General features: G+C 38.3%; 1 protein-coding gene across 1 annotated transcript; it reads left to right on the forward strand.

The window, feature by feature from the left end:
* The first annotated feature begins 25,002 nt into the window (after positions 1-25,002).
* SEC22A (SEC22 homolog A, vesicle trafficking protein) lies at positions 25,003-111,024 on the forward strand. Its single transcript, XM_052643542.1, has 7 exons — positions 25,003-25,031; positions 43,082-43,282; positions 54,397-54,560; positions 55,696-55,890; positions 86,858-86,973; positions 100,414-100,479; positions 110,415-111,024. Exons 2-7 carry the CDS (start codon positions 43,101-43,103, stop codon positions 110,613-110,615), a joined length of 924 nt encoding a protein of 307 aa, XP_052499502.1. The 5' UTR covers positions 25,003-25,031; positions 43,082-43,100; the 3' UTR covers positions 110,616-111,024.
* Positions 111,025-112,799: the final 1,775 nt, after the last annotated feature.

A 112,799-nucleotide genomic window follows, 5' to 3' on the forward strand; every position in this document is an offset into this window, starting at 1 on the left:
TGGGGGTGCTGCTTTTCCCAGCCTTCCTTGCAGTTATGCTGTGGGGTCTACGACTGGCTTCTACCCAGTAAAATGCAGGGGTCGCAATGGAAGCCACCTTCATTTTGGGTCCTAAAATGTCCTCCCAAAATCCTCCAGCTCTCTCTTCCCTTGGATATCATGTGTTCTAGATGAAGAAATTAAGATCTCTGGGTCGCCCTTTGGGAAGAAACTGTTAAGGGACAGCCTGAGACCCTGCACCATGTTATAAGTGATGAATAAAGCTTCACTGTATTGAGCCTGTTCTGTCTTGTTGAAAACAAACCTACATTTTAACACAGAAATCTCCAAAGTATCCCTTAAGACGGTCAGTGTCATATCACATTAACCAAATGATTTGGTTTAAATACTCTGTTTGGTTAATATAACTAGGATCAGGTGTTCATGCAACCTGTATCCTTACATGTCACGTGTAGCATCACTTGGATATTTACCTTTACATTCTTTTCACACCAAAATGAAAGAGGAGTTCCTGCTTACTCATGCCAGGGCTGCAACATCCTTCCTCAAATCTCACTCTTCTCCCCATGGCTTCTCTCTAACCTGTGTGCCTCGGTTCTTCACTTGGAGCCGTGTGTGACATTCATTCAAAAGAGATAAATGCATGAAGAACGGTATAAACTATGATATATCTTCCACTGAATGTGTTATGATAGTCTTTCCCCCTTTTTGGAAAAAAAAATGTTTGGTAACCAAATTACTAAATGCATTAGGGTCAACAAATGCATTAAAGAGAGATTGTTGTTGCTGCTCAGTCACTAAGTCACGTCTGACTCTTTGCAACCCCATGGACCCCATGGACTGCAGCCCACCAGGCTTCCCTGTTCTTCACCATCTCCCGGAGTTTACTCAAACTCATGTCCATTGAGTCAGTGATGCTATCCAATTATCTCATCCTCTGTTGACCCCTTTTCCTCCTGCCCTCAATCTTTTCCCAGCATCAGGGTCTTTTCCAATGAGTCAGCTCTTTGCTACCTGAGGCCAAAGTATTGAAGCATATAGTAATGAGCAATTACTATTTCTTTGACTAAGAATTCAGAAGTGCTTAGCACCTTACAAGCTATCACATTTATATTACGAAATGTTTTTTCTCTTATATTTTAAGTAACTTAAGGTCCAGGTCACTTTGTGTGTGTGTGTGTGTGTGTTTTGGTTGTGTGTTTTAGGTTTTGTTTTTTTTTTAGTTATCTCAAGTGCTGAGAGCTGGATCAATTTTACTCCATTCATAGCAAATTATTACCAGTCCACATGAGGCCTCTTTCTAGTTTTATACTTTTTTATTTTTACCTATTCATCTCTATTCACCCCCAGATAATCATCCACAAATGCATCTGATATGTCTTTAAATATGAATGTATCCTTATGAAATATGTGTTGCAGTGTGTGTGTGTGTGTGTGTGTGTGTGTGTGTGTGTGTGTGTAAAATCTTTGTTTCTTCTCCATGAGTATTAAATGACATTGCACAGTCTGGTGTAAAAGTCTGAGCTAGTTTCTAGAATGTCAAATAGGCCACTTTCTCCACAGACTCTCAGATAATGTGCTGATAATTAGACTGTACAGCTTTATTACATTTATATGGTTTTCAATGCCCTTTGAAATGTGATTAGTTCTTTTAAGTTTCATGGACCCATATGACACTTAGCTTATAAATAATTAAATCCAATTAATACTCCAGACTGAACCAAACCTAATTTATTTCAAGTTCTGGTTCTTAGCAGAGGAGGCCTTGGTTCACTACGTTTGAAATAATTCCATTTTCCCTTCAATTCATATGAGTAATAAAATACAGATGACACGAAAGGGGAAGTGATGCATATAGAGTATATATTTAAAAAGGTATTTTATTAATTTGAAGAAACTCCAAATTCCAGAAAAGTAGAGAGAATAATAAACTATAAACCTTTAAATTTCTTTTTTGAAAAATAATGTATTTCATATATATAAAAAGGCATTAAAAGAATATGAAGAGCCTCACTACACCCATTTCTTGGTTTAATCTTACAAACAGTTGGCACCTTCCTGACCCCATTCCTCTCTGTTTTTCTTCTGCCAAAACACCATCATCCTGAATTTCATGTCTATCATTCTCAGGTAAGTCTTTATGCTTTTACTAGTCATATATACATCCAAAACGGTAGTTTCATTTTGCAGATTTTAAACTTTATATAATCAACATCATACTCTAAGTAGCCTTTTGTAACTTACTTTTTATTTTATTTTTTTGGAGATTTTTTTTTCTTGTTAATATGTGCAGCTGTAATTCATTCAAATACCAGTGCCATCTGTTTTTATTACACGACTAAAGTGTATTTTTTCTCTGACAAACAATAGTGATGTGAACATTCTTTAACATGTCCTCTTGTGTGTACATAAGAACTTCTCTTGAGAGCTGATGCTTGGGAGTGAAGGGGTTACAGCATCCGGTGCCCCCTCCCTTAGGCCTGCTTGGACTTCTTGCTCACCCTGTTTCTGGTACCGCTCTCTCTTCTGTCTCTTGTAGCCACATGGACAAGCATCCTGATGAAGGCAGGCATTGTGTTGGTGGCTGAGCATATGGAAGGTGACACTCTCTCTGGTTCCCCTTGGCTGCCACAGTTCCTCTGACTGCCACCTCTAACTCTGGCACCCAGGCTCTTGATGCAGCCTCTGGAAGAACAGTTGACAGCCCTTTTGCAAAAAACCCCTGAATCACAGCCAATCAGCAGCATCTTGGCACTGCACTGACCTCTTTCTACTCATTGTCTCGCTCCCTCTGGGTGCACCCTAACTCCACTGGGGCAGCTCTGGCCCTTGAAGCCTTCCTGATGGCTGCAGAAGGTGGCATTTACCACTCTGCTCTGGGAAGAAGGAAATCCTGTGATTGCGAGAATGTCTTTCTCCAGAGTCTGCCAGGACCACAATGCCACATCCTGCAGCCATCAAGAAGGCTTCAAGGGCCAGAGCTGCCCCAGCAACAGTGAGTAGTAAGTCACCAGCAATAACACGTATATTGATATCACACACCCCTCAGTGTATGGTAGACTGAAAAAGACAGAACGTGACTTCTGGGATATTCTTGCCCCAAAAGCATTAGCTCAGTCTGATCAAGAAAACACAAGCCAAACTCATTTGAGGGACATATTGCAAAATAGCTTACCAGCACTTTTCAAGAATATCAAAGTCATAAAAATCAAGAAAAGATAGAGAAAATGTCACAGATGGAGGAGACTAAGTAGATATGGTTACTGAATGCAATATATCACAACAAAATGTGGAAAATTCTTAAAGAGATGGGAATACCAGACCACCTGACCTGCCTCTTGAGAAACCTATATGCAGGTCAGGAAGCAACAGTTTGAACTGGGTGACTGCAGCCATGAAATTAAAAGATGCTTACTCCTTGGAAGAAAAGTTATGACCAACCTAGATAGCATATTGAAAAGCAGAGACATTACTTTGCCAACAAAGGTCTGTCTAGTCAAGGCTATGGTTTTTCCAGTGGTCATGTATGGATGTGAGAGTTGGACTGTGAAGAAAGCTGAGCACCGAAGAATTGATGCTTTTGAATTGTGGTGTTGGAGAAGACTCTTGGGAGTCCCTTGCACTGCAAGGAGATGCAACTAGTTCATCCTAAAGGAAATCAATCCTGAATATTCACTGGAAGGACTGATGCTGAAGCTGAAACTCCAATACTTTGGCCATCTGATGTGAAGAACTGACTCATTTGAAAAGACCCTGATGCTGGAAAAGACTGAAGGCAGGAGGAGAAAGGGACAACAGAGGATGAGATGGTTGGATGGCATCACCAACTCAATGGTCATGAGTTTGAGTAAACTCTGGGAGTTGGTGATGGACAGGGAGGCCTGGCATGCTGCAGTCCATGGGGTCGCAAAGAGTCGGACATGACTGAATGACTGAACTGAACTGAACTGAACTGAACTGAAATGTGATATGGGCTACTAGATTGAATCCCAAGACAGAAAGATATTCCTGGGAAAACTAGTAAAGTTCTCCATAAGTCTATACCTTTTTAGGTATTGCACTAATGTTCAATTCTAGATTTGGATAATTATACTGTAGTGATGTAAATTGTTAGCAGTAGGGGAAGCTGAGTGAAGATTATGCAGGAACTCTGTCAATTTTTACAACTTTTCTGCAATCCATGATTATTTCAAAGTGAAAGTTAAAAAGAAATCTAGGCCTCATGGCTTTGGAGGGGTCAATTTTTGATCATTGACACAATTTTAAAAATTTGTTATTAGTCTAATTAGGATTTATAATCTTTCTCTAGACATTTTTTTTGAAAAAAATTTCCCTTTCAAGTGTATTTTCAGGATTATTGGCATGATATTCATTCATATTATTTTTCAATGTGTTTTGAAATCTATGTTGGATTTATAGTTAGGTCACTTTCACTTTTCGCTCTCATGCATTGGAGAAGGAAATGGCAACCCACTCCAGTGTTCTTGCCTGGAGAATCCCACGGACGGGGGAGCCTGGTGGGCTGCCATCTATGGGGTCGCACAGAGTCGAACATGACTGAAGCGACTTAGCAGCAGCAGCAGCAGCACGCTTTTCCAAGTGACTCAGATGGTAAAGAGTACACCTGCAATGCAGGAAACCTGGGTTTGATACCTGGGTCGGGAAGATCCCTTGGAAGAGGAAATGGTAACCCACACCAGTATTCTTGTCTGGAGAATCCCATGGACAGAGAAGCCTGGTGGGCTACAGTCCTTGAGGCCACAAAGCATCAGACACAACTGAGTGACTAAGCACGCATGCACGCATCCTTTCCATTAATTCATTTACGATATAATATTCACTTATTATTTTTCTTGTTCTGTTTACTTCTTTGATTAAGACTGCAAGAGGTTTATCTTTTTATTAGCCTTTCAAAGAATCTCTTTTGGTTTTGTGGTCATTTTATTGTATGTTTTCTATTTTTAGTAATTTCTGATTTTGTTTTAATTTTTTTCCTTCCCTTCTTTTTGTGTTCATTCTATTACCCTTTTTCTACCTTCTTAAACACTTTGCTTATTAATTTACCACCTCTCTTTTTTCCCAATGTAAACCACCATATAGTACAGTATATCTTCTAGTTCTGTTTGACTATATCACTCAAGTTTTTGTAAGGTTGCCTTTTATTTTGAAATATATGAAATAATTATTTTATTATTATTAATACTAATTTTACCTTATTAAAACATGGGCATTCTTGTAGTCTAAATAATATCACTGTCAAAAATAATATCACTGTTATGAGAGTCACAATATAATTTTAATAAATATTGTCCATATACTCTTCAGTCTTCCCTCCAAAACAGTTACTGGTTGACTGAAAATAATGTTTCAAAATAGAATATATATAAGATTTCAGATCAGTTCACCCTCCCCATATCTTTCCAACAGTTTTGTATACTTATGAGAGCTGAAGCACACCTTTAGGTTGATTTGTAATTCAGCTCATCGTCTTCAGACAAATTACGGCCAATAAAAGTTTTCAAATTAGCGTCTCCTCTCTGGCACTTGCAAGTATCAGTGGCATTTGTGTGTGGATAGAGGTTATGGAGATTTGCGATGGTGTTGAAGAATATAGGTCCAGAATCAGTACTTATTATTGCTGGTGTTAAAGTATGACAAGTAATATCCTGGTGAATTTATATATTCCCACTATTTGAAACACTGAGCTAAGCTGGAATCTGAGGACAAGGTCAGGAAAGTCACTCTTTAACATGGGACCTAATGAGATTTAATATACAAGGGAAGGGAGTGTTTGTAACATATCCTGTTTTGTGGTTTGGAGTGCTCTTTTCTATGAGCCCAAAAATGGTAGAAGAAATGGCCGAGCTCATACAGACTAAAAAGTGAATCTAAGCAGTAGTTATTCATCATTGCCGTGTTAGTTCAGGTTGTGCAGACACATGTAACCAAGAGGAGAGACAGATCGATATCTGTATCTATAGTTTAACTATAGCTATGTATATATAGTTACATCTGCAGGGTGGGCTGCCAAGCTGGAGACCCAGGAAAGAGCCAATGCTGCAGCTCAAGTGTGAAGGTTAGCAGAGGGAAGAATTCCTTTTTTGCCCAGAGATCAGTCTTTACTCTATTTAAGCCTTCCACTAACTAGATAAGGCTTACGCACATCATGGAGGGACAACCTGCTTTTCTTAAAGTCCAAAGATTTAAATGTAAATCTCATGCAAAAACACCATCACAAAATAATGTTTGCTCAACCATCAAACACTGGTCCAGCTAAGCTGACACATAACATTAGCCATCACCCTTCCCGAAGAGTCCAGGGCTGTCACGAGTGGCTTATAGTATTTTGGTCCCTGGGAGATAAGGTGCTCAAAAGAAAAAGTGCCCTGATTTTGATTCCCAGCTGAATTTCTTCTTAGCTTTTTGATCTTTGGCAGTTTAGTTAACCTCCTGGAGCTTCAGATTCTTTCTGTAAGTAAATAATAAGGTTGTGAGAATTAAATGATGTAATGCTATGTAACAACTAACAGTCCCTTTGTAGGTGCTCAAAGATTGTTCATTTCTCTCTGCTTCCTGAGGAAGGAGCATTCTCCATCTGCTTTCTTAGCCTGAGCCGATATGAGATGACCAACACCCTGGGCTCTGATACCCTGATCACAAAGCCACATTCTGATTACTAAGTCCATTTTCCAAATATGTGGACAGAAGAAGTCTTGTTGGAAAGGATTGTTCCATTGTTCATGAATACAATGGCATTCTTATTCAAAAATCAGTACCTGGGTCAGAAGTTGCTCGTAAGAAAGAAATCTGCTCTAAGGAGCTCATAAAAAGTGGATTTGATATCAAGACTGAGAGGAATGTCATAGAGACTTAACTGCAAGATATAACCTATCCTCACTGGGAATCATAATATGAGTTACCTGCCCCATCTCTCTCTGAGGAGATAGAGCCATGTTCATTTCTTTGGGGCTTCCTTTGCTGTATTCTAAACATGTGCTCTCCTGTAAATTGGGGCCATTTGTGGCACTTATAGACTCTCTGACCCACCCTCTAAATAACCTTTCAGATAGTTGCATGCATGTGGCATCTGACCAGCCCACTCTTAATGTTTCTTAGGTCAAATTCAGAGAGTCTGATTGATCGTTGGCCAGCTCCTTTTGTCACATGGTCTAGTCAGCTGTGGCTAAGTGTCTAGTACAGTTGCCTGGCTGGTCAGTCAATGCACCTCAAAGAGCTGTGCCTGCCTTTTGCTCCTGCATCCCCAGCTTAGCTTGCCTTTACCTCCCAGCTGTCCTCCAGACTTGCACAGGCTGTTTTCTCCCCAGGTGAGAGATGCCAGTGCTTCTATAGGCCTTTCTATCCCAGGCTGCCATCTGTCTGGCTATTGGAAAAGCTTATCCACTTCATTATGTGGCTCTCAATAGACTGCTAGAATCCCTGGCATTGACTGGACATCTCTTGTCCTGCTTTTATATCCCTGTCTCCAGTCTCAGTGACTTCCCAGGTCTTTGCCCCCTTCAGAGACCTGCAGGTTTTGTCTGTATGCACATTCCCCTCATGTGATCTTAGATTTCCTCCCTGGGTATGCACAGGGCCCAGCAGCTTACTTCATGCCAGGATGAGCTGACACATACATAACACTGGCTTTCCGAGCTTGCAAAGTTGAGAGGCACACCCTGACATGGCTGGATCCCTAAGACATGTGGAGTGTCCTAAGATGACAATCCTAATGCAGTTGATCTGTCTTCCTGGCTACAGAGCTACCCACTGCAAGTGGCAGCAAGGGATCACAGTGACAAGAGCCAGCGTGGGAATTAGCAAGCTTGGATTTGAATCCTGGCTCTTACATCTACTCACTGTGGGACCTTGGCCAAGTTTCTGAGACTTAGTTCTATAAGATAATAATTATTATAATATTTAAGGCGTAGGGTTGCTAGAAAAACTAAATGAGATGGGTGCAAAGTAATTAGCCCAAAATAAAGGAATGGGAATAGTTACTTTTAATCATATTTATCAGTGTTAATAGGATATTTCCTAGTCCCCAGGAAATGGTTAAAGAGGAGGGATTGTTACAGCCCACAGCCAACTCCTCATTCCTGAAATAGGCTTTTCTTTCCACTCCGTCTGTCCTACAAGGTCACTGCCATATGGGGGTGGTGAAGAAATGATGGATGTATTTATAGCAGTTAGGGAAACTGTATTTTGGATTTCAAAAACTTCCTGCACCTAAACCCCTCTCCTATAATAAAGGTTTAAAGTCCTTTCCTTGCAGCTTACCTTACATTTTTTCTTAAACCTCAGCAGCAATGTCACATTGAGGTCTTTCTTTGAACAAGCACCACTGTACTAAACCATATTTCTTACTGAATTTTGGGTGGAGTGAAAATTATTTCTAAGTCATTTATTCCTTAAGCCAAGAAGTATGCAGTAATTAAAGCACTATATATAAATAGGAACAAGAAGTAATTTATAGCTTATGTGTGATTGTTTCATTCTTTCATGAACTTACATATTTATGTATTTGAATAAAATCTATGAATACTAACTGGCTCTTTATTCCAACAAACGAGACTGATGGGGAGTGAATTGAAGAAGGAAAATGTGGAGCACGTAATTGAAGAATGAGATGGAATGACGGACTTGAGATGCACGTCCGAATCATTTTGTAACTCTAAATACAACACTTCATGCTCTGATTCTCCACCTGGAAGATTATGGTAATATAACTGTCTGGAAAGTATGGCATAAGAGTTTATTTTTTAAAAAGAGAGAACATCAAAAATATTTTGGGGCTTTTGGATCCAAACAGGCAAACATTCAAAACAAGGGTCTGGGAAATTAGAACCCTTGTTTAGCCTGAAATATTTTATCCTTGGTGAACAAAGTTTGTAAATTTGAAGATGCTGCTTTAAATATAGGGTATCAACAGAGTAATAGTACTCACACATTGTTTAGCCAAAGAAACAGATGAATGGGCAACTCTCCGAAGACAAAACACATTTGAGCAAGAAACACATAAAACGATTAACATCTTCACTAATAATTGTGTAAGAATTGAACGCTAAACAATAATGTAACTTTTTTTCACTTTTCAAACTGGAAAAAAGTTAAACACTCTGCCGATACAAGTGCAGCTTTGGGGAGGATTGGGGAAATGCACACGATATTGGCGAGAGTATAAGTGAGTACAGGAATTTTGAGAGCAATCTGATAGTAATTTTCAATCCGTGTGCCCTTTGGCCAGGAAATTCTACTTCAAGGAATCTGTCCTACCTAAATATTCATATATGACAGTCTTTACAACATCATTGGTTGTAATGGCCTGAAAAGGGAACATAAACATCCATTAGTAGAAAGTGATTCAATCACTTACAGTAATCCATATTACCATACGCCACTGTGAAAAAAAGTGAAGTAAATCCACAGATACTGACTGGGGTAGGAAGAGGGACTGTACGTGAAATACTGTCATAAAAACAAGTGGTAGAGCACTTGTTTGGTGGCTCAGAGGTAAAGAATCTACCTGCCAATGCAAGAGACACAGGTTTGACCCCTGATCTGGGAAGATCCCACATGCCACAGGGCAGCTCTGCCTGAGCGCCACAACTGCTGAGCCTGTGCTCTAGAGCATCGGAGCCACAGCTACTGAGTCCGTATCAGTGAGTGGCAATCCCACTGTCTAGAAATCAATGGTACACATATTTTTTCTGTATTATCTTGCAGTCTTTTAAAAATAAATCCTTAAAAATTAGAATTATAGATGTGGTATCATACACTGATTTCTATTTATGTACTGATTTAAAAAATTGTTTTTAAATTTATTTAAGTGCTCTGTGCCTTAGGTGCAGCACACATGATCTTCGATGCTTATTGTAGTACGTGGGATCTAGTTCCTTCACCAACGGTCCAGCCTGGGCCCCCTGCATTGAGACACGAAGTCTTAACCACTGGACCACCAAGGAAATCCCTTATGTACTGATTTTTAACTTAATGTTTTTTTATGAGCGCTTCTCTAGATTATTTGGCATAACTTTAATAGTTATAGAATACTTTATGGATATACCAATAGTTATTTCATAATGAACATTTGATAGTTTCTATTTTTTGCTACTGTAAAGAATATGTATACATGTATATAAAATATGTTTCATTATATCTCTTGATTGCTTCTTCAGGATAAAGGAGGAGGAGTGCAATCTTGGCTCGACACATATTGCCAAGTTGGTTCCTGGAAATACTGAATTCATTTGCACTTTTACCAGAAGGAGATCAAAATGAATGACCTTCCCAGGTAGCTCAGTGGTAAAGAATCTGTCTGCCAATGCAGGAGATGCATGGGACGTGGGTTCGATCCCTCAGTTGGGAAGATCCCCTAGAGGAGGGTGGCAACCCACTCCAGTACTCTTGCTGGGAAAATCCCATGGACAGAGGAGCCTGGAGGCCTACAGTCCATGAGGTCACAAAGAGTCAAACTCGACTGAGCACCTGTGATGAAACTTCAACCATCCCACTGTGGCCAGTAGCTTAAATTCTACTTTAAACAGAAAATTAAAAGAAGCCAAAATAATAAGAAGGAATCTATTTAACAGGCAAAAATTTTTTCCTTTTAAAATTTTTTATTTACTTGATTATTATTATAGTTGGAAAAATTAAGATATATTTTTTACTTCAGTTTGTAGTTTAAAAAAGAACATTTCCCTCCATAAAATTATAATTTTTAACATTATATCAATATTTGTTTCATAGTTAAATTGCACCATTTGTCTTAAAAATGTCTTTTCTGGTGTTTCAAAACAAAATCCAATACAAGAGCAGACGTTGAAACTGAATATTATGCCTCTTAAGATTCTTTTAAGCTACAATTCTTTTATTTCTCTTTCTTTTTCCCTCTTGTTTTCTTCCTTTCTCACTCTCTCTTTTCATGGACTGACTTTTAAAAGATTTGGTCAGTTGTCTGTAGAATGTTTTATTTTTCCATATTTGTCTTATTTCCCTGCAGTGCTATTCACTTTGATCCTCTAGTCCCTGTATTTTCTGTAAATGAGGAGCTGGATCTAAAGGTATGAGATTTAAGCTAAACATTTTGGGAAAGAATACATCACAAGTGTCGTATATTTCTTATTGCATCATATTAGCAGTCTGACCAATAACATCTTGTGGTCAGTCATTAGGATTGTTAAGACTGACCCCTGATAACAGTAGTAGCAACCTTCTCCCTCCATTTCCCTTTTGCAACTGCACAGTAATCTGTGTGGTGCCCTTGAGCACCAGAGGGGTATTATTCTATCAAATAGAGCTTTCTCTCATCAACTTGTTTATTCTGAAATGCAACGACTAGGAAGTGAAGCTATTTCATTTTTTCCCCTTTAATTACCCCTTAAATATTTGTTTGCCACTTACAATAGTTCTTTGGTGAATGATCTTTTTAGTGCCTTGCCTGTTTGCGATGAAAATGTTCCTAAATCTCTTGGCATATACTTTCCTCAGTTTATTGTCTGGTTCTTAATTTTACTTGCTTTCAGGTACACATTTTATATTTTTATTTAATTTGGTCTCTTAATCTTTTTCTTTGTGGTTTCTTCATTGTTTTCATGCTATCCCAAAGCCAGATCCACCTTTATCTTCATATAGCTGCTTTAATAGTTGATTTTTTTTAAGCTATAAAATATGCTTATTTTTAAAACACCATTTAAAAAAATTTAGGATGTATTTATTTTACTATTCCTCTGTTTAAAATCGTTCAGTGCCTGCAGGATAAAAGTCAAACCTGGCAACTTGGCATATCAGCTCTTTGGAATCTGGGCTTTCCTTTGGCTTTATTTCCCATCTACATTCTAGCAACAGAAGGCCACTTGCAGTTCCCTGAATTGTTAATACTGTTCCATGTGTCTATGCCTTTACAAATATGGAATCCCTTCTCCATGACCCACCACAGCTTGCCTGATTAATTTTTCTTCTTCCTCTTTATTACCTCTTTCTGTAAAAAGTTTTCTGTGTTTCAACTGCAGCTTAGTTAGTCACCCCTTTGTGATCCTCCAGAGCCTCTTGGTCATATTTTTACTGACAATTATCTTATTGACTTATCATTGTCTTTATACATCTTTCTCTCTCCATCCTGACTGTGAGGGCCTTAAAGGGGAGGACTGGGGAGGACTGTATCGTATTTCGGAGAAGGCAATGGCACCCCACTCCAGTACTCTCTCCTGGAAAATCCCACGGACGGAGGAGCTGCAGTCCATGGGGTCGCTGACGGTGGGACCCGACTGAGCGACTTCACTTTCACTTTTCACTTTCACGCGTTGGAGAAGGAAATGGCAACCCACTCCAGTGTTCTTGCCTGGAGAATCCCAGGGACGGGGGAGCCTGATGGGCTGCCGTCTATGGGGTCGCACAGAGTTGGACACGACTGAAGCGACTTAGCAGCAGCAGCAGCAGTATCCTATTTACCATTGTGACTGCCAGCATACAGAGGGCACACAATTTGTTTGAATGTGTGAAAGGTTAATGAAAATACAGTTTGGGACAATAAACCAGATATGGAAACCACCTTTGCAGAGTCATTTCAGAATTTCCAAGATATAAGAGCTTTCCCCCTCTCAGTTTCTAAGAAATAGGGCTATCAAAGGCTTCGCTAACCTAAAAGAAAAATAACCTGATACAGATATGACACGTATGTGTGTTAAGGATGGCTTTTGATGGTGGTGTTAGTGACAAAGAAATGATGTCATAGTGGCAAAGCTACTGACACAGCTGCAATGCTGGGCAATCCTTGCCGTCTGGCTTCCCTAGCCCCTCTGTCCTGCAGCTCTTTTTCTTGGTTCTGCAGTGCTGCCATGCAAGACTTGGACACACTGCCCTCTAATGCAAATCTGCACTTCCTTCCCCACCAGGTCTACCTGGAGCCTCCCTTACATGGCTGGCTCCATAGAGGGTCAGCACTGTTTATCTGTCCCTCATTAACAGTTTAAAAAAAAACCCAGGCCTTTCATAGAACTGGCTCATACAACAACAGAGTGGTCTCAAACTAGGGCATGTAAATGGTTTAAAAATATGGGATGATGACAGTACTAGAGATAATCTTGATTTCTATACTATGAAAAAGTAATGGAATCCAACAGTGCTATCCCATAGAAATAGAATGCAAGCCATATAATTTTAAATATTTAGTAGCCATCTTTAAGAAAAAGAAATATAAAATTAACTGTGATAACATATTTTAACCCACATATTAGCATACTATGATTTCAGTGCATATAAATTTTAAAGTTCTACATTGCTTCAATTTTAAAATAAAAACTTAAATTTAACTAAAGTTAAGTAAAATAAAAATGGTTAAAATTGGTACATTTAGTATTGATACAATGCTATTGATATTATCTATTTAGTACTGATACAGTACTATTGATACTATCTGATCCATTCTCCATATTCAAATATTATTGGTTGTTCAAATAATGTTCCTCGTGGGTATTTCTTACCACAGTCCAGAATCTAATTTAGAATTATGTATTACATTTAGTTGTCATGTTTCTTTAGTTTCTTTGAAACTGGAAAATAATCTCAGCCTTCCCAGACATTGAGATTTTTGAAGTGCATGGGCCAGTTGCTACAAAGAATGTCCTTTAATTTGGGTTTGATGTTTCCATATGATGATTTTCATGTGTTGCATTTTTGGTAAGCATCCCACAGAAAATCTGTGTGTCTGCTGTAGACACAGGGACTCCCTGCCAGAATCTGCCTCAAGGGAGGACTTGTTGAGTTTTATGGACTTAATGTTTGTCTCCCTTTGTTGACGACCCACCCCACATGTAATGGTATTAGGAGATGATGTATTTAGGTTTAGTTAAAGTCATGAGCGTGGTCCTCCCATGGTGGGATTATTATCCTTAAAAGAAAAGAAATAGACACCAGAGCTCACTCTCTTACTATACGAGGATATTGTAAGACAAGAGGACTTGTCATGTACCTGCAGGGAGAACGGTCAGAAGATAGGCTCTAGTCAGCAGACGCTCTACCGTCAGCCTCAGTTTCAGAGAGAAATCTTGTGTGATGTCATGTCCATCTCGAGAAGTCCACATATGGTGACTTGTGAGGCAAGGATATTAAAGCCTGGCCGTCTGATCTGACACAGGATGCTATAATAGGTGGTACTTGTTCCAGAACTCCTGCTAGACTGAGCACTCCTTTGTTAGATCTGCAGCACAGTTCAACCTATTCCTCTGCCAATACTGTTTCTTTCTCTTCCTTTTGAAGGAGGAAACAGACAGAACAGGCTCCATCTTGAAAGCAGGACTCCATCTTGGGCTGGACTGTGGACTTTGAGCTCTATGCCCAGCATCCATGGAAATGACATACCAACTGGAAAACCAGGCACTCTGGATGGAAGAACCCCAGGGCTCATACCTATACTCTCCATTGCCTAACAGAATACCCTAATTATCTGTGTAACCAAATAGAATCATAAATTCTATTTTGCTTATTGGGGTATGACCACAGGCCTATTGATAATTGTCCACTGTTAACTACCTAGGCTTAAGGCATATGAATCATGGGTTAACTTTGATTGTATCTTTCTCTTCCTTTGTTCAGACTAGTTTTAGGGAATTGGGGGAGGTGGGTTTGGGCATGTACACTTAGGGTATATAAGGTTTTCAGAAAAACTGGTTGGGGTCCTTGGCTAAGAGGAGACTCTGCCTTGGGCCCGCTGGTGTAATAGACTGCACTCCACTATCTGCATTGTCCTTCTGAATGAGTTTGTTTCCCGGAACGCGTAGCTACAACACCTTCACAGGTGTTGGTCCCTAATAAACATTTCATATCCCAAACTCTACTTAGTGCCTACTTTCAAAGAACCCAACTCATGATGTTAACAGAAATGGGATAATGAAAAAAAAGGCAATAATAAAGAGTATTTGAAATGGAATCATTTACCACCTGACTGGGGATATTAATAGATGGAAAATTTGACAGTACCACTTGTTAAAGTCTTTAGCAGTGGTAAGTTGAGAGGTATATAGGTGGAAGGGAATATACACGAGCAGGTACAATGTATGAGACATTCAAGATATATGGAGAAAGAAAATCTATGAAGGTAGTGCATTGGATGGCTCTTGCTGATGGACATTGAGGTTCTACATAGAAATATAATACACAGCTAAAGTTGAATAACAGGCAATTGAAAACCTGGTGTGAAAATTAGAGGACCACTTTGATTACATATATAAAAAGAGACAAATCTCATCTCTAGCAAGACTGCAGAGAAAGCCCAGGAGAAAGCCAAGGGTTTAAGAAGTTAAAAGCCAATAAAAGCAGGACTGCTTTGCCAAGGTCAGATTCCTGGTCAGGAAACACTGATTGGGAAATAGGACACAGGGAAAGGGGTCATATGTGTAGAGGACCCCAAAGTTTTTGCAGCCCTATCCCACTCCTGTCTCTTCTGAACATTCTGAGCCTGCATAAGTGGCTGTGTGACAACCTTCCACATTATGAGTTGGTACCTGACCCTCAAAGGCAATATGTGCTCCTGGGCCTATCCTATCAGTCACCAGGCCTATGATGAGGCTTCAGTGAAGGTATAGCCCAGCTGAGGACATGGTAAGCCTAGGAAGGAAGGAAAGGAGCGATACACCAAGGGAGCTGCAAGATCCAGCCAACAGTTATCAGAAGGAGCAGGGTAGTCCGTGTGTGACTGAGGTCTAAGGCTGTTTAATCTAAGGGGTCAGAGTATAAAATTGGATAGAGAAGAGTTAGACTCGGGAGTACCTTCCTGAGATTCAGGATTTAACACACAGCAAGAACCCAGAATGCCAGGAGGTGAGCATTTAGCCCTTGGATGGCTTCTTATGGTTGACACAGTTCAGCTGAAACACCAGAATGGCAGGGGAGGACGGGATAGAAAGTGGAAGTGAGCACGCTGGAATGGTTACACTATGTGTGACTGCAAGAATTGCCAGATGATATGTTCTTGGAAAGGCCCAGAGGAATGAGCTGTGGGGCACTGTTCAGAGGTTCAGCAGGTCTCTGTCTGTCAGCCAGCAGAAGTCATAGTAGAATTTGGTTCCCTAATATTTTAAGACCCTGAGCAAACAGAGGCCAAGTGTTGATGTTTAACAGACAAATGCCAGGGTGAGACCGTGATGACTATAATGGTCTGCAAAGTTAGAGTGGCAGTCCGCTGGCCTGACTGCAAAGAATTATAAAAAATGGTCAATAGAATGTGGCCTTCATTGGGACAAAATAGATGGGCAGCTGACTAACTACTACTCAGCTTTCACTAATAGAAAACTGGGAGGCTGAGTGTACTCATCCCACAAAAAACTCATGATTCCTGATCATGACTATCATGATTCCTTGTATCCCTAGTAGGGACAATACACAAGTCTAGGTACCAGGGGGTAGAAGCAGACTGGCATCTCTTATTATGATTCTTAATGACTCATCAAGGGACTTCATATTTCTTGTCTCCATAACCCTGGGCTCTGAGAGGTTTGAGTTCTTGGTCTCCACATGTTTGGCAGGTGATACAAGAGTCCTAGGGGATTATGAACTATGACTGCTCCCTGAGCACTTTGAATTCCTGTGGCCAGGGACCAGGCAAGAAGAGAATCACTGTCTTGTCAGGGATCACAGAGCATCAGGAGGAGGTTGGGCTGCTTTTTACACAACTGAGGCAGGGACGAATGTGTTTGGAATGCAGGCTTCCCACTTGGGAGCCTCAGAGTACTCCATTGCCCAACTGTGACTGTAACACCACAGCTGGAGCAGGGCATGATGACCAGGAATGAAAATCTGGGTCATGCCACTGGTAAGCCACTGAGGCCAGCAGAGTTGGAAATGGAAGATGAGGACAATTAGAATGCAAAGCGGAGGGGAATGATGTGATGTATCAGTTGTAGCTTGTCTCCTTCCCTTCCTTCCTCTAAGTTTGCCCTCTGAAAGAGATCCACCATATTCCTGGAGAAGTGGGTTGGTTGACAACAAGGAGTTGACTGTGATAGACACAGAGCTAAGATTCCTAGACCTCCCTTCTCCCCACCCCACCAATGAAGAAAATGCTGCCCATCTTTAGTGAGTGAAGACCCTTCAGCATCTGCACCAGCTACAAGAGTAGCTGTAGGTGGGGTCACACCCTTCCCAGGGCAGCCTGCCTCTGGTCCCTGATTGAGGTGGGACTATAAAAGTGGTCATTTTGGCCCACACAGGACACTCTGATAAGAAACACTCACTCCAGAGCTACCCATTGGATCAGGAGAGGCTTTCTTAGGTCTGAATTGTAGTGTAAACTCAATCCTGTTTCCACTCTGTTTTCCTTCATAGGTGTTAATTGCTAATACACATCTTACACTTCAAACTCTGGCTCCAAAGAACCCACTTTCTGACAGTGTCCTTTTCAGTGCATCAGATTAGGAAGCAAACATATAAAGCCACTTGGTGATTTGGTGGCATCTGCCAGGTTTCTCCATTATAAAATTCCTGGTTTTCCCTTTGTTTAGTAGCCAATTTGGGGAGATGTTTTAAGATATATAAATATCTTGTTCTTCATTATAATTCTGTCTACTTAGATTGGGATAAGTGAAGTGAAGTCGCTCAGTCGTGTCCAACTCTTTATGACCCCATGGACTGTAGCCTACCAGGCTCCTCCCTCCATGGGATTCTCCAGGCAAGAGTACTGGAGTGGGTTGCCATTTCCTTCTCCAGGGGATCTTCCCAACCCAGGGATCGAACGCTGGTCTCCTGCATTCCAGGCAGACACTTTAACCTCTGAGCCACCAGGGAAGACCCCTAGATTGGGATAGGTATCCATTAATAATTTTCTAAGCCTCTCATTCTTTCTGCATGTTACTTGGCATTCTACTGTAAGAAAAAGCTTTCCCTCCTCATTTATCTATATCTATCATCTATGAGTTAAATTTATATCAGTATGGACTCATGGACTTCCCTGGTAGCTCAGCTGGTAAAGAATCCGCCTGCAATGCAGGAGATCCCGGTTTGACTCCTGGGTTGGGAAGATCCCCTGGAGAAGGGATAGGCTACCCACTCCAGTATTCTTGAGCTTCCCTGGTGGCTCAGTTGGTAGAGACCTGGGTTCAATCCCTGGGTTGGGAAGATCCCCTGGAGGAGGGCATGGCAACCCACTACAGTATTCTTGCCTGGAGAATCCCCATGGACAGAGGAGCCTGGCGGGCTACAGTGCATGGGGTCGCAAAGAGTCAGACATCACTAAGCACATAGACTCACAGATTATTTGCTTCAGTGGTATTTATTCTACTCAATAGGAATTATATAAAAAATGACAGCTATTATTTAGTTTGAGACTATGATATTGTCCCAGATCGGGTCAGAGGAAATCCTTCAAGCTGGCTCCTATGTCTTGGATACATCTCTGTCATTCTTTGACACTTCTTTGTTTTCTGGCACAATATGATCCAGGCGCCTATTATTCTTTCTGTGCTGTAGGCCTGCAATCAACCTTTTCCCCAAAGACTTCTGGTCCCTTTTAGTGGAAATGGCGTTTTGTTCTCTTATTTAGGTAACTCCATTATTTTAAAATAACATTAGGTAACATTTTTAACTCCCTTGCTTGACTTGAGTAACCTGCCTTCCATCCTTCTCAATGTATTGATTTCTTTGTTCAAGCCTAGAAAAGACAAAAATAATTTCAGATTGCTAGTTAGACTTCAATATTTATATGCCACTTTTTTCTTTTGAGGTAAATTTACATGCAATGAGATGCAAAAATCTTAAGTGTACTATTTAGTGAGTTCTGAATAATTCATACGCCTGTGAAAACCAAATCCCTATCAAGATAACAGAACCTTATCACCACCCTAAAAATGTCCCTCATATCGCTTTCTAGTCAACCCAACCACTAGAGGCAAGCATTTTTCTGATTTTCTTTTCACTATATACTATTTTTGTGTGTTTGCTGCTGCTGCTGCTGCTAAGTCCCTTCAGTCGTGTCCGACCCTGCACGACCCCATAGACAACAGCCCACCAGGCTCCCCCAATCCGTGGGATTCTCCAGGCAAGAACACTGGAGTGGGTTGCCATTTCCTTCTTCAATGCATGAAAGTGAAAAGTGAAAGTGAAGTTGCTCAGTCGTGTCCGACTCTTAGCGACCGTCATAATTTAAATGGAAAGATACAGAATGTACTTTTTAGTATTTGGTGTCTTTTGTTCCACTAATATTTTAAAATTTATTTTTATGCTCCAGAGTATGGTATAGCTTAGTGAATAATGCATGTGTACTCAGAAAGAATGTATATCCTATTGTTGTTTGCCATTATTTCACCTTCATACTTTGAAAGAATTTTTGCTGGATATAAAGTTCTGGATGGACAGAGGTTTTTCTTTCAGATTTTATTCCATTAAATTCTGGCTTACACTACAGTCATTAAGACAGTGTTGTAGTGGCACAAAAACAGAAATATAGACCAATGTAACAAGTTAGAAAGACCAGAGATTAAACCCAAGTACCTTACCTTTGAAAAAGGAGGCAAGAATATATGAGAAAAAGTAGTCTGTTCAGTAAGTGGTTCTGGGAAAATTGGACAGTTACGTGTAAAAGAATGAAATTAGTACACATCCTAACACCATACACAAATATAAACTCAAAATGGATTAAAGACCTAAATATAAGACCAGAAACTCTAAAACTCTTAAGGGGAAATATAGGCAGAACACTCTTAGACATAAATCACAGCAAGATTCTCTATAACCCACCTCCTGGAATAGTGGAAATAAAAACAAAGGGAATCTAATTAAAGGTTTTTTCACAGCAAAGGAAACCATAAACAAGATGAAAAGACAACCCTGAGAATGGGAGAAAATAATTGCAAATGAAGCAACTGATAAAGGATTAATCTCCAAAATTTACAAGCAGCTCAGGCAACTCAATATCAGAAAAACAAACCAGTCAATCAAAAAATGGGCAGAAGACCTAAATAGACATTTCTCCAAGAAGACATACAGATGGTTAATAAACATTAAAAAGTGCTCCACATCACTTATTATGAATAGAGAAATGCAACTCAAAACTACAATAAGATACCACCTCACACCAGTCAGTATGTCCATCATCAAAAAATCTACAAACAATAAATTCTGGAGAGGATGTAGAAAAAAGGGAACCCTCTTGCACTGTTGGTAGGAGTGTAAATGCAGCCACTATGGAGAACAGTATGGAGATTTCTTTAAAAGCTAAGAATAAAATTACCATATGACCCAGCAATCCTACTATTGGGCATATACCCTGAGAAAACCACAATTCTAAAGGGTGTCCACTTTCACCGCTACTATTCAACATAGTTCTGGAAGTTTTGGCCACAGCAATCAGAGCAGAAAAAGAAATAAAAGGAATCCAAATTGGAAAAGAAGAAGTAAAACTCTCACTGTTTGCAGATGACATGATCCTCTACATGGAAAACCCTAAAGACTCCACCAGAAAATTACTAGAGCTCATCAATGAATATAGTAAAGTTGCAGGATATAAAATCAACACACAGAAATCCCTTGCATTCCTATACACTAATAATGAGAAAGTAGAAAAAGAAATTAAGGAAACAATTCCATTCACCATTGCAACGAAAAGAATAAAATACTTAGGAATATATCTACCTAAAGAAACTAAAGACCTATATATAGAAAACTATAAAACACTGATGAAAGAAATCAAAGAGGACACTAATAGATGGAGAAATATACCATGTTCATGGATCGGAAGAATTAATATAGTGAAAATGAGTATACTACCCAAAGCAATTTACAAATTCAATGCAATCCCCATCAAGCTACCAGCTATATTTTTCACAGAACCAGAACAAATAATTTCAAGATTTGTATGGAAATACAAAAAACCTCGAATTGTCAAAGCAATCTTGAGAAATAAGAATGGAACTGGAGGAATCAACTTGCCTAGGCTCTACTACAAAGCCACAGTCATCAAAACAGTATGGTACTGGCACAAAGACAGACATATAGATCAATGGAACAAAATAGAAAGCCCAGAGATAAATCTACACACATATGGACACATATGGTCTCTTGCAATCCAAGAGACTCTCAAGAGTCTTCTCCAACACCACAGTTCAAAAGCATCAGTTCTTCGGCGCTCAGCTTGTTTTATAGTTCAGCTCTCACATCCATACATGACTATTGGAAAAACCATAACTTTGACTAGACTGACCTTCATTGGCAAAGTAATGCCTCTGCTTTTTAACATGCTGTCTAGGTTGGTCACAGCTTTCCTTCCAAGGAGCAAGCATCTTTTAATTTCATGGCTGCAGTCACCATCTGTAGTGATTTGGGAGCCCCCAAAAATAAAGTCTGACACTGTTTCCCCATCTATTTGCCATGAAGTGATGGGACTGGATGCCATGTTCTTCGTTTTCTGAATGTTGAGCTTTAAGCCAACTTTTTCACTCTCCTCTTTCACTTTCATCAAGAGGCTCTTTAGTTCTTCTTCACTTTCTGCCATAAGGGTGGTGTCATCTGCATATCTGAGGTTATTGATATTTCTCCCGGCAATCTTAATTCCAGCTTGTGCTTCATTCAGGCTGGCATTTCTCATGATGTACTCTGCATATAAGTTAAATAAGCAGTGTGACAATATACAGCCTTGACGTACTCCTTTTCCTATTTGGAACCAGTCTGTTGTTCCATGTCCAGTTCTAACTGTTGCTTCTTGACCTGCATACAGATTTCTCAAGAGGCAGGTTAGGTGGTCTGGTATTCCCATCTCTTTCAGAATTTTCCAGTTTATTGTGATCCACACAGTGAAAGGCTTTGTCATAGTCAATAAAGCAGAAATAGATGTTTTTCTGGAACTCTCTTGCTTTTTCAATGATACAGCAGATGTTGGCGAGTTGATCTCTGGTTCCTCTGCCTTTTCTAAAACCAGCTTGACCATCTGGAAGTTCACAGTTCACGTATTGCTGAAGTCTGGCTTGGAGAATTTTGAGCATTACTTTACTAGCATGTGAGACGAGTGCAATTGTGCGGTAGTTTGAGCATTCTTTGGCATTACCTTTCTTTGGGGTTGGAATGAAAACTGACCTTTGGATACTGGACATTATGGGTAATACATTGTTTAGTGCCTGGATTTTGTTGTCCTTAAAGATTATTAAGTTTCATTCAATGAAGCACTTAATTTACTTGCAGGTAAGTTTTCTGTTTTGTTTGAGTGAGTCTAGAATAGCTTTTACTCTTGGGCTAATTTAGCCTTATCTCTAAACTGTGGCCTTTCTGAGGTTTTTTTTTTTTACCAAATGCCCTATTTGTTTAATAAGGTTTTTCCATTCCATTTGGTCAGAACTTCAATGTTTCCAAACCTTATTTAAGATCTAGTAGTTGTTCAGCTTGTAGTTCCCACAGTAGTTGTTATTTAACCAGCCTCCTGGAGTCTCATTAAAGCTATGCCAAAGATTCGAGGAGACTCACGCATATTTCTGAAACTCTTAATCTGGTTCTCTGCCCTGCAAATTTCAGTTGCCTCCATCTCTCATAATTCAAATTTCACTCTCCTCAGTTAGAGAGAGTACTGTATTCTGCTTAGCTTTCTTCAATCCTGTGCTTTGGAAAATACTACCAGAAAGAAAATCTGGGGACATCTTTGCTGCTGCTGCTGCTGCTAAGTCGCTTCAGTCGTGTCCGACTCTGTGCAACCCCATAGACTGCAGCCCACCAGGCTCCCCCGTCCCTGGGATTCTCCAGGCAAGAGTACTGGAGTGGGGTGCCATTGCCTTCTCCAGGGACACCTTTGGGCTCATCTTATTTGCTTTCCTTCTTTCTAAGATCACAGTTCTACTGTGCCTACTGTCCAATGTCTGAAGAGATACTTGTCTCATAGATTTGGTTCAGTTTTCTATTGTTTGTGGTAGGAAAGTTAGTTTAGTTTGGTACCAGTCACTTATTTATGGCTGAATCACCATAACACTTTAAAAATATAAAATTTCTATTGAATAATAAGATGCATACTAAAAATTGCATATCTTAAGTGTGCAATTTGATGAATTTTCTTTTCTTTTTTTGCCACTTCATGTAGCATGCAGGATCTTAGTTCCTTGATCAGGGTTTGAACCTGTGCCCCCTGCAGTAGAAGCAGGGAGAGTTCCCACTGGATTGCCATGGAATTCCCAACCTTATGAGTTTTCATTAATCAAACACACTAGTGTAATTAACATCCAGATCAAACATTACTAGAACCCCAGAAGCCCCCTAGGGGCCCTTTCCAAACCTTAATGCCACCTAAGGGTAACCAACAGTCTAACTTCTATTACCATATATTATTTTTGTCTCTGTTTGAACGTTATATAAGTAGAATCAAATAGTATACAGTTTCTGTGTCTGGCTTTTATCAGTCAGTTTTACAGTTGTGAGATTCATCCATGCTTTGTATGTAATTGTTGATTGTTCATTCTCTTTCCTGTACACTGTTCTACTATGTGAATATTCTAAAGTTTATTTATCCTATGAGAATTCTTATATATGCGGTATATTCTTATATATGTTTATGGTAAACAAATGAATATGTTTCTGTTCCACATATATCTAGGAGTGGAATTGCTTGGTTAACCCACTCCAACAACCAGCAAATTTATATAATTAGTCCAGACATTGCTTCTGGACTTCAGACTTACATCTCCAAATCTGTTTGACATCTCCATATACAAGCATGCCCAACTTAATATGTCCAAGACCATTTGCTCCTCCTTCTAGGTTCCCTGAGTCAGTAAATGGATTCTTAATTCATCTAGTAAGTCATGGAGGCATTCTTAATGCTCTGCTTTTCTTTATCATCCTAGGCAAACCAATTCTTTATTACATCCTTTGAATTCCACCTCTAATTTATAAATAAGTATTTCAAAATTACCCAAATCTTTCTGTCTCTAGTGTCATTACCCTAGCTCAAGCCACCGTCATCTCTGGCCTTGACTAATGTAACTGCCTCCAAACAGGACTTCCAATAAGCCCTTCTCTCCTCTTTCAAACTATTCCCCACAAATAGCCTAAGTGAGAGTTTATTAATAAATATGTAAATCTGACCCTACTTTAGACTCTATTAGCTGCCCATTGACCTTAAGATACATTCCAAAATACAGTCTAAAATTTATAATGTGGCCAGGAGGAGCCTGCATAGTCTGGCCTGTGATTCATTTCGACTCATTTGCTCCTACACCTCAACCCCACTGACTTCCTTTCAGTGACATGTTCCTAGAACACATCAAATTCTTTCATGCCCCAACAATCTCAAACATAATATTCTCTATGCCTGCAACATTCTTAAAGGCTCTTTCATGTGCCTGGAGCTTCAAAGGCACTTCTTCAAAGAACTCTTTCCCCATAGTCCTTATTAATCTATCGTTGCACTCACTAATTTTTCTTCATAGAATTGATCACAATTTATAATTACGTAATGTTTATGCTTTAACATCTCTTGCTCCTATCACACATTAGATCCACCGAAAGTTATATTCACTCCTATAACCCAATGCCTAACACTGGGCTTGGCACATAGTATGCAGTCAGTAAGCACTTGTTTAATAATGCATGACCGATGCAAAAGCTGGGATGGACTGCAGGAACAGCATTTGGCATTTCTTTGTCAAGGTAGGATGCCTTCCCGGGAGTGGTAATAATGGGACAGGTCCTTTTCTTGTTCACTCAGAGTGGGGCTTTCATGCTCCTTCTATAAGTGTTTCCTGCAGGGCCGCATAAGAAACAAACTACCTGCAGGTACAGGCGGCAGACGGGAGCTCAGCCTTATTTGCGAGGGACAGTATAATCAGTCAATCCAGGACTTGCCACTCTCTTGGCGTAGAAGCGTGAAAAGCTGTCAATCTCCGCCGGAGCGGGCGGGTTAGTGTGTCCTTCCCCCAGAACCTGATTGGCCTGAGCAAGGAACGGGGGCGGGGCTTGATCCCGCTGGGTGCCAGCCACGTTGCACGCGGGGCTGCCCCGCGGAGAGGCCACTCCCCGGCCCCACAGTGCACTGCGAAGCGCGTCACTCGGAGCGGCGGGTCTCGGCTCGACAGGTACGGCCCGGCCCCTCCCAGTCCTTCGTCCCTTCTTGGGGTCGCCCGAACCCTGATCTGCCGCTCGCCTGTCTCTCCCGTTCTCCTGCCACGGTCCTGACTCTCGCTGTTGGGACTGCAGACCTACCTACCCCGGGCGGGAACTAAGTTCGTGGCGTGGGAGCGGGAGTCGTCGGAGTCGTGGAGCTTTGAAGGGGTGGGATTGCTGGGACTTCGTTCCCTTCAACTTGAGGGATCACTGGGGCCGCGCGAACGGCGGTTGCCCTTCGGCTGACCTGCCGGGATATCGGGCAGCTTGAGCAGGGGGCCGAGGAGGGAGGGACAGTCGCTCTGAGCTGCCAGCGGTTAAGCGGCATTCCCTGGCGCCCAGGTGTCAGAAACACGGTGGCCCTCCTAGACTGTTTAGGTGGCCCAGAGAGCTTGACACGGCACTTCCTATTTTCTTTTAGGCAGGGTTACTTAGCTTTTTTGTGAGGTAGTTCAACCTCAATGCTAATTCAAGCATTGAACCCAGAGATTTGCCCGCGTTGGCTCACAGAAACCGAAGGTCCTGTTAATGGCACTTAGGAAACGATGTGGCATAAGGGAGACCTAAGCAATTGGCTCGACAGGTAGCTGGGGGTTCCGGAATAGGCCGAGCCTCAGCTGCCTTTAATCTCTCTGACAGTGAAAACAGCAGCTTTGCCCCGCCCCGTTTAGTTTCCTGGGTCTTCCACCTGGGGCAGTGGGAAAGCTTGAGAATCAGTTCCTTCTATGCTTTGCTTCAGCCAAGGCAAAGCCTAGGGGTAAGGTGTCAGCCACCAGGAGGGAGATGATGGGATCTCAGCTAACAGGTGGAACAGCCACTTCTTAAAACTTTCTGAGTCCCTTTGCAGGTTACTGGCATTTGTTCAAGTGCTAAGATAATGGTTGGCTGGTGGCTCAGATGGTGAAGAACCTGCCTGCAATGTGGGAGACCTGGGTTTGATCCCTGGGTCAGGAAGATCCCCTGGAGAAGGGAATGGCAACCCACTCCAGTATTCTTGCCTGGAGAATTTCATAGGCAGAAGAGCCTGGGAGGCTACAGTCCATGGAGTTGCAAAGAGTCAGATAGGACTGAGGGTTGACCAAGCACACAACACAACCCTAATTTAAGGGGCATCTGGGCATTGCCTATACTGAGAACCATAATTAGTTTAGTGTTTGTGTGTGTGTGTATGTGTATAAAGTGATTATAAAGTGGTAGTCGTGTCTGAGTCTTTGTGATCCCACGGATTGTAGCCCACCAGACTCTTCTGTCCGTAGGATTCTCCAGGCAAGAATACTGGAGTGGGTTGCCATTTCCTCCTTCAGGGGATCTTCCCCACCCAAAGATCAAACTTGGGTCTCCTGCATTGCAGACAGATTATTTACCATCTGAGGCACCAGGAAAGCCTGTGTGTACATAATTGATTCTTAAAATCTTCAGTGTATTTTATACTGGTGTATTAATGGAGCCTGCAGTTCAGTTCAGCCGCTTAGACGTGTCCAACTCTTTGCGACTCCATGGACTGCAGCGCACAGGCTTCCCTGTCCATCACCAACTCCCAGAGCTTGCTCAAACTCATGTCCATTGAGTCAGTGATGCCATCCAACCATCTCATCTTCTGTTGTCCCTTTCTCCTCCCGCCTACAATCTTTCCCAGCATCAGGCTCTTTTCCAATGAGTCTAGGTCTTAACAAACAGGTACTTTCGACCTTCCTGTCCATGTAGTTGAGTTGCTGCTGCTGCTAAGTCGCTTCAGTCATGTCCGACCCTGTGTGACCCCACAGACGGCAGCTCACCAGGCTCCCCCGTCCTTGGGATTCTCCAGGCAAGAACACTGGAGTGGGTTGTCATTTCCTTCTCCAATGTAGTTGAGTAAGAAGCTTAAATATGTTGATAGGCAACATTTCAGAGTGTGGTTAGAATTATGCTTGAGTTTAATTCTGTCACTTGCTCGTTTCAGGATTGAATAGATTACTTTTCTGGGCTTGAATTTCCTCAGAGATAAAATGGAATGGATAATAACTACCTCACAGGGTATTGGAAGGCTTAAATGAGGTAATGTGTATAAAGTGGTAAATAGAGGACAGTCAATAATAACAAACGCTTAATATTGCACTTTCCATCTGCAAGGTGGTGTTTCAGGTTCTTTACATGTTCTTATGTGGTAAATACTATTAGTATCTTTAAACAGTCCTATGAGATGGGTGCTATTGGTAGTCAAAATTGACAGATGAGGGTATTGAGCATAAAAAGACAGTTTGCCCAAGTTTACACAATTACTAAATGGTAGAGCCAGTTTTTGAATCCAGGCAATTTGGTTTCATAGTACACCCTGTTAACTATAATACTTACTGTATAGTATATAAGCTGTTTTTAAAAATTGTTATTTCAGAATGAATAGCTAATTCCTGTATCACTGGCTACTTGCCCCTTGTTGATTGTAGGAGGAGCACAGTGATGTAGAGATATACAAGAGACTTAGATTTAAGCACTGCCGTCTATTAGCAGTGTGACACTGAGGAAAGTTTCCTCATCCGTAAAATGGAGGTTATACCTCCCTCACTCTTCGTTAACTGTGAGGTGTTACGCAAATTACTGATGCAATTGAGTATGTGTTGAAGGCCTTCTTCCTAGATGTGTGAATGATCTACTCTGGAGCCAGAGTTCTTATGCATACTATGCAGTACAAGTACCTATAATAAAAATACCAAAGGCTGTTGATAAGATGCGGGGCACAGGTAAAGTTGCAAAATAAACTCTGGTTGTTTTTAGTACCCTTTTCACCTCTTTTCAGGCTCTATCTCCCAAGTACCTTCCTGCTAACCTATGGCTGCATGAAATCCTTCTCGTTTCACTCCATCTTCCCCCAGTCCAGTGCATCACAATTAGTATAGCCTTCTCCAAAGCTACACCCCAGTTCCCAGATCTCAGCTAGTACTTTTTAAAAAATTAATTTATTTATTTTAATTGGAAGCTAATTACTTTACAATATTTTAGTGGTTTTTGCCAGACATCAACATGAATCAGCCACGGGCGCACATGTGTTCCCCATCCAGAACCCCCCTCCCACCTCCTTCCCCATCCCATCCTCTAGGGTCATCCCAGTGCACCAGCCCTGAGCACCCTCTCTCATGCATTGAACCTGGACCAGTGATCCGCTTCACATATGATAATGTACACATTTCAATGCTACCCTCTCAAATCATCCCACCCTTGCCTTCTCCCACAGAGTCCAAAAGACTGTTCTCTTTTGCTGTGTTCATCTATGTCTCTTTTGCTGTCTCACATATAGGGTGATCGTTACCATCTTTCTAAATTCCGTATATATGCAATAGTATACTATATTGGTGATTTTCTTTCTGACTTACTTCACTCTGTATGATACGCTCCAGTTTCATCCACCTCATTAGAACTGATTCAAACGTATTCTTTTTAATGGCTGAATAATACTCCATTGTGTATGTGTACCACAGCTTGCTTATCTGTTTGTCTGATGATGGACATCTAGGTTGCTTCCACGTCCTGGCTGTTGTAAACAGTGCTGCAGTGAACATTGGGGTACACGTGTCTCTTTCAATTCTGGTTTCCTTGGTGTGTATGCCCAGCAGTGGGATTACTGGGTCGTATGGCAGTTCTGTTTCCAGTTTTTTAAGGAATCTCCACGCTGTTCTCCATAGTGGCTGTACTAGTTTGCATTCCCACCAACAGTGTAAGAGGGTTCCCTTTTCTTCTTCCCTCTCCAGCATTTGTTGCTTGTAGACTTTTGGATAGCAGCCATTCTGACTGCTGTGAGATGGTACCTCATTGTGGTTTTGATTTGCACTTTTCTGATAATGAGTGATATTGAGCATCTTTTCATGTGTTTGTTAGCCATCTGTATGTCTTCTTTGGAGAAATGTCTGTTTAGTTTTTTGGCCCATTTTTTGATTGGGTCATTTATTTTTCTGGAATTGAGCTGCAGGAGCTGCTTGTATATTTTTGAGATTAATTCTTTGTCAGTTGGTTCATTTGCTATTATTTTCTCTCATTCTTAAGGCTGTCTTTTCACCTTGCTTATAGTTTCCTTCTTGTGCAAAAACTTTTAAGTTTAATTAGGTCCCATTTGTTTATTTTTGCTTTTATTTCCATTACTCTGGGAGGTGGGTCATAAAGGATCCTGCTGTGATTTATGTCACAGAGTGTTTTGCCTATGTTTTCCTCTTCAGTTCAGTTCAGTCACTCAGTCATGTCTGACTCTTTGCCACCCCATGTACCGCAGCACGCCACGCCTTGCTTTCCATCACCAACTCCTGGAGTCTACCCAAACCCATGTCAATTGAGCCAGTGATGCCATCCAACCATCTCATCCTCTGTCGTCCCCTCCTCCTCCTGCCCTCAATCTTTCCCAGGATCAGGTTCTTTTCAAATGAGTCAGCTGTTCACATCAGGTGGCCAAAGTATTGGAGTTTCAGCTTTAGCATCAGTCCTTCCAAAGAAATCCCAGGGCTGATCTCCTTCAAATTGGACTGGTTGGATATCCTTGCAGTCCAAGGGACTCTCAAGAGTCTTCTCCAACACCACAGTTCAAAAGCATCAATTCTTTGGTGCTCAGCTTTCCTTATAGTCCAACTCTCACATCCATACATGACTACTGGAGAAACCATTGCTTTGACTGGATGGACCTTTGTTGACAAAGTAATGTCTCTGCTTTTTAATATTCTGTCTAGGTTGCTCATAACTTTCCTTCCAAGGAACAAGCATCTTTTAATTTCATGGCTGCAGTCACCATCTGCAGTGATTTTGGAGCCCCCCCAAATAAAGTCTGACACTGTTTCCACTATTTCCCCATCTATTTGCCATAAAGTGATGGGACCAGATGCCATGATCTTAGTTTTCTGAATGTTGAGCTTTAAGTCAACTTTTTCACTCTCCTCAAAAGGCTCTTTAGTTCTTCACTTTCTGTCATAAGGGTGGTGTCATCTGCATATCTGAGATTATTGATATTTCTCCTGGCAATCTGGATTCCAGCTTGTGCTCAGCACCACTTGTTAAAGAGATTGTCTTTTCTGCATTGTAGATTCTTGAATATTTTCCTCTAGAAGTTTTATAGTTTCTGGTCTTACGTTTAGCTCTTTAATCCATTTTGAGTTTATTTTTGTGTATGGTGTTAGAAAATGTTCTAGTTTCATTCTTTTACAAGTGGTTAACCAGTTTTCCCAGCACCACTTGTTAAAGAGATTGTCTTTTCTCCATTGTATATTCTTGCCTCCTTTGTCAAAGATAAGGTGTCCATAGGTGTGTGGATTTATCTCTGGGCTTTCTATTTTGTTCCATTGATCTATATTTCTGTCTTTGTGCCAGTACCATACTGTCTTGATGACTGTAGTATAGTCTGAAGTCAGGCAGGTTGATTCCTTCAGATCCATTCTTCTTTCTCAAGATTGCTTTGGCTATTCGAGGTTTTTTGTATTTCCATACAAATTGTAAAATTATTTGTTCTAGTTCTCTGAAAAATACTGTTGGTAGCTTGATAGGTATTGTATTGCATCTATAGATTCCTTTGGATAGTATACTCATTTTCACTATATTGATTCTTCTGATCCATGAACATGGTATATTTCTCCATCTATTTGTGTCACCTTTGATTTCTTTCATCAGTGTTTATAGTTTTCTATATATAGGTCTTTTGTTTCTTTAGGTAGATTTATTCCTAAGTATCTTATTCTTTTCATTGCAATGGTGAATGGAACTGTTTCCTTAATTCCTCTTTCTGTTTTCTCATTGTTAGTGTATAGGAATGCAAGGGATTTCTATGTGTTAATTTTATATCTTGAAATTTTACTGTAGTCATTGATTAGCTATAGTAATTTTCTGATGGAGTCTTTAGGGTTTTCTATGTAGAGGATCATGTCATCTGCAAACAGTGAGAGTCTGTCTTCTTCTTTTCCAGTCTGGATTCCTTTTATTTCATTTTCTTTGATTGTTGTGGCTAAAACTTCCAAAACTGTGTTGAATAGTAGTGGTGAGAGTGGGCACCCTTGTCTTGTTCCTGACTTTAGGGGAAATGCTTTCAATTTTTCACCATTGAGGATAATGTTTGCTGTGGGTTTGTCATATATGGCTTTTATTATATTGAGGTATGTTCCTTCTATTTCTGCTTTCTGGAGGGTTTTTATCATAAATGTAGGTTGAATTTTGTCAAAGGCTTTCTCTGCATCTATTGAGATATTCATATGGTTTTTATCTTTCAATTTGTTAATGTGGTTATCACATTGATTGATTTGTGGATATTAAAGAATCCTTGCATCCCTGGGATAAAGCCTACTTGGTCATGATGTATGATCTTTTTAATATGTTGTTAGATTCTGATAGAATTTTGTTAAGGATTTTTGCGTCTATGTTCATTAGTGATATTGGCCTGTAGTTTTCTTTTTTTGTGGCATTCTTTGTCTGGTTTTGGTATTAGGGTGATGGTGGCCTCATAAAATGAGTTTGGAAGTTTACCGTCCTCTGCAGTTTTCTGGAAGAGTTTGAGTAGGATAGATGTTAGCTCTTCTTTAAATTTTTGTTAGAATTCAGCTGTGAAGCTGTCTGGTCCTGGGCTTTTGTTTGCTGGAAGATTTCTGATTATGCTTTTGATTTCCATGCTTGTGATGGGCCTGTTTAGAATTTTCTATTTCTTCCGGGTTCAGTTTGGAAAGTTGTACTTTTCTAAGAATTTGTCCATTTCTTCCAAGTTGTCCATTTTATTGGTATATAGTTGCTGATAGCAGTCTCTTATGATCCTTTGTATTTCTGTGTTATCTGTTGTGATTTCTCTATTTTCATTTCTAATTTTGTTGATTTGATTCTTCTCCCCCCCCCCCCTTTTTTTTTTATGAATCTGGCTAATGGTTTGTCTATTTTATTTATCCTCTCAAAGAACTAGCTTTTAGCTTTGTTGATTTTTGCTATGGTCTCCTTTGTTTCTTTTTCATTTATTTCTGCCCTAATTGTTATGGCTTCTTTCCTTTTACTAACTCAGGGGTTCTTCATTTCTTCCTTTTCTAGTTGCTTTAGGTGTTCAGCTCAGCTCAGTCATGTCCTACTCTTTGCGACCCCATGAATTGCAGCACACCAGGCCTCCCTGTCTGTCACCAGCTCCTGGAGTTTACTCAGACTCATGTCCATTGAGCCAGTGAAGCCATCCAACCATCTCATCATCTGTCGTCCCCTTCTCCTCCCACCTTCAATCTTTCCCAGCATCAGGGCCTTTTCAAATGAGTCAGCTGTTCACATCAGATGGCCAAAGTATTGGAGTTTCAGCTTGAACATCAGTCCTTCCAATGAACACCCAGGACTGATCTCCTTTAGGATGGACTGGTTGGATCTCCTTGCAGTCCAAGGGACTCTCAAGAGTCTTCTCTAACACCACAGTTCAAAAACATAAGTTCTTTGGTGCTCAGCTTTCTTTATAGTCCAACTCTCACATCCATGTATGACTACCGGATAGAGTTAGGTTATTTATTTGACTTTTCTCTTGTTTCTTGAGGCAAGCTTGTATTGCTATGAACCTTCCCCTTAGCACTGCTTTTACTGAGTTCCATAGGTTTTGGGTTGTTGTGTTTTCATTTTCATTTGTTTCTATGCATATTTTCATTTCTTCTGTGATTTGTTGGTTTTTCAGAAGCATGCTGTTTAGCCTCCATTTTGTATTTTTAATAGTTTTTTTTTTCCTGTAGTTGACATCTAATCTTATTGTATTGTGATCAGAAAAGATGCCTGGAATCATTTCAGTTTTTTTGAATTTACTAAGGCTAGATTTATGGCCCAGGATGTGATCTGTCCTGGAGAAGGTTTCATGTGCACTTGAGAAAAAGGTGAAATTCATTGATTTGGGGTGAAGTGTCCTATAGATATCAGTTAGGTCTAACTGGTTCATTGTATCATTTAAAGTTTGTGTTTCCTTGCTAATTTTCTGTTTAGTTGATCTGTCCATAGGTGTGAGTGGGGTATTAAAGTCTCCTACTATTATTGTGTTACTGTTAATTTCCCCTTTCATACTTGTTAGCATTTTCCTTACATACTGTGGTGCTCCTATGTTGGGTGCATATATATTTATACTTGTTATATCTTCTTCTTGGATTGACCCTTTGATCATTATGTAATGTCCTTTGTCTCTTTTCACGGCCTTCATTTCAAAGTCTATTTTATCTGATATGAGTATTGCTACTCCTACTTTCTTTTGGTCTCCATTTGTGTGAAATATCTTTTTCCAGCCCTTCACTTTCAGTCTGTATGTGTCCCTTGTTTTGAGGTGGGTCTCTTGTAGACAGCATATATAGGGGTCTTGTTTTTGTATCCATTCAGCCAGTCTTTGTCTTTTGGTTGGGGCATTCAACCCATTTAGATTTAAGGTAGTTATCGATAAGTATGATCCTGTTGTCATTTACTTTGTTGCTTTGGGTTTGAGTTTATAAACTTTTTCTGTGTTTCCTGTCTAGAGAAGATCCTTTAGCATTTGTTGAAGAGCTTGTTTGGCGGTGCTGAATTCTCTCAGCTTTTGCTTGTCTGTAAAACTTTTGATTTTTCCTTCATATTTGAATGAGATCCTTGCTGGGTACAGTAATCTGGGCTGTAGGTTATTTTCTTTCATCACTTTAAGTATGTTCTGCCATTCCCTTCTGGCCTGAAGAGTTTCTATTGAAAGATCAGCTGTTATCCTTATGGGAATCCCCTTGTGTGATATTTGTTGTTTTTCCCTTGCTGCTTTTAATATTTGTTCTTTGTGTTTGATCTTTGTTAATTTGATTAATATGTGTCTTGGGGTGTTTTGCCTTGGGTTTATCCTGTTTGGGACTCTCTGGGTTTCTTGGACTTGGGTGGCTATTTCCTTCCCCATTTTAGGGAAGTTTTCAACTGTTATTTCCTCGAGTATTTTCTCATGGCCTTTCTTTTTGTCTTCTTCTTCTGGGATGCCTATAGTTCAAATGTTGGGGCATTTGACATTGTCCCAGAGGTCTCTGAGGTTGTCCTCATTTTTAAAAATTCTTTTTTCCTCTCTGCTTCATTTATTTCTACCATTCTATCTTCCACCTCACTGATCCTATCTTCTGCCTCAGTTATTCTACTGTTGTTTCCCTCCAGAGTGTTTTTGATCTCAGTTATTGCATTATGCATTATTGATTGACCCTTTTTTATTTCTTCTAGGTCCTTGTTAAACATTTCTTGCATCGTCTGAATCCTTGTCTCCAGGCTATTTGTCTGTAACTCCATTTTGTTTTCACGATTTTGGATCATTTTTACTATCATTATTCTGAATTCTTTTTCAGGTAGACTCCCTATCTCCTCCTCTTTTGTTTGGTTTGGTGGGCATTTATCATGTTCCTTTACCTGCTGGATATTTCTCTGCCTTTTCATCTTGTTTGGATTGCTGTGTTTGGGGTGGCCTTTCTGTATGCTGGAAGTTTGTGGTTCCTCCCTGTGGGTGGGGTTGGACGAGTGGCTTGTCAAAGTTTCCTGATTAAGGAAGCTTGGGTCAGTGTTCTGGTGAGTGGAGCTGGATTTCTTCTCTCTGGAGTGCAATGAAGTGTCCAGTAGTGAGTTTTGAGGTGTGTATGGGTTTGGTGTGACTTGGGCAGCCTGTATATTAATGCTAAGGGCTATGTTCCTGCGTTGCTGGAGAATTTGCATGGTATGTCTTGCTCTGAAACTTGTTGGCTCTTGGGTGGAGCTTGGTTTCAGTGTAGGTATGGAGGCTTTTGGATGAGCTCTTGTTGATTAATATTCCCTGGAGTCAGGAGTTTTCTGGTGCGTTCAAGTTTTGGATTTAAGCCTTCGGCCTCTGGTTTTTTAGTCTTATTCTTACAGTAGCCTCAAGACTTCTCCATCCATATCGCACTGATGGTAAAACATTTAGGTTAATGGAGAAAAGATTCTCCACAGTGAGGGACACCCAGAGAGGTTTGCAGAATTACATGGAGAAGAGAAGAGGGAGGAGGGCGATACAGGTGACCAGGAGGAGAAGAGGGGGAATCAAAAGGGAAAGAGCAGTCTAGCCAGTAATCAGTTCCCTATGTGCTCTCCACAGCCTGGAACACCCAGAGAGGTTCACAGAGTTACATAGAGAAGAGAAGAGGGAGGAAGGAGAAGTGGGGGAGTCAAAAGGAGAGAGACAGATCTTCAGCTAGTACTTTTAATAAAACAGTATGTACCAAAGTAGTGTTTCCCAAACTTTGGTAACTTAAGATAGGCAAGATAATTCGAATGATAAGCAGATAAACATAAAAGAAATTCTGCAAAAATTTTCCCACACATGTTTGATAAGACAAAAGTTCTTTATATATTTTAATTTAAATTAGAAGGAAAACCTAACACCTCAAAACTGATTTCATAGATGCTATTGCTAAGCATAGGGCAAAAAGTAAATCAATTGAAAGACCTGTATTAGGTAAAAAACAGTACAGGTGGGATGCAGATACGGTAATATGACTTCTGAAAATGGTACTTGGATGATGGAAGTTTGGGAAATAACAGACTAAAAGTAAGAGTGATTAACCTGTTATGAAATTATTTTTTTTCCCTGAAAAGTGGCATTTTGAAAGCATCTTGCTGTAAAGTAGATATAAAATGTACTTACGCATTGGGTTTTGTTTACTGCTTTTGAGAGATTGCCTTCCTGGAACCTTAGAACCACAGTCATTACCCTACAACATTCTGAATAAGAAAGGCCAGCATCTTGTTGTCTTGGATCTAAAAGACTGCTTGCTAACCACTGCTATAGGAGTTTGGTATTGTGTAAATTTTTACTCTAGCAGTTGCTATTGGGCAAAGAATATATAAGCCAGCACTCAGATTTCCTGTGAGTTTTCTGATGCTGTGTAAAGGCATATGCTACTTTTTTTTTTTTCTGTTAAGGTGAGGGAGAATGGACCAGTGTACTAAAGATGTATATATAACCCCAATAAAACTACTGCTGTTAAATCTTTCCATGCAAGTGTCTTAACCTCTCCCTTTTCTCAGTTCCCACTAGCTTTTCCATGTTTTCTCCAGCCACTACCCTGCCTAGACTTTATGGGTATCCTAACCTGAACTTCTGTTAGGTCCATACCATTTCTGTCCTTTATCGAGCCCATCTTTGCATGAAATGTTCCCTTTGTATCTCTAATTTTCTTGAAGAGATCTCTAGTCTTTCCTATTCTGTTCTTTTCCTCTATTTCTTTGCATTGATCGCTGAGGAAGCCTTTATCTCTTCTTGCTATTCTTTGGAACTCTGCATTCAGATGCTTATATCTTTCCTTTTTTCCTTTGCTTTTCACTTCTCTTCTTTTCACAGCTATTTGTAAGGCCTCCCCAGACAGCCATTTTGCTTTTTTGCATTTCTTTTCCATGGGGATGTTCTTGATCCCTGTCTCCTGTACAATGTCACGAACCTCCATCCATAGTTCATCAGGCACTCTATCTATCAGATCTAGTCCCTTAAATCTATTTCTCACTTCCACTGTATAATCATAAGGGATTTGATTTAGGTCATACCTGAATGGTCTAGTGGTTTTCCCTACTTCAATTTAAGTCTGAACTTAGCAATAAGGAGTTCATGATCTGAGCCACAGTCAGCTCCTGGTCTTGTTTTTGTTGACTGTATAGAGCTTCTCCATCTTTGGCTGCAAAGAATATAATCAGTCAGATTTCGGTGTTGACCATCTGGTGATGTCCGTGTGTAGAGTCTTCTCTTGTGTTGTTGGAAGAGGGTATTTGCTATGACCAGTGCATTTTCTTGGCAAAACTCTATTAGCCTTTGCCCTGCTTCATTCCGTATTCCAAGGCCAATTTGCCTGTAACTCCAGGTATTTCTTGACTTCCTACTTTTGCATTCCAGTCCCCTATAATGAAAAGGACATCTTTTTTGGGTGTTAGTTCTAAAAGGTCTTGTAGGTCTTCATAGAACCATTCAATTTCAACTTCTTCAGCGTTATTGGTTTGGGCATAGACTTGGATTACTGTGATATTGAATGGTTTGCCTTGGAAATGAACAAAGATCATTCTGTCGTTTTTGAGACTGCATCCAAGTACTGCATTTCGGACTCTTTTGTTGACCATGATGGCTACTCCATTTCTTCTAAGGGATTCTTGCCCGTAATAGTAGATATAATGTTCATCTGAGTTAAATTCACCCATTCCAGCAATTCATGAAAACATGGGCTCGATAAAGGACAGAAATGGTATGGACCTAACAGAGGCAGAAGATATTAAGAAGAGGTGGCAGAATATATAGAAGAACTGTACAAAAAAGATCTTCACGACCCAGATAATCACGATGGTGTGATCACTCACCTAGAGCCAGACATCCTGGAATGTGAAGTCAAGTGAGCCTTAGAAAGCATCACTATGAACAAAGCTAGTGGAGATGATGGCATTCCAGTTGAGCTATTTCAAATCCTGAAAGATGATGCTGTGAAAGTGCTGCACTCAGTATGCCAGCAAACTTGGAAAACTCAGCAGTGGCCACAGGAATGGAAAAGGTCAGTTTTCATTCTAATCCCAAAGAAAGGCAATACCAAAGAATGCTCAAACTACCATACAATTGCACTCATCTCACACGCTAGTAAAGTAATGCTCAACATTCTCCAAGCCAGACTTCAGCAATACGTGAACCATGAACTTCCAGATGTTCAAGCTGGTTTTAGAAAAGGTAGAGGAACCAGAGATCAAATTGCCAACAACCGCTGGATCATTGAAAAAGCAAGAGAGTTCCAGAAAAACATCTATTTCTGTTTTATTGACTACGCCAAAGCCTATGACTGTGTGGATCACAATAAACTGTGGAAAATTCTGAAAGAGATGGGAATATCAGACCACCTAACCTGCCTCTTGAGAAACCTATATGCAGGTCAGGAAGCAACAGTTAAAATTGGACACGGAACAACAGACTGGTTCCAGATAGGAAAAGGAGTACATCAAGGCTGTATATTGTCACCCTGCTTATTTAACTTCTATGCAGAGTACATCATGAGAAACGCTGGGCTGGAAGAAGCACAATCTGGAATCAAGATTGCTGGGAGAAATATCAATAAGTTCAGATATGCAGATGACACCACCCTTATGGCAGAAAGTGAAGAGGAACTAAAAAGCCTCTTGATGAAAGTGAAAGTGGAGAGTGAAAAAGTTGGCTTAAAACTCAACATTCAGAAAACTAAGATCATAGCCTCTGGTCCCATCACTTCATGGCAAATAGATAGGGAAACAGTGGAAACAGTGTCAGACTTTATTTTTCTGGGCTCCCAAATCACTGCAGATGGTGACTGCAGCCATGAAATTAAAAGACGCTTACTCCTTGGAAGGAAAGTTATGACCAACCTAGATAACATATGAAAAGCAGAGACATTACTTTGCCAACAAAGGTCCATCTAGTCAAGGCTACGGTTTTTCCTGTGGTCATGTATGGATGTGAGAATTGCACTGTGACGAAAGCTGAGCGCCAAAGAATTGATGCTTTTGAACTGTGGTGTTGGAGAAGACTCTTGAGAGTCCCTTGGACTGCAAGGATATCCAACCAGTCCAATTTGAAGGAGATCAGCCCTGGGATTTCTTTGGAAGGACTGATGCTAAAGCTGAAACTCCAATACTTTGGCCACCTCATGCGAAGAGTTGACTCATTGGAAAGGACTCTGATGCTGGGAGGGATTGGGGGCAGGAGGAGAAGGGGATGACAGAGGATGAGATGGCTGGATGGCATCACTGACTTGGTGGACATGAGTCTGAATGAACTCTGGGAGTTGGTGATGGACAGGGAGGCCTGGTGTGCTGCAATTCATGGGGTTGCAAAAAGTCAGACACGACTGAGCGACTGAACTGACTGAACTGAACCCGAGCTTGGCCTTAATGTCAACAGATTCCTTTTTCTACTGCCACAGTCCAGATTAAGATTGGAGTGTGTGTATGTTCAAGGAACTGTATTAAGAATTCAAGGTAAAAATAAAAAAGGTGGGGTGTATGTATTGAGTAAATAACGGAAAGATTGCTAATCCAAAGAGTTGGACATGACTGAACTGAACTGAAGGTGACTAAAGTCTCTACAAATTAGTCAAGCCTCATATTGTTCACTAACTGTCATCCCAGTTTCTTTTGTTAGTTCGCTGGTTTGAATGCTAGGTTAAATGACTCTGAAAGGAAGAGGTTTAATTTTTTCTCCTCAGAGAAATCTTATCAGTGGGTCTATTGAAGCTTCTCTGAAAGCCTTTCAAGAAGTTAGAAGAGGAATGTCACTGCTGTTGTGCTTTTGCTTACAAGCCTAAAACTGTATATTAGGAATATCTGAAAGGCAAGTTTGTGTAACTGTAGTTTTCCAGTTAGTAAAGCAGTTGGCAATATAGCTTTTGCTATGTTTGCTCTTTCCATCTGAATTTAATTCTGGATTGATGCTTCTCCGTGGTAGGAACTAGCTATTCCTAATGTCTAACATAGCCCCTGGCATAAATAATAAATGTTCATTAAATGAATGGAACTTAACTAGGTTGGTATTCTTTTAGGAAGTGTGAATCATACATTTCTGTCTTAAGTCATATAAAAAGAAAAGAGTAGCTTTGAAGGTTATGTGAAAATTGGCATTGTATAGTAAAGCTTATTCCTAATATTTCTGTTGAGATCCTAGAAAGATGAAACATAAAGAATGCAGTTTCTTTTAAACAGTAGTAAGAATATGGATGTTTGGAAACTGTAAGTCACAATCTTGCCCTCATGTTAAGTCCTAGAGTGGTCATTGTGTTTCAGTATACTTCGGGAAAGATGAAATTTTCTGTTTAAATCATAAATTATAAGGGTATAAAGTAAGCCATTTTCCTAATTTCTTACACTTAGGCTAAATGTTACAATTGTGGTTTAATAAATGTAACAACTTAAAAAAGAGATTTATAGTATAGACATTATCCCTTGATCCCAGCTTTCTTTTGCTACTGCCTTCAGAAGGAAAAAGGAGCTGGTTCAATAGGAAGAAAAAAAATGATTTGGATATGTCACGTTGGAACTTTTGTTTGAAGATTCCATTATGGTAAAGACTAATTTAATTCCTGCTGTTTTTTTTTTTCCTTTCAAATAAATGGAGAAGAAAAATATTAAAGGATAATGACATATTAATACCTAGCTTTTCCTCTCATTCCCTCATGAATAGAGGTAAAGGGGGAGGTAAATTTAATGCATTAGCTTTATTATTTAGGTTAAGTTTTGTTATCAGTTATCATCATGATTGGGCACTCAGATTTCGACTTGACACTGCGACAAAAATTAGGGGCCCCTGGTTTCCAAACTTGGTACCAACTGATATTATTTGTCATTGTTTGATATATTACTAACTCAGTTTTTCATTTTTGGAGTGAGATAATACTGAACTAACTAAGCTGATTAGGTAAGGATTAATTTAGTCTCTGAGTATTATCTTGAAAAAAGCCTATGACATTGTTACCAAATTTTTCAATTTTACTGCTGCTAGTGAAGGAGACGTATTCAGTGGCATTATGCTCTATGGCCTGGCAGGAAAGAGTTATCACTTAGATATAGACTGCTAACAGACTGGTTCCAAATAGGAAAAGGAGTACGTCAAGGCTGTATATTGTCACCCTGCTTATTTAACTTCTATGCAGAGTACATCATGAGAAACACTGGGCTGGAAGAAGCACAAGTTGGAATCAAGATTGCCAGGAGAAATATCAATAACCTCAGATATGCAGATGACACCACCCTTATGGCAGAAAGTGAAGAGGAACTAAAGAGCCTCTTGATGAAAGTGAAAGAGGAGAGTGAAAAAGTTGGCTTAAAACTCAACATTCAGAAAACTAAGATCATAGCCTCTGGTCCCATCACTTCATGGCAAATAGATGGGGAAACAGCGTCAGATTTTATTTTTCTGGGGTCCCAAATCACTGCAGATGGTGACTGCAGCCATGAAATTAAAAGACGCTTACTCCTTGGAAGGAAAGTGATGACCAACCTAGATAGCATATTCTAAAGCAGTGACATTACTTTGCCAGCAAAGGTCTGTCTAGTCAAGGCTATGGTTTTTCCTGTGGTCATGTATGGATGTGAGAGTTGGACTGTGAAGAAGGCTGAGCACTGAAGAATTGATGCTTTTGAACTGTGGTATTGGAGAAGACTCTTGAGAGTCCCTTGGACTGCAAGGAGATCCAACCAGGCCGTTCTGAAGGAGATCAACCCTGGGATTTCTTTGGAAGGAATGATACTAAAGTTGAAACTCCAGTACTTTGACCACCTCATGTGAAGAGTTGACTCATTGGAAAAGACTCTGATGCTGGGAGGGATTGGGGGCAGGAGGAGAAGGGGACGACAGGATGAGATGGCTGGATGGCATCACTGACCCGATGGATGTGAGTCTGAGTGAACTCTGGGAGTTGGTGATGGACAGGGAGGCCTGGTGTGCTGTGATTCATGGGGTCGCAAAGAGTCGGACATGACTGAGTGACTGAACTGAACTGAACATGTTGTAATTCAGTTTTTTTCAAAGTATGGTCCTTAGATAAGTATAGTAATTACTTGGGGAATTTGCTTAAAATGGAAAATGCTCAAGCTCCACCCCATAGTCGATGGATCAGAATTTTTTGAGGGATGGACCCAGAAATCTGCATTTCTAATAAAAATTCCAGTGGTTTTGATACAGGCTGAAATTTGAGAACCACTGTATATGTGTGTATTTTATCAAAATTTGACTGTTTACCTGATTTCTTTCAGACCTGCAAAAACCTATGGTCTTTTATTTATTTTTGTAAAGCATGATTAGAATATAATAAAACAGGTCATTATGATTTAGTCAGTTGAGTTGCTCAGTCGTGTCCGACTCTTTTCGACCCCATGGACTGCAGCACACCAGGCCTCCCTGTCCATCACCAACTCCCGGAGTTTACTCAGACTCATGTCCATTGAGTTGATGATACCATCCATCCATCTCATCCTCTGTCGTCCCCTTCTCCTCCCACCTTCAGTCTTTCCCAGCATCAGGGTTTTTTCCAGTGAGTCAGTTCTTCGCATCAGCTGGTGAAAGTATTGGAGTTTCAGCTTCAGCATCAATCCTTCCAATAGACTATTCAGGACTGATTACCTTTAGGAGGGACTGGTTGGCTCTCGTTGCAGTCCAAGGGACTCTCAAGAGTCTTCTCCAATACCACAGTTCAAAAGCATCAATTCTTTAGTGCACAGCTTTCTTCATAGTCCATTCTCATATCCATACATTACTCTCACATCCATACATTATGATTTGCTTTCTGGCAAAAAGATTGAGAACAGTATTGATTAGTATTCCTTTAGCTTTAAGACTTATTTTAAATAAAACATTTATCTGATTATAAAAATAATATGTTCCCATTGTGGAATATTGCGGAGACTTAGGAAATTGTAAAATAACTGTCACCCATAATACTGTTTCTTGGAAATGAGCATTCTGATTTTGTCATGTTTCCTTCCAGTATCTGTTTTGCCATTTATCCCTCCCTTCTTCCTTCTCTGTGTCTTTATGGAAAACAACATATACAGTTTTGATCCTGCTTTTCAAATACCTAACATATAAACATTTTACCATATCATTAAACTGTTCTTAACAAACATAACTTTTAGTTGCATTATATTCCATCATGGGGTATACCAATAATTTGTTTAACCATCCCCCTGTTGTTGAATGTTTAGGCTTTCAGCTCTTTCTATGAGAAAAATGTCTTTCTGTTTAAAATTTTTTTTCTAAACCTGATTATCTTCTTTAGGATAAGGATATATATATATATATATATATATATATATATATATATATATATAGTGGTCGAAGGGCATATTTTTTTTAAACTTTCGTTGAACATCACCAAATTGTTTTTACATGCTGTTTATTCCAATATTTATTTCCATGTATACTTATAGAAATGCCAGAAGGAAGCAAGTGGTTTTTTTTAACAGCTAATTTGTGAGGGAAAGTATGATATGTCATTGCTTTAATTAGTAAGTCTTTGATTATTAGTGAGTTGCACATTTTTGCACTGTTTATCAGCCTTAGATTTAATTTCTTACCTCACTCAAATTGTTAATTTTGTTTCAGGTCTTCTCTGCTGGTGGAAATGTCTATGATTTTATCTGCCTCAGTCATTCGTGTCAGAGATGGACTGCCACTTTCTGCTTCTACTGACTATGAACAAGGCACAGGCATGCAGGAGTGCAGAAAGTATTTTAAAATGCTCTCAAGAAAACTGGCTCAGCTTCCTGATAGATGTACACTGAAAACTGGACGTTATAATATTAAGTAAGACTTCAGCTTGCTCCCTTAGAATCATTTGCTTAGTGGTTGTCATTTTAATGAAATTTTAGTTGTTGAAATAGAAATTAGTGTTGATTAGCTTAGGAAAACTTTTCAAGTCAAAAATGATGTGATTCTGAACTTATACTAAATAATATTTGTTATGTCATTACCCCTTTTGTAGTTTCTCTGTGTTTATGTCTGGCTTTAGAAAATTTTATATTTTTACAGATTGCAGATATTCTGTCTTGTAAACTGATCATTAGGTATTTATTGGTGTTCTTACATGCCCAGGAAAACTGTCATGGGAAATATAAAAAATCATACCTGATAGCTGCCCTCAAAGAACTTGCAAGATTTATATCCTAGTGAGAGGAGATAGTGCTCATCATTATTATTTATTGACACAGTGCCCAATAAAGAATGAGCAGTGGGATAGTGACTTTTGGTGGTCAGGGGCCTCTCTGAGAGGGTGACATTTGAACAGAGATCTAGAAGACATGAAAGACAACAGTCTTATGAATGCTGTGGCTGAAGATCAAAGTGTGGTAGGTGCATTAACCTGGCCTGAAGTAGTGAATGGTGATGTAGGGATAATTATGGGAAATGTGAGATAATTAGTGTGGGGCCGTATCCTACATCTCCCTGAAAGTTTAGGTCGAGGGATGTCACTTTGATGATGTAAGAAGTTTAGGAAACTGTTATTGCAGGTTTGAGGAAAATAGCTTTATAAAAAACAGTGCTGAGACAGTAAAATATAGGGTGAAATGGAAAGTCTGAGTAGAGGAGAGAAGTCAACTTGTAATTAGGGCCTGAACTCGTAACATAAAAGTGCAAATGATAAAGAAAATGCCAACAAGAAAGATACTTCAGGAGAAGAAATGGTTAAGCCTGATAAGATAGAATATCAGAGATGAAGAGAAGAAAGGGACGAAGTGGACTTGGAATTGGAATAGGACAGAATGAGATCTTTGAAAAGGGTTGCTTATGTGGTGAGGAAGAAGAGGGAGACAGTGAAGCTCCATTTTCATCATTTTACTTGAGGTTATAACAAGGCGTTCTGTTGAAGTGGTAGAGAGATTTTTGAGTTATTTACATAGACACTGAAACTGTGAGGGTAGACATGCCCAATGAGTTTCAGAGAAGCCCAGAAGAGAACCTTAAAGAAGGTCTATATTTACTTGGATTACCTGGGATAATGAGCATTGTCTTTACTTGGTCTTTCTGAGAGTTTTAGCTAGAAAATGTGGTGGTGGTCATGGTGGTTAAAATATATCTAAAATGATATCTTAGTCTACTTCTGTATTTTGAAGAAAAAGCCTGAAACCTTAAAATATTTCATAGGTTCTTTTAGGGCCCTGGGTTTATCATCCCGAGTTCCAGTTGTTGTGTAGTGCCAAGACAGATTGGTTTGAATATGTATTAATTCTGGCAGATATCCTGGACTCTAAAAAACCAAACGCTTGTTTGCAAATGTTTTTTGTTCCTCTACCTTATTGGCTTAAAAGGAGAGTAGAATGTGGTGAAATTTTAGCATTCTTCCAGTGCTCAATGCTGTTTAATTGTTGTGAATTCTAGATTTTGTATTATTTATTTGTACCCATGTTATTCCACAAAGGATGTGAGGCAATTAAAAAAATTCAAGAGTACAGGTAAGAGAATCATATGACAGAAAAAATAAAGATAGAGTAATAAACTGAAGTAACGTATCCTTCTAGAGATGCAAACTGCATAGTCCATTAATTTTTTTAGAAAAAGGCTACAAACATTGTTCTGAACTTCCTTGGGGCCAAAACAAAGGGGGATAATGGGTCATTTATGGGATTCACAGGTTCCATTGGATAAAAACATTGCTTCTCATGTTACTGAAACCTGATGTACATAAAGAGAGACAGAATTTGGATAGTATTCTTCCAGCAGCCATACCATGAGCTTTTTATGATTTTTCTTATAATATTCCTTAGTATAAGCAAATAGCTTGATGCAAAAAGCAATTTATTAGTGAGTTTAGGAGTCAGGTGAATCAGCAGAGGTCTAATCAGCCTGATCTAAGAATATAATTTAGAAATGTCTAAAAGAATAAATAGATTACATGACCCCCAGAACCACATATAGAAAAACCTCTTTGTGTATTTTTATAGCCAAGTTTTAAGAAAGGTTTGAATAACAGAGAATTTTTAGTTCTAGTTCCTAACAACCTGGATTTCATATATTTTCTTTCACTGATTAGAAGTCTTGTTAGTTGGTTTCTAGTTCATTGAGGTTTTTATGCAGTATGATAAATTTAGCCTGAAATACATAAAATTGGAAATTGATGTGTTACTTGACATATTAAAATTCTTACATGACACCTCTTTTTCTAACCACCATGAGTTTGCCAGATAAAACCCAAAGATCTATAGTAGTGGTTGCAGCACAGCATGAAACTGGCAACACTCTGTACTTTCTTAGCCATAGTTCTAAGTACTTCTCTTTCTTTCAAAGGTCCGCCTATAGCCTGTGTCTTTTGAGTCAGCTGCTTCATTACTACTGTTTGATTTCTCTAGTAACCTCACTCCCTTCACAGATTGACTGTAAAACTTGTTGACTGCCCTTTTCACCATTTTGTTTTCTTATTAATATTTTTTAGAATTTCTATATCCACTCTCTAAAATTAGGTTGTAACTCATTGAGATAATTGACCTGCCCTGGCTTGTATTATTTTCGATTCCTCACCTCTAAGCATTGTGGTTTTTAGATTTGTAAAGAAATTGAAGTGCTCTTTTCAGAATACCCCTGAGAAGCCAAACTAAGTGTCAAATTATGTGCTAAATCAGATGGTACCTCACCTTAGATTCTAGTTGAATAGGTAGAGGAAGTTCAAAAGTTTTAAGAAAAAAAATAGGTGAGTAACATTTAAAATTGAGAAGATTCTTCTAATTTTCTCTCCCTATGTATTGGATAAAAGATAAATTTCAACAGATTGTAGTATCTGAGTAATGCAGTTCAGCTAGTGGTGCACGTTCTGTGGAGTCTGGCTTGTGGTGGCACTGTGCCATGCACACATCATAGTAGCTGCTACATGAGGGGTGGTTGTGCGGTGTGGCAGCAGAGTGCAATGGAGTTAAGTCTTCATTTTCTTTTAATTCTTCAACTTGACTAATTGATTGGGATGGGGGTGGGGGAGGGGGAATGTATAATCCAGTTTTGTGATTTCTTTTCATATGTGTAGTATAATTCTCTGTATAAAATTTTAAGGAATTCATCTGTTTTATTAATTGAAGGATACCTTCCTTAAATTATAGTGTTTAATAGATAAACTTATATTACTACTTAGGGAACAGTGACTCACACAATAATTATTAACCATATGGAAATTAAGTTGTATTTTATGAAATCTTGAAACTTTGAAATTGGTTTTAGGTGTATAAAAAGGATAGTTGTACATTTTAAAATCTCTTTAAACATTGAGACACTGATCTCATGAAAAGACAAACCCTCTGGAAGGTCAGTCATACTCTGAGGTGAGTTTAGTGCAAGAAGTAAAAAGAGGGAGTTACCTCCCTTTACCCTTAACCTCTTTTCTGATAAAGTGCCTTCCTAATTCTTTTCATTTTATGAAATTAACTAGGGAAGAGTATTAAGTGAAACTATCCCCCCTCCCTTTTTTGGTTGAAAAACAATGAGGAATAGAGTATATATGAAGTCTAAAATTGATGAGAAAACATTGGAGACGAGGTGTTTGGTTGGTGCGGGGGATGCAGCAGGGGAATGCAACTCACCAGTAGTTACCAGGCCACTTGGGGGAAGAAGATAACCTGTGTTTTGTCTCATTACTAGCATCGTATTACTTTTCTACTGTTTATTATGGTAAGATCCACAGCTTTTCAGCTCCAATTATGTTAAATAGGCTCTTATGAACTGATCTAGAAGTCTAGTTACTCTTACAATGCAGTTTCTGTAGGTGTAGTAAACCTCTGAAATACAGCTAACAGGCAAACAGCTGAAATACAGCTAACAGGTAGGTTATCTAAAAGAAGTTAGGATCTTTATTCAGGAATGTGAAGGTATAAAGGAATTAGGGTTAAAATCAGGAGATAGATTAACTCTGCAGAAAAAGAAAATGAAGGCTGTCAAAGGCAAAGTTTGTATCCAAGGTTCTGATGGTGTAATCATCTTCAGTCACTTAAAATCATCTGATTCTCCGTTTGTTTTTGTTTAGTTGCTAAGTCGTGTCCAACTCTTCTGTGACCCCATAGACTTACAAGATGACCCCCTGGGTCAGCAAGATCCAAGAAGGGAATGGCAACCCACTCCAGTGAGAATTCCATGGATAGAGGAGCTTAGCAATTTACAGTCCATAGGATCGCAGAGTCAGACACGACTGAGTGTCTAATGCTTTCACTTACTTTCTCCAGGGGATCTTCCTGACCCACAGATTGAACTATATCTCCTGCAGTGTCAGGTGGATTCTTTACCATTGAGCCACCAGGAAAGCCCAATTCTTCTTTAGCTTACTGTTATAAGTTACTATCACCGGACATATTACATATTAATACATATTTTCTTATATAATGAGGTTTAAGTTAGTAATGAAAATGGGTCTTTTATTTATGCGATAATGTATTTATGATTTAGCGCTTCACCATTGGAGGATAATTAAAGGTTGGCAATGTAAGAGAGGAATAAGTGAGAAAATATGAAATTCCTGATGGAATGTGGAGCATGGCAGATGCTCATTGTTACTTAGTTGTCTTTCTGGTTCTTGTCATCATACTGTCACTGTACTGTCCCTCTGGTGGTAAAGTCTTGTTTTCACTTTGTTTCTTATCATATATATTTGGTGATAACAAATTCATAAGGTATACTCAATTTCACAACATCAAGCCGTTTTTTATGATTAAAAGTTTAAAATCATTATTTTAGGAAATGGAATGCAGTATGGAAGGTTTTTTTTTTCTTAGCAGTTTTTTAAATGTGGATTAGAGATTTCATGTCCAACTGGAGAACTTTTCTTCACCCAGGAAAGCTGTTTACTTGGTAAACATGGCTACAAAGAATGAGCAGATTTTCTATGTGCAATGGTACAATTGCAGAATGAAAACTATCAGTTCAGTTCAGTTTGGTTGCTCAGTCCTATATGACTCTTTGCGACTCCATGGACTGTAGCACGCCAGGCTTCCCTGTCCATCACCAGCTCCTGCACCTTGCTCAAACTCACATCCATCAAGTTGGTGATGCCATCCAACCATCTCATCCTCTGTCTTCCCCTTCTCCTCCTTCCTTCAATCTTTCCCAGTGTCAGGGTCTTCTCCAATGAGTCAGTTCTTTGTATCAGATAGCCAAATTATTGGAGTTTCAGCCTCAGCATCAGTCCTTCCAATGAATATTCAGGACTGATTTCCTTTAGGATAGACTGGTTGGATCTCCTTGAAGTCCAAGGGACTCTTGAGAGTCTTCTTCAACACTATAGTTTAAAAGCGTCAATTCTTTGGCACTCAGCTTTCTTTATGGTCCAACTCTCACATCCATACGTGACTACTCAAAAAGCCATAGCTTTGACTAGATAAACCTTTGCTGGCAAAGTAATGTCTCTGCTTTTTAGTATGCTGTCTAGGTTGGTCATAGCTTTTCTTCCAAGGAGCAAATGTCTTAATTTCATGGCTGCAGTCACCATCTGCAGTGATTTTGGAACCCAAGAAAATAAAGTCTGTCACTGTTTTCACTGTTTCCCCATCTATTGACCATGAAGTAATTGGACCAGATGCCATGATCTTAGTTTTTTAAATGTTGAGTTTTAAGCCAACTTTTTCACTCTTCTCTTTCACTTTCATCAAGAGACTCTTTAATTCTTCTTTGGTTTCTGCCATTAGGGTCCTGTCATCTGCGTATTGAGGTTATTGATATTTCTCTTGACAATCTTGATTCCAGCTTGTGCTTCATCCAGCCAGGTATTTCGCATGATGTACTCTGCATATAAGTTAAATAAGCAGGGTGACAATATACAGCCTTGATATACTCCTTTCCTGATTTGGAACCAGTCTGTTGTTCCATGTCCAGTTCTAACTGTTGCTTCCTGATCTGCATACAGACTTCTCAAGAGGCAGGTCAGGTGGTCTGGTATTCCCATCTCTTTCAGAATTTTCCACAGTTTGTTGTGATCCACACAGTCAAAGGCTTTAAGCAGAAGTAGATGTTTTTCTGGAATTCTGTTGCTTTTTCTATGATCCAACAGATGTTGGCAATTTGATCTCTGGTTCCTTTGCCTTTTCTAAATCCATGTTGAACATCTGGAAGTTCATGGTTCACGTACTGTTGAAGCCTGGCTTGGAGAATTTTGACCATTACTTTGCTAGCATGTGAGATGAGTGCAATTGTGCAGTAGTTTGAACATTCTTTGGCATTGCCTTTCTTTAGGGTTGGAATGAAAACTGACCTTCTCCAGTCCTGTGGCTGAAAACTATATGTAATACAAATATTATTACTGTTTCAATTTATAACTATTTTTATACTTTTTCATTTAGCATGCTAAAAAGTTCAGTTTTGTTTCTTTAATCTTGTTTTGTGTATCATTTTAAGTACATTCCCAGTACCTAACTACAGGTTCCTATTGGGCAGGCATTTGGTCTTTGATATTAAAGCCTGTAGAGTAGAATGCTGGATATGCACTGGGTGCTTTATTATTTGCTGTGAGAAAGATCATAGTCTTCACTTATCATTTTAGTTTGGTACAACAAGCCAACAAGTCCTAATAATGTTGATGTTTAATTGGTGATGTCTAAAAAATTTTTTTTGGCATTTCATAAATAAAATTAGGTACTAGGAAAAGTTTAATGTCTAAAACCACTTATTCATTTTGTTGGACTTCAGGAATCACTTGAGGTGCAGCCTGCTTGGATACGTGTTAAAATTAGCTTTTAAACAAAGTGACTGAAAGTGGTAAAGCCTCCTTATCTGTAGTTTGAACTTCAGCCAGCCTTACCTGTCCCAGACACTCTTGACCTTGGAATTCCTTAAAGAAGTTTCTAGTATATGTGCCATGGAGAGGAACCAAAGATGTAATGAGGTTAGATAAATTCCTGGGTCAGAAGAAAGGCAGTAGCTATAGAGATCAAATCCCATGGATCCCAAAGTCCAGAAGTGGAAGGAAATAAAAAAGAAAAAGGAAGTTAGAGTGAAGTAGGAAGAAAACAGTGACAATTTAAGAATTGTGCTCAAGGTGGAGAAAAGAGGACTTTTTGTTGATGTGAGGATTACTCATGGCTGTGATAAGAGGAAAGCCGACAGACTTGTTAGATCTTTATAACCATCTGGAGGTACTCAGTGCACAGGTGAGTAGTTCTACATGATCTCTGAGAACAGCTCTGTCTTTTAAATAGGGGGATGTTGAAGACTTAGTGACTTGAACTCAAACCTTCTGGGAACAATGACCTGGAAGAGGATGTGAAGTTCTACTCCCTTCTGTCATTAGTCAGGTGTTTATTGAGCTTCTTGGTGTAGATGCCACTGAGCTGTGCAATTATCTGTGCATAGTATCTAAATCAATTAGGTATAGATGAATAAATGAATGATGCCATCTATGCACTTATTTATTTACAAATTTATTGAGCACTTATTGTGTACTGGACATAATATTCTAGATATTAAGAATACAGTGGTGAACTGTAAAGAATCGTCTCTGCCCTCATGGAGCATAAATGTTAGTGAGAGAGACATAACAAACATACAAATATGTAAGTATAAACTGGGTTAATTACGTGAAGATAGATAGCATGTGCTTTATTTACATAAAGTAAGAATGAAATTAGATAAAATATGTAAAATACGTAGCAAAGGGCCTGGTTCATACCAAGTGATCAGTAAACTGTACCTGCTATTACTGTTACTATTATTAAATCGTGCCATTACTGTTACTACTGCTTCTCTTCTTCCTTCTCATCAAGGCAGAAGAACAACAGCCAGATTGTCTGTAACAAGTGAGCCAAATGAACTTGATGGACAGGCTAAAGCCTGCACAAACTTGCTTGCCTCTAGTGACTTTAGACTATTTCATTGCAAGTTGTCTTCAGCGCGATGGTAGGAGTCTTTCAGTTTGTCCCAGTGATATGAAAAAGTAGAACCTTTAATAACAGAGTAGAACCTTTGATAACAGAGTTGTATGTAATTTTGGAAAACCAGCTTTGCATTTCAAAAAAAGACAGCATTGTAAGGGTAAATTCACTATGAAAAGTCATAATACTATAGAATATAGCATTTTTGGAGAATATCAAGCATTTATAATAAAATAAAGACTTTATAATAAATTGAATGCAAGCAAGAGAAACCATTTGGGATAAACACATGTAGGTGTCTATGGTTCACTGTTATTAACATGGAAGTACAGTAAAACCCTGTTATAGCACAAAAACTGGAGTGTAAAAGCTTCCATCATATTATTGAAGGATAGTGAAATAATGCCTCGTAGCTACTTGAAAGTTCCAAGTGTTTAGAAGCCAATCACCAATTTTGTTCTATCACAGTTCAAGTTATTGTGAGATATATTTGAATGCTAATGACATGTTGAAGAATTTTGATAGTGACAGTGAAGATTTTTTTGGACAGGGAAAAGTATTTGGGAAAATCATACTTTGATTTTTCAATTTAGTTGACAATTTTGTAGAAAAGTACAGTACATTATGGCTAAACTTTTTTGACTGTGACCCACAAGAAGAGATACATTTTACTTTGTGACCGTTACTTAGCATACAAATAGAATAAACCAAAGTTTTATGAAACAATTTGCATTCTGGCATTTTCTGTAATATTCTATTTCAGTTTTTAAGAAAATGCTGTGTGTAATTCATTAATTTTATGATCTACTGGGGAGGGGTCACAACTTTCAGCTTGAAAAACATTGCATCAAATGGCTGTATGGTAAGTGGAACTTCAGAAAGGAATTTCAGGTTATTCCAGAAGAACAAGATCAGCACAATTTTTCTAGTAGTGTATCCTGCACTGTTAATAATAGATGATGAATAGGTACCAACCCCACATCATTTGGCTGCCTTGGGTGGTGTTTTAAAAAAGACAGATGTATATTTGTTTTCATATGCATAACTCTGGAAGGATGCATATGAAATTAATAGTAACATGAGTTGCTTGAGGGACAGAGAATTGAGTATCTGAGAGCAGCGGTGGGGATAAGATACTTCAAGTATATATTTCCTTTCATTTTTCATTCTTTTAAAATTTGAGTCATGTGACTATTTTAAAAGTTAAATTTAAAATGATATTAATAAATTCTGCTTCTATAATAGTAGAGAAAAAGGGAGAGAGAGAGACTCTGATGTAGATCAGGGTTCGGTAGTAAAAACTGCTGTGACAGATTAGCAGTGTCTGGCATGGGAGTGGCAAGGTTATAGCCTGTACGCTCTGTTTGCTTCCCTTGAGCTAGACCAGAACGGTGTTGACAGTACTACGCAAGAACATTTAATGACTCATTGAAAACTATCAATTTCTGTCCCATCCTATGCATGTTATAGGGCAATGTATACTTTGTTTTAGAAATTTTTTTTCCAATAGAAGATGGTTAAACATTTTTGTTTTTAAATTTTAACTTATTTAGAAATGATTCCAAACTTTCAGAAAAGTTGTACAAGTATGAAAATTACAAATATTACTTGAACCCAGAGTCACATTTTGTTAACATTTTACCCCATTTACTTTATTGTTTTATCTATCTGATTTATTTTTGTCCAAACCATTTGAGAGAAACAAAAATACCATACCCTTTTATTCCTAACTACTTCAGAGTGTATTTTCTAAGGTTAGAGATATTCCTATACTTAATTATAGTATGGTTATCAGATCTAGTATATTTAATATTGATAGTATACTTTTACCTAAACTACCGTACCGCCTGTTTTCTGTTTTTGTCAGTTGACCAAGGAATGTCCTCTATAGAATTTTCCCCCTTCTGTAACACAGGATCCAGACTAGGGTTAGGTATTGCATTTAGTTGTGTCTCTTTAACCTCCTGTGATCAGAAATGTTTCCAAAGCCTTTCTTTCTTTCTTTCTTTTTTTTTTTTTCAACTTTGAGATTTCTGAAGAATACAGCTCCCCACCCCACACCCTTTTAAAAGAAAATAGAACGTTGATTACTCTGGTGTTCCTTCATGATTAGATTCAGATTATGCATTCTCAGCCAGAACTGATATGTCTTACCGAGGATCACATCTGGAGGCATGGGAAGGCCATCTGTCCCTCTTTAGTGATATTAGAGTACCTGGTTAAGGTGTTGTCTAGTTTCTACTGTTTTATAAATACAGTAGAATTCCCCTGCAGCCAATAAGCAATCCATGAGAAGACATTTTAAAGCCATGCACGATTTCCTGCTCCTTACCAAAGTACCTACCTAGATTTAGCACCCACTGTTTATAAATGGATTCATTCTTTACTGTGTAGGCTGCAAAGTGCTAAGTTTCCCAGTTCTACCACTGTCTCCACATTTACCAGGTGGTATTCAGCATTCTGCTATGAATGAGTCTTCCTTTCTTCCCTTTTATTTGTTGTTATGAACTCCTAAATTCTCTTTTTCCCCCAATGATACATAATTCATTTTGTGAAGTAGAGGATTTGATTTTGGAGTAAGTGGATAACTTTAGGAGGTCAGTAATCACCTTGAGACTGTTAGCCAAATTCTGTGTTGTTTCTGCAAGGAGTGTCCATAACTTTCATCAGAACCTCAGTGTTAAATTTCTCTAGGTTGAAGGATTGAAATGTTAAGCTATCTGTGACTCTTATCTATTTGCATAGTCTTTCCTGCTTTCTACCCCAAATGATAAATAACTGAAACGTTCGGATCACAGTATATGTCCCTCTCCACTGTTTAAAAATGAATCTTAGTTTGAATATAGTTGATTTACAATGTTGTGTTAGTTTCTGCTATACAGCAAAGTGGATACATTCACTTTTTTGTCTATTGTTTTTAAACTGCAACTGATTTCAATTCCTTTAATTTTTTGCCAAAATATTTAATAAGTGTTAATATCATCAATGCCTCTGTAGCAGCAGTGTATGGTGTATAGAGCCAGTCTTGTGAAGTAATGAATTACCTTGATTTAATTTGAAATTTTAAATCTGATGTTTTTTACACTGTAGTTTTATTAGCTCTATGGGAGTGAGCTACATGATGTTGTGCACTGAAAATTACCCAAATGTTCTGGCCTTCTCTTTCCTGGATGAGCTTCAGAAGGAGTTCATTACTACTTATAACATGATGAAGACAAATACTGCTGTCAGACCGTACTGTTTCATTGAATTTGGTAAGGGCCTGATTTTTTTTTTTCTCCCTTTTCATTATCCTGTCTCTATTCAGTCATAAATGACTTTTCATCTAATACTAAGGGACAGAGAGAAAACTCAAAAAATTCTACTAACTTGCTTTTGACAGAATAGTTCGACAGTCTATAAATTATGGCAACTTCTTCACTTGGATGCCTATTAGAAAAGGTTCTGTTTGAACTCTCTAGAGGATCGTGATTATTGGCTCAAAGAATTAATCCCAGAGGATAATTTCTCAGTGAGAAATTTATAAGCTAGAGATTCAGAGCTTTGTGTTTATGTGATAGTATTTTTAGGCTGCTTAATATAGAACAGAAGTTGACAAACGTTTATTGGAAAGGACCAGATAGTACAATTTTAGGCTTTAAGGATTATTTTCTCAGTCTCAGTCCTTGCTATTATGGCTTGAAAACAGCCATAGGCAATGCATAAATGAATGAGTATAGTTATATTCCAGTAACATTTTGTTCACAAATAGAATCAACAGGCTAGATTTGGCCTGTGGACATTAGTTTGCTTGACTCCTGATGCAGAAGGGGGACAAAGGGTAAATTCAAGGTGCAAATAGTGGAAATAAAATTGGGAGAAATTTAGGAAATGTCTTTTATTGATTTCATTAAATTTGTTCTTTAAAGCATATGTTCTAATGGTATAAGCAATAAATAAGAAAACAGATTTATATGAACATGCAATTTACAGTCTATGTTTTAATGTAATTACAACTGGTAATACTTACAGATAATATTTTATGAGATCTGAATCCCTGTACAAATTAAAGCTTTGGTTTAAATTTAAAGGGAGCTATTTTCATTTTTTTTTAAGAGGTTCAGAGTAATTCCTTGAAGTGGATATAATTGTAGAAGTATTCTCACAACCATGTGATATTAAATCCTTAGTTTAGTTATAATTAGTAGTTTCTAGAGTATAATTTCTAGTGAGAAAAACTGATGATGCCATGATATATTAAACACAAATAATATTAGGGCATTCCATGACAGGTTGAACATTTAGGATAACAAACTGTTTATCACCAAATTTACTGTCTGTAAACATCACACTTTCAAATGATTTAATTAACAAATGACTGCAAGGAAATTTATTTTTTATTTTACATAGATAACTTCATTCAGAGGACCAAGCAGCGATATAATAATCCCAGGTCTCTTTCAACAAAGATAAATCTGTCTGACATGCAGATGGAAATCAAGCTGAGGCCCCCTTATCAAATTTCCATGGGTGAGCTGGGGTCAGCCAATGGAGTCACATCTGCATTTTCTGTTGACTATAAAGGTGCTGGTAAGATTTCTTCTGGTGAGTTCTGGATCTCAATTACTTCATTAAAAAAGTATTTTCTAAGAACTGAGGGACTCTTAAAAAATGAATTAATTTATTCTAAAATTTTAAAGCAAGTACATGAATGTAGAAGCTCAAAGTAATTAATCATTTCTCCCAATGATTTATATAGTTATCTCTCAGATATGTGACTGATCAGAAAAATACTTTTAAACAGCAATCTCAAAGGAACTCTTTGCTAGAGAAACATTTAAGGTTTCTTTGTACACATTTTTCTTGAAAAGAATAATAGTTTATTTGCAATGTATACCTATAGGCATGTAAAGTGCTTTGCATTCTGTAAAAATGACTACATTTGAGGTCAAGGTTTTTGACTGTCATGAAAAATATGATCATCTGCTCAGATGTCCCTCTCAAACAAGGAGTGTCATTCTCAACAGTTGTGACATGTTGAAAATTTCTGCTTAAAAGTAAAACCCTTATTCTTTTATAAGGTAGTATATGCCACTGTTGAATTGCTTATTTTAAAAATTCTTTCTTGTATTTTTGAGCTAAAATCTGTTCCCTATAATGCCTACATTTGTCTAAGTTCTGTGACCTCTCCCTCCCTGGCTTCAGCTGTACCACAACTTTGAAATCAGCAGCTTTGTGTCCTTTTTATCCTATTAGTCTGATTGACTTCATGTAAAATATCCCCAATTTCCTTACCCTTTTTGTCTATTGTATTTTGAAACCCTCCTCATCCTGGAATTTTCCTCTTTCCATGCTTATGTTTGTTAGTATTCTTCAGATGTGACATTCAAGGTTGAACACAACCTTTCATGTTTGGTTTGATTAATATAAATTATGGGAGACAGAGGAAGCAGATTTCACTAAAATAATCCAGCTAGTCAGAAAACAAGTAAACAAACAAATAATAGTAACAAACCTTGGGGGAGAGGAGGTGGATCAGTACCCAGAGTTGTTAAAATATAGTTTCTAAAATGCCTAGTTTCCAATAAAAACAATTACAAGACATTCAAAAGAAAAGGAAATTATAATTCATCCACTGGGGATGGGGTATGGTAGGGAAGGCAGGCAATAGAAACTGCCTGTGAGAATGATCTGATGTCAGATTTGTCAGACAAATACTTCAAAGTAGCCATTATAATTTTCTTCAAAGAACTAAAGGAAGCCATGATTAAAGAATATGATGGTGATGTCACATCAAATAGACAGTATTAATAAAAAAAAGAAAATTTAAAGTAAAGGAACCAAATGGAAATTCTGGAATTGACAAATACAGCTGAAATTTAAAAACTTGCTAGTTGGGCTCAACAGTAGATTTGAACAGGCAGAAAAAAGATCAATAGAGATTGTGTAGTCCAAAGAACAGAGAGAAAAATGAAGAAAAATGAATAGAACTTCAGAAAAATATGGGGCCCTATTAAGCACACTAACATATGCATGATGGGAGAGCCAGAAGGAAAGGAGAGAGGGGAGCAGAAGAAGCATTGAAGAAATAAAAGCTAAAAAGTTTCCACTTATTCAGATATGTTAATCTGTTCCTCCAGGAAGCTCAAGGGATTCCAAATAGGATACATGCAAGAGATTCACAAATAGATGAATCATTGAAAATGCTGAAAGACAAGGAAAAACCTTTAAAACAGAAAGAGAAAAACAACTTGTCATTTGCAAGGTTAACCACAACAAAATTAACAACTGCCTTCTCAACAGAAACAGTGGGGACAAGAAGGTGATAGGATAATATGCTCAAAAAACTCAAAGGGAAACAAAAACTCAACCAAGAATCCTATATATAGTAAGCCTGTCTTTCAAAAATGAAGGTGAAATAAAGATATTTGCAAATAAGCAGAAAATGAGAGAATTTGTTTCTGGTGGACTCACCATAAAGAAATACTGATGCAGGTTCTTCATATTTGAAAGCAAGACCCAGACAATAGTTTGAATCCATACTGAAAGAAAAAAAGCAAAGAGCAATCATAAAGGTAGTTAGACAATAAAATGTATTTTCTTCTTTTCTAAGTCAGTTAAAAGCAATATTATAAAGCTATATATATATAATCTCAATAGATGCAGAAAAAGCTTTTGACAAAGTTCAACAAACATTTGTGATGAAAGCTCTCCAGAAAGTAGGCTTAGAGGGAACCTGCCTCAACATAATAAAGCCATATATGACAAACCTCTTCTGTTGTTGGAAGAGGTTGTTTGCTATGACCAGTGCGTTCTCTTGGCAAAACTCTATTAGCTTTTGCCCTGCTTCATTCTGTACTCCAAGGACAAATTTGCCTGTTACTCCAGGTGTTTCTTGACTTCCTACTTTTGCATTCCAGTCCCCTATAATGAAAAGGACATCTTTTTTGGGTGTTAGTTCTAGAAGGTCTTGTAGGTCTTCATAGAACCATTCAACTTCAGCTTCTTCAGCATTACTGGTTGGGGCATAGACTTGGGTTACCATGATATTGAATGGTTTGCCTTGGAAACGAACAAAGATCATTCTGTTGTTTTTGAGATTGCATCCAAGTACTGCATTTCTGACTCTTTCGTTGACTGTGATGGCTACTCCATTTCTTCTAAGGGATTCTTGCCCACAGTAATAGATAAAATGTTTATCTGAGTTAAATTCACCCATTCCAGTCCATTTTAGTTCACTGATTCCTAAAATGTCGACATTTACTCTTGCCATCTCCTGTTTGACCACTTCCAATTTGCCTTGGTTCATGGAACTAACATTCCAGGATCCTATGCAATATTGCTCCTTACAGCATCAGTCTTTGCTTCTATCACCAGTCACATCCACAACTGGATGTTGTTTTAGCTTTGGCTCCATCTCTTCATTCATTCATGCAAAGATGGGCACAATAAAGGACAGATGGTATGGACCTAACAGAAGCAGAAGATATTAAGAAGACATGGCAAGAATACACAGAAGAACTGTACAAAAAAGATCTTCACGACCCAGATAATCATGGTGGTTTGATCACTCACCTAGAGCCAGGCATCCTGGAATGCAAAGTCAAGTGGGCCTTAGGAAGCATCACTACGAACAAAGCTAGTGGAGGTGATGGAACTCCAGTTGAACTATTTCAAATCCTAAAGGTGATGCTGTGAAAGTGCTGCACTCAATATGTCAGTAAATTTGGAAAACTCAGCAGTGGCCACAGGACTGGAAAAGGTCAGTTTTCATTCTAATCCCAAAGAAAGGCAATGCCAAAGAATGCTCAAACTACTGCACAGTTGCACTCATCTCACATGCTAGTAAAGTAATGCTCAACATTCTCCAAGCCAGGCTTCAGCAATACGTGAACCATGAACTTCCAGATGTTCAAGCTGGTTTTAGAAAAGGTAGAGATCAAATTGCCCACATTCTCTGGATCATTGAAAAAGCAAGAGAGTTCCAGAAAAACATCTATTTCTGCTTTATTGACTATGCCAAAGCCTTTAACTGTGTGGATCACAACAAACTGTGGACAGTTCTCAAAGAGATGGGAATACCAGACCATCTGACCTGCCTCCTGAGAAATCTGTATGCAGGTCAAGAAGCAACAGTTAGAACTGGACATGGAACAATAGACTGGTTTCAAATAGGGAAAGGAATCTGTCAGGTCACCCTGCTTATTTAACTTATATGCAGAGTACATCATGAGAAACACTGGGCTAGAGGCAGCACAAGCTGGAATCAAGATTGCCGGGAGAAATATCGATAACCTCAGATATGAAGATGACATCACCCTTATGGCAGAAAGTAAAGAGGAACTAAAAAGCCTCTTGATGAAAGTGAAAGAGGAGAGTGAAAATGCTGGCTTAAAACTCAGCATTCAGAAAACTAAGATCATGGCATCTGGTCCCATCACTTCATGGCAAATAGATGGGGAAATAGTGGAAACAGTGACAGACTGTTTTTTTCGGCTCCAAAATCATTGCAGATTGTGATTGCAGCTATGAAATTAAAAGATACTTACTCCTTGGGAGAAAAGTTATGAGCAACCTAGACAGCATATTGAAAAGCAGAGACATTACTTTATCAACAAAGGTCCGTCTAGTCAAGGCTATGGTTTTTCCAGTGGTCATGTATGGATGTGAGAGTTGGACTATAAAGAAAGCTGAGCACCAAAGAGTTGATGCTTTTGAACTGTGGTGTTAGAGAAGACTCCTAAGAGTCCCTTGGACTGCAAGGAGATCCAACCAGTCCATCCTAAAGGAAATCAGTCCTGAATAATCATTGGAAGGACTGGAGCTGAAGCTGAAACTCCAATACTTTGGCCACCTGATGCGAAGAACTGACTCATTTGAAAAGACCCTGACACTGGGAAAGATATGAAGGTGGGAGGAGAAGGGGACAACAGAGGATGAGATGGTTGGATGGCATCACCGACTTAATGGACATGAGTTTGAGTAAACTTCTGGAGTTATTGATGAACAGGGAGCCCTGGAGTGCTGTGGTCCATAGAGTCGCAAAGAGTCAGACCTAAGTGAGCAACTGAACTGATGACAAACGTACAGCTAGCATCATACTCAATAGTGAAAGGCTGAAAGCATTTCCTCTCAGATCAAGAACAAGACAGCAAGCGTCTTTTAAAATTTTGGCTGTAGTCACCATCTGCATTGATTTTGGAGCCCAAGAAAATGAAAAATGACACTGTTTCCACATTTTCCCCATCTATTTGCCATGAAGTGATAGGATTGGATGACATGATCTTAGTTTTTTAAATGTTGAGTTTTAAGCCAGCTTTTTCACTCTCCTCTTTCACTTTCATCAAGAGGCTCTTTAGTTCCTCTTTGCTTTCTGCCATTAAAGTGATATCATCTGCATATCTGAGGTTACTGATATTTCTCCCAGGAATTTTGATTCCAGCTTGTGATTCATCCAGCCCGGCATTTTGCGTGATGTACTCTGCATATAAGTTAAATAAGCAGGGTGACAATATACAGCCTTGACGTACTCCTTTCCCAATTTGCAAACAGTCTGTTGTCCTATATCCGTTTCTAAATGTTGCTCTTGTCCTGCATACAGCTTTCTCAGGAGGCAGGTAATGGGGTCTGGTATTCCCATTCTCATTAAGAATATTCCACAGTTTATTGTGATCCTTGCAGTCAAAGCCTTTAGCATAGTCAATGAGGTAGATGTTTTTTGGAATTCCCTTACTTTTTCTATGATCTAGTGGATATTGGCAATTTGATTTCTAGTTCCTCTGTCTTTTCTAAATCCAGTTGGTACATCTGGAAGTTCTCCATTCATGTACTGCTGGTGCCTAGCTTGAAGGATTTTGAGCATAATCTTGCTGGCCTGTGAAAGAAGTGCAATTGTATGGTAAGTTGAACATCTTTGGCATTGCCTTTCTTTGGGATTGGAATGAAAACTGACCTTTTCCAGTCCTGTGGCCACTGCTGAGTTTTCCAAATGTGGAAAATCCTGAAAATGCTACCAGAAAACTATTAGAGCTCATCAATGCATTTGGTAAAGTTGCAGGATACAAAATTAATAAACAGAAATATCTTGCTTTCCTATACACTAACAACGGAGAAGGCAAAGGCACCCCACTCCAGTACTCTTGCCTGGAGAATCTCATGGGCGGAGGAGCCTGGTGGGCTGCAGTCCATGGGGTCACTGAGAGTCGAACACGACTGAGTGACTTCACTTTCACTTTTCACTTTCATGCATTGGAGAAGGAAGTGGCAACTCACTCCAGTGTCCTTGCCTGGAGAATCCCAGGGACGGGGGAGCCTGGTGGGCCACTGTCTGTGGGGTCGCACAGAGTCGGACACGACTGAAGCGACTTAGTAGTAGTAGTAGTAGTATACACTAACAATAAAAGATCAGAAAAAGAGATTAAGGAAATAATCCTATTTACCATTGCATCAAAAAGAATAAAATACCTAGGAATAAACTGATCTAAGAAAGTAAAAGACCTGTACTCAGAAAACTGTAAGACACTGATGAAAGAAATCCAAGATAACAAAAATAGATGGGAAGATATACTGTGTTCTTGGACTGGAAGAATCACTATTGTCAAAATGACTATACTACCCAAAAGCAATCTATAGATTTAATGCAATCCCTATTCAAGGGCACTTTTCAAAGAATTAAAAAAATTTACAATTTGTATGGAAACAAAAAAGACTCTGAATAGCAAAAGCAATCTTGAGAAAGAAGAATGGAGCTGGAGGAGTCAGGCTCCCTGGCTTCCGACTATACTACAAATTTGCAGTAATTGAAACAATATGGGACTGGCACAAAAACAGAAATATAGATCAGCGTAACAGGATAGAAAGGCCAGAGGTAAATCCATGCACCTGTGGCTACCTGTGGCCCATCCAAGAACACAGTATATCTTTCCACTTATTTTTGTTATCTTGGCTTTCTTTCATCAGTATCTTACAGTTTTCCTAGTACAGGTCTTTTACTTTCTTAGATCAATTTATTCCTAGGTATTTTATTCTTTTTGATGTAATGGTAAATGGGATTATTTCCTTAATCTCTCTTTCTGATCTTTCATTGTTAGTGTATAGGAAAGCAAGATATTTCTATTTATGAAAAAGGAGGCAAGAATATACAATGGAAAAAAGACAGTCTCTCCAATAAACGGTGCTGGTAAAACTGAACAACTGCATGTAAAAGAATGAAATTAGAACATTCCCTAACACCACACACACACACACACACACACACACCCCTCAAAATGGATTAAAGACCTAAATGCTAGATACCATAAAACTCTTGGAGGAAAATGTAGACAGAACAGTCTGTGACATAAATCACAGCAAGACATTTTTTGATCTACTGCCTAGAGTGATGGAAAAAAAGACAAAAATAAACAAATGGGACCTAATTAAATTTAAAAGCTTTACAGAGCAAAGGAAACCATAAAACAAAAAGACAACCATTACATGGGAGAAAATATTTGCCAACGAAGCAACAGCAGGGATTAATCTCCAAAATATACTAACACCTCATCCAGATCAATATAGAAAGAAAATGAACAACCCAATCAAAAACAGTGTGGAAGACCTAAATAGAGATTTCTTCAAAGAAGACATATAGATGGCCAACAGACACATAAAAAGATGCTCAACATTATTACTAGAGAAATGCAAATCAAAACTACAATGAGGTATCACCTCACACCAGCATGGCCATCATCAAAAATTCTACAAACAATAAATGCTGAAAAGGGAACCTTCCTACACTGTTGATGGGAGTGTAAATTGGTACAGCCACTATGGAGAATAGTATGGAGGTTTCTTAAAAGACTAAAAATAGCTATCATATGACCCAGCAATCCCATTCCTGGGCATATATCTGGAGAAAACCATATTTCTAAAGGATGTATGTACTCCAGTGTTCATTGCAGCACAGCGGGCAATGCAAATGTCCATTGACAAAGGAATGGATAAAGAATAGCTTCTTAATTCTTGCTACTGTACATATACACAGTAGAAGATTACTTGGTCATAAAAAGGAATGAAATAATGTCGTTTGCAGAAATGTGGATGGACCTAGAGATTATCATAACAGGTGAAGTATGTCAGAAAAAGATATTGTATAATATCATGGCTTTCCTGGTGGTTCAGACGGTAAAGAATCTGCCTGCAATGCAGGAGACCTGGGTTTGATCCCTAGGTCAGGAATATCTCCTGGAGAAGGAAATGGCAACCCACTCCAGTATTCTTGTCTGGAGAATTCCATGGATGGAGGAGCAGTAACTAACACTTTATATGTGGATTTAGAAAAATGGTAGAGATGAACCTATTTGCAAAACAGAAATAAAGACACTGACATAGAGAACAAATGTATGGCCACCAAAGGATGGGAGAGAGAGAGGGAGGGAAGAATTGGGTGATTGGGACTGACATATGTACACTACTATGTATAAAATCTGGAGTAGGAAATGGCAACCCACTCTAGTATTCTTGCCGGGATAATCCCATGGACAGAAGAGCCTGGCAGGCTACATACAGTCCATGGGATTGCAAGGATTGGACATGACGTAGCCACTAAACCACCACTATCTATAAAATAGTTAATGAGCACAAGGAATTCTCCTCAGTCTTCGGTGGTGACTTAAATGGGAAGGAAATCTATAACAGAGTGGATATATGTATATATATGGCTGATTAACTTTGCTGTACAATGAGAAACTAACACAACATTGTAAAGCAGCTATTTGTTGTTGTTGTTCAGTCACTAAGCAGGGTCAAACTCTTTGCGACCCATGGACTTGCATCACCCCAGGCCTCCCTGTCCCTCACTATCTCCTAGAGTTTGCCCAGGTTCATATCCTTCAAATCGGTGATGTTGCCCAATCATCTTATTGTCTGCCACCCTGTTCTCCTTTTGCCTTCAATCTTTCCCAGCATCAGGGTCTTTTCCAATGAGTTGGCTGTTCGCATAGCGTGGCCAAAGTATTGGAGCTTCAGCTTCAGTGTCAGTCTTTCCAATGATTCAGTTCAGTCACTCAGTCGTGTCCAACTCCTTGCGACCCCATGAATCGCAGCACGCCAGGCCACCCTGTCTATCACCAACTCCCGGAGTTCACTCAGACTCATGTCCATCGAGTCAGTGATGCCATCCAGCCATCTCATCCTCTGTCATCCCCTTCTCCTCCTGCCCCCAATCCCTCCCAGCATCAGAGTCTTTTCCAATGAGTCAACTCTTCACATGAGGTGGCCAAAGTACTGGAGTTTCAGCTTTAGTATCCTTCCAAAGAAATCCCAGGGCTGATCTCCTTCAGAATGGATTGGTTAGATCTCCTTGCAGTCCAAGGGACTCTCAAGAGTCTTCTCCAACACCACAGTTCAGAAGCATCAATTCTTCGGCGCTCAGCCTTCTTCAGTGTCCAACTCTCACATCCATACATGCTGCTGCTAAGTCACTTCAGTTGTGTCCGGCTCTGTGCGACCCCCTAGATGGCAGCCCACCAGGCTCCCTCATCCCTGGGATTCTCCAGGCAAGAGCACTGGAGTGGGTTGCCACTTCCTTCTCCAGTGCACGAAAGTGAAAACTGAAAGTGAAGTCGCTCAGTCGTGTCAGACTCTTAGCGACCTCACGGACTGCAGCCCACCAGGCTCCTCCGTCAGTGAGGTTTTCCAGGCAAGAGCACTGGAGTGGGATGCCATTACCTTCATCCATACATGACCACAGGAAAAACCATAGCCTTGACTAGACAGACCTTAGTCGGCAAAGTATTATCTCTGCTTTTGAATATGCTATCTAGGTTGGTCATAACTTTTCTTCTAAGGAGTAAGCGTCTTTTAATTTCACGGCTGCAGTCACCATCTGCAGTGATTTTGGAGCCCCCCCAAATAGTCTGACACTGTTTCCACTGTTTCCCCATCTATTTCCCATGAAGTGATGGGACCGGATGCCATGATCTTCATTTTCTGAATGTTGAGCCTTAAGCCAACTTTTTCACTCTTCTCTTTCACTTTCATCAAGAGGCTTTTTAGTTCTTCTTCACTTTCTGCCATAAAGGTGGTGTCATCTGCATATCTGAGCTTATTGATATTTCTCCCAGCAATCTTGATTCCAGCTTGTGTTTCTTCCAGTCCAGCGTTTCTCATGATGTATTCTGCATATAAGTTAAATAAGCAGGGTGACAATATACAGCCTTGACGTACTCCTTTTCCTATTTGGAACCAGTCTGTTGTTCCATGTCCAGTTCTAACTGTTGCTTCCTGACCTGCATATAGGTTTCTCAAGAGGCAGGTCAGGTGGTCTGGTATTCCCTTCTCTTTCAGAATTTTCCACAGTTTATTGTGATCCACACAGTCAAAGGCTTTGGCATAGTCAATAAAGCAGAAATAGATGTTTTTCTGGAACTCTCTTGCTTTTTTGATGATCCAGCAGATGTTGGCAATTTGATCTGTGGTTCCTCTGCCTTTTCTAAAACCAACTTGAACATCTGGAAGTTCATGGTTCACGTATTGCTGAAGCCTGGCTTGGAGAATTTTGAGCATTACTTTACTAGCATGTGAGATGAGTGCAATTGTGTGATAGTTTGAACATTCTTTGGTGTTGCCTTTCTTTGGGATTAGAATGAAAACTGACCTTTTCCAGTCCTGTGGCCACTGCTGAGTTTTCCAAATTTGCTGGCATATTGAGTGCAGCACTTTCACAGCATCATCTTTTAGAATTTGAAATAGCTCAACTGGAATGCCATCATCTCCACTAGCTTTGTTCGTAGTGATGCTTTCTAAGGCCCACTTGACTTCACATTCCAGGATGTCTGGCTCTAGATGAATGATCACACCATTGTGATTATCTTGGTTGTGAAGATCTTTTTTGTACAGTTCTTCTGTGTATTCTTGCCACCTCTTCTTAATATCTTCTGCTTCTGTTAAGTCCATACAATTTCTGTCCTTTATCGAGCCCATATTTGCATGAAATATTCCCTTGGTATCTCTTAATTTTCTTGAAGAGATCTCTAGTCTTTCCTATTCTGTTCTTTTCCTCTATTTCTTTGCATTGATTGCTGAAGAAGGCTTTCTTATCTCTTCTTGCTATTCTTTGGAACTCTGCATTCAGATGCTTATATCTTTCCTTTTCTCCTTTGCTTTTCACTTCTCTTCTTTTCACAGCTATTTGTAAGCCCTCCCCAGACAGCCATTTTACTTTTTTGCATTTCTTTTCCATGGGGATGTTCTTGATCCCTGTCTCCTGTACAATGTCACGAACCTCCATCCATAGTTCATCAGGCACTCTATCTATCAGATCTAGTCCCTTAAATCTATTTCTCACTTCCAATGTATAATCACAAGGGATTTGATTTAGGTCATACCTGAATGGTCTAGCGGTTTTCCATAGTTTCTTCAATTTGAGTCTGAATTTGGTCATAAGGAGTTCATGATCTGAGCCACAGTCAGCTCCTGGTCTTGTTTTTGTTGACTGTATAGAGCTTCTCCATCTTTGGCTGCAGAGAATATAACTAATCTGATTTCGGTGTTGACCATCTGGTGATGTCCATGTGTAGTGTCTTCTCTTGTATTGTTGGAAGAGGGTGTTTGCTATGACCAGTGCATTTTCTTGGCAAAACTCTATTAGTCTTTGCCCTGCTTCATTCCGCATTCCAAGGCCAAATTTGTCTGTTACTCCAGGTGTTTCTTGACTTCCTACTTTTGCATTCCAGTCCCCTATAATGAAAAGGACATCTTTTTTGGGTGTTAGTTCTAAAAGGTCTTGTAGGTCTTCATAGAACCATTCAACGTCAATTATTCAGGGTTAATTTCCTTTAGGATTGATTGGTTTGATCTCCTTGTTGTCCAAGGGGCTCTCAAGAGTCTTTTCCAGCACCTCAATTTGAAAATCAACTGTACTCCAATAAAAATTAATAAAAAATAAAACAATGTATATATTTTGCTACCAATGACATATAGAAATGTAGTATATTTTCTGTTTCTATAGTACAAAGGAGGTAGATGGTAGCAAAGCTCCACTGGGTTAAAGAAATGACCCCAGATGGTAATTTGATACCCTAGGTAGTAATTTGATTCCACAGGAGTAAATGAAAAAAGCCAGAAATGATAAGAATTCATATTAACAAAAACCTGCAAAAATATAATTGCAGTGTTTTTTCCTCTTAATTTCTTTAAAAGACATACACGTAGAGCAATGCCACAGGAGAAAGGGAATAAAGCCATATAAGAGTAATGTTTTATGTAGCTCATTTGAATTAGGTTAGTATAAATCTGAAGCTGTTTCTGATAAATTAAGATGTATATGGTAAATTCTAGAGCAGACACTAAGCAAATAACTCAAATAGTGAGAAATCACTGAAGAAAAACACTGTAGTATTCACTTATCGTAAATACAGCAGTGAATAAGGAAGAGAGCAAAAAGCATGAGGGATATCAAGTAAGTAGGAATGGCAAGTGTAAGTCTTCTGTCTCAGTAATCACATCGTATGCGAATGGGCTTTCTTTAATGTGAATGGATGAGACATTCTAGTCAAAAGTTAGAGATTTTAAACTGGATTTAAAAAACCAAAATTCAAAGATACAGATAGATTGAAAGTAAAAGGAAGAAAAAAAGATAGATATTGCAACCAAGAACCAAAAGAGAGCTGGAATAGCTATTTTGATATCAGACAAATGGAATTTAAACAGAAACCAGTACTAGAAACAAAGGACATTATATAATGATAAAAGAATCAATATACTAAGGTATAACAGTTATAAATACACTATGCATTTCTCAACAGAGAAAATCCTAAAGAATTCACCAAAAAACTGTTAAACTAATGTATCAAGCAAGGTTATAGGGTACAAGACCAAAATAGAAAAGTCGTTTGTGTTCTGAATAATACCAATGGACAATCTGAAATGGAAATTAAGAAGATCCTAGCAACTATTGGCCAAAACAAGACACGTACGCATTCTACTGTTTGCAATTAGAAAGAAAATCCCATATGCTGAAAAGTACCAAACATAGGAAAAAATTAAAGAAGACCTAAATTAATGGAACGTAAAGTAGTTCTTTGTTCATGGATTCGAAGACAGTATTGCTTTCATTTCATACTCCTAAATTGATAGACAGCTTCAGTGAAGTCTCTATGAAAATTCCAGCTTTTGTGTGTGTGTGCAGAAATTGACAAACTGATCGTAAAATTCATATGGAAATGCAAGGAACTAAGAATAGTCAAAATAATCTTGAAAAAGAATAAAGTTGGGGGACTCACACTTCCCAGCTTACTACCAGGCTAGATAGTCAGGACTGTAGTTCTGGTGTAAAGATAGATGTACAGATCAACAGACTAGAACTGAGAGTACAGAAAGAAATCCTTATAGTCAATTTATTTTTAAGAAAAATGCCAAGACAATGGTGAAAGAATTTTCAACAAATAATTCTGGGACAAGTGGATACCAACTTGCAAAAGAATGAAGTTAGACCTCTACCTTACAAAATGTGTTGAAACTGACTCATAATGAATCAGAGATCTAAATTTAACAGCTAAAACTGTGAGATTCCTAGGAGAAAACTTATGGTTCTACAAAGAAAATGTGTAGCTGGCTAATTAGCACATGAAAAAATGCTGAACATCATTCAGTTGCTCAGTCATGTCTAAGTCTTTGCGACCCCATGGACTGCAGCACTCCAGGTTTCTCTGTCCATCACCAGTTCCCAGAGCTTGCTCAAACTCATGTCTGTTGAGTCGGTGATGCCATCCAACCATCTCTTCTATTGTCCCCTTCTCCTCTGCTTTCAATCTTTCCAAGCATCAGGATCATTCCCAGTGAGTCAGTTCTTTGTATCAGGTGGCCAAAGTATTGGAACTTCAGCATCAGTACTCCAGTGAGTATTTAGCACTGATTTCCTTTAAGATTGACTGGCTTGATCTTGCAGTCTAAGGGGCTCTCAAGAGTCTTCTTCAACACCACAGTTCAAAAGCATCAATTCTTCAGTGCTCAGCTTTCTTTATGGTCCAACTCTGACATCCATACATGACTACTGGAAGAACCATAGCTTTGACTAGATGAACCTTTGTCAACAAAGTAATGTCTCTGCTTTTTAATATGCTGTCTAGATTGGAGAAGGAAATGGCAACCCACTCCAGTATTCTTGCCTGGAGAATCCCAAGGACAGGGGATTCTGGTGGGCTGCCATCTATGGGGTTGCACAGAGTCGGACATGACTGAAGCGACTTAGCAGCAGCAGCAGATTGGTCATAGCTTTTCTTCCAAGGAGCAAGCGTCTTTTGATTTCATGGCTGCAGTCACCATCTGCAGTGATTTTGGAGCCCAAGAAAATAAATTGTTTGTTAAAGAAAATTCCATTGTTTCCTCATCTCTTTGCCATGAATTGATGGGGACAGAGGCTGTGATCTTAGCTTTTTGAATGTTGAGTTTCAAGCCAGCTTTTTCACTATCCTCTTTCACTGTTACATTGTTAGTCATTAGTAAAAAGCAAAGCAAGGTGTTAAGATACCACGTCATACCCACTAGGATGACTGTAACAAGACAGACAATAACAAGTGTTGGCAAGGAAGTGGAGAATTTGGAACATTCTTAAGTTGTTAATAGGATTGTAAAATGGTACAGCTGCTTTGGAAAATAGTTTGAAAGTTCTTAGAAGAGTAAAAAAAGTTATCATATGACTCAGCAATTCTAGTTCTTGGTACATATCCCAGAAATTGAAAGTGTATGTCTAAACAAAAATGTGTACATGAATATGCATACCAGTTGAAAAGTAGAAATAACCCAAATGTCCATCAATTGATGAATAAATAAAGATGGCATAATCACGTAATAGAATATTCAGTTCAGTTCAGTCGCTCAGTCATGTCCGACTCTTTGCAACCCCATGAACCACAGCACACCAGGCCTCCATGTCTATCACTAACTCCCTGAGTTTACCCAAACTCATGTCCATTGAGTTGGTGATGCCATCTAACCATCTTATCCTCTGTCGTCCCCTTCTCCTCCTGCCTTCAATCTTTCCCAACATCAGGGTCTTTTCGTATGACTCAGCTCTTCACATCAGGTGGCCAAAGTATTGGAGTTTCAGCCTCAACATCAGTCCTTCCAGTGAACACCCAGGACTGATTTCCTTTAGGACTGACTGGTTGGAACTCCTTGCAGTCCAAGGTACTCTCAAGAGTCTTCTCCAACACCACAGTGCAAAAGCATCAATTCTTTGGCGCTCAGCTTTCTTTATAGTCCAACTCTCACATCCATACATGACTACTGGAAAAACCATAACTTTGACTAGACAGACCTTTGTTGGCAAAGTAATGTCTCTGCTTTTTAATATGCTGTCTAGGTTGCTCATAATTTTCCTTCCAAGGAGTAAGCGTCTTTTAATTTCATGGCTGCAATCACCATCTGTGGTGATTTTGGGGCCCCAAAAAATAAAGTCAGCCACTGTTTCTACTGTTTCCCCATCTATTTGCCATGAAGTGATGGGACCGGATGCCATGATATCAGTTTTCTGAATGTTGAGCTTTAAGCCAACATTTTCACTCTCCTCTTTCACTTTCATCAAGAGGCTCTTTAGTTCTTCTTCACTTTATGCCATTGGGTGGTATCATCTGCATATCTGAGCTTATTGTTATTCCTCCTGGCAATCTTGATTCCAGCTTGTGCTTCATCCAGCCCAGTGTTACTCGTGATGTACTATGCATATAAGTTAAATAAGCAGGGTGACAATATACAGCCTTGATGTACTCCTTTTCCTATTTGGAACCAGTCTGTTGTTCCATGTCCAGTTCTAACTGTTGCTTCCTGACCTGCATATAGGTTTCTCAAGAGGCAGGTCAGGTGGTCTGGTATTCCCATCTCTTGAGGAATTTTCCACAGTTTATTGTGATCCACACAGTCAAGGGCTTTGGCATAGTCAATAAAGCAGAAATAGATGTTTTTCTGGAACTCTCTTGCTTTTTTGATGATCCAGCAGATGTTGGCAATTTGATATCTGGTTCCTCTTCCTTTTCTAAAACCAGCTTGAACATCTGAAAGTTCACAATTCACGTATTGCTGAAGCCTGGCTTGGAGAATTTTGAGCATTACTTTACTAGCATGTGAGATGAGTGCAATTGTGTGGTAGTTTGAGCATTCTTTGGCGTTACCTTTCTTTGGGATTGGAATGGAAACGGACCTTTTCCAGTCCTGTGGCCACTGCTGAGTTTCCCAAATTTGCTGACATATTGAGTGCAGCACTTTCACAACATCATCTTTTAGGATTTGAAATAGTTCAACTGGAGTTCCATCACCTCTACTAGCTTTGTTCGTAGTGATGCTTCCTAAGGCCCACTTGACTTCTCATTCCAGGATGTCTGGCTCTAGGTGAGTGATCACACCATCATGTTTATCTTGGTCATGAAGATCTTTTGTGTACAGTTCTTCTGTGTATTCTTGCCATGTCTTCTTAATATCTTCTGCTTCTGTTAGGTCCATATCATTTCTGTCCTTAATTGAGCCCATATTTGCATGAAATGTTCCTTTGGTATCTCTAATTTTCTTGAAGAGATCTCTAGTCTTTCCTATTCTGTTATTTTCCTCTATTTCTTTGCACTGATCGCTGAGGAAGGCTTTCTTATCTCTCCTTGCTATTCTTTGGAACTCTGCATTCAAATGGGTTTATCTTTCCTTTTCTCCTTTGCTTTTCACTTCTCTTCTTTTCACAGCTGTTTGTAAGCCTGCTCAGACAGCCGTTCTGCTTTTTTGCATTTCTTTTTCTTAGGGATGGTCTCTATTCCTGTCTCCTGTACAATGTCACAAACCTCCATCCATGGTTCATCAGGCACTCTATCCAATCTACTCCTTTAATTTAATTTCTCACGTCCACTGTATAATCATAAGGGGTTTGATTTAGGTCATACCTGAATGGTCTAGTGTTTTTCCCCACTTTCTTCAATTTCAGTCTGAATTTGGCAATAAGGAGTTCATGATGTGAGCCACAGTCAGCTCCCGGTCTTGTTTTTACCGACTGTATAGAGCTTCTGCAATATTACTAAGTAATAAAAAAAGAATGAAGTATTGATATTACATGGTTCCATATGAACTTTAAAACATGATGTGAAAGAAGCCAGGTACAAAAGGTCACATATTTATAATTCAGTTATTCAATATGTCCTAAGCAGACAGATCTAAACAGATAGAAAAGTATATTTGCCATTGATAGGAGCTGGAGCAAAATAGGCATAATAACTACTAATTGTTATGAGGTTTCTTTTTAAGGTAATAAAAATGTTGTGGAATTAGTTGATAATGATGGTACAACTCTGTGAATGTTTTAAAATTTCTGAATTGTACACTTTAAAATGGTGAATTTTATTATATTTGGATTATATTCAATTATTAAAATCAGTAATAAATGAAGGAGTTATTACTCTAAAGACTTCCAGTAATAATGGAATAGGTAATTGAGACCAATGGTGTGAGTTGCTCAGTCATGTCTGACTCTTAATGACCCCATGAGTTATAGCCTGCCAGGCTCCTCTGTCCATGGAATTCTCCAGGCAAGAATAGTGGAGTGGGTTGCCATTTCCTTCTCCAGGGGATCTTCCTGACCCAAGGATTGAACCTTGGCCTCCTGCATTGCAGGTGGATTCTTGACCATCTGAGCCCCCAGGGAAGACATTCAGACCAGTAGTCCCATGAAATACATGTGGATGAGATAAATGGAATGTATATATTATATAGAATAACAGGTCTAATGTAGAATTTAATTTAAAATATAATGTTCCTGAAGTCTTTGGAGACCTAACAGATTACTAAAAATTACTAGGTTACAGGGGAAAATGGTGGCTCAGAAAAATGAGCCCAATGTTTGGAACTACTTTTTTGGTGGGGAGGCTTTTTCCAATTCTGGAGGGAACTACTGATAACCTCTCAAGACTTGGGAGACAGGGATTAGAGAGCAGAACCCACCAAGGTGTTGAACCTCATGAGCAGCTCTTCAGCTTTGGGTTAGGATTTTGCATTTCTGCACTCTAAGAAAAGGATAGACAGGAAGGCGTACGAAGTAGGTAGGCTTTCTATGTGAAGTAGATAGGCTTTATCAGGACTGCAGCTTAGTTTTGAACTATATTGGTCTCTGCAACTGAATTGAGCTGATTACACCATGCTTTGCTCCAAAGATCCTGGCAGAAACAAACAAATTTCCTAGAAGAAATAGTCTCACAAGCTTTAAATGTCTACAATACGATTTTGAAAATAGATTGGCAAGCAATCAAAAATAACCAGACTCCTTGAGGATACCAGACTATGTGAATGCAAACCATTAGACACACACACACACACATACACTCTCTCTCTCTGTCCCTCTCACAGAAACCGTGGAGGCCAGAAGGCAACTTAATAATATCTTCTAAAAGAGAGGTTAACTGCAAATGTAGAATTCTGTGGTTAACAAAGATATCTTGAAAGAATAAAGTACCAGGAATGGATATTCTTGCTTTGTTCCTGATTTTGATCTTACCAGGAAAAGCTCAGTCTAAACAGTTAAATACTTATAATACGATATTAACTTAAGGTTTATATTTGATGCCTTTTTACCGGGTTGAGAAAATTCCCTTATATTCCCAGTTTGATGAGTGGTTTTTATCAGGAACTGAAGTTGTATTCTGTCAAATGCTTTGTCTGCATTTATTGAGATGATTGTAGCTTTTCAAATGTTAAATCAATCTGGTGGTTCTGTGATAAACCCCACTGAGGTTTATCCTGTATTATCCTGTTTATATAGTCAGATCCAATTTGCTAAAATTTTCTTAAGATATTGTACCTATATTCATCAGGGAATTGGTTTGTAGTTTTCCTCCTTTGTTTGTTTGTTTGTTTTTTTGAGGGGAGGGGGTGTCTGGTTTTGCTAACATGAAAAAACTGGCCTCATAGAATAAATGGAAAGGTATTCTCTCTTCTTCAAAATTTGAGAAATATTTCTGTAGAAGTTTTATTTCTTTAAGCATTTAGTAGGTGAAGCCTTTCGAGCTTCTAGTTTTCTTTGTGATAAGGTTTTTGTTTACAGATAAGTTTCTTTAGTGAATGTAGTTATTCAAGTTATCTTCTTGAGTGAGTTTTATTAGTTTGTTTCTTTTAAGAATTCTGTCCATTTCACCTAAGTTATTGAATTTTGGGGCATAAAGTTTGACATCAGTGTTCTTAGAGTTTATCATTTTTCTTTGTTTTTTAAAAAAATATATTTTGTATTGGGATACAGCTGATAACAATGTTGTGATTGTTTCATGGTGAACAGCAAAGGGACTCAACCATACATAAACATGCATCCATTCTCTCCTATGGAGTTTATAATTTTTATTGATTTTCTTAAAAAACTAGCTTTTGCTTACCTTGACTTTTTATTGTTTCATTTTCTGTTTCATGATTTATGTTTTGATGTCTGTTACTTCCTATCTTTTGCTTCCTTAGAGTTTAGTTGAGTTTTCTTTTTGTAGGTTATTAAGGTAGAAGTTGGCAAAGTAATATCTCTGCTTTTCAATATGCTATCTAGATTGGTCATAACTTTCCTCCCAAGGAGTAAGCGTCTTTTAATTTCATGGCTGCAGTCACCATCTGCAGTGATTTTGGAGCCCAAAAAAATAAAGTCTGACGCTGTTTCCACTGTTTCCCCATCTATTTCCCATGAAGTGATGGGACCAGATGCCATGATCTTCGTTTTCTTAATGTTGAGCTTTAAGCCAACTTTTTCACTCTCTGTTGAAGCTGAAACTCCAATACTTTGGCCACCTCATGTGAAGAGTTGACTCATTGGAAAAGACTCTGATGATGGGAGGAATTGGGGGCAGGAGGAGAAGGGGACGACAGAGGATGAGATAGCTGGATGGCATCACCGACTCAATGGACATGAGTTTGAGTGAACTCCAGGAGTTGGTGATGGACAGGGAGGCCTGGCGTGCTGTGACTCATGGGGTCGCAAAGAGTCGGACATGACTGAGTGACTGAACTGAACTGAACTGAACTGAAGGTAGAAGTTGAGATAGTTTACTTCAGAACTTTCTTTTTTAATACAGACATTTAGTACTGTGTATTTCCCGCTAAATATTGCTTTAGCTGCATTTCGTGAATTTAAATTATAATCTATTGCATTTTTGCTTTCAGTCTGTTCAGAATGGTTTTTAAATTTCCCTTTTGATTTCTTTCATGATCCATGGATTTGTTAGAAATATGTTACATGTTTCAAATATATAGAGATTTTTCAGATGCCTGTTATTGATTTCAAATTTAATTTCACTATAGCCAGGTAGCAAATTTTGTATAATTTTAATCCTTTTACATTTATTGAGTTTGTTTTGTTTTCTCTGAGTATAGTATATCTTAGTAATTTTTCTCTGTTCATTTGAAAAGAATATGTATTCTACTGTTACTGGCTAGATGATCATATATCATTATCGGTGATCAATATCATTTAGATCAAGCTAATTGATGGTGTTCAAGTCTTTTATACCTTTCTGATTTTCTATTTCTGTTAATTATTGAGAAAGGGGTGTTGAAATCTCTTACTCTATTTGCAAATTTATGTTTTGTTCCTTATTGTTTATATTTTGTGTATTTTAAATCTCATTAAATATTTAGGATTGTTCCCTTGGTGCTATGTACTCCTTTGTCCTTTGAAATTACTTTCTTTATACCCAGTAATATTCTTAGCTCTGCAGTCTATTTTATTAATAGAGCAATGATAATCTTCTTTTTTTAAATTAGGATATATTTTACCATCTTTTTTCTTTTAACATTTATTTTTAACATATTTTTAAATAGGTAAATGTATTTTAAAAAATACTTATATTAATATTTAAATAAATTAGTTAATTTAAATAACTACATTTATATATTTTAAAATATATACATTTACTTATATATTTTTAATGAAATATAGTTGATTTGCAGTGTTGTGTTAATTTCTATTTTATAGCAAAGTGATTGAGTTATACATATCTATCTATATTATACATTCTCTTTCATGTTCTTTTCCTTTATGGTTTATCACAGGATGTTGACTGTAGTTCCATGTGCTATACAGTAGGATCTTGTTTTCCATTTTATATACAGTAGTTTGCATCTGCTAATCCCAAACTCCCAGTCCATCCCTACCCTCCCTCCTTGCACCTTGGCCACTACAAGTCTGTTCTCTGTGTCTGTGGGTTTGTTTCTGTTTTATAGACATGTTTATGTCATCTTTTAGACTCCACATATCAATGATATCACATGGTATTTGTCTTTCTCTTTCTGACTTACTTAGTATGATAATCTCAAAGTCCATGCTGCTGTATGCTGTTGTATATATGTACCACATCTTTATCCATTCATCGGTCAGTGGACATTTATGTTGCTTCCATGTCTAGTGAATAGTGCTGCAGTGAACATTTTTGAATTACAGTTTTGTCCGGATATATGCCCCAAAGTGGGATTGCTGGATCATATGCCAACTCTATTTTTAGTTTTCTGAGGAACTTCTATACTGTTCTCCGTAGTGACTGTACCAACTTACATTCCCACCAAGATGTAGAAGGGTCCCCTTTTCTTCATACCCTTTGCAGCATTTGATATTTATAGACTTTTTAATGATGGCTGTTCTGACCAGTGTGAGGTGGTACCTCATGATAGTTTTAACTTGCTTTTCTCTAATAATTAGTGATGTTGACCATTTTTCACGTGCCTGTTGACCATCTGTATGTCTTCTTTGGAGAAAGTCTCATTTTTTGATTGGGTTTTTTCCTTGTTCTTGTTATTAAGTTGTGTGAACTATTTGTGTATTTTGGAGTTTAAGCTTTTGTTGGTTAAAACATTTGCAGATATTTTCTCCCTCTGTAGGCTGTCTGTTTTGTTTATTGTTTCCTTTGCTGTACAAAAGCTTGTAAGTTTGATTAGGTTCCATTTGTTTATTTTTGCTTTTATTTATATTGCCTTGGGAGACTATTGTATTTTTATATTTAAAGAGTTTTTTTTTTTTTTTTTTAGGTATCATGTAGTTGAGTCTTTTGGGGAAAAAATCCAGTTTGACTGCTGTTTACCTATGTATTCAGATCATTGATGTTTAGTGTGCTTATTGGTATGTTTGGGTTTAAACCTATCATCTTGGTTATTTGTTTTTGTTCTTTCGGGTTTTGATCACATGTCTCTTTTTCTGCCTCTTTTTGTATTGATTACTTTTGATCTATTTTCCATTCTTTGTTGCCTTATTATACCTCCTTGTTTCATTTGTCAGTTTTTGTGGTTCTTTTGGGTTTTATAGTCTTTCTTTCCAATGGATACGCTGACAAGGTAACTTCTGATTGAGAAAAGACAGTAGTTGAAAATACAATTTCTCATGCCTTAACTGCCCTATTTGACAAAACAAAAAAAGAGGAGAGAGATTATTAATATATATATATCTGATATTTTGTGGTATGGACTTCTGTGGTGGCTAATAAGCCTAAAACTAGTTCTGAAAATGAAAACATTTTTTGCCTAAGGGCTGTGTCATTGCTTCAGAATACCTGGAGCCTCTTTTATGATTTTTCTTTCCAGGTTTACTACAGGCTCAAAACATCATCCCTCTTACCCACAGATTTTAATAATTAATTAGTGGATTTTTGGCTGCACTGGGTCTTCATTGCTGCACACGAGCTTTCTCTAGTTGTGGAGAGTGGGGGCTACTCTCTAGTTGTGGTGCATGGGCTTCTCACTGCTGTGGCTTCTTGAAATTGTTGCAGAGCACAGGCTCTAGGCACACACACTTCAGTAGCTGCAGCCCATGGGCTCAGCACTTATGGCGTGGGGGCTCTAGGGCATGTGGACCTCAGTAGTTGTGACACAGGGGCTCTTGTTAGTTGTGGCTCAAGAGCCCAAGAGCATGTAGGCTTCCATAGTTGTGGCACATGGACTTAGTTACTCCACAGCATGTGGAATCGTCCTGACCAGAGATTGAACCCGTGTCCCCTGTATTGGCAGGAGGATTCATATCCTCTGTGCCACCAGTGAAGTCCCACAGATATTTTTAGCAACATTGGATCCCTGGGTCATAAGTGCTGAGTAGAAAAATGTCCTGTATTGAAGTCTGGATCCTTCTGTTGCTTTAGGCCCTCCTTAACCATTGTCATTTAGTAAACATGTTGAAGCATTATATACAAATCTATAAAGGCATATTAAGCAATATATGTTTTCTTAGTGGTATGGGTGGAAAGGTGCAACTTGATCTTTACTTTCAATGTTCTCTAGACCTTTAACCACCAGAAATTTGACGGAGGTGGTAGACTTTTATAATCTTGTGGTTATTTTTTACCCTCTGGCATATATGTCATCTCAAGATATCTAACACAAAGCATATACTGTCTGTTCTTCAGGTCCTGTCAGCGTGAGGTCCTCAATGAAGTAGATGAATACAATATTCTATGAGGTGTTAAGATGTTAAGTGCTTGTAAGCCAAGATTTAGCAAACTTTTTCTGTAAAAGGCCAGGTAGTAAATATTTTATATTTTACAGGCCATGTGGTCTCTCTTATAACTACTCAACTCTGCTGGTATAGTATGAAAACAGCCATATGCAGTATGTAAAAGAATAGCTGAAACTGTCTTGCAGTAAAACTTTATTTATAAAAATAGGTGCTAGGCTGGATTTGGTCTGTGGGTCATGGTTTGCTAACCCATGCTCTAGACAAATCAGTGGCACACAGCTGATAAAACCTAGTTAGACATGACTGAAGCGACTTAGCAGCAGCAGCAGCAGCAGTGGCAATATGATAAATTTACTGATATCTGTATTAAGTAAAAGCAAAATGCTTCTGATCTTCTGTTTTAGGATAGGTAAAAAAAAGTGTACAAAAGTTAGTACCTGTGTGCCAGGGAGTTAATTGGTTTGTTCCACCTGGAGACTGCATCTGGAAAAGCATGTGCGGTTGAAACCTACAGTAATCTGTTGTCATCCTCTATGATGCACCTATTTTGGAGACAAACTAGAAAGTTAAAAAGGAGGATGATAGGATGATAGTGATGATCACCTATGCATCTTTTTAAGCAAGCCTCTGGTGGTCACACCAATCTCTGCAGTTAGCCTAGGGATTAATTTTTTGATGATATTTGGATTGAGGGAGCTCCAAGACTTCCATTGGTCTTTCCTTCTCCAGTAGTTTTAATTCCATAGGTCTAGCACTTGCTAAGAATATATGTTCATTAAAATATATACTCAGGATCCAGGAGAATTACCTTAATTTGGGGTAGGGGTTCAACTTGACCTACTAGGAGGAAGATTTTATTAGAAACTCCTTGTATTACTTAACTTCCATAAGTCTCTACTCTGATGTGTAGATTGCAATGGTATCTTGGATCACCAAATAGGAGATACTTCAAAAATGGGGAGAAATCTGGAATTTGTTATTGTTTTAAGAAAGGAGAGAAAAATCATAAGAAAGAGAAAATTTTAAAGTAATTGGCAGTTGGAGATTATCATAATATTAACTTTAAATTTGTTTTTAATTCAGATCAGGCCTGCATAATATTTTCTGTATAGTCTCCCAGTTTAAATATACTTTCTTGTTTTGCAGCTGTCTTTCCTAAATGAATTTATTTTAGAATCTATTTAATAGTTATTTGATAAACATTATTTTGCAGGCCTTTTTCTCTCTTACTTTTGATATCTTTTTTCTACAGATGTTCTGCTGGGGTCAATATGTTAAATACTATGTCTTAATTTTACTTGTTTTCTTTTTTAAACATTTTATTATAGAAAAATTTAAACATATATCAAGTAAATAGAATATTATAATTAACACTTTTGTATCCATCATCCAACTGTTATAATTATATCAATATTTTGACATTCTTGTTTCATCTATACCTCCCCTCATTACCCACTTATCCACTTGATAAATTATACAGTTCTTTCTCTTTTTCTTTTTAAATTAAGTTTTTATACAATTTATAAAGGTTATTTTCCATTTACAGTTACTATAAAATATTGGCTATACTCCCCATGTTGTATAACACATTGTTGAGCCTATCTTATACCCAATAGTTTGCCACAGTTTTCTTTTTTAAGGGAAATTTGCACATACTGAAATGCACAGATATTTGCTGTATGGTTCAACAAATGGATATAACAGTTAGTGTATAAACCACACTCTGTTTCAAAATATAGATTTTACTCTTATTTACATATGGCATGGCATGGCCAACAGATTAGGAGGTAAGAGGCTTTGCTGTGACTTCCCCAGGAAGGAACGGGAGAGGCAGAGAAAGTACATTTAAGATTGGCTAGTTTGAATACTTGTAGTGATACCTGCCCCTGGGGTACTTCATGCAGGGGAATAGTGCCCTTTGGTATGAGAACCTTGTAGTTAGGAGTGTGGGCTCCAGATGTGGGGTTTGCTTATGAAAGCCATGCTTGCAGGTGAGTTTTTTGCCATCTCTAGTAATTAAATAGTCCTGGGAGAGGCAGTCCTTCGATGTCTGCAAGGCCCCAAGATGTCAAAGCATCAAAAGTACAGAGTAAAAAACCATGATAGTACATACACCTATCACAGTGTGGACCATTTCCATCTCCCTAGAAAGTTTCTTTGTGACCTTTCTCAGTCAATCTCTATCCTACTCCAGACAACCACTATTGAGATTTTTTTCACCTTAAATTAGTTTTATTTGTTCTAGAGCTTTATGTAAACAAGACTATGTAGTGTAATTCTTGTGTTCAGCCTCTTTTGCTTAATAAAATGTCATATGTGTATGTTGCATCTCTGTAGTTTGTTCCCATCACTGAGTAATAGTCACTGTGTGGGCATACCACAGTTTGTTTATCCAGAGTGGGTAAACACTGGACATTAGCTTGTTTCCAGTTTTTGCTTATTGTAGATAAACCTGTTATAAACATTCATCTTTTGTTGCTGTGTGTTTTCATTTCTCTCAAGTAAGTATTAGGAGTCAAGTTGATAGGTCATGGGTTAGGTGGATGTTTAACTCTCCATGAAACTGCCAGTTTTTTGAAGTAGTTGTGCCATTTTACATTCCCACAAGCAGTGTATGAGAGTTTTGATTGCCCTCTATCCTCACCAACATTTAATGTTGTTATTCTTTTAAATTTTATACCCTTCAAAACAGATTTATGAAACCCTAAATTTAATACACGTTTCTTAGTTTCTTTAATACCTCTGTTTTTAGCGTAAGTACTTGGTGGTTAATCAGCGTTTTGTTAATCTATATAATTTTCTAGACAATTTATTAGTTGCCTAAAAATGTGGCTGTATTTGGCTGTTGTCCCACAATGCAAGTAGATTTCCCAATCTCTTTCTCATACACACACACACACACACACACACACACACACCCTCATAATCTAACAAATATTTATTGCTTTTTTCCCTCCGAAGCATTTTATAAAGACAGTAAGCACATGTCTGGTTTCAAGATGGGAAAAGCAAGTAAAAGTCAGTAAATAAAATACAAGGTAGAATGTGATACATGCTCTAAGATAAAAAGGAAGTAACACTTTTAGACCTTGGAAACTTGAAGGACATGCACATTTTTGACAAGTGGTAATGATAAGAAAGGGTCTTATAGTGAAAAAAAATAGTGTGCTTTTATACCTTTCAATTTGTCTCAGTCATAATTTAGTAATAAGTTATGCTCATTTAGATAGAACTGACTTAAAATTTCTCTGCGTTTTAAAACCTGTGTCTCCAGGTGTTTTGGACATCACTGAATGACTGCAACTTCTGAACTTTGTCTTTGACTCAGCATAGACACTAATGAGGTTTGAGGTTAGAATGGGACCATCTTTTTGAATACTCACTATGACTGTTCTGGTACTCTGTTTCACCAATTATTTTTCCTTTCTCTTGATTCTTCTATTTCTTCATCTCTGAATTTGTTGTTCCACCTATAAATTTATTAAAGTCTCCTTCCTCCACCCCATTACTGGGGAAAAATAATTATTTTCCAATCCTGTTGTATCTGTCAAGCTGTCGTCCTGTTTTCCTCTCCTGTAACTGCAGAAGTGCTCACTTACTGCTGCTGTCTCTTAGCTTTACTAGTTATTTAACTCCTTGCAGTCTGAATTTCACCTTCAGCCACTCTTCTGAAACCATTGAATACTTTCTGAAGAGTCAGAACCATCTTTGTCAGTAAATCGAATCTTTTTTCTTTTTCAGTTCAGATTGTCTTTGGCCTGTTTACAGGCATTGTAATCCACATCTTCTTGATGGCCTCCCCTTCCTGAGCTTCTGTTGCTCCCTCCTCTTCTGTTTGTTCTACATCTGTCTTCCCTGCCTCTTCTTCCTTTCTGTGAAGGTAGTATTTACCAAGGATTTGCTGTTGGCTCACTTCCTTCAGTGTAATCTCATCCACACCCTTCCCATCAGATGCAGACCTCATCTGTTTTTCCAACTCACCTTTCTTGCATTCTTCAGTTGCTTATTAAACATATCTCATATCTCACCATCACTTCAAGTTTGATATGTTTAAAATGTCTCCATTCTCAATCAAACCTGGGTTTCTTCCACTGGGTCTGCTAATAATACCCTTATCTTTCTAATACCTGCACTCCGAACCTTGGCATTTTCCTTGATTTTTTCTTTTCTGTTTTGTTTCCCACATCTAGTTAGTTGCCAAGTCTAATAATTTTAGACTCTCTAATCTCTCTCACTTCTTTCTTCTTTTCCATTTCTACTTCACTATTCTAATTCAGGTCCTCAATTCAGTCAATATCTTACAATGACTCACTCATGAATTTCTTAATGCAGAATTGTAGAAAAGCATGGGCTTTTCAGACCCAACTGCTGATTGTGAAGATGGCACTTACTAGCCATCTTAGAGCAAATTATTTAACCTTAATTTGTAGGTGAGAAAATTCAAACACAAAGAATTTAGTCATTCCTACCTTACGAAGTACACTGTTTTGAAGGATAAATGGGACTGTGTATCCCTAGTGAGAAGGCACTAAGAAAATATTATGTATCTCTCTATACCTTTAATTTCTTTACAACCCATTTACAGGTTAGTATTATTTAAGAACAGCTTTTATCATAAATCTTGCTCTTCCATGTTTCCCTGTTGTTGAGTTTGTTCATAATTTTTAGCCTCATATTTCAGACTGTTAATTTGCTTTAGCCTCCCTTTCTGATCTAGTTTCTTCCTACTTTTATAAACATCTTTTTGAGCAAAACAAAACCAGTAGCAATGTCCAATAGCAAAGTGGTTAAGAGCATCAATTCTAGAGTCAGGCTGTGTGTGTGCCCAGTCACTCAGTCATGTCTCTTTGCAATCCCATGCACTGTAGCCTGCCAGGCTTCTCTTTCCATGGAATTTTCCAGGCAAGAATATTAGAGTGGGTTGCCATTTCCTACTCCGGGGAATCTTCCCAACTCAAGAGTCAAACCCAGGTCTCTTGCATCTCCTGCATTGGCAGGGTGATTCTTTACCACTGTGCCACCTGGGAAGACCCACCTAAATTTAAATGTCAGTTCCTTTACTCAGTTTGGGCAAATTTCTCAATCTCCCTAAACCATAGTTTCCTGTTAGAAAAAACTTCGACAACTGTAGTGTGTACTGCACTGAATTCTTGGAAGGATAGAATGAGATTGTATATATGAAGCACTTGGTGCCTGGTACATTGAGAGCAGCCACTATTAGAAGGATTAGAAGTAGTGGCAGTGGTTTTTGTTGATGCTGTTATTATTTGCTTCTCCCATTTTCATCTCCAGGCTCCTCATGTTCTTTTCTGTGTATGGAGTACAGTTCTTCCCGTTTGTACGTGTCTAGGTTTTAACCATCTTTAAAGACCTACCTTGGTTTTCTTACCACTCCCGTGTCACCTTTCTTCTTCAAAATTCCCTAACTCTTAATTTAGAATGCTTATTACTTCCATGAGCTTATCTGTCCATTTTGCTGTAAAAGACTAGAAGTGCCTTGTGGGCAGATTGGGTAATTCATTTTTTTTAATCCTGTAAAGCACAGCATCTTACACAGAATCATGCCCAAAAATGTATGCTGAATAAATATATAAGTTCACTATAACCAATAGCCCTTTTGTCCCAAGAGATTTGCTCTTATTTCTTTAGGAATTTTTTTAAACTTTCCATTAATCACTGGCACATTAAAATTTTAATTTTGATGTGAAAATGCAGTTATTGGGCTCAAGGAGACTAATTTTAAAAAAAGCATCATAGCAGAAGACAATAATAGCTAAACAAATAAAAAGTGACCCGATAGTGTTATTTTGAATTAAACAAAACTATTATTTTCTATATTACCTCTCATTTCTTCATTTCTTACTGTTCTAAACCTGCTTTATACCTAATAGTACCAATCATGGTGCCAAATTAAAATGTGAAGTAAGCATTTGTGGATAATAATTCATCTAAAATCTGTTTTATAAAATAAAAAATATGTAATATAATTCATTGAAATGTGATTAAATATCTCGTTCAATTCATTAAAATGAGAAAGTGTCCTTACAAAGTGTCAGCCTCACATTCTGTGCAGGTGGAGTTTTTCTTAGTAAGCGTTCCCACAGGTCTTAGGAAGGGGTTGGGGTGGGAGTGGGGGAATCTCCACTTGAGAATTTTCTTTCTTGTGGTGATTTGGTGCCTTTCCAGCCTGTCCTTCAACATAATCTGTGCCTTGTCCTTGTTAAAGGAGGCTTGTCATTTGCTTTAATGCCTTTAAAAATGTTTCTAGTTATTTGAAATAATTTTTAAGTCATATACTATCATTATAAAGACAGTGCTCCAAGGGCCTAAGAGGCAAGTGTTAGAAACTTGGTAAATATTATTTATTTCTTAAATAGGTGTTGATCAACACATTAAAATGGTAATATTTTTTCATTAAAGAATGGCCATTCCTTACTTGACCACAAAAGGCTATGGTTCTTAATTACAGTATAGATTACTATTTGATTTTTTTGTAAGATAAACTTGTATACTTGCAGAGAAGGCAATGGCACCCCACTCCAGTACTCTTGCCTGGAAAATCCCATGGGCATTAGAAGTATTATTTCTGTAATCTGTTTAGTTATCAGGTAGCTTTGTAGCTTTGTGAGGTCCTTGCTAAGGATTTCTTTTTCACTTGGAGGTCAGTTCCCCCTTACTACCCAGAGGGAGTGGAGAAGGATGGAGGGAGGGATGCAGAATAGGACTAATTGTTAGACCATTGGATAGATTCTTAAGCTGTGCAATTTTTTCCCTAGTGATAGAAAATCTGGTACCAATACTTTACAAAGAAATTTAATTTTTGCTTTCATATTAATCTCAAGCCTTCCCTGGTGGCTCAGAGGATAAAGCATCTGCCTGCAATGCAGGAGAGAGACCCGGGTTCGATCTCTGGGTTGGGAAGATCCCCTGGAGAAGGAAATGGCAACCCACTCCAGTATTCTTGCCTGGAGAATCCCATGGACAGAGGAGCCTGGCGGGCTACAGTCCACGGGGTCTCAAAGAGTCGGACACGACTGAGTGACTTCAAAGAAATTAACCAGGAGAACAAGCAATTAGCTTTGGCACAGAAGAAATTTAAGAAAATATATCCTATATTTGGATTCCTACTGAATTTGAGGAATAACTTTTTTCGTGACATGTGGGTTTTTGTGTTTTTATGAATTATTTAGGGATGCTTTTCTGCTGTAATTGTTGAATATAAGTTGCAAAGATTTAAGCCTTTATATTAATGTTCTACCTCATTAGCTTCATTGTGAGGGCTTTTACACTTCAGTGATTTAAAATAAAATGATCTAAATATAGTTCTGTTGTCCTCTTTTTCCCTCTCTCTCCCTTTTGAGGTCTAGATGATTATGTATTTAATTTTGTGTTTTCATTTAGACTCTATAGTTAATTTTGTTAACTGCAGAATGATGAAGGGAAGCTCTTGTATATCTAAGTGTGTTACACTGTAAAGCCCCGATGGATAAGGCATGTGTTTATAAAATAAACTGGTCACTTCATCAACTGTTGTTTTATCTTCAAGTGGTCTTCAGAGACCAGGAGCCTCATAACTGTAAGAGTCCATTCTATTATAGAGTTCAGATCAGTGGTTATAGATGAGCTTTCACATATATCCTGTGGTATTTATAGCCCTGGGACCCAAATAAGGAAGAGCTTTTCTTAAAAGCAAGCTATGTTTATCCTTTAAAATGTCTCCTAAGCATTTTCAGAAAAAATAGGAATTATGCAGTGAATTTCTGAGCAAAGTCACCTTCGCAAATATTTGCAGCTAAAAAAATATACATATTTGCAGCTACTTGTAAATGGTAGACATATTTAGGCAATAAGATTTTTTTTCCTATATGGTTTACTGGCAAATGTGAGAACTCCTTAGCACTATGTACCCCAAATGCAAATTAGGTGTCCTTGTTAAAAATGTAGAAAAAAAAGTTAACTTGAGTTCAAGGGAATGAAGCTGTCATGTCAGACATTTTGCATTTAAAAAAGTATTTAATTTGTAAGGTATATTATTAAATAATTTTATGAAGATTCACCAATATTTTATCCATACAAATTGGGTAGTGAATTTCATTTTATATAAGTATAGGTATTGATGTGAGATATTGATGTTCATTTCTGATCATTTCTTTTATTTTTCAGCTCACCAGAGACTGGAACCAGCAACTCTTTCAGGGATTGTGGCATTTATCCTTAGTCTTTTATGTGCTGCTCTGAATTTAATTCGAGGCTTTCATGCCATAGAAAGTCTCCTGCAGGTACTGTGCTATTTCTGCAATTTCAGGTGACTGTGCTTTTTGATTCTACCTGTTACACAATTGATTTAGATTGATTTGGTCATTAGTACAACTTACTGTGCTCAGATTTTGTATCCTTTGTACTACTCTAGTTTCCTCTCCTCTTAGAAACACTGCTTTCTAGTTGGCTTCTTCGACTTAACTAACACATATTTATTTATTATCTGCTCTGCAGGAGGCACTGTTTAGAGGTGTTCTGGGGAAACCAAGATATGTGTGACAAGGGCCTTGCAGTCTCAGGCCCTGGAATTGAATTGGGAGGCAGAGAAGTCCACAAATAAATGACAAGTACAGAGAGTTTGAAAGAGGAGTCAGGGTACGAGAAGGAAGCTCTGAGGAGGCAGTGAGCAGGACCTGGAAGGACCTGAGTAGACAGAGATAAGTGGAAGAAAGAGGAGAGCACTCATAGGCAGGCTTTCGTCCTGCTTTGGGGTTTCCTCCCTAGTTATCTGCTCTTTTTTTCTTTTTTATTGATGGCTACCTCTGAAATCGCTAATTTTTTCAGATATTGCCAACTATTTTGTTTTCCAGAGGAGTTTCTTCCAGAGACTATAGCTATCAGAACATGCTTTTTCTCTTACTCTTTTTGTAAACATTTTCTTGAAGTTTACGCACATCTCCCCTTTTCCTTTCCTGTTTTTACTCACATTCTCTGAAGTTTTTGACACTTACACATTGTAAATTAGTTCTCTCTTTTTTTTTTTTTTGGCCAGTATTATGCTAAAAATATCATTTGTAAGAACCCAGTCCAGGGACTTTATATTGTTTTAAAGTTGCTGTTAGTTTGGGGAATATGCAAGAGAGTGGCATCTTGAGTACCCTCTGAAAGTCCTCAGCCATATGAAGCCAAGAGCAGAGGACATCACAGCTTTCAGGCAGCCGAGCTGTCCCTCCAGTGGGATTAGGGGTCTTGTTATGACTTCCTGGTTCCTCTCCTGAACGTCCTGGGCCTGCAGGTAAAGCCCCTGTTCCCTTTCAGGCACAGGGCAGCTGGCTGCTGTCTCTTGGCATTCCTGCCCTGGTTGCTTAGCTGTTTAGCTTTATTTTAGTAGGGCATCAATTTCAAGCCACTTAAACAACCTGCCAAAAAGAAACAAAGGCAATTTGGAGGCTGCTGACTGGAAAAAGCTAATAAATAAGATCTTCTCTTGCCTTTAAAAAACAAAAACAAAAAAACTTGATATAGTGGAAAGAACAGTTGTATAGAAGTGTGAGAGCTGATTTTTGTTTGTGGATGAGCGAGAGAGAGGGTTGACTCCAGCTGAGCTACTGATTAGCTCTGTGACCTTGAATTGCTCACCTTACTTTCTGGTTCCTCAGTTTCATTTCTTATAAAATGAAGGAGACTGGAGACTTCCCTGGTAGTCCAGTGGTTAAGACTCCATGCTTCCAATGCAGGGGACATGGGTTCAATCCCCAGTAGGGGAATTAAGGTTTCCACATGCAGCACAACCAAAAAAAAAAAAAAAGGCAAAATACATCCAAATAAATCTATCATGTTAAAAAAAAGTGAATGGTGAATGGATAAACAGATTTCAGCAAACTATACAATGGAATATTATTCAGTAATAAAAAGAAGTGAGTTATCAAGCTACAAAAACACATGGCTAATCCTTAAGTTCATATTGCTTAATGAAAGAAGCCAGTTTGAAAAAAAAAAACTATATACTAAGTGATTTCAACTATATGACATTTTGAAAAGGCAAAACTATAAAGAGAATAAGTGAAAAGATTTGGAGGGATGGAGGAAGGGAGCATGAGGTTTTTAGGGCAGTGAAAAAATTCTTACTATAATAGTGATTATGTCATTATAGTACACATATAGTGTTAGTTGCTCAGTCGTGTCTGACTCATTTGCGGCTCCAAGGACTGTAGCCCACCAGGCTGCTCTGTCCATGGAATTCTCCAGGCAAGAATACTAGAGTGGGTAGCCATTCTCTTCTCCAGGGAATCTTCCCAACCCCGGGATCGAACCTGGGTCTCCTGCATTGCAAGCAGATTCTTCACTGTCTGAGCTGCCAGGGAAGCCCTATGTCATTATACATTTGTCAAAACCAGTAGAATGTACAACACAAAGAGTGGGCCCTGATGTAAACCGTGGACTTCAGTTAGTAATAGTATGTCACTGTTGGTTCATCAGTTGCAATGTTAGTGCATGATGCTAATGATAGAGGAAACTGAGTAGGGGAAAGGGTGGATTCATGGGAACTCGCTGTACCATCTGCTTAAATTTTCTGTAAACCTGAAGCTGCTCTAAAGATAGCAGTCTGTTCATATGTACACACACCTCCCCACCACCACCAGATTCTAGCAAAGAATGGAGGCACATTCTCCGGACTTTGATATTTCTTTAGGTGTGGCTCTACACACTTGGCCAGCTCTTAAGAAATGGTGGATGGGGCTTTCTTTTCTAACAGTGGCAGAGTGTTCCCCTTCACATGGGCCAGGTAGGGACACCAGAGCCCTAGCCAGAATGGAGCCTGGGTTCAGGAGTCTGATTTGTATTTCATAGTCGGATGTACAAATTTTTGCTGTCTGAGAACTATGGCCATTTTGAGAAAGCCACTGAGAGACAGAACAGGTTCTCTGACATTGTACCCACCAGTCTCTCTCAGCTTGGCCCCCAGCTTCCCTCATCAAGATGTCCTGGGAAATAACTGTAATTTGCATTAATTTGCACAAGGAAAGTCTGGAAAGATAAGAAACTAATAAATGTAGTGGGAACTGGATAGATAGGAAGCAGAGTAGGATTGGGAATCTTCACAATATATATCTTAATTTTTACTTTTTGAACCATATAAATATATGACATTCAGATTTTAAATGCTAAAAATTAATATTTATTAGCACTTATTATGTAATCTGGAAAACACTTGTCTTAATCCAAATTAATAGGTAGATTTTCAAGAAACAGAAATTTCAGGCAGAGTAAAGGTATATATTTTCATAGAGAGTAAGAGGAAGCTGAGCATTTTCCCTACATTTTTTGAAGCTTCTTATTGTCTCTTAGAGTCTGCAGTTTCCCTAGGAGCTTCAGGGTTTTTTTGTTTTAAACAGTTCCTTAAAACTGTGGTGGTGGGGTATGAAAGCAGCATGGGGTGAATTATGAATGGGGAAAAAGTTATAGTGGTCTTTTATAGTTTGGGATGTTTATATCTTTGAAGATGTGTCTTTCTGATGGTTGATATGGAATTCTTTTTCACTGTCGTCCTAGACTAAATTCACCCCAATAACATTGCTTTCTCACTTGACCCAGGGAACTGTAAATTGTTCCGTGTGGGGATATTAGCTATCTGGAGGCCAGGGACACCTGGTTATGTTACTCTCTTAGCATTGTTTTAAGTCTTTGTTCTGCCATAACCCAAATACACTCATCAACAGTTGAGGTTCCTAAAACAGTGATGCTTTAAGAGAGGACTGAGGAAACAAAAGAGTACAAAGTTGGGGAAATGTAATCTACAGGTACTTTGTCACTCATTGGTAGTTTTAAGGCATTTTCCAGCAAATTTCGATCCTCTCACCTAAATGAGAATTACTGCTTTTGGAAATTCACTGTACCAAAAGTAGAGATTCCCATTGTTCCAGTTATTGGGGTTTTTACATCTGTATAGAGAGAATGTTCTGGTAAGTGACTAGAGCTTGGAGATATGTTTCCTTGTCTTGTTATGAAACTAATGAAGGAGTGCTGTGTAGTGTTGGATTCCATGTAGTGTTGGATTCCACGTAGTGTTGGATTCCTGAAAGATGGAATGGATAATAGGCTAACAAATGGAGAAAAATGTGATTGCAGAGAGCACTGTGATAAACTTAGAGCTCTTAGCAGGTTGAGTTTAGGCATGCAAACTAGATTAATTTCAACAGTACATCCTTTATAGCTTGAATTAACCTGAAAGAAAATATATACAAAATTAAGGACCTGAGTTTTCTCTCTTTTACTCTTCCCTCAGCATCTCTTTTATCATTGTTTGTGACTTGTGTTGGTTAAAATGTTCTTTTTATTCTCATTAAAGCCACTGAATTTAAGACATACTTCGTAGCCTTTTCTCTGTTCATCACTGTGCTTTGTGTTTGGAATAATCTCTACAGTTGCTGTAGATAATTTTTGATCAGTAAAGTAGATCTTTTTGAGGTGGTCCACTGTGTAGACTTGAGTGCAAAATCTCGAACATGGGTCTTAAACTTTTATCTGTTCTGAACTTAACCTGTATCTAATCACACCCCACTGATATAGACTTAGTCATATGGCCACACCTATCTGCAAGAGGAGCTGGACATGAAGCTCAGCAGCAATGCCCCCAGTTCAAATGCAAGGATGCTAAAGAAAAAAAAAAAAAATATATATATATATATATATATATATAGTTATCACAGGACTGGAAATAGTCAGTTTTCATTCCAATCCCTAAGAAAGGCAATGCCAAAGAATGCTCAGACTATGGCACAATTGCACTCATCTCACACGCTAGTTGGAGAAGGAAATGGCACCCACTCCAGTACTCTTGCCTGGGAAATCCCATGGACGGAGGAGCCTGGTAGGCTGCAGTCCATGGGGTCGCTAGGAGTCGGACACGACTGAGCGACTTCACTTTCACTTTTCACTTTCATGCATTGAAGAAAGAAATGGCAACCCACTCCAGTGTTCTTGCCTGGAGAATCCCAGGGACGGGGGAGCCTGGTGGGCTGCCGTCTACGGGGTCGCACAAAGTCGGACACGACTGAAGCAACTTAGCAGCAGCAGATCATGGTAGTAACAGAGGAAGTGGAAAAACGGTACCTAGATTAAGTGGCCTCAGCATTTCTTTAATACTTGATTTAAGAGCAAAGGGTTTATTTGGGGGCCATATTTTTAGATCTAGCTGAAAATGTATAGTATGTGTCCTGAATGTGAACAATATATTGATATTAATTTCAAATTTGATTTTTTAAGGCTGTGAATTCTAAATACTGTCCTTAAGTATTAAAACTGATTGCCACATTTATCTTCTAGTATGTAACTTGGTGCCTGAGGCAATTTAAATTTGAGAACCCACAGGAATTAACATTCCTATGTAGGTAATGTCGTTTGAAGGTTCAGCACAAGTTTGTTTCTTCTGGATTAATAACTGATTCTTAGGGTGATAACAAGTGATTTATTACAATGCCCAGTAGTGAAGTTTTCCTTTGGTATCTAAGTTCAGACTGGGGAGGTTTAGGATGAGTACAGCTTTTTTTCAAGTTGGTAAATTTGATTTGGTATTCACAGTAATGTGTAAATTAGATTATTTTCACTTATTTCCATACTTTGTTCTGAGTTTAGAGATGTTATTGTGAATTGACACCTCACAAATGCATAAGCTTTTATCACTTTGGGCTTATTTTTCCTGTGTTCTTTTAAGGATCAGCCTTGGAACGATGATCTTAATTAGACTGATGCCAACCAGAAGTAATTCACATGTGGTGCACTAGGAAAAAAGACGAGTATTCTGATACAGAAGTAGAAATGCTGACCTGGAAGTCAGAATACCTGGGTCACATTTGCTAATAGCAAACTTTGTGACCTTGGATGGGTTATTTTACCTTCTTGGATATCATTTTTCTATTCTGCAAGAGGAAAGTTTTAGACTACAGAGGCTCAAGGATCACTTCATTACTATGGCTCTGATTCCAAAATTGTTTGTTCAGTTCAGTTGCTCAGTCATGTCTGACGTTTGTAATGGATGCTATAACTAAAAGTCAGCTTGCTTTTATTCCTGGAGTTCTTTATTTCCCATAGATTTGTTACTACCTTTTAAACAAATTATGTACCTATTAAAGCTCAATGGAAGTTTTTATTTCTTTAGTAGCATTATATCTTGGAGAAGGCAATGGCACCCCACTCCAGTACTCTTGCCTGGAAAATCCCATGGATGGAGGAGCCTGATGGGCTGCTGTCTATGGGGTCACACAGAGTTGGACACAACTGAAGCGACTTGGCAGCAGCAGCAGCAGCAGCAGCATTATATCTATGTTAAGATGCAATGATTGCTTTCTTCAAAAAAATAAATGCATTTTTCATGTGTTCTGTGCATAAAGAGTTGGAAGGAAAAATATAAAGAAAAAAAGAAAAATCCCCCAATTTTCTCTTGTTTTATTAATATCTACCATATATATACACACACATATCATACCATTATGTAACTTTGTGTCCTTTTTTTCACTGAAGTTTAAAAAGTGAATGTTTCTCAATTATTACAGACATTTAAATAGTATCATTCTAATACATTTTGTGGCTATCATAGCAAGCTTCTGCTTACCTTGACATCCTTATTTTAAAAAATTCTTTCCCTTTATTAATTATTTTTCAAGCAGTATATTGGTACCCTAGCAGCCTCTGAAGGTGAATGTGATTTTTAAAATTTTGAACTCTTTATTTCAGCCCTTTCTTCCCCACCTCACCCTTAATCCCATCTACTGTCCACCCTGCCCCCACTGACTCCCACTTTTGTCCCTCTCTAAACCTCTGCCCCATGTTTCCCCATCTTGTAGCTATCCATCTGTTTTTCATATGCTTCCTCTCTACTGGCTCTGTTCTCTCAGCTCATAAGTATGCTATAGCCTGCTGATCTTTAAAACAAACACCCCTAAAAAACTTCTTGATGTATGTTCCCTTCTAATATTTTGAAAGCATAGACTACACTTGTGCCCCTATTCCCTTACCTCTATTCTCTTGGTTTACCATGATCCCTTTCTGCCCTTATAATTCTTTCAGTGACCATTAAGTTCACCAGTGTCCTTTGGGTCACCAGATATTGCAGCCACTCTAGAGGCCTTGTTTTATGTGTCCTCTCTGTCTCATCACACATGTTGTTCAGTGCTTGCTTTTGAAAATAATTCATTGTTTGAATTAAAAAATAATGTTTATTTTAGAAAACTTAGAACCAAATAAAATAGATTACTGTTAATAGTTTGATGTTTTACTTTATTCTTGACTTAATCTCATCCCTTCATTGCCATGAAACAATTTTTCCTATTGTATTTTTTTTCCTTTCTCTTCTTGTTGTTCAGTTTATCTGGTACATTTCGTCCTCCACCTGTCCTTTAAATTGTAGGGTTTGTGTCATGTGCTTGGCTTTATAGTCTTTAAAGTCTACATCTTCTTGGATATTTTCATAATGACTTTTTAAAAAGTTAATGCATGTATCCTACAGATATCAACAGTCATGCATACACAAGTAAAACATGTACATGGCAAATTTCAGAGCCTGTAATTTTCATAATAGGCAATTCTGTTCCTATTTCTCCTCCCCAGAGTCAACCACCGGTATATCCTTCTAGAAGGACTCTGTGCATATGTTAGTGAAATGAAGTGAAAGTCGCCCAGTCGTGTCCGACCCTTTGTGACCCCATGGACTATACAGTCCATGGAATTCTCTAGACCAGAATACTGGAGTGAGTAGCTGTTCCCTTCTGCAGGGGATCTTCCCAACCCAGGAACTGAACCCAGGTCTCCTGCATTGCAGGTGGTTTCTTTACCAGTGAGCCACCAGGGGAGCCCACATATGTTAATAAATATGTATTTATATATTTACTTATATATTCTTTTAAAATTATTCCTTTGTAAATGGAAGTATATTATTCATATTGATTTGAATCTTTTTCCATCTAACTATGTAAATCATTTCATAGCAGTATATAGAGATTCTTGTTAGTGACCGAAAAGCATTTTTTTTTTCATTTGTATCCCTGTTTCCCCCACCACACAGCATTTTATTTTGACAGAATTCAAACTTACAGAAAGGTTTTAAAAAGCAATACAATTAACAGCTACTAAACCATTCAATGTCACAGTAATCCAAGTCTATGCCCGACCAGTAATGCTGAAGAAGCTGAAGCTGAACGGTTCTATGAAGACCTTCTGGAATTAACACCCAGAAAAGATGTCCTTTTCATTATAGGGGACTAGAATGCAAAAGTAGGAAGTCAAGAAACACCTGGAGTAACAGGCAAATTTGGCCTTGGAATACAGAATGAAGCAGGGCAAAGGCTAACAGAGTTTTGACAAGAGAACACACTTGTCATAGCAAACGCCCTCTTCCAACAACACAAGAAAAGACTACCATGGACATCAGCAGATAGTCAATATAGAAATCATCTTGATTATATTCTTTGCAGCCAAAGATGTAGAAGCTCTATACAGTCAGCAAAAACAAGACCAGGAGCTGACTGTGGCTCAGATCATGAACTCCTTATTGCCAAATTCAGACTTAAATTTAAGAAAGTAGGGAAAACCACTAGGCCATTCAGATATGACATAAATCAAATACGTTACGATTATACAGTGGAAGTGACAAATAGATTCAAGGGTTGAGATCTGATAGACAGTGCCTGAAGAACTCTGGACAGAGGTTCATGACATTGTACAGGAGGCAGTGATCAAGACCATCTCCAAGAGAAAGAAATGCAAAAAGGCAAAATGGTTGCCTGAGAAAACCTTACACACAGCTGAGAAAAGAAGAGAAGCTAAAGGCAAAGGAGAAAAGGGAAAAATATACCCGTTCGAATGCAGACTTCCAACAAATAGCAAGGAGAGATAAGTGATCAATGCAAAGAAATAGAGGAAAACAATAGAATGGGAAAGATGAGATCTCTTCAAGAAAATTAGAGATACCGGAGCACAATTCAGGAAAGAAATGTTACGGACCTAAAACAGGCAGAAGATATTAAGAAGAGGTGGCAAGAATACACAGAATTATATGAAAAAGATCTTCATGACCCAGATAACCACGATGGTGTGATCACTCACCTATAGCCAGACTTCCTGGAATGCCAAGTCAAGTGGGCCTTAGGAAGCATCACTACGAATAAAGCTAGTGGAGGTGATGGAATTCCAGCTGAGCTATTTCAAATCCTAAAAGAAGATGCTGTGAAAGTGCTACACTCAATATGCCAGCAAATTTGGAAAACTCAGCAGTGGCCACAGGACTGGAAAAGGTCAGTTTTCATTCCAATCCTAAAGAAAGGCAATGCCAAAGAATGTTCAAGCTACCACACAATTGCACTCATCTCTCACGCTAGCCAAGTAATGCTCAAAGTCTTCCAAGCCAGGCTCCAGTAGTACTTGAACCGTGAACTTCCAGATGTTCAAGCTGGATTTAGAAAAGGCAGAGGAACCAGAGATCAAATTGCCAACATCCGCTGGATCATGGAAAAAGCAAGAGAGTTCCAGAAAAACATCTACCTCTGCTTTATTGACTACTCCAAAGCCTTTGACTGTGTGGATGACAACAAACTGGAAAATTCTGAAAGAGATGGGAATACCAGACCACCTGACCTGCCTCCTGAAAAATCTGTATGCAGGTCAAGAAGCAACAGTTAGAACTGGACATGGAACAACAGACTGGTTCCAAATCAGGAAAGGATTATGTCAAGGCTGCATATTTTCACCCTGCTTATTTAACTTATATGTAGAGTACATCATGAGAAATGCCGGGCTGGATGAAGCATAAGCTGGAATCAAGATTGCCGCGAAAAATATCAATAACCTCAGATATGCAGATGACACCACCTTTATGGCAGAAAGCAAAGAAGAACTGAAGAGCCTCTTGATGAAAGTGAAAGAGGAGAGTGAAAAAGTTGGCTTAAAGCTCAACATTAAGAAAACTAAGATCATGGCATCTGGTCCCATCACTTCGTGGCAAATAGGTGGGAAAACAATGGAAACAATGAGAGCCTTTATTTTGGGGGGTTCCAAAAAATTTTGGGGGGCTCACTGCAGATGGTGACTGCAGTCATGAAATTTAAAGACCCTTGCTCCTTGAAAGTAAAGCTATGGAATTAAAAGACGCTTACTCCTTGGAAGAAAAGCTATGACCAACCTAGACAGCACATTAAAAAGCAGAGACATTACTTTGCCAGCTAAGATCTGTCTAGTCAAAGCTATGGTTTTTCCAGTAGTCATGTATGGATGTGAGAGTTGGACTATATAGAAAGCTGAGCGCTGAAGAATTGATGCTTTTAAACTGTGGTGTTGAAGACTCTTGGGACTCCCTTGGACAGCAAGGAGATCCAACCAGTCCATCATAAAGGAAATCAGTCCTGAATATTCATCGAAAGGACCGATGCTAAAGCTGAAGCTCCAGTACTTTGGCCATGTGATGTGAAGTACTGACTCATTGGAAGAGTCCTTGATGCTGGGAAAGATTGAAAGTGGGAGGAGAAGGGGACAACAGAGGATGAGATGGTTGGATGGCATCACCGAATTGATGGACATGAGTTTGAGTAAGCTCTGGAAGTTGTTGATGGACAGGGAAGACTGGCATGCTGCAGTCCATGGGGTTACAAAGATTCGGACACAACTGAGTGACTGAACTGAACTGTTACATACCTGCCATTCTTTCTTCCGTTCTCTCTTTATTTACTTTTTTTTCTGAATCATTGGAAAGTAAAGTTTTCAGAATTATGACAGATTTATTCCAAAATTATTCAATATGTCTGTCTTTAGGACTAGAACATTCTCCTGCATAATCACAATACCTTTATTAAACCAAAGAAACTGAAGACCAATGTAGTATTAGCTAATTATCAAATGTTTTCAGATTTCACAATTCATATTTGATCCCAAATATCCTTTATATTTATATTTTTTCCTCTCTCTAGTCTATCAGCCAGTCAAGAAATATATTTTGCATTTCGTTGTCATACTCCTTTATTTCATTTAACTACTATTTAAATATTTGACTACTAAACTAGATCTCTAGGTTAAACTCTTCCCTGAAGCTGACTTAAATGGCTACTGAACTTATTTTTTGAATATCTCATGAGCAACTCCAAAATACCTGAGTCCAGAATGAACTCATTTTTTCTCCTCTCAAGCCCATTTTTCCTCCTATATTTCCGGCTTAGTGTTTGTGTATGCTTAGTCTCTCAGTCATGTCCGACTCTTTGTAACCCATGGACTGACTGTAGCCTGCCAGGCTCCTCTGTCCATGGGGATTCTCTAGGCAAGCATACTGGAGTGGGTTGCTATGCCCTCCTCCAGGGGATCTTCCCAACCCAGGAATCGAACCCAGGTCTCCCACATTGCAGCATCTGAACAACCAGGAAAGGCCAACTTAGTGTATGTATCATTCAAATGTTGCCTAAATAGGAGACCTTGGAGTCATCCTATCCTCTTAAAACTGTACAAGCTACTCCGTTTGCCTGGAATTCTTGTCCTACCTTGTCTACTGGTTTATCCTTCAAGATGCAAATTAAGCTGTACTTTCTGTGACAAACCTTCCCTGATCCTGTTTTTCTCTAGAATTAAATGTGTCTCCAGTATGCTCCCTTAGTACCCTATACATACACCTATCCCATCAGTTACTTCGGATGTAAATTGTTACTTTCTATATCTGCCTTCCTGATTAGAGTTGAGCTTCCTCATTTTGTGTTGACTTGTTTTCTATCCTTGGTTGCATAACACAGTACTTGGGCCATCAGTGTTTAATGAATGACTATTTCTTGAATGGAAGAATATGTTTATAAATATTCTCTTTACTAAGTGGAAATAAAGATTTTCCAAAGCACAACTCAATTTGGCATTCATTTGTTGAATTCCCACTTTGTGCACAGTTTCTTGCAAGTAATAACATTTATTTTCTTCCTTGAAGGAAGGTTAGGATCTCACTGAGAAGACAAGGCTAGTAAATTAGAGATTTAAACAATATTGAAAGGTAGTCCTAATTATCTGATAAATGATGCACATAGTAACCTCTGGGAAGGAAAAATTAGTGAATGTTTTTGAATACTTACTGTGTCAGTTACTGTTCTTTGTGTTTCCCAATATTATTGATATTTCACTGACTCTCTACAACTTTTATTTTCAAAAAAGGGAATTGGAGTTAAATATTAATAATAGTATCCATGGCCACACAGCTGGCTAATAAGTAAAGATTTGAACCCAGTTCTGATCTACTCCAGAAACATGCTGTTAAGTGTTCCAAAGGCAATTAGGAGAGTTATAAAGTGATACTGTAGATTTAGGGAAAATATAATATTTGATTTTAAGACAATGATGAAATTATTATATAGCCCCACAGTTAAAGGTTATGTAATGATTACAAATTAAGTGGTTGAGAAATATTTAGTATCTTGAGAACATGTTTTATGATATAGTGTGAAGTACTAAAAAGTACATAAAAGTATGATTCCATTTTTTCAATGTACATAAACTTTTGTACAGAAAGGATTAGAAGGAAGTACATAAATGGTTAGCAGTAATTCTAAAATTGTGATATTATGTACTAGGTGAGTTTCTTCTTTGTAACATTTTGTATCAGATTCTCTACAATGAATATGAACTTTTATAATCAAAAAAGATCATTGAAAGGAAGAAGAAAAAACAATCAAGCAGAACTTATTTAAAAGTCTTAGAATTATTAAAGTAGAAGGGCTTTTTCTTGACCTTCCTTGTCTCTGGTATAGAACTGGTCTAACCATCCCAGACAGATTAGTGGTTTCTATTTTAAGATCCTCTCACTAGGGTAAGCCATTTTCTTTCTGCCTTACAGGCACTTCTGTTGTCCAATAGCAAATGGAAAAGGAATGTCCGCTTTATGTTATTTCAAGAACTCCTGGTCATGAGAGACACTCCCATGTCTTCTGAAAATTTTTATTGTATATAGAGATTTTTTTTCTAAAATAAAGGCCAAATTTAATGTTTCTACCTAGAAGAAAAGAAATGTGATGCTGCTGCTTGGGCTTTATGTGCTACTCCATCAGAAGACTTGAGAAATACAGATATTTAAAAGGAGCCAAAAAGGAGTAGAAAAAAATGGGTTTTTACATGTCTCCATCAGTTTTCTTTTAAAAGAAATACTCTTATGCATAATCTATCTCTGTTTTTCCTCTGAGTGGTTTTAGCATAATACATGTGACTGAATTTCCTCATTGGGATTTAGCACACTCTAGTGGACAGTAGCTTTTCAATTTTAGTTGTCTTTTTAAAAAAATGTTAATCATGTCAAATGACTTCATTGGACAGTTCCGTGATCTGCTAGTTCTAGATGTAAACTATCAGTATTTATTTGAGTCAAATAGTAATCCCAATAAGCAGGCCTAGCTTTATAGGCTGCTGGGGTATTGTATATTTTCATATGGTTTCTTTAGTGGAAAGTAGAGACACGTGAGGCACATTTAATGTTACACGGAAACTTGTTTCCATTGGCTTTCATCTTCTCTTGGGTAAGATATAATTGATGGGGGAGTCCAGACCTAGAGGAACACTGGTAGTCTTCCCCTACCTCACACTCCCAGGTTTTATGTTTCTCTTTTAGGACTCTTTTTTTTATATGCCACTTTTGAAAATTTTGACCATTTGTGCATAAAGGTCATATCCTATCCCAATGGATTGTTTTTGGAAATGGTCTTCCACAGAAAGAGTAACTTTTTATTTTATTTTTGCAGAGTGATGGTGAGGACTTTAATTACATTGTTGCATTTTTTCTTGGAACAGCAGCCTGCCTTTACCAGGTAGGTTCTCTCTCATTTTTAAGAAATACCTTCCTGTCATTGCTCATTTCAGGTGTCATTTCTAATTAACTTCTTGGGCACTTAAAATAAAATAATGTCTGAGTTCTTTGCCTCGTTTTTCAGTTTGAGCCTCTGTAAGCTTTGTGACCCTTTTGAATGAACATAGATCCCAGTGAATTCAGTGTTAGCCCTCTTCCTGTGCTGGGGCTTCATTGGCAGCACGTCATCAGCCTGTGGCAGTAAAGGCTACTTCTAGATATTCTGGTGACTTATTATTCTACTTGCAGGCTCTGCTTTTACTCCAGGTTGAGAATTTTGTATTTTTGAGACGGTCTGTGAAGAGGGAACAGCAAAAGCAGGATTTTAGGATATTTAATTTAGCAGTGATGAATAGAGTAAATTGTCAGGGCAGAGAGACTACAAGTAAGGCTATTAGTTTTGAGGCAGAAGGTAATGAAAGCCTAAGTTATGGTAATGGCAGTGAAAAGTGAAAGTGAAAGTCGCTCACTTGTTTCCAGCTCTTTGCGACCACATGGACTGCACAGTCCATGGAATTCTCCAGGCCAGAATACTGGGGTGGGCAGCCTACCCCTTCTCCAGGGAATGGCAGTAGGGATAGGAAAAGAAAGGACGCTGAGAAGGAAGACTTGCTGAGATTCGAAGGCCAAGTAGATCTGAGACTTGAGGAGAGAGGAGGTTTTGTACCTGAATGATAGGGAGATACATACTGTCATTTCCAAGACCAGAAGAGGCACAGATGAGTTAGAGAAGGGAGATTTAACCATGCTGATTACCCAGATTCAAGTCTTTGTGCTGAAACATGTTAGAGCAAGCAAGGCCTTTTGACTTAACACTTACAGGTGTCACATTTCTCTGTCTTGCATAGAAAAATGTTAGATTCAGTACTGCAAATAAAAGGGTACCTAAAACTCAGAAGAAATCTTTAGGGAAATATATTAAATATATGCATTTGACTTTTATGTAAAGACATTAGAAATTTTAGTTTCAGTGGCCCCATTTTTTTAAATTCCCCTAATTTTTCTTAATCATTTATATTAGCTTTAGAAATTGTTTTTCTGTCAAATTTGACAGATTGAGTTATAATGAATGACATTTCATACAGGAGATATGAAAGCTTGTCTTCATTGATGTCACAAGTATTTTAATTTTATGAAGTATTCTTGTGCAGATTTCGTCCTTCAATCTCTACAGTCTATCACAGAGGGTATATTATCCTCGCTGTTCTGAAAAAGAGAAATCTGAAGCAGTTTCAGTACTATCCTGAGATCACATAGCCAGCAAGTGGTAGAGTCAGAACTGAACTGGGTCTTCAGATCTCAAATGTCATATTCATTACACTATATCATGCTACCTCTAAGCAAAATTCCTATATTTGCATGACTTTTATAATGCTGTAAGTGTATAACAATAACTTGTATGCACTGTTTCATATTCTAAAACAATGTGAGGTAAATATTGACTTTAAAATAGTCTCATGAATGATTATCCTTATAAAATATACTTTTAGCTGTTTTACCTTAATGAAATAATTTTAAATGCTAATAATAATGCAAAAATGTGTTGAGCTCTTCCTTTGTGGTAACCCCTTCACATTCCTTATGCCATTTGATCCTCAAAGAAAGCCCCACACTAATCCTATCATTATCACCATTTTTCACTGCAGCCTAGACAGTTCTTACAGTCAGTCAGTGACTTGAATCTAGGTGATCTTAGAACCAGTGCTCTTGCCAAGGATAGGCATACCTCTGTTAACTTTCTCAGAACAGATGAAAGTATTGATAGTTTTAAGAGTACCCTCATGGTGGAGCAATGTCACCCAGGTCTTTTTTTCACTTGAGAAGTAAACAGATAAATACTTTAAAAAAGAAAAATTAAAAAAACAATGTCCTTCATATTGACAGGCTTGAAACTGAATGCTTTCCAAATATGATTAGCATATTCCTATGATTTCCCCATGGGAAAAATTAAGTGATTAGCTTTTACCATGTGATGTGTTGTATCTCCAATTTCAGGGTATTTTTTAATCTCCTTTAGATCAGACCTCAAAGGCCACTACCAAATGGTTTGGTGCCTTTTCCTCCAGTCTCTGGATACTTACAGAATCACAGGGTTCAGTCAGATAGAGATCATCTTGATATGGAGCATTTACAATAGGAAATCTGGGAATTCCCTGGCAGTTCAGTGGTTAGAACTCCACGCTTCCAAAGCAGGGGGCATGGACTCAATTCCTAATCTGGGCACTAGTGTCCTGAAAGCTGCACTGCAGGACCAAAAACATAAAATAGGAAATCAGAAGGAACTAGAGATTGCACTTTTCCTTCTGTGTTTTATTTTGGAAACCTTTAGACTTCTAGAAAAGTTGAGAAACTGGTACACCTAGAATCACCAGTTGTCAACATTTCACAACATTTGCTTTGTCTTATTCTTTTTTTGTTTGTGTATGTATATGGGGTATATACTCATTGTTTACAATGTAAGTTGCAGGTAAAATGAATATGTGAAGTTGTTTTTCTTATTAGACTTTTTATTTCGAGACAATTAGACTCACCTGGAGTCATAAAGCATGCTTGTATAACATTTTATCTGTTTCCCCCCAATGTAACCACCTTGGAAAGCTATAATACAACATCACAATGCATATTGATGCTGTCAAGTATATAACAGTCCTTACCATAAAGACTCCTCATGTTGCCTTTTATAGTTCCCTCCTGCCCCAACTCCAACCCCTCTTTAATCTCTGGCAACCACTACTGTGTTCTCCATTAATATAATTTTCTCATTTTGAATGTGTTATATGAATGGAACCATATAGTATATATAACCTTTTGTGGTTGGCATTTTTTATTCAGCGTAATTCTCTGAAGGTTTATCCATGCACGTATCAATGGTTTGTTCCTTTTCATTGCTGAATTGTATTCCATGGTCTGGCTGTACCACAGTTTGTTTGATCTTTCACTCATTTAAAGGACATCTGAATTGTTTCTAGTTTTTGGCTGTTATAAATAAAGCCGCTATAGACTTTCATGGTTGGGATTTTGTGTGAAAAAATTCTTCGTCCCTCTGAGCTCAGTGCCCAGGAGTGCAATTACTGGGTCATGGCAGTTGCATGCTTATTAAGAAACAAGTTGTTTTCCAGAGTGGTGTGCCATTTTACATTCAGCATTGTGTGGATGCTCTAGTTTCTCTGCGTCCTTGTCAGCATTCGGTGGTGTCTGTATTTTTTTTTTTTAGCCATTCTGATAGATGTGTAGTGATAATCTCACTGTGGTTTTAATTTTCATTTTCCTGGGGGCTACTTATATTGAAAATCATTTCATGTTTGTCACCTGTGTATCATCTTGGGTGAAATGTCTGTTCATGTCTTTTGCCTATTTTCTAAAGGGATTGTTTGTCTTTTACTGTTGAGTTTGAGAGCTCTTTATATATTCCAGATATTAGTCCTTTGTCAAATATGTAGCAAATATCTTCTCCCAGTCTTAGCTTTTCATCCTCTTAAGAGTCTTTTGTAGTTCAAGTATTTTAAATTTTTATCAAGTTTAATTTATCAGTTTTTCCTTTTTTCCCCCGCTACTGAATTGCTTTTGCACTGAAAAAATCTGTTGGGCATGTTTGTGTGGATCTGTTTCTGGATCCCCTGTTCCGTTCTGTTGATCTGTGTGTCTGTTCCTCTGCCAGTACCATACAGTTTTGATTACCTCCACTATTAGTAAGTCTTTAAAAGAAAAAGATTATTTTTATTTTTGGCCGTGGTAGGTCTTTGCTGCTGCACATGGGCTTTCTCTAGTTCCGAGGGGCAGGGGCTGCTCTTCACTGTGATGTGTGGGCTTCTTATTTTGATGGCTCCTGTTGTTGCAGAGCGCAGGCTCTAGATGTACAGACTGCAGTAGCTGTAGCACGTGGGCCCGGTAGTCGTGGCACACAGGCTTAGTTGCTCTACAGCACGTGGGATCTTCCTGGACCAGGGATTGAACCAGTGTCCCCTGCATTGCAAAGTGGATTCTTAACCACTGGACCACCAGGAAAACCCTAATAAGTCTTACAATTTTCTTAATAGTTATAGAGCTGTTCACATAATTGTTTACAATGGATGGTTTGCATTTTATGAGGAAATTGTCCATTTCACTTAAGTTATCAAATTTGTGTGTTGGATGGCTGTGGTATTCCCTTACTATCCTTTTGATGTCTATAGGATATGTAGTGATATTTCTTATTTTAGTTCTCATATTGATCATTTGTATCTTCTCTTTTCTTGATCAGTCTTATTAGTTTCATTGATCTTCTCACAGAGCCTGTTCCTTGTTTTATTGTTTCTTTCCTATTTTCTATTTTATTGATTTCTGCACTACCTCCATTGTTTCTTTCCTCATGTTTGCTCTGGGTTTATTTGACTCTTCTTTTCCTGGGTTCTTGAGGTGAGAGCTTAGATTATTTGATTTGAGAATTTTCTCTTTTGTAATGTGTACATTTAATATTACAGATTTCCCTCTTAGCACTTCCTTAGTTCCATTCCATACTTTGAGATGTTGTATTTTCGTTTAATTCAGTGTATTAAAAAATGTTTTCCTTGCAGTTTCCTCTTTGGCCTATGGATTACTTAGAATTGTGTTGCTTAGTTTCCAAGTGTTTGGATATTTTCATTTTCTTTCCATTATTCTAGTTTGATCCCATTGTAGTTTGATAACAGACTCTGTGTGATTTCAGTTATTTTACATTTGTTGAGGTTTGTTCTGTGGCCCAGAATATGTGTTGTCTTGGTATATATTTCACGGGCACTTGAATAGACTGTGTATTCTGTTGTTGTTAAGTGAGTGTTCTGTAAGTGTTGATTAGAGTCTGTTGGTTGGTAGTGTTGCTCAGTTTCTATATGTCTTGGCTGATTTTCCTGGCTAGTTCTATCAATTGTTGGGCTTCCCAGGTGGCACCAGTGGTAAAGAACCCGCCTGCCAATGCAGGAGACTTAAGAGATGCGGATTTGGTCCCTCGGTCAAGAAGATCCCTGGAGGAGGAAATGGCAGCCCATTCCAGTATCTTTGCCTAGAGAATCCCGTGGACAGAGGAACCTAGTGGGCTATATGGGATCCATGGGGTCACAAAGAGCTGGACATGACTGAAGCGACTTAGCATGCATGCACACTCAGAGGAGTGTTGAAATTTTCAACTGTATTTATGTATTTGTGAATTTCTTATTTGAGTTCTGTCAGTTTTTGCATCTCTGTTGTTTGCTTCGTACACATTTAGGATTACTGGATCTTTTTAATTGATTGATCCGTTTATCATTATATCCTTCTCTGTCCTTGGTTATTTTTACTTTCTTTGAAATATTTTTACTTATTTATTTTTGTTTTCTTGGCTGCACTTTCTGTTTCTTAGTTTCTAAACCAGGGATGGAACTTGTGCACTCTGCAGTAGAAACATGGAGTCTGGACCACCCGGAAAGTCCCAAAATATTTTTATGTTTATCTAATAGTAGGATAGCCACTCATGCTTGCCTTTGGTTAGTGTTTGCATGCTACACCTTTTTCCATCCTTTTACTTTAAACTTGCCGGTATCATTTGAAGTGAGTTGCTGGTAGATAACATAGAGTTTGTTATGCTTTTTAATACATCCTGTCAATCTCTATCTTTTAATTGCTATGTTTAAGCCATTTATATCCAGTGTAGTTATTGACATGTTAAGGCTTTTGTCTGCCATCTTATTTTTTGTTTTCAGCTTTTTCATTTTTCTGTTTTATTGTTTGTTTCTTCCTGTGGATTACTTGAACACTTTTTTTAGAACTCCATTTTGTTTTATCTGTGATGGTTTTGAATGTATTTATTTGGATGACTTTTTAAATATTGCTCTAGGTATTACATTTTACTTACTCAGTTTACTGATGTCATCATTTTACTAGTTCAGGTGAAGCATAGAAATTGTAACTCTTTATATCTCTTTGTCCTTCTCTATTTATAATTGTCTTTAATATTTCTTCTACATATATTTAGAAACATATCAGACCTTGTTACAATTTTTACTTCAATCATCAAACATAATTTAGAAAATTCTTAAAAAGGCAAAGCTAGTCATTAACATGTATTTTTGATGTAGTCCTTTTCTATCCAGTGTTGCAAGGTTCCTTTTTTTTTTTTGGTTTCCTTTCTGTCTAGAGAACTTGCTTTAGCCATTCCTTTAGAGTATATTTGCAGGTGATGAATTCTCTTCGTCTTCTGTCATCTGCTGCTGCTGCTAAGTCGCTTCAGTCGTGTCCGACTCTGTGCGACCCCATAGATGGCAGCCCACTAGGCTCCCCCGTGCCTGGGATTCTCCAGGCAAGACCACTGGAGTGGGTTCTGTCATCTGAGACTGTCTTTATTTTTCCTTCATTCCTAAGGGATATTTTTGTTGGATATAGGATTCTGGATTGAGAGCTAATTTTCTTTCAACACTTGAAAAATGTTGTTCCACTCTTATCTGAACTTCATAGCTTCTAATGAGAAATCCATTGCCTTTTAAATGCCAAGTGGAGGTGAATTTCTGCAGTCCTTCTTAGTCTCCAGTGATATACCATGGGGTGGGGTTGAGAGACTCCTACCATCCAGTGGAAATCAAAGTTCTGGCTTCCCACTTGCCTTCTCTGAAGCCCTGGAGAATGAGAACATCTCCTTGGAGCATTATAGGCTGCCCACATAGGCTTTGATGGGGTGAATGTGGGTGGTCACAGTTTGTGTGTGTGTGTGTTTTGGCTTTTTTGGTTTATTTTGGTTTGGTTTTGGTGGTGTTTGGCTGTAGTAGAATAGTTGTTATGTACAAGTTTCTATTGTGGAAAATCGCGTCACTCTTGGTCTTTTGGCTAGAGAAAGCAAAATTTTATTGAGTTTTGTTTTGTTGGTGTACATCCAATGGTTTTCTAGTTGTCAACTTCTTCAGCTCCAAGTATGGGGTATATGAGGCAAAACAAACAAACTTAGGTAATTTACCAGTGTGTCATTCCTTGAGACTTAAGGTCCTTAGCCTGTCTGCCTTCTTCTCTTTATCATCCAGAGTCATCTGATACTTGTTTGATATATAATGTCCAGGATTTTTAGTTGTATGCAGTGGTAAGAATAGAGGAAAGTACATCAACTCCATCTTCCCAGAAGCAGAGGTTCCTGCAGGTTTTTTTTTTTTAAAGTAAGTTACAAACATCAAGATATTTCACCTCTGGAAACTTCAGCGTGTGTCTTTTGAGAACAGAGACATCGTTCTGTTGTACATAGCTGTGATACCTTTATCACACCCAAGAAATTTAACGTTGATACAGTATTACCTAACATAGGATTCATATTCAGATTATGTTGTCTCCGAAATGATCTCTATAGCTCTTTTCCTCTGACTTCAAATTGTGTGTTGTGTTTGGTTGTTGTGTATCTTTTAACCTACAATGCCATCTCCTGGCCTTTTTGTTGTTCTATTTTGTTTTGGTCTTTCATAGCCCTGACATTTTTTAACAGTCCCAGCAAATACTTTATAGAATGCCCCATAATCTAGATGTGTCTCTTATGATTAGATTCAGGTTAATTATTTTGGTGACCATACTATGTAGTATAGTATAATGTATACCTCTAATTACAGAAGTCAAGAGGCATGTAATAAATTTGATCATTTAATTAAGTGATTGCCTATCAGATATCTCCATTGCAAAAGTATCTTTTTCCTCTTTGTAATTAGTAAGTAATCTGTGGGGTACAGACCATTATCTTTAAAGCCTTTGAAAACCACAAATTAAATATTTATTTTAAAAAAATACCAGGTAATCTAGCTCTTCTTCATAGTAGAATTTTCCAGTTAATAAAGGTAGAGAATGATGGAAATTGAAAGTGACCATTTGGCAAACACTTGTGGCAGGCAGGAATCATCAATAGATGCTAAAACCAGTGGGCAAAAGTATGATGGGATAGAAATCTACATTATCTCAAAGTATCCTCCCACAGGATACTGATTACAAAGGGAAAAACAGTAACTAGCGGAGAAACCTGTTGGATACCACCTTACCAAAAGATCACAGTTAATAAGTAATTTGACACATCACATATTACCTCTTTGGTATTCTTCTTTCCAAAATTGGATATCCTGTATTCAATTTTGAGACAATATCAGCCGAACCAAAATTAAGGACCATTTTACAAAATAACTGATCAGTACTCTTTAAACTGTTAAGGTCACAGAAAACAAAGAAAGGCTTGAGCTGTTAAAGATTCAAGGAGACCTGACAACTAAATTAAATACGGAGTCCTGGATTGGATTCTGGACCAGGAAAAGGGTCTTATGGGATAGCTGGCAAAACTCAAGTGAAGTCTTTAGGTTACTTAATAGTATTAAAATCAATGTTAATTTCCTGTTTTGATGATTATACTGTGGTTATATGAGGATAACATTTGGTTGGGGTGAAAAGCTTTTGTAACTTTTCTTACATTTAAAATTATTTCAAAAGAAAATTTCTATTTTTTTCAACTTGTTAAATTCAAAACACTCCAATAAAATAAATTTTTCCAGTTAAATTTTGCTTGGATAGCAAGCACAGGCCTGATTTGTATAAGAACTAAACGCATTAAGCAGAACATCACATTCCTTCTGTATTGTCACAAACACTCTAATGTTCTTCCTGTTCTGAAGTCTGGATATAAATCTCACACAGAGTCCTGCACCTCTTTCCTAAGACTTTGTGATCATATGTAACTCCTATATATCCCAGACTTGGAATTTTAGATATCTTCTAGAAAATAGTTCGTTGATTCAACAGATTTTTATTGTGCACTTATTATATACGTATCAGGCATTGTTTGGGCTTCCCTGGTGGCTCAGAGGTTAAAGCGTCTGCCTGCAATGTGGGAGACCTGGGTTCGATCCCTGGGTCAGGAAGATCCCCTGGAGAAGGAAATGGCAACACACTCCAGTATTCTTGCCTGGAGAATCCCATGGATGGAGGAGCCTGGTGGGCTACAGTCCACTGGGTTGCAAAAAGTCGGACATGACTGAGCGACTTAACTTTGAGGCATTGTTTGGGGCAATGGAGAAAAGTGAGTGAACAAGGCAGTTAAAAACCTCTCCCTTCATGAAGCTTGGATTTCATTGGAAGACTATAGATAACAAAAAAAATAAGCATATTTTTGAAGTATGTTAATAAATGTAATATAGAGAAAAATAAAGGAGGAAAGATGAATGCCAGGGTTTGGGTGCAGGAGAGTATTTTATCTTCTAAATCAGCACTCATTGAGTTCTGTGTCCTGTTTTTAAAAATCTTTTTTAGAACATAACTGCTTGATTTTATATATATAAATACATTATATATATTTATATATAAACTTTATAATCTGTCTTCTCCCAGTAGAATGTAAGCTCCATCTGAGTGAGGTCTTTGTTTACTTAAAACCAAAGAACAACACCAAACAGATAAATAAATTTCCATTGAATAAATTCTCCCTCAAGTGTTCTCTCAGGTCCTAGTTTAGCCCCTTAGACTCAAGTAAATATTTGTTGATTTCATTAATATACAGATTCAGGTTATATGAGCCCATTTTGCTGAATAACTTGTATGAGTTTTTTTTAACTTTTCTGGGATAAGAACCCTTAAGATCCTAAGACTGCTTCTTAGTTGCCTGTCATCTTGAGGAATTTGTTTAGCTTGTTTGCATGGAAGTTTATCTATTTTAAATATGATACAAAACGCTTTTCCTTTTGAAAAATGAAAAACATAAAAGGAGAAACCTATTTCCCTCTTAAGCTGTGGAGCTTTCATAGCTGAATGTTTTAAAGATATTACATTGTCTTATCTGTAGTTGAAAAATCCCCTTACTCCACTCTCATATTTCACCCTGTGGCCTGTTAAAGTTTTATAGTTGCAGCATCCATTTCTTCTTCCTATAACCCTAATCATCATTTATTTTTATATTTTCAACAGTGTTATTTACTCGTCTACTATACCAGCTGGCGGAATGTCAAATCTTTTTTGACTTTCGGTTTAATCTGTCTATGCAACATGTATCTCTATGAACTGCGCAATCTCTGGCAGCTTTTTTTTCACGTGACTGTGGGAGCATTTGTTACACTACAGATCTGGCTAAGGCAAGCCCAGGGCAAAGCTCCTGATTATGATGTCTGACACCATCCTTCAGACATATTGCCTTGCCTTAAGGAGGAAAAGGAAGGACACTACCACTGTGATGAAGAAACTGTTCACCACAAATGAGAAGCTCTGCTTTCTTTCTCTCCAGCTGTCCTTTTTAAGTCAGCATGGCATGCCTGTGAGCATGCAATACCTGGTAGGCAAATTCCTCTCAGCAGAATGTTGGCCATGATTATCATTCAGAAGAAGATGAAGAGCCCTCTCTACAGGGCAATGGCATTGGAAGAACAGTCAGATGCCATTGGAAGACTTGGCCAACAGCTCTGAATCATGGCTGGAGAATTCAGTCAAGAAGTGTGTGTGGTACTTGCTCTGAGAACCAAGCAGGAACTCTACAACCCCAGTTTGCCTTTGTGAGGCATTAGTACAGACCAAATAAAAGATGCTGCAGTGAATTGGAAAGTTTATGTGTAAAACAAATGACTCACTAAATATTAGATCATTTGCACATTTATTGTACCATGAGTCTATGAAGTCCAGATTGGTATGGAATGGTTTCTTTTTCCTTTTATATTTTTGCTTGAATCTTAACTCTGGAAATCACCTGATGTAGGAGAAGGCTGTGGTGAGCTCATCCCTAGAGCATCATAAGTATTGAAAACACAGTGACACATGTTTCTTTCCTAGACCACATTTACACCTTCTTTTGAAATCACTTTTTAAAAATATGTCATTAGGCTATAGCCATTATTTGCCAAACTTCAATCACTTAAGTATTACTATTACATATGCTATTATTTACTTAATATTTATCTTTTAAATTTTAAAACATTTTAAAAAGAAACTAACCTCTACTCCAAGTGAAAAACCAGCATCAGTTTGCCATTAAAAAAGAGAACTACAAAATAAATTAAAACTAAAACAGGATGTTGTGAGATTCTAACTGGATGCTAATGACTGCCAAGGCTCTGAATCCAAGAAGCCTACTCTTTCTTTATTGCAGTGAGAGATGTTAGCTAGCCCCCAAATGGGCTCTCTCTGTGGAATTATCAGAAGTTTAAAAGAAAATTATAAAGGGAATGACATTCACACTGTGACTCAACATTATTTAACTCTGTGTTGTGTATCACCTAAAGTCATCTCACAAGCCACCAAGTGATATGGGTCCTGCCCTGTGGAAACACTGAGTTGTTCTAAGAGTCAGAAGGTAACTCCTCTCCCAGCACTTATTATCCCTCATATTATTTCATGACTTCGAGGAGTTAAGCACCTACTATCTAAGTGGTGCTTTTTGATAACTTTGTAAAGATTGTTTAAGCAGTTGTGAGTTATTAGAGGAAGCATATTTTGGTTCTTTTAGCAAAATCTACAACTCTTCTGGTTTTGAGGGCTTCCCGGTGGCTTAGATGATAAAGAATCTGCCTGCAGTGTAGGAGACCTGGTTTGATCTCTGGGTCTGGAAGATCCCCTGGAGAAGGGAATGGCTACCCACTCCAGTATTTCTTGCCTGGAGAATTCCATGGACAGAGGAGCCTGGTGGGTTATAGTCCATGGGGTTGCAAAGAGTCAGACAAGGACTGAGAGACTAACACTTTCACTTTCTGGTTTTGAAATCATCTTCATGAGTGATTTTCCTGAAGAAAGATTCTAATTAAGGAATTCATAAGGTTTGAAATTTGATATCCAGAAAAACAGTGGACTCATTACATATAATTCATGTTACTGGGTATATTAATTAAACAGATAAAATTGTCCAGAGGGGTAAAGTCACCAAACTGCATTGTTTCCAGAACCGGTATATATAGGTATGCTTACAATGAGAAATCCTGCTTAACTACAACCTTTTTGCTACACTCTCCTTTTTAGGAGAATGAGGCAAAAGAAGACAGTGAAAGCTTACGATTTGGGGGATTTATTTAATACAAGAAACTCCAGTTCCCTCCAATTTTCTGCCCCTAAAAAAACTGCAAAGAAATTGTGAGTATTCTGAGAGATTATCCCAAGGTACCACATGATCCTAAATCATCAAAATAAAATTGATTTATGTTTGGTGTTTTGTAGTTACTGAACCAGAAAGTTAACTTGGTTCACTTTACTTTAGAAAGTAAAACTTGAGAAAGTTTTTTATAAACTAATGGTTAAAGCAAGAAGAGTTTTCTTGTAAATAGTTGATTAACCAGGAAGTTGGAGTATTCTGGTTCATCGAGATTTTGCTGTATA

This window comes from Budorcas taxicolor, chromosome 1 (genome assembly GCF_023091745.1).
Source record: "Budorcas taxicolor isolate Tak-1 chromosome 1, Takin1.1, whole genome shotgun sequence".
In the NCBI taxonomy this organism is placed as follows: domain Eukaryota; kingdom Metazoa; phylum Chordata; class Mammalia; order Artiodactyla; family Bovidae; genus Budorcas; species Budorcas taxicolor.

Excerpts from the sequence above, each read along its gene's own strand:
- SEC22A (XM_052643542.1), top strand. The coding sequence starts at position 43,101 with ATGTCTATGATTTTATCTGCCTCAGTCATTCGTGTCAGAGATGGACTG. Across the intron at positions 55,891-86,857 it reads TGCTGGTAAGATTTCTTCTG|CTCACCAGAGACTGGAACCA; the intron begins GTGAGTTCTGGA and ends TTTATTTTTCAG. Across the intron at positions 100,480-110,414 it reads CAGCAGCCTGCCTTTACCAG|TGTTATTTACTCGTCTACTA; the intron begins GTAGGTTCTCTC and ends TATTTTCAACAG.